This window comes from Melopsittacus undulatus, chromosome 3, assembly GCF_012275295.1.
Source record: "Melopsittacus undulatus isolate bMelUnd1 chromosome 3, bMelUnd1.mat.Z, whole genome shotgun sequence".
NCBI lineage: Eukaryota > Metazoa > Chordata > Aves > Psittaciformes > Psittaculidae > Melopsittacus > Melopsittacus undulatus.
Genome location: NC_047529.1, coordinates 2,817,620 through 2,961,798, shown reverse-complemented (window position 1 = coordinate 2,961,798; position 144,179 = coordinate 2,817,620). Strand labels below are relative to the sequence as shown.

Sequence of the window (144,179 nt, the reverse complement as noted above, 5' to 3'; positions counted from 1 at the left end):
TTTTACCAGTAGCAGCACAGCTATGCTGCCTTTGAGAAAGGCACATGGCCTTCTTAGATCCTTTCCTGTACAGGGCTTTATGCTCCAGAATTAACCACAAGCCACAACCGTAGACTCAGTTTCATGCCTAAAAAGCTGATAAAACTCACTGAAATTTTAAACAACAAAGAGCTCAAAATATGCTGAATAATCAACATCTTGCAAACAGCCTAAATAAGGATAACGCGTATTTCAAGACCACATTTCACTTTAGCTCGCCTAGGTGTTAGAAGACACTTTTCTATCGCTCTCGATGTATCAGTAACCCACACCTTATTTCCAGCTTTATAAAGGTCACACTGTTTATTTTTGAAAGGCAGAAAAACCAGTTTCACCCAAACCTGTCATTCATTTAGCAAGAAAAAAAGCTGGCAAAAAGAATGTCTAGGAGATAGGAACAGCCTGAACACAACACTCGCAGGCCTTGTTAACATGAGAACCAACCCTCCACATCTGGAACCCAGGAGCTTTGAAATCTCCAGCCACAAAGAGGATATGCAGCTCTCTGTGACGAGTTCCACAGATAATTATGGATGTGCTGTAATAATAACCCTGCCTTTCCAAAAGCAGGTGGAAATTTTCACCCTCTAGGCCACGATACTTCACCACCTGTGTAAAGCAGGTAAGATTTAGGAACCTGTAGGAAGATTGTATGCTGCAGGCTTGGAGCTGAGTGATGGGATCTCCTTCCAGAACCCCAGAATCTGCTATACTCCTTGCTCTTCTGAGCTGTTTATTCTGGAGCTCAGCCTGCATTTGCAAGGTCATGCCAGATACTACTCGTCACACTATGTTGCTTATGCGTGAAATCCTCATTTTGTGCAATGCTCACAAATATATATTCATGTCATAGTATCTTAATGTCCCAGGATAGTTTGAGCATGCCAAAGTGAGGGTGGCTGCCACACATGCTCTGCATTATTGTCACAAAATAAGGCAAAGAGGGAAGTTGTCAGACTGGAAACCTTACGGGAAGGTTAACATAGCTGCACTTGTGGAACTAGGTGGCTGGTAAAATAAGATCTTGCCTTTTATACATGCAATTAGTTATGTGTGAAGTAGACATGCCAGAATTGGAAGCAGTGTCCATTTTGGAGCAGTAATTATTACTGTGAAGCCATTTTCAAGGTGGGATTATGGGCACTGAACCACTGGGACTGCCTGTGCTGCCCATGCGTTAAATCCTCATTTTGTGCAGCCTTAATGAAAAAGATAGTTCCTTGTAATGTGTTCTGTTTTGTCAGTTCCTCCTACACAGCAGTATAGGGATGCTTTCTTTGAGCTTAATACATGCAGGGATAATTTTTCCACATGCTCTTTCTGTAAATGTTCCACCACAAAACATTCTGTTAAACTGGAATTAAGGTTGTAAATATGCATTAATAAGTTAGAGTAAATTCTGCACTAATCAACTATACGACCTCCCTGGCATCGATGGAGAAGAAGCTATTGAAGAAAATCACAAGCTGGATTCTTATCCCAGAAGTGCTACTCCACATAGAGAGCACCAAATCCTGTCCTGAAGTTTATAAGAAACACATGCTGGAGTATCAGGAAGGCAAGATACAGCACACACTTTACAAACATAACGGACAGGATAGCAAAAGCACTCCTCAGGAGTCTGAAGCTGCTCTCCCTGGAGTAAATGGCATTTTTACCACTGATATTAAGGTCAGAAGATCAGGAATTTTGGAAATCCTGTCCTTTGTGATCCAAATTAAATAAAACAATTGAGGCTTCTTTTGTTCTCTCTTTGTAAAGTCTCATCAGCCTTTCACCTCTGGTTACATCACAGGATGAACCACACACCAGTGATCCCAAATTCACTCTGTGTTCCAGCCACATAAAATACATCCTACTGGCAAAACCTCTGCTAATTCCTTGAGGAATCAAAGCCAGTATTATATTTCCTCTTAGCCTTGACAGATCTGTTCATTCTTGTGGCTGAATTAAAAGATTTCTTTTCTTTCAGCTTTATAAGATCATATTTTATTGTTAACCTATTAGGAGAGAGAACAGTAAAAACTGTTGGACTAATGAAAAGAAATTAAATAACAGCAATTAATAAAGATACCTTCCAACTAGTCTCTGAATGATAGTACTAAAATACACAATGGTGTTGTGAAGCTTGTTTTATTCCTACCTGTAATTTACTTTGAGGTCTTAGCATAAAAGGTGCTTAGAATTGAAAAATATCATTATTAGCATAAAAATGAGGTATGCTCTATTTATTTTGTGTATTAATTTAGCAGAATATATTATTACACAACTTTATCCTGTAAGCACAAGGTCATACAGGATATGACTTGTCACACTGTGCTGCCTATGCATGAAATCCTCATTTTGTGCAGAGCTCCAAAATATATATTCATGTCAGAATATCTTCCTGTCCAACGACAGGCTGAGAGTTTCATTCTATTACATACAGGGGAAACAGATCCAGCATCATTTGAGAGGTCTCTTCTTCTCTCAATACCCGAATGAACTCTCATTAATCAAAACACTGCACTCACCAAAAGGGAACTGGCCCCATTAAAGCTCTCTTCAGTCTGAGACAAATTATATTCATTTTGCCAGCATTTTTTTGTATCAATTCTGTGTGACTATTCCAGTCAAACAGCCAAAATGTGGCACTGATTTTATAAAGTTAGTTACCAGAAAACAGAACCGAACTGTACTGAATACAGTAACTGAAAGAAATTGTTTCTAGGGATGGAATTTCACTGGCACTGCCAGTGTTGCATTAACTGCAGAGACCTCCAGACAGCCCTGGAGATAACATGACCTTCCCCAACCTCCCCATCAGCCTGGTGAGCATACATTAGAAGTTCAGGCTTTGCTTACACTGGACATACCAGTGTTTGTAGTTTGATAAGCAGGAGTTCCTACCTAACTCTGTTAACTGCCTACCCATCAAGTCCTCATTGTTCTGCCCAGGGTTAAGTGTTTTTCTCCTCTAAACACATCCACACTGAAGAGTCAGAAATAGCAACATTCTTTGAGTATTCAATCTAAGGGAAGCCTTTTTTTTACCAGACATCAAATTGAGATTATTGTACAAGCAGTTTCCAGCGGGACACCTTGCTCAACAAAACCCTTAAATCTAAGGAAATGTCAGTTTGCATTAAGAATATAAATATTACCTTGGTCTTCAATAACAAAGCAGAAAGCAGTAGCAGTCTAGAGATCAGGACAGATAACCAGTGTAGCCTCCAGACCAGAACAGCAGGCTTGACATATTCAAGTAAATAGCCAGAACAGCACAGCAATTAGCAGTTAACAGGCCACTTAAATTAAGAGCTTTCCCTGCGAAAACAGCCTCAGACCTTCAGAGACTCTAGGAACTGCCAGTTCAAGCAGGAAGTAAAGTGGCAAAAAATCGAAGTGCATGGGGAATTTCCTCAACAGGCCTTTTATCCACAGAATGTACGAACCGGCTTAAATGTAGACATAGAGGAATGCAGCTGCAGGGAGGAGGGAATAAAGAGAGGAAAGGAAACCAGAGATTTTGAGCAATGACCTTCTGAGCAATGAAAACATTACTCATAGAATGGTTAGAATCACAGAATCACAGAGTCCCAAGGGTTGGAAGGGACCTCGAAAGATCATCTAGTCCAACCCCCCTGCAAGAGCAGGGTAACCTAGAGTACATCACACAGGAACTTGTCCAGGCGGGCCTTGAATATCTCCAAGGTAGGAGACTCCACAACCCCCCCTGGGGACTGCAAAGCTCATTCAGTTCCAACCCACTGCCATGGGCAGGGACACCTTCCACTAGAGCAGCTTGCTCCAAGTTCCATCCAACCTGGCCTTGAGCACTGCCAGAGATGGGACAGCCACAGTCCCCACATGACCTTGTCCCAAGCCCCTCTCCAGGTTTCTTGTAGACCCTTTAGGCACTGTAGCTGCTCTCAGGTCTCCCCTTCAGGAGCCCTCTCTTCTCAAGGCTGCCCCAGCCCAGCTCTCTAAGTCTGGCCCCAGAGCAGAGCTGCTCCAGCCCTTGCAGCATCTCCATTGCCTCCTCTGGACTCTTTGGTTTAACAGTTAGTGCTAACCTGTAACTCTGTCATGCAACTTGCCACCACAACAGGGTAACACAAGACAGCCACGGAGGGTCTGAAGGCAGACACAGATCTTGTGCAACAGTTATGGCTTGTGGGCCACACTGACAGTCTCTTGGTGCACTGTGTGCTCTCACTCAGTGGCAGTGGAGGGTCAGACCCACCATCCTGTACAAGCACAACCACAGTGGCACCGGCGTGCGTCCCCACGTTTCTGTTCTCCTCGTTGTTCCAGTATACCGCTACCACCACCATACTGGTATGAGCGCAGCTTCTCAACATCACAATACACAACTGTAAAACCCTCTGCCCTGGGAAGGGGCACAGATAAGCATGAGAAGTGAATGTCCCAAACACATAGAGTCCCAACACCCTTTTCCATTCCAGTGCCTCATAACTCCACAGTACCAAGCATTCTTTCCTCGTGAATTTGACCTCCACAAACTTTTCAAGTCAAGCACTCTGAAGACAAATAAAGATGTATCTTTTCTACCCCTCGCAATGTCACATAGCTCAATGCACTCAGAATCTGGGACACAAGGGAGCACAGCCCCAGAAGTACACATAGGTTCAGCACAGCATAAGGAAAAGCCTGGACCCAGCCAATTGTCCTTCTCAGCCCCTACATCCTACAACCACAGTGGCCATTTGGAGTATTTCTGCTCCCAACCTCTGCCCTGACAAACAGCCTGCAAAACTCTGGAGCAACCCATGCATGTTGCCATGTCCCTGCCTCCCAGCCACTCTCATACGGGGGTAAGTGCCCTGCAGCTGGACACACAGCCCATGTGCTTGTATCACACAACCAGGGGTAGGGCAAGGCCTGTTACCCAGATGCAGGAGGGCAGAGATGCCAAAGTAGTTTTATAGCTTTCCAGCACTGAGATGCGTCTGGGGCCAGGGGACCTTTTGATGGACGCATGGGAGCAACACTTACAGTCTGCTGGAAAGGGTTGTTTCCACATTTCACAGCAGTGGCCTTAGGAGATCCAGAGTCAGGTCCACAGTCAGTGGGCTGCTCCTTGGCAGGGGGAGGGACCCAGGATCTTTTCTGGCTGTTTCATAGGACCCACTGTAGGGTGGGGGGCACAGTTCTGAGGAACACCAAGAGCAGCTAAAGCCCATACGTGGTTGACGGAGACTGGGGGCAATAGATTTAGAAGGATGAAGTGTTGAGGAGAGAGCGTGTATTGCTGCAAGAAAGACTGGGGGTGATGCTGTTTGTGGGTGCAGCTGTTTGAAAGCCAGATATTTACAAGTGAGGGAGTCTGAACAAAAGCATAGGACACAAGGATGTTCGGGATCAAGGGCTTTTGGAAGCAAGGACCCGTTTAGGTGAGGGTGTTTGGGGATGAGGGTTCTTGGATGTAAGCGCATTTGGAGGAGAGGCCCCTCGGGGTCAAGGGCAATTCGGCGGCCACAGTGTTTGTGATGAGGCTGTTTGGGGAGCGGGTCTGGGTGCTGCCGCCAGCTCCCTCCCGCCTCCCCTGGTCCCCACGCTCTCTGCGGTGCGGCTCTCGGACACCGGCAGCCGCTCGCTGCCCTCCCCCATCATCCCCCCCACCGCCCATTCCAGAGCCCCCAGGAGCGGAGCCCCAGCCCGGGGGGGGCAGCGGCAGAGCCAACACACACACACATATACACACATACACACACACACACACGGGCCGAGCTGAGCACCCCCCCCTTCGGGCACCCGACGGGGCACCACGGCAGCGGGCGGGGGGCGCGGCGGGGCCGGCCGCGGGGGCGGAGCCGCCAGTCAGCGCCGGGCGCCGTGACCCCGGGGCGGGGAGGCGGCACCGCGGCCGCGGGGACGGGGATGGGGACGGGGCCGGGCTGCCCCTGCCCGGCGCTGCGAGAGGGGCGCGGCGAGCTCGGGGGCAGCGCGGCGGCGTGTGCCCCCCCCCCCCATACCCCCGACACACACACATAGAGACACACGCACAGCACCAGGCGGGGGGAGCCGGCTCGGCCCCCGCCCGGGTCCGGCCGCAGCAAGCTCCGCACTTACCCGGGCCGCGGCGAGGTGTCGGCTGCGGGCTCCGGCGAGCCGCGACGGAGGGGAGCCGGGGGGGGCCGGTTGGGTTTAGGGGGGGTCCGTAATCCAACAGGCTTTGGGCTGCCAAATGTAAACACTCCGCCATGATTTCTTTGTTTAGATAATTGAACCTGCCTCCCGCTCCGTCGCCGACTCTCGCTCGCTTTTATTTATTTATTTCCCCCCCTCCCGTCATCATCATCATCATCATTATGGCTTGTGTGGGGTGCTGGGGTGTTGTTTTTTCTTTATATAAGAAAAAAAAGGTTATTTAGTAGCTGCGTTTCACAACTGCCTGGTTTACAAATATTTATGTCTAGATGTTTATGTATAAATAAATACGAGGGTTGAAAGGGGGGGCGATGGGAGGCATTCAGGAGGGGAAGTTATTTCCGCTCGTTTGGGGGTTGCGTTATTCCTCTTTGCTGCCGCCGAGGCTCCCGCTGCCGGGGCCGTCGGGGCTGGCACCGGGAACCGGGGCAGCGGGGGGCAACGCCGCCTCCCCCTGCACTGCGCTTCTCCGGCACACGCAGGGTATTCCAACCGCATCGCCCGCTGCAGAGGGAAGGCAACGAGAGTGATGTGCGGGAGACAGAAACTTCCAGATCGAAGTTTCTGCTCTTTGTTTCCTGAGAATTCAAGCTCGACATGAAAGCAAGCTTGGTATTGTTATCTGTTAATGTTGTTGGGAGGGAATTCCCCATCAGGAGCTACAGATAGAGTTTTGTTCTGGGGAATTCACAGGAAGTGTTAGTGTGACTACAACGTTTCACTTGCATTCCTGCTTTGGCAGTGAGTTTCTCCGTTAAGGAATACAGTGTATTTGTTATGTCAGTACTACTCGAAAAAGACTTCAATGCAGATCAGTGTCTAGGACTCCCCTTTCCTACTGGTCCCATCAGATCACAGCATGCAGAAGGTGAGTCACGGTGCTGAGCACGCAGCCACCCAGGAAGGACACGGTGTCCCACATCTCCTACAAGGAGTTGTTGGCACCACATCACTCAAGAATTGCACCAAAGACTCAGAAATTCTGACTTGTATTTTGTTACTTGTGTATGAAGGAAGAGCCCTGCCTCTCTTGCTCTCTCCTCACTACTTACTAACCCATCATTCATTTCTAGGAGGTCTTCAAATGCTATGAAACGTCCAGCATCTCAAGAGTTCTCTTTGCTGCTGATGTGTAGCAAGAGCAATACCACAAAGACAATATAAAAAATCATTATATAGAAAAATCAGGTGATTTACGTCCCCTGATCTCCAGTGAAGATAAAATGCTGTGTGACAGCATGCCAATCATCCAACAGGTTCCCAATACTTCTTCCCCTGAGACTGTTAGTACAAAACCAATCACTATTAAATAGCCACAGACTCTGCTTTGAAAAGAAAACAATGACTTGCACATTATTGTACCTTAACTATTGTGTCTGCCTTGGCAGAGGTCCTTATTTTGCAGTTTGGGGGTCCAAACCTTCCCTAAGTCCCACTAATCCCTTGTAAAGCCGTTGTTAGTTCTTGGGATAAGGATCTCTATGTGCAGGGAACACAAATAATGAAGTATACAGCTATATTACACAGGCACGCACTCGTTCAGTCCATACGAATACAGGCTTGTGTTACAAGTTTCCATTTCAGCACTGCACAGATATTTGTAAACCCTTTTTCCATAAGATCCTGGGAAGCTGGCTGGGTCCTGGCCGTTAGGCAGAGCAGAGGCATTGCAGGCAGGCCTTGGGGTGGCTCTGAGCAGCTTGGCAGCTCTCAGGCCACCCCTTGGAGCTTGACATGCCTCTGTATTTCATCCACCAAACCAAAGAACATGGCTCAGACTCTCACAGTGACCCCAGCCCTGCTGTCTCTGAGTTTTTTCTCCTTCTTTTAAGCAGAACTTTGAGAATATTTCCTACTTTTTGCTTTTTTCTCTTCCCTCTTAAAGGTTATGCTATTTCCTGATGATTCCAGTCTGGTTTCTTGCCAGGATTTCATTGCAATCTCCCCTTTGCAGAATTTATACTTGTGGCCATTTAAATTCGTTTCAGGCTGGAACTTGGCACCAAAGTTCGCAGCTTCTCAGCCAGATTTGAATTACTATATTTAATCCATACTCAGCTCTTGAGATTTTTTTTAATTTAAATGAGAAGGAAGCTAGAAATAATTTTGTTGTGGTTCCAAATGGTGGCATCATGCTGTACTGCTTCAGATCTTGTCTTCATTCCACTCACTTTGCAAAGGGACATGGCTAGAGCATGAGACGTGACTTTAGAAAGGTGTTGCTTAAGAATCTTTTTAAGATTAGTGATTTCAGCATGAAACTTTGTGAAAATGAAGTACTGTGGATGCACAAGGATATTTTTATTGCATTCTAAGATATGGCTCACGGAAACCAATTTTCATGTGATCTTAAAGAGGGCAAAAGTCTTTCTTATGCTTTGGAAAATAAGTTTTGCACCAATTCGTTTCTTTTGGGTTATTGATTTTTGGGACTATTCAGGCAGTGGCATGTTGGCCTCCACAGCTACAAAGACAGAATGACAGCAGATTTTGATTAAACTAGTTTACATTGGACAGCTTACATTTCCTTTCTCTATTCACAAGTTTCAAACTCAAATGCAGTACTTCATCTAACATGAATTCCATTGTATAAGTCCAGCTGACTAATTGCTCAGGAAATGTTTCTACCAAGTCAAAGTTTGGTTTGCTTCAGGGTTTTTATTACACAACTTTTTCCCTGAAATACCCAGCACAGTAGAACATGGCAGAGCTACTGGTAATATTAAATCAATGTAAGCAAGATCATATTTTTTATCTCAGTGTATACATATGTGATAAAGAGGATGCTGTGATAGACTCTGTAGTCTTTCAGTAACTGCTGGTTAGAGACAGCATGTCACCAGGCAGACTGGCCAGCATTTTCCCTCCTCTCGCCTCTCAGACAGTAATTCACAGCTGTGGAAAGTTATGGAGAATCATACCAGACCAGCATGATGGTATTTCCTTCTGCTTTACGGAGCTGTTAATGATTTCTTTTATAATTAGCTATTGTATCACAGTAACATGTAATGAGAAAAAGCATAGAGAACCCCATAGTACTGTTGAAAAGTGGAATAAATGGCAGTCCCTGTCTGGAAAGCAAGGAGTCCAAAATGCAGTGGATCACCACTGAGTCAATGCTAACTGCACCTCTTACCTGTGGAGTCAGCAGATGGCTTATTGCCTGCTCTGGAAAGGGTTGTGGATCTTAAGGAGGGGACTGCTTACTGGTCTGAATGAGGATGTAAGAGCAGGGATGGGTTGTGACATAGGGGTCACAGGAGAAAGTGTGCGATGACCTGTAGTAATAAGCTCCTACTGGGTGTCTTTATGATCTAGTGTATGTAGCATCTCCTTCTGGATGTGGGCACTGTAAAAAGCTATTTTTGCAAAGTTTGAGAGAATGTTGCAGGGTTTTAAAATCACAGAAAAAAAGCTAAAATAAAAGGAATATGCACTTTTTCCCTCCATTTATATCATTTGAGGGTTAAAGAAATTTCTTCCTTTACAAAGCTGTTTTCTGTATTAGTTTACCTTCTCTGAGATTTGCATTTGAAATGTGTATGTAGAAAAGCACAGTGATGTGTGGACTGGAAGTATTTTAATCAATGCAATATGACAAAGTATCCCCTAGTCATAAAATGGTTGCAATGTGAGAGCTATGTTACAAGCTGCCCTGTTGTACAAGGGAGTAGCAAAAAAAGACCTTAAAAACCAGCAGTAAAAGTCTGTTGCCTAAAATGATAACATCCAGATCCTAAAATAAGGCTGGGATTAAAGTTGTCAGCCTAAGAACATGCTAAGAACTGGACCAAAAAGAAAAGACTCAGGTGCTGAGTTTCTTTTTTTGTGAGGAAATGCGGGTAAAAGTAATTATGGCAGGAAATATGAAACATAAAGTTTTCTTTGAGTGCTTTGCACCGAGTTAACAAATTGCTGTTGCACAATAGTAACACTGCATTAATTATGTCACTGTTTTTCCTTCGTGATAGATTATTGTTAGCAATTCATCACTGTAACATATTAATAGTGGTATTAGTTTTTAAACAGAACAATCATATTAGGAGCATACTTGTCATATTAGTGAAAATTAACAAAATGATGAAAAATTGTTCCTAAGGCTTTGGGGCTCTACCACTGCAAGGAAATCACTTTTCCCCAGTACAGCAATTTCTTGATGAGCATATATTTTCTTGTAAAGATGAAGAGATTGTTTTACAGTGTTCCCTGTCCAAAACTCAGGAGCCATTTCGAAATATTTATGCCATTCTTTTAAGCCAAATGTGTGTATTCTTTTATGGTTCTAATACTGTATGTTCTGCCTTTTAAAACCTGAGTGCTGTCATTCACAACCCCGGCATGAGGCTGTTTGAGGCCATTAACTCCCTTTTTGTTGGGGACTGTGAGTCTGTACCATCTCCATCCTTCTGGAGTACAATACAACTGCCCTTTTAAAGGATTAAGCTACATCGCCTACAGAGGCACTCATCTGTGAACTTGTCTTACATGCCTCCAAGCAGCCACTTGCTGTTTGGGGGTTTTTGTTTGTTTGGAAAGCAGATAGCTTCAGGCCTCTGGGAGCATGCTCCTCCCCACTCCTTCATCCTGTCCTTTTGTATTTCCAGCATCTTTCTTCCCTGGCATGGTGTCTCTCACTAATGTAGAAAGATGATGTATGGATGTCCCTAAGATCTCTGAGAGTAACAACGTGAATTAGGTAACAGGGTTACAGAGTGGGATTTCCTGCTCCCTCCTTCATGAACATCTGGTGCTTCAGAATCAAGAAAAGATAAAACATTGCGTAAACCCCGAGAATCCTGTTCGGAGCTGGAGTCACTGGTTTTGCCTGCTGCCTTATGAAACCAGGAGGCTAATCTCCAGCCATCTACGTGAAAGCCAGCAAAACATAACATTTTCCCCATTTATGCAACTACTTTGGGTTGGCTGGTTTATAATTTACAAAGCAGTTTTCTGTGGCTTAAATCTGCCAGTTGAATGGAAGACGTGAATAGCTTTCGTTTGATTAACAACAGAATGTCACACTGGAAAAGGAAGTATTTCTTGCCAGGCAATAGGCCACAATGAGATCAAGGGTCAAATTGGACATACCTTTTATTCAATAATCAGTTGAACCCAGTCAGTCACATGCAAATGAGACAGTAAATTTGTTGAGTTTTCAGAATGACCAAAAGAGAGCTTTGATATTCAAGGCTTGTCTCTGTGCAAGATTTCTTCCTTTGAACATGAGATTCACCAGTGAAAGTGTTTTTGGGGTTCAGAATCACAATCAGGAGCAGAGTTCCCAATATCAGTCTAATAATCCTCACTCTCTTAGTGACTTGAGTTAAAACATGTAGATGAAATCACTACTACCATAAGCTGGAACCATCCTAGGGGAGCCAGGCAGCTGACTGGGACTGCACTAACCACAAAGGTGACCTATACATACAATGGGGTTAATAACAATGACCTTATTGCCAAGATTAATTAATGCTTATCAAGAGCTTTTATTCTCTAAACTGCTATTGTATTAGCCAGGCCACAGCATCTCTGTGAGCAAAAGTATGTACAACTGGGACACCTAAGCTGTGCTTTGCTGAACTGAGTTTCTCAGGAAACATCCGTGCTGATGGTGGGACCAGCTTTATAATAACCCCAAAGTCCATATCCACTGACCATCTGCCCTGACAGCCTCTTAGCCTCTCCCTTGGCAGCAAGTCTGTCTAGGACTAGAAGCACTGCTTGAGCTCACAGATCTCACCTGGGGCTGGCCCCTCTCTCTATCTTTCCCATTCATGTGTACAGAACTCACCTAGACACGGCACAGTTCACACATGGGGCCACAGTGTCAGCCAGTGCCTGTCCCAGGCCCCCTGCTCAGGAGTTCTCTTCTTTGGTACTTGGCTGCATCTCTGTTCTTTTGTTAACAGCAAGCAAGTTGTGGGGAGAAGCAAGTGGCTTAGATGACCTCCCCCTGGTATGCAAGCAATAACACAGAAGTACAGTTGGTATTTTACTGTCCCTTGTCTGAAATAGAGGTGTTGTGCAAAAGTTGGCTGCAAGCAGCTGTAGCACTTCACAATTGGAATCTCCCCAGCAGTGTTTATAAAGTTGTGCATGTATTGTGGCACTTATTTTAATACAAAACATTAGACTGACATCCGATCTACACATAACATGCATTTGACTGACATGGGCATTTATTATACATTGATGTGACATATGCCAAGCATAACAACAGCTCTGACTGACAACACAGAAAAAGGACTTCTGTTATCCGTGTCCAATTCAGAATGTTTCCATCCTTCCCTATTTAGTGGTAGTAATTGTGCTACTGGTATGAGAAGATATTTTTGGAGTAAAACAGCACTGCAAATTGGCCCAAGTGGCACTTAAGTCCACAGCAGAAAGAGCAAGAGGTCTTTTTAGTCTCTAAGCATTTAGAAAAGATAACATAACTAGGGCTCCAGTGAATTGGAGTTGTCAAAATTCACACCTAAGAGAAAGGGGGTGTTGGGCCTGTTGCCAGGAAACAGCATCTGGTATCACATTTCTAAAAGGATGCATGCATATGAATGCAAGTGGGAGCTGCAGCATGATAAATCTATCCCAGAAATTGCACCTCCTCATGTCTGCATCGTGGCACTTGCCCATAAGAACTTCCTTGCCCTAATTCCTTAACAATACTCAGCAGAGACACATAGACAGTCACCTGCAGGACCAGCTACAGGCTCATCTTCACAATGTGGCCAGTTCTACAGACTGTCCAAGGCTAGAAAGCAAGCCTGACTACTCTATAAAACTAACTGCTTGTACAGTATTTAACTTGCTCCCTGGCTCAGCTCTGAGGCCACACTTGGACATGGTTTGAGGGACAGCACAGGGAGAAGCTACTACCACAAGGCTGTGTGGACACGACTGCACTAAGCTTGCCTCCCACCATTCTTCACAGTCCTCCAGCACTGTCTCAACAGCCTTTTAACCTCTAGTATTTTCTATGTCCTGATGCCATGCTCCATGGTGTGGCAACAAATGTTTCAGTTACTGCAAAGATTAACAAGCATGATTCTGTTGTATGGACGTGTGGAAGTCACCCAGAGCTGAGAGGAAACCCAGGGTCAAGTCTAACGCACTGTGGTCATGGCCAGCCAACCTGCCTTGCCCTCAGGGGCAGAAGATAAATCTGTCCCTGCTTTATTCTGGGGGCATAAATATAGACCTAGAAGATGGAAGAGAATAAAAGGGAGTAATACTGGAAAGTATTACCCATTGAAATAGGTCTGTAATGGAGATTAGAAATATTCACTCTAACTTTTCCAAGACTGCTGAGTTTCGCTGCAGGACACAAACCTCCAGAACGTATTCTGGTAGAGCCCTTTACTGGAAATTCAGTCCCTGGGCAGGCTGTCCACAACCAGTGATGATGTGAGCAGATGATCAAGGACTGTGGGAACATCTGGTGAACTGACAAAGTTCCCAGGACTGTTTTATGATGTGATGCTGTAACTGTAATAATTAATATTGAATGGACAGTATATCACTGAGTTTTCATAAGTATACAGACACACAAATAACTTGCTGGTTCACCACAGTATGAAACACACTTAGTCAAGAAGTAAAAACTAAATAAATAACAGGATATTATTCTGGGCACACATTCTACCAATGACATCAGCACAGTTTTCACAGACTCAGAGTTCCTTCTTCTACAGAATTTCTCTTTGCTCTCTGTACGGTCCTTAATCATCCCCCTGTAAGTGGCACTGGTGAGGCTGCACCTCGAATCCTGTGCTCAGTTCTGGGCCCTTCACTGCAAGAGACATTGAGGTGCTTGAGCAGGGCCAGAGAAGGGCACCGGAGCTGGAGCAGGGCCTGAAGCACAAGAGAGATGGGGAAGGGCTGAGGGAGCTGGGGGGTTCAGATGGAGAAGAGAAGGCTCAGGGGGGACCTGATGGCTCCCTCCAAGTGCCTGCAGGAGGATGGAGCCAGGAGGGGCTGGGCTCTGCTCCCAAGGAACAAGGGATGGGACAAGAGGAACCGGCCTCAAGCTGCACCAGGGCAGGTTTAGATGGAGCTGAGGAACAATTCCTGCCCCACAGGGTGCTCAGGCATTGGAACAGGCTGCCCAGGGCAGGGCTGCAGGCACCGGCCCTGCAAGTGTTCACACACCGTGGAGACGAAGTCTCAGTGCCATGGGTTAGGGGTGGCCTTGGCAGGGCTGGGGAAAGGATGAACCTGATGATCTTAAAGGTCTTTTCCAACCCCGTGGATTGGGTTGGATGATTCTAAAGCAGAAAATAAAGGTATGTTTTGTTTTCATCAGTTCCCAGCAGTATCTTTTTGTTCCAAATTTCAAGTGATCTTCACAACCAGAGCATACTTCTTAGGTATGCAGATCCATTAAAAATGAAACTGCCTGATGTTATTTAAAAGGAGATTTAGGAACTGACAATGTAAAGGCCCCTTCCTGAAGAATAATCTCTGTTTTTAAGCACAGTATCTTCCCTGCTTTCCTTCTGAAGAGAAATAGCTGTTGTATGGGAAAAGCAGGTCATAATTGACCAGGTAGGTGTTAGTGCAAGGTAAAAGAGAGGCAAAACTGGTTGAGAGGTATACAGTAAGTTAATATTCCCACGAATTATTTCTTGCATTGTATTTAAAAGGCCTCTTATTTCAAACAGCCTTTGGCACTGTAACTGTTCTGTGAATAAGTAGCTAATTCATTTTATGGAATATCATTCCTGTGTCTTTCCTTGACTCTTATGTTCATTTTTAAGTAAGGCCTTAGCATCCCATTTCGGTTTATTTATGGTCATACTACTAATTTTAATTACATTTACCTTGTATATTTGTAATGTCTTAAACTGTGTTTTGTACTAAAGCACCTGGTACTCTCGGTCAGCAGGTTGTGTACAGGCACATATTCTGAATAGAGAATTCTACATGTATTATGATTATTTACAAGACATTTGAAGTTTATGGGAATATTAGGCTTTTTTATGGTCTTATTTACACTAATATTAACAGGAATAGTTCTTTTGAACTAAAGTATTTTTGAGTGAAGAACCATCGCTTTATGCTAGAAGCTGTCCATAGCTGAACAAGACAGCACTGCATTCCAAGCTGGAAGGCACTGCTTTCTATCGGACATCCCTGCTGATGTATACATTCCATGACAGTAATCACAAGACCAGTGCTGGCCTTTTCTGCAAGTAAAACCAGCCTCTGCCATATGAATAGCAGTAGTGTTGCCATTAAGGGGACAGGAAACTGTGCCATAACTTAACAATGTCTTGAATATGGTAAATTGAATACCATTCCTGCCACTTAGGTGACTGTTAGAGAACAGATGAACAAGCAAACAACTAACACATTCAAAGGGGCTACAGACTCTAATCAAGTTTGGTTTAATTTTATAGTGTTCTCAAGCAAACTTTGTTGTAAAGAATAGGTAATATACATTAACAGCATCCCTTTGGATGTGTTTCTTAGGGCTTATTCTGTTCCACTGAAGTCAGTTAAAAGCTTTTTTACTGATTTCTAGACACACAAATTTAAACTGAATCATACAGAAGACTGCTAAATATTTTGTTGTGCCTTTAAATTACACAAGCAAAGTACTTTATTTGCTTGGTACTGCTGTTCAACTGCTTTAGATTCAGTCCTATTTCTTTGAATGCTATTTCTTGTGTTGCTCAATACTTTCTAGGATCAACTGTCTTACCAGAAGATTCCTAACACTAATTTGATAATACAAAAACCTGAAATTTTATCACAGAATTTATCTCTTCAGTGCAATGCAGGAACTGTTGGTAAATCCTAGTTAATTGTACCTGTTAAATATTCTGTCCTTATTCTGCATATTTACCTGCAAGAAACTTCTGCAGATACAGATCATCAAAGATCTCACATCAGCTGAAGAGATTTGTTAAGTGTTTGATTTTAAATATGCATTGCAAAATAATATGTGTATTTAAATTATAAGAAATGTCTAACTTTTAGTTTCCATAATACATTTAATAAATCATTTATTAGCAATTAGTAATTGATTCTCTTTTAATATACTGCTTTCTTGCTAATTTTCAGCAATGATCCCTTATAATTTATTGCTAAGAAGTAGGTCAACTCAGTGCATATGAAATTTCCAATTTAGAATGGGGAGCATATCAAGAACTTCTGTGTTGTTACGATGAGCAAATGCATTTCCTCGTAGGTCTGTTACATGTACACAACAGTGCGGTGTAGTTTACATATCTTATTCCACATAGGTATTTGTATAGCCTGCTATGATCATTTATAATTGTACCTACAATAATATTATTTCTTAATATCCTTTTAATTAATAAGAATAATTGAAATTAATTCTGAGCAATTTTTTTCTTTAAAACAGCCTTTCCTTTGCCTTACATGTGCTTTAAATTGTCTGAGATCCTGGATGGATGAGCCATGTTTCCAGGTCTTTCCTCTGTTTTGCCTGATTGGGGCTGGTTTTGCCTAACATGTTTAAGGATGTCAGAAGCAATATGTACTCAGTCCATTAGTTTGGCAACTGCACAAAAGCCTACCATTTGAGTGCTGGTCTGTGCCAGGGTCACTGGAGTTCAGGTGTGCTGCAGAGACAGTGTATTCCCCTAGAATGGGGAGATAAGATTTATGATGACCTGTTCTTTGGCCTGGTGAAAGTAACAGAAAGCTCCTCTGCTTACCTGCACTCTGTAGGCTGAGGTCTACAGTGGTAGTATTGCCAGCCTCAAAAGAGACTGCTGTTTACCTGCTCTTCACCTAAAGCATCTCCAGCCTCTAGGTGGTTTAGAGAAATGGGGAAAAGGTGGAAAAATAGCTTCCAGAAGAGCTTCAAATTCCAGTGGGAATCTGATGCTTGGAAGAAAAGAGTATCCCAAAGAGGATAAAGCTGTGTGCTAAATCCCACTGTTTCCCTCAGCTTTTGTATCAGCACAACTAAAGGTATATAGGGTTAGGCATGCTAAATCTTAAGCAAACTAAGATTTTATAGCAATTATTGATTTTATTTTATGAAAACGGGTGATTAAGAACAGCACAACATGATGACCCCTTCAAATCAACACCATGCTTGAAGAGGTATTATTGTGCCATGTATGGCACAAGAATTTGTGCCATATATCTGCCATGTATGCCATACATTGTGCCATGTATGGCACAATAAGCTGGAGCTGTGTGGAAACACTGCAAAGAGAAAAATCTGATGATGAGTGAATTGCAAGAAGCCACAAATAAATGTAAGCTTTACTACTGCAATTACCTTGATTTCCTATGGGAAAACAGTACATGTGCAAAAAGATCAGCTCTCAAAGGAACTTCATAGACAGGTCAAAGAAAGCTGCCTTCCAGGGAATGTTTTGGATACTCTGCTTGTACTGTCAGTCCAGGTCTGTAATTGAGAACTTAAGCCTCTGGTTTACTCTTTTTGTTTTAAATTTGTCCAATTCTTAGCGTAAGTTCAGGAGAGTCTGAAAAAATTGAATGTGCTCTTATTTATTGATTCATGAATACTGAAAATATGTGTGTATAAAGACAAATGTTTAGAGTTTTTGTCACACAAGAGAAATTCAAGATCTTAAGACCATGAATTTTTCTCCTGCTAACCTGCAGCCTTCATCAAGCACCAGAGAGGTGGCACATACTAACTAGTGCAAAATACAAACGGGTAAGATACAGCCCACAACTCTGGCTTTTGCTGTCTGAAATGCAGAGTACTTTTTAAAGTCTCACACACAGCTCTGCAGCAAACTTCTGTCCCTCTGTAATGCCCCTAATATCCTGTTATATGGCTATGCCTCCACAAAAACCTGCACATGACATGGCAATACGCTGTGGTTGTGATGCGTGTCCAAATGGGCACTTATTAGACAACAAGAAGTTATATATAATAGCTTTTTAAGTAGATGTATATGATTTAATGTATAACTTCAGGTAAAGTTTAGCTTTTATGTTTTATTCTTGGACATTCTAGTTACTTTAACTCCTATGTCTCTCATTTGCTTAATCAAAAGTAGTCTTGATTCCAATCACAGATGACACGTAACATACCAAAAGCAGTGTCCCATGGCTGGTACTGTGAAATCAAGTCAGTCATGTGGAAAAGAGCATACAGGAGGGTAGTAAACTTCCTAAATAGCAAAGGATTCTTTAGGTCAGTCAGCAGGACAGAGCACTGCAAGGATGTTCAATGAGACCTAATAAGCCTGCACAATGGCAGCCAAATTCAGCATTGACAAATATGAAAATACATATTGGAAGGAACAGATTGAATTGCTCATGCACATTGCTGCCTTCTAAATTAACTGTAACAACTTGGGAAAAAGACCTGGGGGTCACTGCGGGCAGCTCAATTAAGCATCTGATCAATGAGCAGTGGAGGTTAAGAAAGCAAACAAAATGGGAGAATGTATAAAGAATGGGCTGGAAAACAATGACAATATTGTAATTGTGCAATTACACACATTGTTGGCACACTTTCCCTGAATACAATATTCATTTCTGGTCATGACATCTTAAAATACAGAGTGGAAATAGAAGAAGCCCAAAGTTAGGCAACAGAAGGGAAGAGAGGCAAGGAGAAACTTCCATATTAAGAGAGATTCAAAAGATGAGAACTGTTCAGTTGGAAGAGAAAATTAATAAGTGGGGACATGATAGAGAGATATAAAATAATTAATGGTATGGAGAAGGTCAATTGAGTGCTCCTATTTACTGTTCCCATAATGTAAGAACAAAGTGACATCCATTAAATTGAAAAGAAACAAATTTAAAACTGATAAAAAGAAATACTTTTTTACACAATGCATAATTAGCCTGTTGAACTCCCTGCAACAAGCTATCATTATGCCCAAGAGCTTAGTAGGATTCAAAAAGGATTATACACTTATTTGGATAATGAGAGCGCCCAGGGATACCTTAGATAGGATAAAAATGGTTGGGGGTGGAGATGTATGAACCCTCATGCTTCAGGGCATAAACCAATCATTAGCTGTCTGGGATTAGGAAGAAACTTCCCCTACGAGCAAATTATTCAATAATTGTCCATTATGGGTTTTCTTGCAAATTCCACTGAAGCATCTGGTCCTGGCCACTTACTGCAGAGCCAGGGCATTGGACTGATGATGTGATCCATTATGGTAACTCCTATTTCTGTTTCTCAAACTGTCAGATGCATCTGCTGTGAGCTGAGGAAAGCCACCTCTGCACCAAAAGGGACAGGGCTGTCTGGTCTGTGACCTCCTCGCTGCATGGCAATTACAGAGTGTTTATGTATGCATTTATTTGTGAGATAGACACAACAGGATGAAGTTTCATCTTTCAGAGAGGATGGATTTTTCCTTTTAAACGCATGCCTATCTTGTGTGGAACTGCCTAATGCTAACATGTGACAGCGTTTTATCTTGCAAAGGTTTGTAAAGCTTTTGTGAGATTCATTGATAGTCAAAGGAGCATATGATTCTCTTGAAGCATTATTATATCTAGTTTGGGTTTTATTTTGCTCCTTTTGATAGTTCACTTGACAGATTTTTCTCCCTTTTCTACTTCCTCCACAAGTGGGAAATACATCCTGATACAAAGTCTTAAGGAAGCAGTATTCCAGTCTTCTATTGTCCTGGTCTTACAGCAATCTAGGTTAGATTCTCCAAGAGAGGTACATCAATATACGTGTCCTGGAAAATCAGTGAGATATTCTAAGTTACTTTTTGGGGTACTTTGATGATAACAAAGTCAAGTCAAACCTGACAATTTTTTTCTACTGTGCAATACATTAAAAATTAGATGCCATTGAGATGCTTTTGCATCTATCTTAATTTTATGGTTTGTTCTCTGCCATCCATTTACCCTGCTTTTAATTCATTCACTGCATCTTATGATCAAGTTTTACTATTACTATCGAGTTTTACTATTCTACTATTACCATCTAAGGCTTTTTACTATTACTTTCTTTTTTTCTACTACTATCTACTATTTTACTATTACTATATCGTTTTACTATTGCTGTTATTTATATCAAGTTTTACTATACCATTTTACTACATGAAATCCTGCAAGAAAGAGAGTGTTAGATGAGAACAGAATTCCTGCTTTAAAGCAATCAGAAGAGTATGAATGTACATAGTGCAGAACTGGTCCAGTTACTCTGGAATACCCCTTTCACTCACTTGTGACTTACCAAGCAACCTCTGCACCTGGAACTCTCTTCTACACACTTATTCACCTATGGATAGTGCTGATAAGATCCAATAAGGTCAACTAACCACCAAAGCAGGATGAAGTGCCTTGTTTCGTATATTTAATAGTCAGGACACATGACTTAATTATAAGTTCTTACAGTGCTGGACCTGGCAATGTTGAAAGCAAAAGGATAACAACACTACAAAGACAAACTGGAGAAAAGAGTCAGCAATGCAGAAAATAAACCAAGGTAGATCAATTTGAGGGAGTAAATTCTTAAAGTCAATGAAAAACCAACTTTAATTGTTTCATTATCATGCATAAAAATCATGCTTAAACCACATAATTGTAAGACTGTTTTCCACACAAGAACTATATAAATGTATTTACATAGTGACGACTTGTAATAGCAGTAAGAAGATAGGCAAAGAAAGTTGGGGCTGTTCAGCCTGGAGAAGAGAAGCTGTGTGGAGACCTCAGAGCAGCTTTCCAGTATCTGAAGAGGGCCCACAGGGATGCTGGTGAGGGACCCTTCATTAGGGACTGTAGTGAAAGGACAAGTGTGATGGGTTCAAACTGAAACAGGGGAAGTTCAGGTTAGACATAAGGAAGAAGTTCTTTAACTTGAGGCTGGTGAGGCACTGGAATGTGTTGCCCAAGGGTGTTCTGAATGCTCCATCCCTGGTAGTGTTCAAGCCCAGATTGGACAGAGCCTTGGGTGACATGATCTAGGGTGAGGCATGCCTGCCTATGGCAGGGAGTTGGAACTAAATCATCTTAGGGTCCTTTCCAGCCCAAACTATGCTATGATTCTATGATTCTATTATAGGTTTTATGTTTTAAAACAAAATATTTAAAAGTTCTGTAAGCGCACTTAAGAGTTTTGAAAATTTGGAAGGTTTTCCTACAGAAAAAAAATTGTTTTCCTCATGTATAACTCCTTAGTCTGCAGTATATTTTAATGATACATTTCATGATAATAGCACCCAATCACTTCTCAAAACTTTAGGAGCCCTTAGGAGATATGTCCTCTGTTTATCAATCTACGAGTAGCTGATGCATTTTCAGATGGAATATAATGGAGAAAATGAATGAGGAAGTTAAATGCAAGGATCAGCACTTCCACTAAAGCCTCATGAATAATGACAACCAAGTTGGAAGCATAGTTTTAGAAAACTATATTCAGGGAGAGCAGCTGGACTGAGTTATAAGTAATTTACTAGTTTAGTTATAGAAACTTTGTAAGTATTTAGTTTGAATGCAGCCCAAGTTAGTAGTGACCAAAGGAATTACTACACAACAGCTCTGTCAGTGTCTCCTATCACTCAGGTGTTGACACAGCAGCAGTTATCCTTCTGAGTGATACTGGTTAGCATCCTTGTTGGCAAGTCTCAAGTAGCTACAGATTTACTGGGCACAGAGAATGAACAATGCTGTCAGCCCCATGTGGGGTTCCTCTATGTCATGCTGGAGGCTCTGTGGAAGTGAACATAGATGCTGCCTATGCTGTATTAATTCACAGGTAAACAGAGGCTATCAGCCTCAAGGGACACTGATCAGAGCCTTTCCTGAGTGTAGATTTCACATTTGCAGCTGTGTTTTCTGGCTCCTAAAAGCGCTAATCTGTTGGAGGACTTTAAGATTCATATGACCAAAATATTGCAATCAATATGAAACAAGTAAATGTTTCCTATATGCTCCTTTGAAAAAGGCTTCATAACCACTGTTGAATGTCCTTTGTTGAAATCATTGAAGCATTGGCCAGTGTGGTCTGCAAAAGGGTTTCTGTTGTAAAAGTCTTGGGTTTTCACCTATTATGAGGCACAAATGATGCTGATATTGAGCCTTTATAGCAAGAATACACAGAGTCAATGTCATTTCAGTGTAGTTTCAGAACAGTGTTTTTAACACTTCCACTTAGCAGTTAATCCTTCAGATCAGTCCTCACATAAGCTCTTGAAAGACATTCCACCTCCTGACTACCACTGCTACACCCTGAATCTTCTCTTGTGACAGCTGAGAATCAGGGCCATTGGCTGCTGGTGGTTTTTAGATTCTTTCCCAGCAGCTTTGTATCAAATGAAAATGTACAATTAAATGTATTAGAATAGATATAGAAAGAGAATTGCATATAAGGGACCTGAGAATGCACTGTGCAAGACTACACTAAAAAAGTAGTCACATAAAGACTCATTGCTACAGCATATTTTCTTCATTATTTCTGCCTCATTGTATGTGAAACTATATTAGTATAATGAAGTGAGAAATAGTAGGATATTGGATATTATATTTCCTGCCTAGCAGTTTTAGAGAATTTAGCTCAAGGCAAGAGAAAATGCAGCCTTTCTGCCCTGAAGAATAAACAAAAACCTCTTACAGAAATAAAAGTGTCAGTAAGAAATCAGGTGGTCTCTCCACAGATGCATCAGTGCATTTCTTACCAAGCTTTATGGAGAACTGCTTAGGGTTTGGTTTAGTTTGGTTTGGTTTAGAGACATTCCTGCTTCTTACACCGGGATAAGCTGTTTATCTGAAGTAAATGGAACTTTTCAGAAAGACAGAACTAACAGTAGAACTGAATATACATATACACTTACATTATATATGTATGGTATGAGATAGAGCATCACAGACCATAGTTGCCATTCACCTATATCATCATGAAGAGGAGCCAAATTTCTAAATTACCACTACTACTATGAATTACATATGTAATTTAACTTACATAACAATGTAAGTTACAAGACAGCAGAGGAGACAGTGCTGCTGAGATCAGTCCTAGTGGACACAAGTCCTGCTTCTACCAGAGAGATCTTGCATTCATTTTACATAAGCTATTTTTAATGTGTAGCTCTGGTGTGAAGTACGTACAGCAGACTTAGTCAATAGGTTCAGGTCAGAGAGTTATTGTATTTCAGCAGCTGAGGTTCAGAGAGTTTGTAATTTATGAAGCTTATTAATGTACCAGGTATTTGTTTAAAATGTCACTTTTCCCTCTACCAGGCCTTAGCAATAAAACAAAAATGTTTCTCAAAACAGTGGAACTTCACAGAACTTTTCACATTATTATGTAAAAGTCCATAAAGTTAACAAAACACCTACAAATAAAATCATCCTAAAAGTAGAGCTTAAAGGAAAAATGCTATTGCCCTGGAAAAAGCAAAAAGAGAAACAGGGGAGGAAGACTAGTTAAAATAAACCCAGAAATGTTAAAAGACCAGGCCTAATACACTGTGTAAAGCAGCAACAAGCAACAGTTATATACGATGCAACATCTCATGAGACTGAAGCACAGTACAAGGCTGCACTGCAATCTGCCTACTTGATCTGTTGGCACAAGTTGCTCCTGGTCTTATGCAAAAAGAATTGTAAAGGGCTGATACTGAACTAGGCTTTGAGGGCAGTATATCCTAAAGGAAGGAGGAAGAGGTAATAGTTACAGCAAGGACTCTGCATCTCATGTATTAGCGTTAGAGACAAGCCTGCTGCACTCCTTGAAAAGGTGTGATTCCCATTAGCTTAGCCAGCACAATGCTTTCCATTGTAAGGATACTTCCCAGTTTCACCCCTCAAGGCAAAGCAGCTCTGTGCCATTCCAGAGGACAAGGCTGTACCTCCCAGGAAGGATCTAACACCTCTGCTGTAGCCTTGTAAAGCAGCCTGATGCTGATCAGAACCTGAATGCTCTTTGTTTTAACCTTCCTTCAGGTAAGACCATTCTATGTGCCTTGATTCCAAAAGCTGATTGTGAGCTTTGTCAAATGCACTTACTTTCTGCCACACCTTTGGCTTGGGCAAGTCAGACAGTGTACCTATAAAGGCACACAGGGGGTAAGTCCAGGCCTTTAGTTTGCAAACTCTCAGTTAGAAATAAGCATACAGTATGCAGGAGTTAGTAAGACAAGTAGCCCCTGTCAGAGGCTGTAGTGAAGCGATTCTATTCCATTTCCATGTGAAGGCATTGTACTCCCAGTGTAACCTGCAAAGAGATGTCCCTCCGGTAGCAGTGTTGAAGAGCTGCTCTATGGGATCAAGTGCAATCCTTTTGCTACAGCCACATATACCAAACAAAGAGCTACTGGATATTGTCACAGTGCTGTGATCCCCAGTAACTGACTTTGCTTAGACAGTAGAGAGCTAGATACTGTAACTCAAGGGTGCTCTGAAGTAACAGAGCCCCTTTGCTCCACCATTCCTAGCAGCCCTGCTTTCCCCAAGGGGAAGGAAACAGAAAATGCTTTCTGCTTAGAGATAGCTTCATTCTTTCATTGTCTGGACCATGATGTCCAGCCAAGCTGCTCTATGAACCTGGACTCCTTCAGGATTGCTTACTGATCTCTGGAACTTCCTCCTTCTTTCCCAGCCCTCTCTGTCCTTGGCAAAGGGAGACCCAGCAGTTGCTGGAACTGGATCTCCTCTACTTCATTTTCCTACTGCCAGATACTGCCCACCCCCCATTCCAGTTCAGTCTGCTACAGTAAGACAGGAGGGCTGACAAGAGCTCCCATTGCACGGAACTGAGAACTGCAAGCATTGGCATAACTTTGCGCAACCTAAGACCAAAAAAGGGGCCGTTCTTGCCACTGTTAACCACAAAGCATTAGGAGTGTTTCTGTTACATTGCTCTTTCTCTGCTGTTTCTTCTACTGAAGTAGTACCAAGATACCCTCATCCAAAGATATTCTGCTTCTTGCTGCTTGAGAATGTTTGTGCTATTGGAAACTTACCCTAATGAAGGCCAAGTTCCAGCCCTGTATGTCTAACTTCATTAATTCACATTAAAACAGTTGTGTATCTTTCTTACCAACTACCATTTGTTTTCATTTCACCCTGTTACAAACAGCTTCCTCTGTATTACAGCAGAGCTAGCAGTTACTTCACTGTTTGGACCCATCACCTGCAGCTCCTTGGTAAACTTACAACATAACAAAATCACTTTGTTTTACCTTATAGCCCAAAGTAAATCACTGGTAGTGAAATTTCTCAGTACAGGTACCAGTCTATTCTAATTTCAATTGTGTCCAAAGGAGAATGCTACTTCAGCCATTGCCACCAAACTCCACTCTTTGCATGCATCTCAGAAAGCAAACTTCTCCTAGGGGTCATATGACGAGTTTTGCTGGGAAAAGTGGTTTAACCTTCAGCTAAGGCTTGCTTTTCTATCCAGAGCAATGTTGTGAACTGTGTTTTCCTTCTGATAACTTGTCAAATTGTTTTATATGACATTTCTATCTATTCTTCCTAACACAATAATTTTCTTTGTTTCAGGGATAAGGGCCATAATATATTTTCATGTTTGCCACCCAGCAAGCACAGATTCATCTAAGATATGACAACCAGCATGCTTTCTTAGCTCCAAAGAGGGTCATCTGTTGTGCTTAAGAATATGGTGCAAATGATTGTTCCAGTATATCGCTAATGCTTAAATCTACATTTCTGTGTAAAATTAATTTTCTCTTTTGTCTGTAGTTGCAACTTGGAATGCTTTCCTTATATGCACTATAAAATGTTAATAGCAAAATTTAGTGTGACTTTATGACTGTGGTGTCATTTTTCTCAGCTTGATCAGCTCTTTCAAATGGCATCATTATGATCAAAGTTGTTTACAGTAATAAAGCAAGAATAGTTCCAATGAAATAGTAGGTGCCTTTACAGTTAAAGAGTAGCTGGCATTTAAGAAAACAGCAGCTACTCATTCTGTGGGCACAGAATCATAGAAGTCCACGATATAATAGAGTTAATGCATGTAATTACAAGATTGCCCCCCTCAAGATTTGAGGGCATTGAAAGAGACAACAGGAAATGCATTATGAATCTGAAAGTGGGGAAAAAGTAGCAAAATTGCATATATTGGCAATATGAGGAGAAACAAGTGTGCTTTGAAGCTTTGAAGCCTCCAAAATTGTGGATTATTCTAATGCAACATCATTCTTCACCAGTAATTTGTCACTGGCTATTGACTGCTGAGAATAAAATGGTGACACTTTAAATTAAGGTACATTTATAAATATTTTACTAATGTTATGTGATTAATAGAAATTACTTTAAAACTAAATTACTGTAGGTATGCCTTAACATGTGGGAACACATATGGATGATGTTTCAAAAGATGGTTAATAAATGATGCTCTAACTACCAGCTATAAACATTAATACTCTGGGACTTATGAAATCATTTATAAACCATGGGTCTCTATAAGATCTTTAAAGAAACTTTAGAGCAGTAAGAAAATAATCAGCGATGGTGATTTTTTTTCCGTGTAAAGCATAAAGCTGAAGCCTGGGGAAGCAGGATGCAAGGAACGTAATGTGGCAGAGATCTTACAGGATCAGTCACTAACTGGGAATATCATGGTTATGGTAACACATTAGGTGAAATTCCAGGTGAGCAGTTTCAGGGAACAAGGTAGCAAAGAAAATAACCAAAATTTGTTCCATGGAGGGAACAAAGAAGATTTATGATTCTGTAGTGAAACACTGCCCAGTGTTCCACAGTCCATGGGATTAATGCTTGCCCATGCCACACATGGCTTCTGTAACGTCAGGTAAATTATCTGTACCTTGATTACAAAAGATGTGTGATACTACCCCTATTCACAGCAGTTTTAAGCACAGACTTCAAAAAGATTTAAGCATAGGCTTAGGGGATGAACTAAAACTGTTTTTCTTATTCAGGCTCTTCAAGTCTAGGATTCAGTGTCCAGTCTGTAAAATGAGATTAAGAACATTTTCTCTTCTGCCTCTTTTGTTTACCTGTACAGTATGTCAAGGCCCTGCATGTACCAACTGTCCCTACAACCTCTTTCCGCATGTCTAAAATCAGTTTTGATATGGTGCAGCTGTGTAACCTCGCATTGATGGCTGGGAAACAGGTAAGTTGTGAGAAAATGCCCCCCTAACAGGGGGCCTCTTCCCCTGGCTTGTAAGCTGTGTTTAAGCTTTGATCATCTCACTTGGCTCTCCTTCAGTTTGAAAGCTGCACCAGGACAGTAATAATGAGTGATAATTACTTGGTTAACAGTGATAACTGGCATCATAACTGGATCAAGGTTAAACAAGTGAAAACTTGTTTCAAATGTTCTTACCCTCAGTAATAATTTATTAGCAAAGGTTTTACCTGGGACAGTAACAAGTAAATCCCAGGCTGATCATTACTCTCTTACACTGAAATCCAGTAACAGTACTGATTCCATTTGAAGGCTGTACTCTAAGATTGCAGGTCCCTGACAGAGAACTGAGGATGTGATTGATTTACATGACACTGTTTTAACTGAGAACACGGTAAAATAATTCAAAACCAGTTTGACATCTTGGAAGACAACCTTATATTAAGAAACGTCAAGATTGTGGAGCATAGAAAGAGAAGCCTGTGATATATTTTTTCAATGAATACCACAAGTGGTAGAGATGCATACCTATAAAACTCCTGAACAATGTCTTGTAGCACATTGTATCCTTGGAAAGGCCAATGGAGTCGCACATTATATGGTACTTGTGAAATGTTGCAAGTCTTGGAATGAGGAACAGAAATTTGAAACAGGCATATAAATCTGAGTCACGCTGTTAGGGTTGAAGAATTTTCTTTTATCTGGATTACCCTGCTGCTCTTATTTGATGTTGAAAGGTGTTTATAACTGTTAAACTGGGAATGAAAAATATAAGCCAAGATAATGTGGTGCCACATTCGCCAAGAAAGAAGGCTCATTGAGGAAATCAAAGTTATCTTTAACTCCTGGGATAAAGGAAGGAGACCTGGGCCCGGATAGGAGCAGGCTTCTGTGTTCTCACAGGCAGAACAGCCTTTCAGAACTAACTGCCTCATGTTTTCTGTTGGTAAGCTACATCCCTGTTATAGAACTGATTTTTTAACATGTACTGGGCCACATTCTCCTCTATTAATCTTACAGAACTTTAATGACTTTCCCTGCCTTTTAAAGCAGTTTTGATCACCAGAGACTCATGTCTACAGGGCACATAATACTGTGGTTATAGCACACAATACCTAGGCAAACATAGCATTATTTCTGCTTCATCCTTCCTAAGCAAAGAGAAAACATATTCAGCTCTGATCCTTTAGATGCTCATTATCAGACAGATTTATACAAATGATTTTCTGTATATACGGTTGGTAGCCCCATTGAAATCAAGAGAGATGCAATGCAGGAAGTTAAATATATGCATACAGCGTTGCAAGAGTCACGTCATAATAACAAATGGGCTCAGTCTCTGTGCATTCACTGCAGTGTTCTCTCATTTGCCCTCATCTCAAAGTGACAGTGCCTTTATATAAAGAACTCCATGTTAGAAACTCTTTCCAGTATCATTTATTAAACTTTAAAGTAAGACTACAAATTATAATATTATAAATTATTATAATTTTCTGTCTGTCTTCCACCATCTTTTCCAGTTCATCCCTTCCAAAGCATGAACACAGGATAACATCCACTTTATAGATAGTAAGAACATTTTTTTTGGCTCTAGGACACCCTAAAGCATCTGAAACGGCATTAGGTGAGGATGTTTAGATAACTGGTCCCCAGGCTGCAGACAGTTAAGGTCCCAACTATGTATGTTGGAAGAAATGTCTTCTTCCTCTCCAAAGCTTTACTGAAGTCAGTGGGGAGAACCACATTTAATTTTTGTTTTAAAAAATCTCAATTAGAAGAAGAAACCATCCAATTTATGCAGTCTTCACCTGAGAATGGTTACATCTTTCTCCCCTCATTTGGCATTATCTGGAATTGTATTACAGGTACATTAGAGCTGCAGATGCATCGTTCTGATGCCCTTCTGCATCAGTCTGAAATGTCAGGTCTCTTCCTCATTGCTAGCATCTGACGGCCAAATGCTTTGTCCCTTGTCACAGAACATGGAGAATGAGTTGAAACATTATCTACCAAAAGACACAGCAAGTGCACAGAGGGGAATGTGTTGCTTACAGCAGCTCTTTGCATATTTGTTGCTGTCATCCTCCATGGCTGTATTCTTTTTACCTTTGGTCTGGTGGACTTTCCAGTTGAGACCTGACTGAGTTACACAAAGCAGTGAGGAATGTGCAGATTCAAGATCCACTTTTCCTTCTCTTTGCCCCACTGTGTTCTCTCTTTTTTTTTCTCTTCTCCCTTGCACAAGGGTGGAGCAAAGGGGCATATCTGATTAATCCTTTTCATACTGGAAGGCTTTGCAATCTTATTACAAGACAAAATTATTATGAACAGCTCAAGTTAGAAATAGTCTTTGATATAGAGAAATGTATTTAAAAGTTTGCCTGCAATGCCTGGTAAAACCAGAGCCAGACTATTTGAATAAGCCCTTTGAAGCTTGCAGTTGCCTGAGTTCGTTGTCATCCAAAGCTACAGTCCAAAGATGAGTGGAGCTGCTCCAGGCTTTGCGAACTTATTACAAGCACAGGTGAGTTGCTGTCATCAAATTGGAGTGTCCATTAAAACTTCAAAGGAGAAGCCTGATCTAAGTTTTCCTTGTCATAATGTGTAATTCTTATTACAGAGAGATTTATTAAGCTTCTCTCATTTTATAGGTTGAATCCAGTGTGGGGTCATGGAACATATTAAGGTTTTGACCAACAGTAAAAAGTTTAAATTTTCATATTCTGCTATTCATGACCTTGGGACTACCTAAAACGGCTCCACCTTTAATTCAATGCAACTGTGAACAAGCACATCTGTACTCACTGTATTGATGTTTCAAGAGACAAAGAGATCATGAGAACATGAATGTTGAGTGGGTTTAGGAGGCATTTTTAAAAGCCAGACACTATGGTAGGCCAGAAATGAGGGACCCTGCCATGTAAAATAGTCTTTCACTCAGGTGGTAATGTTATAAATTGAGAAAGAAAAAAAAAGAGATATATAATTTAGTAAATAAAGTTTGAGTGCTCTGTCCTATCCTGAAGTCTGTGTCACTGCTGTACATTAAAGAACCATCCTGTGTGCCTGGAAAAATCACTGTTTTGCACATACTTTAATATTGCATTCCTGTCTGCTGTGAGTGAAAAGACCACCTGGGAATTACTTACTCTCTCTTGGTACAGTTAGTTTAAATCTAGTCAAAAGAGCCAAAAGCTCAGTTTGTTTTCACCTTGAAGGAGACCCTCAAATAGTTGGGTGACTGTTTTTCTCTGTTGACCTAAACGGGAGCTTTGTGTGCAGGGGGCATCTCATTGTTGATGCCTAATCCTTGTGAGACAAATGCCTTCATTGGGCTTTAGTCTTAACAACTTCCAGTGCTCACTCATCATTTGCACCAACATTTCAGACAAATGTGAACATTTAAAACATCTGAAATTGTGAGAGGCCTGTAATACAGGATCCTAAATTCATCATTTAGCAGATGGTGGTGTTTCCCAGGTATTGTATTATTACAAATAAAAGCAACATTTATCTATCTTTCAAAGTTAACTGAAAAGAAAGAAATCCAAACCCTTTGTGTTTCTTTCCTTCTTAGGTTCTTTATAGTACCTGACAAAAACCAAGTAACAAGGGTATTTCTGTTCAAAAAACCCAAAACATTTGCAAGGGTTGCAAACCCCAGCAGGTTTATGGGACAACCACTCAGTCTTGAGCCACAATGCTCAGAGCAGTTCTTACTTATGATAACAGAAGAACCTATTTTCACTTCACATAATATAGGATAATTTTTTCATAAACTAAGCTAAATTATCTTGAAGGATATCACTGGAGTTATTCCAGATTTGCAATAATTTAACTATGAGCAGAGTGAGAGCATGAATTTGTGTAACATGCCATTTTTATAGGCAGATTTCACAACTTAGTTATTACTTGATTTACCACACTGGGAGGGCCAATGGCATCAATGTGACAGGCAACAGGGAAGTATTCATTCCTTCTGGTAGCTGACAGTAAACAGAGGAAGTTGTTCCATTGAGAGGGTTAGTCTCCCAATGCTTCCTGTATAATCCATGCAGAAAGAAAGGCTCTTCCAGAGTGTTTTAGAGCACCTGGATTAGGCCTCTGCTCTGAACTGCTCTGCAAAGGGCCCTTTCACTCTCTTCATACCTAGGGAGATTTTATAATCATAGAAAATGAATACATTTAAATACATTGGGTGCCTAAACTTACATGAAGAATCCATTCTGTGTTGGAATTTTGTGCACAGACTATATGACTAGTGGGAGAATGCTTTTATCTGGGGGGGTGTTAATTGGGACTGCTGTAAAACTGTCTTTAAATCTCTTTGCAAAGAACAACCTTTTGCCTACTGTCCTAAAGAATTTATTTGTTTTCATGAGTTTGTCTCAACCTTCAAGTTATTGTAACAGTTTTGTGTATTTAATATACAGTGTGTGTTAATATCACAGACAGTTTTATAACAGCATTATAACTTACACCATTCCTTCCAGCTTTTTATGGACATCTACGCTTCTGCATTAAACTACTGTAGCTTGTGGGATTTACAGTAGAAATCAAGAATAAAGCCTGATGAAAAGCCTTTTAAATTGTGTTGTGTACATCCACTGCATCCATCTTGCAAAAGGACTAAAATGAAGAGAACTCTTATGTGGTAATTTCTAGCATCGTATTGTAGAAAGAGTACAGGATTACCACGCTGCTAGACAAACCATAAAGGAGAAAAGATTGTGGTACAGTAGGAAGGCTGACTTCACATTTTTATTTGAAATTTAATTATTTATGTTTTCTGAGCAAAATAAAACCAAAAAGATAACTATGGATTCTTAGTTTAATAGACGTCTCATTGTAGATTCTGCAGCATTAAAATACAACTATTATATCCTATTTAGAAGAGTGAAAGCAAGAGACCCATGAGACAGATAGATAGACAGACACTTCTCTCCCTACTTCTGTAAAAAGTGGAGCTAAATAATGAGGAATTTTATAATTACAAAGCAGTCTATTTATTTTACTCTGAAGTATATTAATGCTTAATGTGAGAATTTCTATGTTTTTTTAATGTAAGCTTTATGCAAGTGACACAAGTTCTTATATATTACCAACCAAAAAGACACAAAAGATCTGGACTGTTCTTTTCACCTTAGAAATGCTCTGTAATAGATGACACGAGTTATACTTCACATAATCAGTAAATACTACCGTAACCTCACCATGAGGCAACACAGGTTGTCATATCTAGTTACTATTTTCTTAGGAAAGAAATGACTTCTGGTTATCATGGGCCGATGTGACATGACAGTGTAAAATCATATTCCAGTCTGTGGTGAGCAAGATGATAACATATGTCACCACTCTACTAAACCTGTGAAAATCCCTTGGAATTTCTATTTATTAAACCTCATGTTCACCACAGTGTACAGTATCTGGCTTCCTCCCTGGTTACAGTAAAGCACTGCTTACTGTTAATTGCTTCTGTGGATTCAATTTCAATAGCAATCAACCTCAAACAAACTAGTGGGAACAATCCTTAACGAAATACTAGGAGCAGTTTTCAAAAGTACTAGTATGTTTTCCAGCCTAGTTGATTCTATGAGTCTATGCTCCCAAATTAACTCAAGGACAGCTCTTTAGCAATCTATGTTGCCTGTTTGCAGTCTCCTAATTCCACTGAATTCAGCTCACAATTACAGCACAGCTGACCCATACCAGAAGTACATTACCTGCATTTAGGTTCTATTTACATAACAGTTCTCATCCTCTTTATCACTCTATCTCTCAATTTTTCTCTTATTTATCTTACTACAGATGTTCTTAATGAGAAATTATCATCCTGAAGAAATACTTTTGAGGAAAATTATGACTAAACAGTTTATATATAATAAATAGAAGCAATTCCTGCAGAACTAGCTTTGCTAAGCAAAGCACACACTGAAAAATTTAACTCCAGAATTTAAGATCTCTGTGTTCATATAAATGTCCAATCTCTGTTTGACATTTGCCAGACTAACATCCCACAGAGACAAGCTCCACAGTGTGAGAAGTACATCTTCTGCTTTAAGTTTCACTGTGTTCTTATCGTACATAACAAGATCCTAACTACCTTTATCAAGACATTATGTCATAGCTTTTTATCACAGCTACCATGAAGCCCTTCTGTGAAGCTGGTGATGCCAGTTGTTTCAGTCTTTTCTCCTTAGCTTCTGTCACTCTTGCTGGACAGAACTGAGCTGCTTCTCATTTTGCAGTTGGTGACCAGGATTGTATATGGTGTTTGAAATGCAAAAGACAACTGATTTAACAACATTTAAAGAGTTGTTCATGTTATTCTTGCTTCCTGTACCAAACTTTCTGCTATAGCTGCATGCCAAGCAGCAGACTTTACTGCGCTCTTGACAATGCCATATAGGTCCTTTTCCTTTGGTACAATTAATTTAGAACTCACTAAGGTGTAAAAATAGATTTTAAAAGATCCTTGTAAAGTACATTAATTTGCATATCTCAACACTGAATTTAATCTGCCATCAGACTGATCATTCACTGAACTTGTTTATTTTCTCCTGAAGTTTCTATTACCCTCTCTGGACTTGATTAACCTGAATAATTTTGTGTCACCTGCAAATTTTATCACCTCAATGCTCATCCCTTTTTCCGGTTCATTTAAAAATGTATTCAGCTCTGCCACTCCTGCTGCAGAACAGCCTGAACTTGGATGTCAGATTCTGCTATGATGAAAACAGAATTCATTTCTTCCTCCTTTTTGTATCTCCTAGTTAGACTGAGTCATGACAAAACTTAAGTGAAATCTTTTTTGACTGCTAGCTATGGGAAGTTTGGTAGGACAGTATTTCTAGTTTTGTCTCCAGCTTTGTGGTTACTAAATGTCTTTACATTTTGTGAGGGTTTGAAAGCCCACATTTAAATGCTTAAGCAGTTTACCTTTATCCACATTTTTCTGACATATTCCCAGTGGGTTCTAATAGATAAATTGGTATGTGAATGGCCTGTTGTATACAGAAAATACAATTTTGTTTCCCAAATCATACACCTAAAAATACCATTTATACCATACTAATTCTAGAGTGTGTTGGTCTAAGACACCATATGCCTTTAGACTATTAGTCTGAAGGGGTTAATTGCATTCCTTCAGGATGTGTGGCTCCCCATATTTGTCATTTCTGTTTGAGAGGATACTCAGCACGCTTGGAGCATCTTGTAGTCCTGCAAGGTTTCACTTTCAGAAGCAAACAAGCAACCTGTTTCCCCACCTGACACATAATTGCTCGCTAGGATAGTGTGGCAAGCAAAATCATTACCAGCCCTGAGAGGCCAAGTTTCTTGTTCCTGCAAGGAAGGATTTGCAGTTGTTAGTTCTAACATAAAAATTTCTCCGTATTTCTAACTAAATAGCAGATTTCTTTGGTTTTCTGCCCCTTGAGAGCAACTTATCAGTTCAATGAAAGCCAAAGAAGGGACCATATTACTACTCTGGAAGTAGCCAGACTGCAAGCAATATGTCAGAGCTACCTATCTTCCTCCTGGAAGGAAAGACCTGGCTCTGCTGGTCCTCTGCCTGATGATTAACAACATTAGGGCCTTCCACTGTCTGAAACAAAAGGACCTTTCTGAAGCCCAACAAAGTTTTGGAAGGTGGAAAAGGGAATGAATAACAGAGGCCAGATCTGCTGACTCCCCTGAGATATCTTGGTAAAGTTTATTGAGTTTGCTAAGGATTTAGTAGAGAGGTGACTGAGCCCTACAGAATTTTCACTGATGCTTCCCTAAAATTGTAAAGCAATCCTCTTAAGTTGTATTAGTATTTAACTCCATGTCTTAATGCTCTGCAATTCCTTGAAAAGGAATCTATATTATTGTTTTCCCAGAAACATGGGTTGCAGTTTATTTTACAGGTGATTAGCATGTATCTCTGGTGATTATATAATCAGCATGCAGCCCATGTTACAGAATTCTTTTCCAGGCATTAGACTTTCAGAGCTTTCTGAACACCCGAGAGCTCGAGATGCAGAGTAGAACTATTCTTATACAAAGGAGTCCTTTCACAAGGAGTCCCTACCTCTTTGTTGGAGTATCTGTTACATACAAGATCCCTGTTGGAAAAATTCTAGTGAAAGGATGGCACATGTCAATTTTTTTTGGTTCTGAGTTCTTTGGAACTTTATATTGCATCGTGCAAACAGTTTCAAGATATACAAAGTCAATTTTGGGGGGTGGGCTGATGACTTCAGGTCATCTCTTCATATGAGAGGCTCAGAGGGCTGCAGCCTGGAGAAGAGAAGGCTAATGGGGAATGTTATCAATGTGCACAAATACCTCATCAGAAGGAATGAAGGAGCAAGACTTCTCAGTGGTGCCAGGAAAAGAGAAAAAAAAAATAAGAGGGACAAATTAAAAAGCATAAAATTCAGTCTGAACATAAGAAATCTTTTTTACTGTAAGGATAGTCACACACCAGAAGAGGCTGCCCAGAGAGGCTGTGGAGTCCACTTGGGGAGATGCTCAAGACCTGACTGGAAACAGTCTTGGGCAACCAGCTCCAGCTGACTACTTAACCCAGAGGCTTGGACTAGATAATCCAAGAGGTCTCTTCCAAACTAAAGAATTCTGTGTAAATGTGTATGGAATATTTAATGATTATTACTTTAAATTATTTAATGTTAGCTGTAACTACTAATAGACAGTCCAAACACAGGAACAAATTAACAAGTCAAACAGAATCCAAAGCCAGCCAAAGCAAACAACAGCCAAGAGTAGTTCAGTCTGTGGAGAAGCCTGGAATTTCTAAACTACTTAACTAACTCGTTTCAAAGTCCTTCAAAACTTATGAAACTCTTCAATACATTCACAGAATTTATTCCTAATGCCTCTTCTTTGTACATACATTTAGTCCAATTATGCCGGTCCAGTATGAATATAAATTCAATTTCAAAACACCATCAAATATATACACCACTCTCTCATGAAGAGGTGAGAGAAGTGAAAAATCTACCCTTTACTGATTCAGACAGTAATTGATTCAACCAGTAATACTGATTCAGTTCTTTGTCTCAGTATAGGGGAATTCTCAAGACATGATTTTATGGGTGAGAATGTGAGAAAAGCTTTAATAAAAACTACTGCCTCATTATTATTTCCAGTAAATTCACAGGATAGAGTACTAATTGAACCCTTATGCTCTGTTGAAAGACTTCCTTTTTTTCACATGCTGAAAATGTTTCAACAAGGGTATTTAACATATTTTTGAAGGTATCTTTATCCCATTATTGCACATTAGACATGTTTTATGATATGTTAGTGTTTAGAGCATGAAGAAGAGACTTCTCACTTCTTCCAAAGCAACGTAAGGGACATCTTGAGAGCAGAGCATAACAGACAGGAAATGTTTATGAGTTAGAGGAGCATGTGCTACCAGAGCCAACTTAAATAAGAGGTATCATATGTCTCTGGTGATGAAAATCTTTGTGTAAGGTGAAATGGGCTACATTCTGTTCCTTTGATTCCGAAGATGAGATGGATTTGAAAAACCTACCTGGCTCCTTGATACAAGGCCTCGCCACATGAGATAATCTCCAGCACATTACTATTGGCAAGCAGATCTTTCACCCTTTTTTCTCCATGCATTACAGAAAATATTAAATCAGTTTGGTGTCCATAAAAACTTTTGATCCTAGGAATAGCCTAGGGTACTATCATTATCTTCAGGAGAACCATTTGTAGATCTTCAGTAGGTAGCACTAATTTAATTTCTTTGCTAGAGAAAAAGTGGCTGATTTTCTAGATCAATATTTGATTGAATATGTTTGAAATGTCAGTAGATAAAGGCCCCTTTTCTGGCCCAAAGAGTTTTTGAACCACAGAGGTACACTGTTCTAGCTCCCCTGGGATCTGACTGCAAGGAGGTCTCAAAGATCTGTTAGAAACCTTCCTGCTGTTCCTTGTGTTCTTCCAGCAAGACTTTCTAAAGGTTGAGATGAGAAGAAAGAAGATCAAGAACCAAAATGTCTTTATATCCATTTTTTAATCTTTCCTGGTGCTCCTCTTAACTAAAAATAATCGTTTATAACACCAGTTTACAAAAAAACTTGTAATAGGATCATGTGAAAGGAAGAAAAAAATGAGTGAGGGCCAGTCCTTCAGATTTGACTTAAGAAGGTGCTCCAACAACTTTTGCAAGCCATTGACATCTGAAGGTCTTTTTCTCTTTCATGACACTAATTAAAGCAGAATATCAATGTATTATCATCTTGAAAGTGATCTGTTAAAGAGATAACGCTCAAGGCTGAAAACCCGGGGCAATGGACACATGTTTTAGAACTTCAGAAGTAAAGTTGCCCAGTTATGTTAGATAACTACAGAAAAGCATAAAAGTGAAAAGATATTCTTAAACAATGATAAGAGATGGTGTTGGAAAAAATGGCATGATGTGAGAGCCTGCGTCAGTATATTCCATATAAATCATGCCAAATACATGGACATCCCCCTCCCTTGGCCCCATACAGAACAGTGCTCAGGTTCATGCTGTTCAAACAGAGAGGTTTCTTTAAATCTTCAGGACCTAGACATGCGTTTCTCAGAATGAGACAATGAAATATTGCGGATGGAAATTCTGTGTAAAATTGAGATAAGAAATGCATCTAAATAGTAAACCATATTGCCTGTCTTGACTACATGTATAGCTTGATGTCACATGATTAACAGTATATATACTTCTACGTGGTAAGATCCATTCATCTTAACATTAAAAACTAAGAGAAAATTGATTATTTACTTCATAATACTTAAAGCTTTCATTTTATTTTTCAAAGCAAGCTTCTTTAACTTGCTAATAATGTATATGCTTGCTTTTCAATATGCAAACCAGAAAGAAAAGTGTATCAAAGATAGTGAAAGCATGTGGTACCCTATCAGTTCAGATGATAGCAGTTGTTACTCATCTGCTGCAGTGTCTAATATTAGTGTTCTGCCATCCTTATAAATATTGTATTATTTGCAGGGATCCAAAGTCCCCTGCTTTAAAAATGCCTTTTCAATTAGCCTGTATTTGAGCAACATCATATACTACTTTAATTTATTTCACTGTGAAGTAAAACAGATCCTTCTAAGCCAAAGATGTGCAAGATACACCAGTAGCTGTTTTGTATGTCATTTCAGTGACCCTGGGAAAGACTTTCAGTCTTTTCATTTCTTTTAGAAGCAGCAAAAATGCACCAACATTTCTGTTAATCTCTTGGGAAATACAGAAAAAATAATCACTCCCACTCTTGTATCTACCATGCAATTTAGAAGGATGCTCTGTAACTCTAGTGCCTGGTATGTAAATAGAATGTTGGTTGCTTATTACTTTATAAAAAACAAAATTAGCAGCTTTGCCACCCACTATTTGTGCATCATACCTAAATGGCTAGATTATCTCAAAAACACCTCATCCAGTTGCTGTACCAGGTTCTGCTAACCGAAACCATAAGCCTCCAGCAGCGAAGTCAGATACCCAATAGGCTCTGCATGGATCAAAGTAAGCCAAACAAAATCTATGTTTTGTACCTGCTTCCAATATGTTTGGGAAGCACTGTTAATGAAAAATGAGGTTGATGTACCTATTGCACACTTTTGGATTATTGTTCACCGCCATCAATCTGAAACCTAATGAAACAGAGACCACCTACAGTGGAGGGATATTGTGTCCATCTGACAAACTGCATCCAATTTACTAACTGATGGGATGCCATAAGCTGCCACCGGTCATATGATTTTCAGCTTCTGATTGGTCATACATTAAGCATTAGTAATGGGGCAATGCCATTTCCACTATCATTCTCTGGCAAGAGTAGAAGTATTACACAGTGCACTAGAATTCTGTGGTAATGATAGCATGCGATGTGCTGTTTGCTTCCCACTGCGGACACAAAAATCGTAGGAGACTTGGCTCTTCCACACTGTCTTTATGGAATTAACAAAGAAATATGATTGCTATGACATATATTGAACCTTCTCAGTGCATTTCTGGGTAACTTTATAGGCACATGTGTTATGTATGTCACAACCAAACTCTGCAGGAAGAGATAAAATAGTGCACACATCACCCAATGGGTATAAACAATGGGCAACCTAAGCTCCAACCTGCACGGTGCAAAGTAGTTTTCCCAAAGAAAAATGCTGACTCTCTAAATGGAAGATGCTTTTGTTTCTGCACCTGTTCTGCTCGGTATCTTGTTAGGCTGCTTCTGCTTCTCCTATATGTCATACTAATAGGGAGAAGCAAAACAGGGAGAAATTATGATGGATATTAGTTGATCCTCTTGTTATTGCTAGATGTGATTATTGCTTTTTCCTGCTTGGGCTCCCTCAGTGTAATCCTAACACAGTACAGCTTATTAAAAAGCTCTGCTGTTTAAGTTTTAGTAGCATAATAACCACTTCTCTCTTTATGGTTGTTCGGAAGTCAATTCACTGGCCACCTGTCAGTGTGTGGAAATAAATGTTAGGTTTTCCTAATGACTATTAAGGTTTTTCATGGATTTTTCTCCCATCGTATCTCTCTGAACTTGTCCAGTGTGGTGTTCCTGCTTGTGATTTATGCTTAGCAGGTGTTTGTTTGCTATGGGTTTCTAAATGTTGGCTTCCTACTGTAAGAAAGGAATGGGAAGGTGGGAATGGGTTATTGTATTCTGTATATTGTTCCACCACTACAAAAATGGATTTCCAGCTGACACTCTATGTGCTGCTATGTATTAAGCCACAAAACCCTATCTATATCAGCAATATACCAAGTAATGCAAGGGAATTCACAGCTAAGACTGAAGCTCCATTATTAACTTGCTCTGTTGTGCCTGGGTATTGCTGTACATATTGTTTTGATATATACCAAGAACACTGCAATAGGTAAACACAAGCAGGTGAGTTCACAATACAATTTCAGTCTTTACTATCAGATTCTGTGCCCCGATGTTTTAATCAGACCTCTTCTATTCCCTGAATTTTATCTTTTGCTATTTCATTTTTTCAAGTTTATAATGTTTGTTGAGGTTGTGTGATCCAGTAAAACATATCCTTAAGAGATCTCATGTGTAAATACATAATATGGTTATCTAAACATATTTTTATCTAAACTTTTCTTTTAAAAGACATTATTCACATAATAGTTTGGATCTACTATGTTAAAACCCACTGCAATTAGCTAGATTAGAGTAACCTAATTTTACAATGTATATTACTTGCCTGATAAACTGTAAAAGCTCTTGTCAGAGGCATTACAGCAGTTTTTATCAATACTTTCTGCCCTGACTCTAATAGACATTTACTTCAGGGAGGATAACTACTGTACTGAAGCTGTGGATTGTTAAGCATTGAGATTGTTTTCAATACTGTACCTATACAAATGGCAGAATACTGTGGAAATCAAACCTCTCCCTAGCCTGCAAAAGCTTTTGAGGTTGTTTCTGTCACCTGCATAATCATTATCCAAAGCCTCCCAAGTCAGCAGCAAAAAAATTACCTTCAGTGGGTTTGGATTAGTCTGCATTTTAATATACCTTCAAAGATGGGGTTTATATATGTATGGCTCCTCTCTTTCCCCAAAGACAGATCCTACACTGTCTATGAGTCACACTTTGTTACACCATTGTATTTTGGTCACCTCTTTCCTCCAAGTTAAGTCTTTTTCCCAGCACTGCTGACTGAGCATGATTTAGGACTTCCTTTTATTATTCCATTCTCATCTTGTCACTCATGTTACCCAAGTAGTCACTGGCATGATCCATAGTTGACTTTTACAATTTTATAAAGTTTTGGCTTTTTTCCTGGTGACTTATAATAGCACTGTTAAGCCATAAAGGGGAAACAAGATAGAGCTCAGCCTTCTGGAAAATATATGAACCAAGACAACACAAGATACTGCAAAAACTTACAACTGGTTATCACAGTGAATACTGTAGGCTGGCTCTGATCTACCTTAAAATCATGATTATAGAGGTTTAAACCAGCATTTTGCTTGAAAGTAGAGCCTACTATAAAGAATGGTACTGTAACAACAAACCCACTAAATTTCATGGTACTTGTAGGACTCTACCCCAAATTTACATTTAAACTAAGATAAACTTGTATCTACCCTTTGCAGGATTTTAGTTACTGGTCTTTATTCTTCAGCCATCCAGTGGGTTTGGGAAGTTGCAATGCATACAATTTTATTTATCATATAACTTCCCTACATACCATGGAGATATACACTAGAGCTAAGAGCGGCTGTCATTTGCCAGCAAAAGGCTGTTATTTTTGTTGTTATGTGTCTGCATGCTGTTTTGACAATAACTCTTCTGTTTCCTTGTCTCCTCTACTTAAACTTCATAGCACAAACTAGATAATTTAGAAGATCTTCTGAAGACCACTACTTATCAATATCCCTGTTAGCTCCATCTTGTAACTTGCCTTTGAGGAAGGTGTCATTTGATTCATTTCTTTATTTGGATATTTACTACTCTATAACAGGAGCTCCCAGTCAATGCTCTGGGCTCCACTGACAACCTTTTAAAAATATGCACATAAATAAATAGAATTTCCAGTTGCCACAATATCTATCAGAGAGGCAGCAACAAAATAGATAGAACAAAAATAATTTGTCCCTACAAAGCGACTGATCGTTCCAATGACCCCAGTGTAACAGAACCTGTATATCATTACCATAGCACCATCACCAATCCTTTCCACCTCTATTGTTATAGGATAGGGAGAAAGAATGGGCTGAAGGTGAGAAAACATGATTTTATAAACTGAAGGAAGGCATATTGTAACAGCTGTAAGAGAAATGCTTCTAATATCTGTAAGACAATGTAAAAGAAAGGAATCTGGATGCAAGAGATCCTGATTACATTACTTTAATCATCAGTCTTAACCTGGTGCATCAATTTCTGTGGATTTCTCCGTAATTTTATTGGTTTAAAAAGAACACAGCCAAGCTCATAATAGGCTTAGTTGGCATTATAGGAATATAACACAGCTACCTGCCAAACAGAATTACATACACACATGTGGTTTTGTGAAATCTGAATTCTGGTATTGTACCACAGTTGAATCCTATTTTTCTCATAAAGTCTGCAACAAAGCTGTAGAGCTCTTGAGAGAGGACCTTTTTTATACAGCCTTTGAATCACCTTCCTTTTAAAATGCTGCTAAGTGTGAAATTAGTGTTGTCCCTCAAAGTGCATGAGAATAATTGTCAGTAATTGAACACAGTTTGGGGGCTAATTATATAGAAATTGATATTAAAAGAATACTACAGGATTGATTGAGTTTTGCAGTTCATATTTAGTTTTCAAATTACTAGAGTTGAAAGGCTGTGGTAAGAAACAATAAAAATCCATTCCAAGCTGCTAAAGCAAATTAAAGTTTACTAGTCCTCTGAAAGGTGAATGATCCAAGTGAGGTAATGCAGGAAGGACAGTTAAAATGTTCTTGACATTTACCATAGATTTAAAATATCAGCTGGTTTAGGATGCCATATGTTGAACACATTTAATTGTTCCACTGAATTTCTGTTTAAATGGTTGGGATTTCTGTTTTCATTCGTCTTTAAAAGGAGGAAAATTCACAATGTCATGGAAGAAATGCTTTCTTTAGGTGCATCAACTCCAGAATTTTGTGGAGGATCCAATAGAGTCAGTACATGCTGAGATGTGAGAGAAGCACAGCCTGTCATGACCTTGAGTTATACTTTTGAATGGGAGCAGAAAATGAGTTTTGGGGTGAATTTTTAACCACCACTTGTTCTAATTATATAGTGTCAGAAATAAATGGTATCTTAACAAAAGTAAAGCAAAGGAACTTACCACTTTTCCTCCTGCTGGAAGGAATTTTGCAACCCCAGAAGAAGTTGAAGCACTTCCAAATTTTCCTGGAAGAAGAACTGTGAAAAAATAAGACAGAAGGGAGAGAAATTATCTACATTGTATGTTGCTTGTCATAGGCTCAGAGGGTTTCAAAATCTATTGTATATTACCATGCAACCAGAAACAGCTGGAGATTGCTGAACAATTAAGGAAAAAAAGTCAAATAAACACTTATCTGTCCTCAAAAGATATTGGTACAGAAACATGTCCTTTTTCAATGAGCAGCATGGAGAAACCACTAAGTGATATTTCAAACATCCACATGACAGTGCAGAATGTTTTAGCTGTGAATAGCCAACTAACATTCAAAAGTCTGGACCAAAACAATTGAATTCAGGGATTTTAACTGAATTTGAATTGAATTCAGTCTTTTTCTAAACTGAAGCTTGTAAGTATTGTGAGGAATCATTGAATCATAGAGTAGTTTAGGCTGGAAAGGAACTTAAGACCATCTAGTTCCAATCTGCTGCCATGGGCAGTGATGCCTCACACTAGACCATGTCACCCAAGTCTCTGTCCAACATGGCCTGGAACATGATACCCTTTACAGCTTTGTTTATTTTCCTAGAAAAATGTTATTCCTTCTTTATCAAAAAAAAATCTGGAGAAGGTTTGTAAGAATGATCACTAATGTTCTTCTCTCTGTGAAAAATGGTATCTCTAGGAAGAAGTATTACAATAACAATTTGAGATAAACACAGGGTAGCCAAGTATAAAACAAATATTCTCGTAAAATATTTACAAAAAAAAAATCAGTTTACATGTAAATGTTTGGAATATCTTGCTATAACTACTTATAATTTTACATACTTATTGTGTCATGTAATTTGGATGTTGCAAAACCAGTGACTATTTACATTAATAACAAAAATATTACTAAATGAAACAGCAAGTTTGAGAAAAACAACTGAAATGCATCTGAGTGAAAAAATCTGTTTCAACAAAGTTCTATACTAAACAATTAAAAAAATCCAAAGAAAATTAACTACACTAGGATGAAGAGGTATGAGGGAAGACTGAATATAATGTTTGCAACCTTTAAATGATCAAAAAAAAAGGAATCAGTTTTTGATGAATCATGAGATTATTTTGGGTGGTGAGGCACTGCACAGCTTGTCCAAAGAAGAAATAAATGCTCCATCCCTGGCAGCATTCAAGGCCAGGTTGGACAGAGCCTTGAGCAGTATGGGCTAGTGGAAGGTGTCCCTGCCCAGGTTGGAACTGGGTGATCTGAAGGTCCTTTCCAAACCTAACCATTCTATGACTCTACCATGAAAGTCGTTACTTTAAGGAAAACACTTCTTCTTCTGTTTTACTATTAGTGTAGAGATCACAGACTTTGTGTTTCCAAGGCTCTGCTGAGGGCCACTATTAATTTAAGCTGCTCTCAGCAGCTGGGCCTTTTAAATAGTGGCCGTGGTATCTAGTCACATCTCCAAAACTCTCAGCTTTGGCTGGATATTAGTTATACCATGAGAGCTTCCATGCTGCAAAACTGGTTTATGCCCAGACAAAATGTAATATTTGCAAAACCAAATTGCATGCCTGGGCATACACACTCAAGAGAACAAGGTTGAGATGGTCATGAAGAAACTGAGTTAATTACTCTGTTTCTGTACAAACGTTCAAACCCAGATTTTCTCAGCAATAGTCTATGACACCAGAAATAAAGGCAACATGCAGGAGTTTTGCAAATTGTGTGAAATATAATAGCGTAAAAACATATGCAAAAAACCTAAGAGCTACCCAATCCTCAAATGCTGAAGTACTAAATATGATTCATTAGAGAGCAATTAAAACACTAAGCCAAACTGTTCTTTCTGCACAGGAGATGCCACTGGCTAAAGTTAAAAGCAGTGGAAGAGGAAACATGCTCAGATATAACAGCCAGCTACAAATGTATATGATTAAACAAATTTGTCCACTGAAATGAATGTACAAACTACAGTTAACGAGTCTGATGAAGTTTTTAATGAACTGGGATACATTAAATACATATCACATTGCTGTTGGCCCCAGTGTGCTTTCTGAAGTAGATGTGCCACATAAAACCCAATTAACTCTCAGAGACAGAATACAAACTGAACTTCACCAGATGGCTGAATCATTTGGAGTTAATTCAGGCATTACAGACTGGGTTAATAGTATGGTCACTGTACTAAAATAACAAAACAAGTTAGGAGAACTTTAGAGATAAAGCCATGAGTAAAGCAGTCTAACCTAGTAGGGGACCTAATGTAGTTCCCTAAAGAACTGGTGAAGAGGTCACATCCAGGCTTCAAAATGCAAGAGAGCTTTTAGTATGGGATGTCAGCCAAGGAGCCTGGCAATTCTAACTCTATAAAGAATTTGTTCCTTCAAGTCTTTTCAGAAGAGGTTTGCAAGAATGATTATGTTTCACAATTCCATCAGCAACTGTTTTTTAGGAGTGTCTTGTCACATATTTTGAAGGGTGTGGACAGCATGGAATCAAGTAATTACTACTGACCTGCTGGGAAGTCGTGAAGATCAGCTCCCAAAGAGAATGTTTAATTTCCATAAAGATGAAAGAACTTTAGACTGAACAGAAACACACTTCTTGGTCAGCCTGGAAGAATCTAGTTCTGTTGAAGAAAATAGCAACAAAAAGCCAGACTCGACCCTGTAAAAATGGATTTAAGTGAATGACTGGAATATCCCTAAACAAGGGGGCCTGGCATATACTCATGGGCTTGTTTCCATATGTGAACATACTCATAAATTCTTACAGCTAAGTACTTCCTTCAAGCAATACATAATGACAGCAGGTTGAATGGCCGAAGAAAAGCCTTTGGAATACAGAAGACATTATCCTGCCAAGTACTGGAATATTTTGAGATGAAGCAAGGTCCACAATCTCAACCGTGATATGGACTATTTTATTATTTATGGACATGTGCTTCTAACTCTATACAACATAATACAATGCTCACACTTCTTTTAATTCAGAAACGGTCTCTTATCTAATGACTATGAAATCAGAATTATTTAGAAATAAAGCCACCCCATACACAAATGATTGTTTTCGTAAATTCTGCTGCTTTTGCCAAAACTTTATTTTTTGTACTAACACCTCTGTTTTGAAAAACAGACGAATTATTTTGCTTTTTCTAACTATCACTGCCATTTTAAAACATGCATAACCAAGATTTGTATGTTCTACAGCTAGCAGGAATCTTCACTGCTGTGAATGTTGCCTTCCCTTTAGCTGCCTTCAAAATGCAAGTCCAAGGTCAATCTGAAAACAGATTTTCATTAAAAATAATTCTTCCTTACAAATAACTCACACATATTTCTGAGTAGTACAACATAACCAGAACATTACCCAGTTTCACCAGAAAGAAATCTTTCAAGCTTTCAATAGCTTCAAGGCCACGTAGTTTGAAGAAGGAAACTTCAAAGCTCAGCCTCAAATCCTAGTTCTTCTATGACTGCACTCTTAGTAAAGCCTCTCCCTATTTTCTTTGTGATCTTTCATGACTTAATTAGAAACATCTTTCAAAGGCACTTCTTTTATTTTTTACTATAGTAGTATAACATCTGCATTTTCAGCAATATGCTATTTAATCACATTGGGTTATAAAGTGAAATTCTTAGTACTTAGTGTAATATCTTGTAGAACCCATACATTTGGTCTTTTAGTGTCCCTGACTCATCATCTTATATTCTTTCATCAACATTTTAATAGCCACTCTTAAAAATGTAATTTGATGGATAATTCTCTAAACCTGTTTCAGTTTTGTTGTTTCTTTAAAAAGAAACTTCTCTTGCACATGTTTTCTTTCTGTGATTACTGCACCTGAAACTAATTCCAAGCATTCAAACATACAGTCTTAAAACCAGGGCCAGCAGACACTCAGGTCACAAAACTCTGCTGGGCTGTGTTCTTCAGGATTCTGATTCCCAAGTAAAAAAATTCTGACAGTGTCAAGACTGTGACTTCCAGTTTTGACTGGAACTTGTTTGTTATGGATCTAATGGAAGGACACCTAAATTCTTTTCTCTCTGTTCAGTCCCTATGTACTTGCTGTGTTGGATCAAGCAGTTACTGTCTGCAGTTAGTCCTGTTTTCCAGTGTAATTTAAGTCAGGGACTCTCAAAATCAACTGTCTGTGGCTGTTCTTTAGCAGACTAACTGGGTAGAGCATTTATCCAGTTACTTAATTTCTTTCTTGTTCATTTGATGAAAATAAAACTCCATACGGTAAAGTGGGATATCTATGAATTTCAGGGAATTTTTGATCAAATCTTCCCTGACCATAGCACCTACTTAAAACCATACCTGACCAGGACAGCTCCAAAATGCATATTTATATTAAATGTGTAAATGTTTTTCTGAATGACTCTTCTTTCTCAAATGTCAGGGTTGAATGGTCAGGCTTACTTCAACTGGACTATTTACTGTAAGCAAGCTACATACGAGACTATCAGCTTCTTTCTTCTATACCAATTCATAAGTAGTTATCACAGAAAAAAAGGGACTAGACTGACAATGAAAGCCTCAAAAAAGAGTTCCACTGCAACATCCTTGGTGGTGTTCAAGGCCAGGTTGGACAGAGCCTTGAGTGACATGGTTTAGTGTGAGGTGTCCCTGTCCATAGCAGGGGGGCTGGAACTGAGTGATCTAGCTACTCTTTGATTCTATATTTTTCCTTCAACATACGTCTGCTAGTCTTTATAGTACTGAGAAACAGGAAAACTCAAACTTGAAAATGTGTTTTAAATTCTGGTTGGAACAGTAACTGGGCAGTAGTGGTGCTTGCTTATTCAATAGGTGTGTGCATTATGGAAATTGTTCTGTGCCTACTTGGGTTTTAATCCATATTCTGCAGAGTGAGCAAAAATGAGACTGTATTTTCTTCCTACGTATTTTAAGAAAAAATAAATAACTTGTGTACAAATATCTACTACATATTTAATGATGCACATAGAAAACTAGTATGTTTCTATAGGAATAAGAGAATTTACTGGAAAAAAAAATCTGAATTTTGTCTACGGAGACGTGCTTCACTAAACTGCATTGGTCATTGAAAACAGACAGGTTCCTCTGGGACCAATACAGAGCAAAAGCCCAATTTTAAGTGCTTTGTATTGCTTTTGAAAAGGTTGGGTTCTTACTACGCAGATATTGCTTGACAACGATCAAGTCAGCATATGTGCACAGCCACTAAAGAATATGATGGAAGTACTGAAACTCCAAGGCAGTAACTCTAGTTTCAATCTGGATGTTGAAAATCAGCCTGCAAACCTGTGGTCCTTGCAGATTCTTCACAGCATACCTCCCCTTTGGAGAATTCCACCAAACCTTGCAAACTGAAACCCATAAATATTCTCAATACTTCTACAGCAGGCACACAGGAAAAAAGCCAACCTTGCCAGTTACTCTGGATAAAGAAAACCCTTTCTGTACATATATCTTACATAAAGTGACCAGTTCTTTTTTCCTGGGGTTGTCACTGAAGTCTTCATGTCTCAAAATGTCTACCTCTTACTTTCTGAAGCAGAATCTTTAAAGCACTTCAGTCCTTGAAGCACCACTGGTCTGAATACATGCTTTTTGACTCAGGAGTGGTAATTATGAAACCTTGTTTCAAAGGTGGAAGGACTCTGTATTGCAACTTGTATTATTAGTTAATTCTTAGGCAAGGCATAATTGGAGCCATAGTACTCAGTTTCATTACACATGAACAAATCTGGAATGAAGCTCCTGCCATCAGGTTAAAGTCAATGAACTGTATTAGATTTATACTGGCTCAACTGAGATCATAAATTGGTCCTGTAATTGGACCTTTAGTTTTAAATATAACATTTGCAATTGGCAGCTCTGCCCAGGGGACAGAAAACAGTATCTCAACAGAGTTCTGGATCTATTAGAATTAGTTGGGAGAGGGTGACTACATGATGAATGTCTTCTTTTTAGTTATCTCTCTTTTTAGAAAATTAGGTGGTGCTGAATTTGAAGTAGATTATCCTTGATTTTGCATCTGCAACATTTCTAGACCAGAAAGATTGCTAACTTAAAGCAGAAGAGGGTGTGATGTCCATGTCAAACTTTTTCTTTTAATTTTAAAAAAAGCTCTAGTTGGGTTCAATTGACTGAATGCCCATTTGCAGCTGGAGTGCATTAGATACATTCCAGCATTTTCCACTTCAGTTTAATCCAAAAGGAATTCAGTTCATGTGCTTCAATACCACATCTTGATGTGAATCAAAGCCCAGACCATCAGGATAATCAGACTCACTTCAAAAGCACAATACTGATCTGAACTAAAATGGCACTAAAATAAGAAGAACTCCCAAGTATAGAAAGGTGTTTGTAGGCTTTGCTGAAGATTGTTTATACACTCAGTGGAAATTGTCTTATAAAAAGGCACTGAGTGAATCTTATCTGCGTTCTTTCCTGAAGTGGGAAGTTAGGGCAAGAAGGCCTGTGTATGAAGTGCTTTTTAAAACAATGAGATAAAATGAACTTGTCAAGATCAAACTGTGATTGCTGTTTTTTAGCCAGCTAAAAGTAATCATGTAATGTAAGAATGGCATACAAGACATCTCTGAGGACTGAACTGTTCCTAAAAGAAGCTGTTTGGAAAGGAGCAAGGACTTACTGAGATGACACTAACTTGTCTGCTGACCTTTAAGAGATAACTTCAATTGTAGTGTAGACATTTTCAGCCCAAGACAGAGAACCAGGCTGGTTAAGGGCTGAGATGCAGGCTTGCTCCCTTTTATATCTCATCTTCCATTTTCAGTGCAGATGAAAGCCCTTGTGGGTTGAAAATCCTTTTAATGCCTTTTCCACAGGTCACCCTCATAAGCAAGACAGACACCTTTGCTCTGGATTTCTGCTTCCAGATTTTCTGGAAAAGGCAACATGCTTCAATAGCCTTCATCAAATATTTAAATTGACCTGGATGGCTTTGCTTGAAGCAGGAGGATGTACTGTGCTCCCTCACTTGGACTGAGCAGCTGAAGAAGCACTTGTTGGCACAGAAGGATCAGTCAGGTCAACAGTTTCTTCAGCATCTCCAACCAGTGCAGCTATTCATAAAAGTAGTATCTGTTCATGGCCTGACATTGGGGTACAAATCTGCAAGTTAACTGCATGCTGCAGGCACAGGCTAAATGTAATTAGTTCTTTTGTTTAAGAATAAACTGACTCTAACTGCTTCTTGGACATGTGGTTCCTTCAAGACAAAAAGGCAAATAACTCAGTTACATTTAGAAAAATGGCTTTAATGAACGGGAAAATGGCATTTAATCTTTTGGTGCATCCTGCATTTTATGAGTAAATTCCATGGGAAACTGTGTAAATGGAACATAATTATTTTTAAAATAGAATCTTTTGTTATTAGCTACATAACTGTCATGTGTACATAAAGCACCCTGCTGTACAGACAAAAGACTGGAAAAGTTTCCTGGAGAGTTTCTGCTATTGGAAGAATAAAAATTGAAGCAGTGGGGTGAACTTTAGATTCAAACACTGAATGTTAAACCTGGCTGAGAGAAAATCGCTTTATTCTGATAACCGGATTAGTTAGAACAAAAATAGAGAAAATTAAGAACTGAAGAGCAGAAAATTAAGGTGGAATGCAATTTAAAGAGTAAGTAGATGATGTAGGCTTTCATTTTCATCCCCCCCAGTGTCCAGCTAATTAAAATTACAATCAAAATGAAAGTCTAAACTTGTAAATATCTTTAGCTAATGATTTTGTCTTTTTAATCATCTTCACATTCAAAGACTTTATTTTATTCATTTAGAGCTTTACAATAAAATGAAATTGTTTTTCCTCTAGTAAAATCCTTTTAATTTTCGTTATCTGTTTCTTTTTACATCATATATTATGTATTTTTCTTTTTTCTTTCTAATTTCTGCACAGCATTCACTACTTTTATAGTCTGTGCTCCTCTGATGCATTTACTTAAAACTGGCATGAAGCTAAATGTAATAAAGTGCTACAACAAACTTTTAAGCTTAGAGTAAAATCATCAGAGTTGCAACTACTGGCTTGAAAACTAATCTAGACAAATCAGCTTTCTTCATAAGGTGCATGTGCAGAGACAATGAGGTTTTAAAGCCATTGAGCACATACAACTTTAAGTTCAGACAGACCAGGAATTCATCTTTGTAAGACAAAGAGTGGATTTGCCCCAGTTTATCCACTGCTACCCTTGAATAATGTCTGCTTTTGCTGTAAGTTTTGAGGCAATTCTTTTAAATGGATCAAGAGTTAAGTTAGACATTCTTAATGTACTTGGCAACAATGACTCACCTTTCTGACCTTAGTGTTTGAAGATTAGTGTTTGCTGTGAGTATACTCTGTACCTCCCACCAACCTGGGAATATGGAGTAATTTTATCATTTAAAGATGCGTACAAATGTAGTTCTTTCTTGTTTCACATGCTTATGTCACCATGAAGCACATGAAAATATATTTGGGTTTGCTTCAGAATTTTTATTATATAAGCTTTCTAAACCGTGGCAAGGAAACAATGAAAATGTAGAGAAAATAATGCTCAGTGCTATGGCTCTGTCTAAATGATTTTACTCAATTTGGATAATACAGGCATTTAATCTTGTTTTGCTAGACAACATTGACTTATAAAGGCATGAAGGCTGGAACTTAGCCAGTCATAAGCATATACTTAAACACCATGCAAATACAGCACTTATTTATTAAGCAAGTGCATTTCTATTTCAGTTACTTGCATGATATGCTGTGAAATCTGAGGATTCTGAACTGGACATTGCGAGTTAGACTGTGCACACTGAGCTATGCTTGAGAAATGGTTTCCTGTTCCTTCAGCATTTAGAAAAATCACACAAGAAGGCAGTACCAACACCCGAGTAAAATGCTGTAAGTTCAAAATACTCAGGTTCAGTGGCTGGCTGATGGGCAAAAAAATCTGTGTGAACACATCTAAAGGTGCTAACTTTAACTTCACAGAAGCATTTTTCACATCTGTAATCATTGTCATAGATGCCACAAGTCCTGTGTATACAGGAAATTCCATTCACATGCAAGCACAGACCACAGGTGTTTGCAACTTTGAATCGTTTTCAGCCTACCTGGGAAGATTTATACTGTCACTCATGACTCTGGTATCTGAATTATCTCCAGATAAAACCTACTAGGAGCACACAAGAGACCCTAAAATCTATCATGAAGTAGCTGACAAATGGTTTTTGGGTTATAAAAATTCTAGCTGGAACAAAACAATTAATTTCACTTGTTTGTTATCTTTACTTTGATTTTCGTAGGAATTAAGAGGAAGGAAGATGTTAGCATTATAATCTGCCTTGTGAGATAACAATCACTTTCATACTGGTGTACAGGTCCACTGAAATAGTCTCATTTTACACTAGTAAAAGCCAAGCCAGATTTTGGCCCAGCATCTTCTGGAATCTCTAACAACATACATTCCCTGGTTCTGAAAGGCAACTTTCATCTGGCTGCTTGGAAGATCTCCAAGAGTTTGTGCTCTGCAAGGTTTGAAAGGAATTAACTACATATTCTTGTGCATTTAGAATCAATATAACATATGGATTGGCCTCATCTTCTTGAATTGCCACTGACCGCAAGGGGAGTATTTGTACAATTCATACAGATGTAATTGGGCTCAAAGCCTCTGTGGTTTTTATGTGTAAAAGTTAATTTATGTGAATGTATTAATGTTAATACATCAGTCATTTCACTGGGTCATCTGCCAAAAAGAGTGCCAAGATTTTGCCTATACATACAGAGATGAACAGGAGCTCTGAGACCCTCTGCACCCAAGACATTTTAAAATATCCAATGCTTACTTAATCATTTTATGCTGTTAATAGATCAATCAGTGTTCTTGGTTTCAGTACCAGCATGTGTTTTCTAATATTTAAGTTCAATACAGAAGAACAATTGCATTCCAAATCATCAAACCAGACACATTTGCTGCTTCAGACAATTTTGTTAACAGCTGTGCTGCTTTGCAGTGAGGTATTATAATAGAGATATCCAGTCTCCATCTGAGTTTGTGAATTGTTAATGACACAAAATGGTTTGAAAATAGCCAGAAGTAAAAGTACAGTCTAAAACAACTCTATGCAAATCACTAGAAGTATTTTGTGGCAAAAGTTCTTGGGTAAAACAAAAGAAGGGTTGCAGGAGCAGGGTGAAAGGAAGAGCACGACTGTCGTAGAACAACAGTGAGCCATTCAGTAGGAGCAACAGTACAGTAAAACCTTCTCCAAATGACAAATATGGCCTCTTGGTTTATCTGCAGAAAACTCCATCTAATCCCAATGGCTGCTAGTGTGTCTAAGCTATCCTTTCAAACAGTGGAAAACTGACGCTCAAGACAGAGACCTGAGAAGGTTTAAATGTTATCTTTCTGTCTAGGACCTCAGTTAAGTTTCACTGGCTTTCAGAATATACTCCTTTGGTAGCTTTTGTGCACAAGCAAGCAAAATCACCTTTAGTAAAAAAAAGGTAAAACTGCATATTATTCAAAGTATTCCTTTGCAATATTTTATTTCATGTGCTTTCACCTTTAAGCAGTCATTAGGGCTCGAATTCTTAAACTGTGGTGCATTTTGTAGAGGCTTGGGAAGTTGTTCTGTGGTTTTGTTCTGCTTAAAAGACAGCTAAAAATATGTAGTAGATTTTTCCTACTGTGGCTTTCCATTAGAAACATCTGCGTTTAACACCAAATTCTGTGGTTGTTAGGTAGATGGCAAATCACCTCTGAAGAGGCGCTCTCTGAAATAGAGATGTTCTGTATTAAAAATAATCTTAACTAAGAACATTTAAAAACACTTGATCGATGGCTCTGAACTCTCAGTAACATTGACCTTCAGTGGCTTGAAATACTATTGTAATTTTTCAATTTGCTATTATAAAATTCAGATTTCATAAACATGTTATTATCTTCCCATTTTGATTACTTATTCCCTCGAAGGTCTACAGTGCTTTTCTCTAACATCTAAATGGAAATGGGATTAGGAGGAGATTCTGTCACTCAGGGGATTTGTGAAGAAAAGGCAGGATATGTACAGAAAAGGTCATTTCTTGGGGGTGAGATGAGTAAAATGACACTGAGTTATGAAGGAGGACAGCAATAACAATATTAGCAATTTTGCATGGTTTTAAATTGATTGCTTTGTTGGAGATACTAATGTTGGGGAATAACACACTTTCTTGCCTTTCATAATATCCTTAGGTAAACTTAAAAATCAAGCTCTTAAGAAAGGTACATTATTTCAATAATGTAGGGGGTTTTTAGGTAACTGAGTGGGTCCATGTGAACTGTTTTCTGTGACTGTACTTGCTGTCTGACTGTTCATGGGATAATTTTACTAAAAAGTCTGTTGCTTTCCAGTGCTAAGTCTGCAAACTGTTTTGTCACTCATGATTTTTTCATTACTTAGCTGGCTGAATGTGATATCTGAATGGACAGATAATTAATAAGAAACTCCATTATGATTTTTCTGGCAAACAATGATGGCAATTAAGTTGGCCTGTGGCTGAAAGATCAGATCAGGACTCCTTTTCCTTAAGAAGTATGTCTGACAAACTTCCTTGCTTTTACTTTGTTATTGCCATGTCTTAAAGATGCTGAAGTCTGTGTGTCAGATCAAAGTAACAAGTTTCAGTTAAATGAATTTTTCTACAAAGTTTAAAAGTGTGCCGTATATACAGTGTTACATATTGACTAATGTTCTCTGGGCCTCAGTACTAAAATATTTTATGGCTCTGATATTGCAGTATTTTTATTTAGATAAATTACTCCATAAGGGCACTTGTCTAAAGTGATTCCACTTTATTTTAAAGTCAGAGACTAAGAGAAACATGGCTAAAAGAAGAAGAAAAACTGTCTTGAGTTTTGCATTTGATGCAATTAAGAAATAATATCTGTACTTGATAAAGTAACAGAGATATTTCACAATTCAGTAAGGTTATTTTGAGTGTAATATTGAGAGAAAACAGTTCAATAAATGTTTTGAGCAAAATCAAATTAATAGATACGAAGGACACAGTTTACTATGAAGCACTGGATTAACTGCTCGAGATGAGCCCTGCTGGGTACTGAAATGCACACCAACAGCTTTAGGGGAGCAAGCCATGACCATATGAGTTAAATATAGTAGTATTTAAGCCCCTTTTGTTGTGCATTGTCTGAAGTTCTCTGGAGGACAAAAATGCGACAAGAACATTCTTGCAAAGACCTCAACTGCCAGAGCATGTGTTTCTACGGTACACTGAAAATTTAAGTCTGGAAATCATCATCAAGGTGTAAAAAAAAAAACCACCACAAACCCCAAACGACCCCCGTTAGCCAGCACTGAGGATATATTGGGTATTTTTTAGCATATATTCCTGCAAATTTTCCTGTGATGAAGTGGCAAAACTTAGGACTCCTTCACCTTCCTATTGACTCTTATTAGTGCATTGTATGCCAGATGCTTGAGCAAACCACTGGCAGAACTTAGACGCAAGACAAAGGAACTTTGGCAGCATGCAAAACAAGAGAACACTAGAGACTAACACCTCAAATGAGCAAAACTTCGTGTTCATTCCCTCATATAGCAGCTGTGTTTCTAATAGCCAGTATAAAACTGCAAAGGGTTTGAGGTCTTTTGACTCCTGCTTTCATGCAATCCCCATGTACAGGTGTCCCAAGCTAAGGGAACAAGATGTAGCTGCAGGTTGAAACATTTCATTAGGGTATTTTTGCTTCTCTATTAAGTCATCTCTTGTCCCACAGATACTGAGCTGCTACCAGCAGAAACAGTAGCTCTCCAGCTGCCTTAAACTTGCAGCTACTTCCCAGTCTCCCAGCCTGGAGCAACTGAGCTCCTGTTAATGCTACTTTGTATTTTCTGGAGCCTTTTGCACTCAGCTCCACAATAAGAAGCAGTGGTTTAAAGATATGAACAACTCAACAGGTGCTGGGAGGAACAACCTCCTCTTTTCCAAGAGATAAATAACAGTAACATTTGTGAAGATTTAGTAACTTCAGTCATTCACACCACAACCAACAGTGGAGGCCTTATCAGATGACCTGCAAAAATATGACCTTCTAGAACCTTCAGCAATACAATGTATGTGAATCAGACTGCATTTGTGCCTCAGGTTTTCTCAGGCTGCTCCTCCAAAGCTAACCCAAGTAGGTGACTTTGGTAAACCACCTATCACCTTGTAAGACTTTTTTCTTTCTTAAACATGTTTATTTAGGCAGAAGCTGCATCTTACTGTGCTTTATGTGATGCTTAGCCACAAAGTTATGCAAAGTCTTATGTTCTCATGAAACATATATAATAAAATCGATTGCTTTGTTTAAGTCCCCTCAGGCTTTCCCAAACACAGTGACTATCAGGGCAGCCCACCCAGAAAAAAGTTTTTTCTTCCAATACTTTAGTGAGAGGGCAGAAGAGCTCTTATCACACTAAATGTGTTACAGCAGAAAACAATGTATGATTCGTGGACTGGTTTGGGTTGGAAAGGACCTTAAAGCTCCTCCAGCTCCAACCCCTGCCACGGGCAGGGACCCCTTCCACTGGAGCAGCTGCTCCAAGCCCCTGTGTCCAACCTGGCCTTGAGCACTGCCAGGGATGGGGCAGCCACAGCTTCTCTGGGCACCCTGTGCCAGCGCCTCAGCACCCTCACAGGGAAGAATTCCGATATTCCTGGAACCCAGATCCCTAGCAAACCAATACACTAACCAAGCCAGAAGTACCCCCTTGCCTTGACTTGTGTGTTAAGAGCCTCGCTGGATAATATCCTCGTCACTCCATGGCGCCTGTCTCCTCACCTCAGGTAACGGCCGGCACGCGCCCGCCCTAACGGCCACGCCGCGCGACCCGCCCCTCCCCTCAGGCGCATGCGCCGTCGGGGGCGGGGCCTCAGCCTGAGGCGCGTCGGATTCGAACGGTGCTGCCGAGCAAGAGGGGAGCGGTAATGGCGGGTTCGTCCGCTCTGCTCCGGCAGTGCCCGCTGCTGCTGCCGCAGAACCGGGAGCGGACCGTCTATGAGGGCTTCATCACCGCGCAGGTACCGGCAGCGATGGCACTCGTTCCGTGTCACTTATCCCCGCCGCTTCCCTTCCTGCGGGACCGGCTCTGTGTGAGGGAGGGAGGAGCGTTTCCCGTCCGGGCGCGGAGCTGCCGGGGTTGTGAGGCAGGAAACGTCTCGCGGGGCACCTCAGCAGCACACTGGTCCTTGCTGTGTGGTGATGGTGCTGTGCAGGGAGGGTGCCGTGTGGTGATGGTGCTGTGCAGGGAGGGTGTCGTGTGGTGATGGTGCTGTGTGGTGATGGTGCTGTGCAGGGACAGTGCCGTGTGGTGATGGTGCCGTGTGGTGATGGTGCTGTGCAGGGAGGGTGCCCTATGGTGATTGATGGTGCTGTGTGGTGATTGATGGTGCCGTGTGGTGATGGTGCTGTGCAGGGAGGGTGCTGTGCCAGGGCGCCCATGCCGCGGTCCTCCGGGTTCTCGCTGTATATACCTGCTGCTGCTCTTGTGGCAGCAGGGCTGGCTGATGGCCTGTGGGCCGCGTTTGTTGTGCTGGCGTATGTGGTTTTGGGGGGATTCAATGTGCCTGCACTCTAGGCCTACGAAAGCTTGAAGCAGGTGATTAGTAATGTGTATTTTCCTTTCACTTCCTGCGTTTCTGAGTTTTAAGTAGCTGCATCATCTCACTGAGGGTATCGCAAGTTGCAGTGTGGGGAGAGCAGCACCTGGGACGCCTTGAGAATGGATGCTAAAGCCAACTTTGCCATCAGAGGCAGTATGCAGCGATGCTGCAGGCGTGGCTTGTTAACATCATACATGCATGTGCAGACAGACCACAAAAACAACTCTTTGCAGGTGTATTTTTATGTAGAAATAGCATGGGATTTTCCTCCTGTAAAGTCAGAAGACATGGTTTGTGTCAAACTTGCATTTCCAAAAGCATAGGTTTTGCAGTCAAAATACAGGAAGGTCTCCTGTTTAACCTGCTCTAGGTGGCCTACCTTGGCAGGTGGGTTGGACTAGGTGATCTCCAGAGGTGCCTTCCAACCCTAATGATTCTGTGACTCTTGCATCCACCTTTCACAAGACATTTGGGAAGTGTGTGTTTATTTTTGTATGACCCCAACAGATGTGACTTATGAACCACTCTGTGTGCTAGAATGCATCCTGGAGTTAATGGGAAGCTTAAGATGCGAGTGTGAGCGTCTGTTCTTAGATGTGATTTTTTTATTAGGGCTGAAGCTGTAGCATAGCCAAGTCTGAGGTTACGCACTTAATTTAAGTGTGCAGTAAACATCAGCTTTGGAGGAGATTAGAAGCAATGGATGTGCTAATTGGCTATATTCAACTCAGAAAAAGATACCTAAAAGTCCTTACCAACCCTAACTATTCTATGGTCTTGGTTTTGCTTGTGAGCATTTCAACACTGAGGTTGAAAGGAACCTCTGGAGGTCCTCTAGCTGGAGCAGGTTGCTCAAGATCATGTCCAGCTGTGTTTTGAATGTCTCCAAGCATGGATACTGCTGATGTCTTAGCCTGTTCCAGTGATTGACCACTCTCACTGTTGCTGAGTTGGTTTTTTTTTAGTTGCATTTAAGTGAAATTTCTTGTATTTCAATCTGTATCCATCGCCTCTCACCTTGCCAGTGTGTGTCACTTGGAGTCTGCACCTTCTTTAGTCATAGAATCTTGTTTTGTAATGATTAGGGTTGGAAGGGACCTTAAAGATCATCTAGTTCAAACTCCCTGCCATGGGCAGGGACAGCTTCCAGTAGACCAGGTTGCTCAAAGTTCCATCCCCAGCAGGTATCTGTACACACTGGCAAGTTACCCTCTGTGCCTTCTTTTCTCCAGGCTAAGCAGGCTCTCCTCATATGACATGCTTCAAGTTCTTAATCCCCTCAGAGCTCTTCACAGGTTTAACTCCAGTATGGCCATGCCTCTCCTGTACTCTGGACCCAGCACCTCAGGTGTGCCTAATCCACGCTAACCAGGGGTGAAGGATCACCTAACTCAACCTGTTGGAAATGCTCTGCCTAATCCAGCACATGAGGCTGTTGGCCATCTTTGCTGCAAGCGTGCTGTTGGCTCAGGCTCACTTCAGGTCCATGAGGACCACCTGGTCCTTTTCTGTAGTGATGTTCTCTAGCTTATCAGCCACCAGCATGTGCTGGTGCATGGTGTGAATTCTCTCCTGGTGCAGGACTTTCCACTTAAGTTCATGAGGCTCCTGTCAGCCCATTTCCTCATCCTTTTAAGATTCATTTGACTGGTAGCACAGTCACATAATCTAACAACCATTCCTCACATTGTTCTATCCTCTGCCAACTTGCTGAGTGAGAGACACTAATGAAGGGCAGTGTTGGCCCCAGGACTGACCCCTGGTGTGCACCATTAGTCAGGGACTTCCCACTGGACTTTGTCCTGCTGATCACAACCCTTTGAGCCCAGCTGTTTGGCAAGTTTTCAGCTCACCTCGCTGTAAGCTTATCTAGTTCATCTTTCTTCAGTTTGTCTGTGAGGACATGGTGGGAAACAGAAATAAAAGCCTTTCTGAAATTGAGATGAAGCATCTACTCTGTTGGTCATCTAATCACAGGAGGAAAGCTGGGTTTCTTATTTACTTCCTGCTGAAGAAATCTCAGAGTTTGTGGGTATAATTCAGGGTATGCTGAACTTGAAGAGAGCCTGAAATACAAGTTTTGAGAGGAGTTAACTGCCCTCCTTGCATCAAGGAGGAGTTAAACCTGCTAGCAAACCTTCCTTATTTCAGTTTTATTTTGATCATCCCGTAAGAACGTAGGAGTATCAGAAATAGGGACAGTTACTGAAAATACAAGTGGGTGAATTGCATTAACAAGAAAAAAATTATTAGATTCATGTATTTGGGACTGTTTTTGTTTCCAGTTTCTAAAAACTTGCAGGGTTGTGTTGTGGATCAGTGCCCAAGTTCCTTTCAGTGAAGTAGTACTTTTATGGTAAAAGTCTGCTTTGACTTTTATTTGATTTGAAGACAGACTTTTATGTGCTTCAGCATAACTTGAATTAAATAATATTACTTGTTTTTTCCCAGGTTTAGATAATGTTTATTTTTCTTCTGGAAGGTGTTATTTTTGCTTTATGAAAGGTGATGCACTGAAAAGTTTTTACTAGATATTCAAAGTCAGAGGTCAAGACTGCTTCAACTTCAAAATTAAAATCGGTTTTATTTCTACCTGTCACTCATGCTAGTATTTTTTTTTCCTGAATAAAGAAATTCTGACTAATACTCCTGAAAGTCACATAAGACAAACTTACTTTCTTAGTAGCTGATCTTATGAGGAATATTTACAAGTGTCTACTTTTTTATTGTTTTCCTGACCTTCCTATTACTTAAATGATTATTTTCAAGGGTAGAGACTTCCACATCAGGATATTGTTACCAATGGATTTTCAACTGAAAAATGCAAGGTAAGATAGTTTTATGAAAGCAATTTGTAAATATATGTAACAAACGTTTATTCTGATAAAAGCACTGATGAGTATGCATATGAATTATTATTTTTCCCATATCAGTGTTGGTAATTAATTCTTACTGATTTCAAGTTAACCTTGCAACAAAATTGTTCAGTGTTAGTAAAATCTTGACAATAAACATTGTTTATATCAAAATATGTAATTAGCTTTAAAACTTGTAATTAAGTTTGAAACCTGTTGCAATTAATTGGGTATATTTACATAGAAAAGGAGGAAAAATGTTCATTTAAATCAGATTATTTATATGTCACCATTTGGAAAACAGAAAATTCAGTGCACAGTTGTAAATTTAAGCAATTATGGACTTGATGAACTTTATTTAAAAGCTCTGTTCTTTTCACTGTTTATCACAGTAATACATGGGGATGTGTGTGTGTGTTGTATGTGCACTTTAACAGTCCATAGTTCTTCCTGGGCAAGCCTGCTCTGAATGTGAACAGATGTGATATTCGAGAGCTTTATTACATTCTAGGTCAGATACTTAAAACCACATTATAGGTAACTTTGACATTTTCAGGTTGTAATTTTTATATATAGGTATATTTTATGAAGTCATACTAGTTTGCAAGAATTATGTTGTTGTTTTCAGCAAAGAACAGGCTTTTGTAAGTAAATGCTTAATTTTTAATGGGCTTTGGGATAGTGACATTTGAAAGTTTTAAATAGCTTTGAATGTGAAACTCAAAGAAATTCTGAAGTATTATTTACTTCATTATTTTGTATTGCTGTGTAGCAGACTTTCTGATCTCTTATAAATATCATTTACTGTGAATTTAAAACTTACACCACATACTGTTTGTCTAGATTAGAGTGCAGTTGGCACCTAAAGAAGATCCTGAATCAATATCAGCATATTTTAAAGCAGGTATAGAACTTTTTTACCCATTTTCTTAAGTGCATACTTGAAAAGCTTATATTCACACACCTATTCTAAAACTGCTAAAGAATTCTCCTTTCATTGTACAGCCAAGGTTTATTCTTATGTACTTAAGGATTTGCAGGTCAGTCTAAGGACAGATGAACAGAACTTAGTAAATACTTAGCTTTATTCAAGCTTTCTTTTTTTAAGACTGAGATAGAATGTTTTAAAAATAAATGGCTGCTGACATTTTACTGGAATTTGTCTTTAATCTCTCAGAAACAGATTTTGTTTTTCATTTTTTATTTATTTCTTTACAAACTGTTCATAGTGCAAAAAGAATTCACATTAATTATTGCTGGGTATAGCATAAATTGTGTTGTCAGAGTCTAAATTAAACCCCTTTATCTAGAAGAAACTTTCTAAGAAGGCATCTTTGTCAGGTGTGGTAGCTAAGACTCCCTATCTCATGAACTGTGCACCCCTTTGTAGAACAGGGGTTATGAGTTGGGAGTAACCAAAGATACAGAGCTGAGGAAAGGGCACAGTGTCTGAAGATAAACAGAGATCCTCAATCATGTACAGCATCTAAAAGCAAATGGGTCTGGAGACTACAGAAAATGTAACCAACTGTGATTTTTTTTGAGTTATTTTAAAGCTTCTGTTCTCATTGGTGAAGACTGAAGTCTTCATAAATATCTCTATAGTTTATAAAGACTTTATATATTTATAAAGACGTGTCATGTGACAAAGGTGATAGTTCATTTTCACCAGCAGTGATTTTCACTTTTTCTGGAAAGTTTCCTGTACTCTGGGACATTTGTTCTATAATTGAAATATTTAAACATGTGATATAAAGCTGAGGCTTTTTAGAAGAGTCAGTTTGACAACACTGAAAAAAGAATTAGACTGAAATTGTTTACCACTGCAAGCTATGAGTTGAAGAACTCATGGTGTTTTCCCTCCAGAGGCTGCACAGCTGTCCAGATCTCAGCAGCTTTATGGTGGAGCTGAAAACTATTCTGGTAAGTGACAGAATATATACATGGGAGATGGGATGTTCTCAAAGCTTTGGTTTTCATTTTCAGTTTTCTACAGCTTACTCTTTGATAGATGGATTTTTGTGTTGGGTTTTATTTTTAAGAAAAGGTAATTTTGTATGTATGATGTTCATGTAATATTTGTGTAAATATCCTTTAGGATTTTAAGTGACTCTGGAAATTTGAGTGTCATGGGAAAATCAGAATCGCAGCAAGGGATTTCAGTATAGAGCCATCCTTTCTGCGGTGATATTCTTGGAATTCCTGTTATTGTCCAGATGGCAAAAAAAGCTTACAATCATACAAACGATTACACAGTCACTGGATTGCTGAAGGTGTTTTCACATGGGCAACAATTTGACCAATAGATGCAGAAAGCTTTTTTTTTATGTATTTCAGAGACTTATTATTATTTGTTATTACTTTTTTCTAATGTGGGATTGAAGAGTAGCAAAGTCTATGGACCATTTCTTGTCTGTTAGTGAACCCTTACTCTCTGAGCATTCTTGGCAAAGATTAGTTGCATACAACTTACTTAACTTAGATAGGAAACACGGTAAGCATTCTTCAAAACAACAGCAAAATACCTTCCTGGTATTACACTACTGCTCTACACTGGGAATGCCTTTTCTCAGTATTGGTTCAATCCCTGCCAAGCAGGATTACACTAAACCAGGTAAAGGTGCTTGGAATAGGACTGAGTAAAAATGTCTACATGTGGCTATTTTGGAATATTTCACAATGGTTAGCCCCTAATCTCTGTCTGGATACACAAGCACTCAGATGATGAGAAGGCAGAGAAAGTATAATTAATTCAAAATAATAAAGTAGTGATCCTTAATGCAGAGAGTAAAAACAACAGAAGACACCTCAGAAGAACTGGGCAGAAATGGCTATTATACTGACTTTATGATTCATTTTATTTATTTCTTATTTTATTTAAGCTTTATTTTAAATTATTAATAATTTATTATCTGTTTCATTAATTTATGTATTTGTCCTGTAAGCATGATTGCAACTGAAATAAACCTTTAAAGACCAAGTAGCACAATAGAAATGTGGAACATCTGGTTTAGTTTTTCTCCTATAATGTGGCTTTACCGCTTTGATAAAAACCTCTTCTTGAGGAATTACAACATACTTGATGAGTGTCTGTACCAAAACTTACTCTCTGGGTTCCTATGATGTTAAAACTGAGAAACTGATTTTTTGATTTATATTTTTTATTGCTATATAAAGTTGTATATAGCTACTTAAAAATAATATGAGGGATTTCATCCATGTATCATCTTTTGTGGCTGCGGGGCCCAGGAGACAGCTGTGGGCTTAATAGAACCTTCTTTTGAAATGTTCTTTCAGTCGAGATGCTTGAGTTCAAATTTATTAGCTGAAAAAGAGGCACATTTGATATTTGCATCTGAAGACCAAGTTGTCAACATCTGTGGGGTTGTTTTTTTTAAATTGCAGATGTTTTCATTACCAGTATCTGAAGTAATTTACCAAACAGCTTCTTTGTCTGCTTTAGCTGGAGGCTATAACAAAACAAATGCAGTGTACAGTTAATTTTACATAAGCTTAATATTTTTGAATGGATTGCAAAAATCACATGGCTAAATAGATGCAAAAATATTGAAATCTCTCTTAATGATGTTTTAAATGCTTTTTAAACAGGAAATTGCTTTAAAGAATACACAAGACCTGCATATACCACGGCCGCCAGAATACTACTCCTGTCTTGTCAGAGATCTAGAAATACTGGGTTGGAATAAGTATGTTTATTTCTTAACAGACATCTTTAGAATATCTGTTCTTCTTTTGTATGTGTGAGTTGAACACATCACTGTGCTTGTTCTCTTAATTTATCCTGTTCAGCAGCTGGCTTTGCTTTCAAATCTCTGCTGCTTTGCTTTTACTTGGAAAAAACCCAAACAAACCTGTATCAACTGAAGGTGTATTTTCAAGTCTCAAATAACTAAGCTGAAGGGTGAGATGCTACTACCAAGAAATCAATTCTTCTTTGACCTATAAACTATTGGCATAGTAACTGTATTTAATACAGCAGTTATAGCTCTCCTTTTTCTCATTCTCTTTCCTCATTTGTCCAGCTTTTCTTTTTTGACTGTTCACATATGCTATGGTTCATCTCCATGTACTTTTATGAAAACAGTCCATGCATTTTTTAGAACAAGAATAATTGTTCTTAAAGAAACAGTTCTATCTTGCTCTCCATAGCACAAGAATCTCCTTCTACAAAGGAATAAGGTAGCTAATCCATAAAAAGATAAATCTAGGGAAAAAAGTGTGTGAGGGAAGAATTTGGAAGCTGTATATCCAGCGCTTTGTGGCACTTTGCTGTAAAACCAGCAATTTGTGACACCTGCAGAGAGAAACTCATATATATATATATATTGCTATCCAGATGCATTCAAATGGAGATAAGGGCTATTGAAAAGCATAGTCTCCAAAAACTGCAAGTAGACCGTGTTTGGGAGAAAAGTGGGAAAATGTTGGTTACTGCACAAAGAGAGTATGAACTGTGTCACCTGAGGCTGGAGGCTTGGTGCACCTAAGAACGTTGTTTCATGTGTATGCTGTGCTATAAACTGAGTATCTGTGGAAGAAGAGACAGTTCAGTTCATCTTCTGGGAGAAGGAGAGCTGGAAGTGAGTCTTTTCACCCCAACTAAAACCAAAACCTTCAGAAATCCCATGCCAGCAAAACAAACATAGTATATACTTAAAGGCAATAAATATATGTAAAAATATAAATACAAGAAATGTACTATCTTTCTAATTTTCTATATAAATATAGCTTAATATACGAAGAATAACATCCAGTGGTTTATTATTAAAAAAGACATCAGTGTTTTACCAGAGCATGCTTCTAGGACAGAATTTGACCTGGTTTCCTGCAAAGATGGTCTTTGTATAGGCACACAAATTATGCTGTGCGTTTATCAAGTCGAGTCATATAATTCAATAAAGATACACATTGATAAGGTACCTGTGCAGGGTTTTCTGGTTGGGAAGTTAATTGTTAACCAAAGGGCTGGGCTGTACATAGGGGATCATACCTGGTTTATTATGAGTTGGAAGGAAAAGAACTTAGAGGGGCAATTCAAAGTACATTGGTAAGTTACACCTCTAATTTTAGAGTGCTTTAAACAATATAATGAGCTGCTAAGAAGGCCTCATAACCAAGATTGATTTTGAGTTGTAGGTGATGTGTATTTGCATGTTAGTTAGAAACATCCTGGTGTGGTCTTCCAGCACAAAACTAAGCCTGCATTTAGTACTGGAAGTAAGGATCAATCCATGCTCACACCTTGAGAAGCCTCCAGCTTTATTTATCAGGATTTTTCTTAGAAAAGAACTGGCTTGTTGTGGACCCTAGATTTACCATTTCCTAGTGGGTTTTGGGTCATGCTGGAAGCTGACTGCATCCAAATCCAACTGAAAAGCAGAAGGATCTTTTGTTTGAAGGCAAATCAAAGCAATAAACTATGGTTCCTTTACCTCTGCAGCAAGTTAAGAAGCTCTCAGGTATGGCACAAATTTAGTGTGTTCTAATGGCTTTTATCTAAGGAATATGTGAAGTTTCTCAGAAACAAATTGAAGGCATTATCTGCAATGATCTTGCACCTCTTCCCTCCTAAGCCACTGAAAGTACAAACAGTAATGAGGATTGCAAATGGGCAGGCTGCTGTGATTAGATATAATCACTTTCTCTGTGTCATAGAGAACTTGATTCTTTGACCTAAGTTAGGTGTGGGAGAGGTGCTTTCATATTCAACTACTTGTACACAAAAGTCACAGTTCAGTAGGTTATAAAATTGTACCAAATTTCCAGCACTAAGTGCTGTCCTACAAGCTGAGGAGTTCAAAGGATACTTCCTTCATTTTGAGAACATGGAAAAATACTGGCACAAACCTAATCAGCTGAGGTGGGAGAGAATACACATGTAGTAGTACTAAGCTATAGGAAATGCTCTTCTAATACTATCTCATAACCTTGCTGGTTGATTCAATGACAATATCTTGGGAAGGTAAATTATGGGCTTTCAAAGCTTTGTAGGACTCCTGTCACCCTCATGTGGATTCATAAAGATTGCTAATACCCTTTAAGGCCATGGTTTGAGTCACTGTCTTTCAAGTCTCAATGTGGCTTTGCTTGATACTTGCCAAAGTTGTTCATATAAGTATCTTCCTTTCTTTCCTTCCCCATTTCCAAGGGAATCCTGCTTTATCATCTGCTCTCAATCATTTGTGTGTTATGCTGAATTGCAGTATTTCAGGGATTTAACTGAGGCTTTCCATTTTATGGTCATTCCATTTTTTTGTGTGATAAAATGATGGAGCCTACAGAGGAATGAAGGTTTATATAACTGAAATACCACCTATGTAAACAATTCCTTATTTGATTAGGCCATTGTATGAAGTAGTTCATCTGACATTTACAGCACTGTCCAAATTTCTCCAGTCTAATGGAACTGCCCCTTTTATCCCTTCTTATCCAAAGAATAATAGTGGTGTTATATAGAACAGGTAGCCACAAAGCTACTGAGTTCCTTTTTTCTATCCTAAATGGAAAATTGAATCCTCCTTCACATCCCAGAGTCAGTCTACTGTTGTTACATTTTGTTGGGAAAAAGGAAGGCTGGTCATGAATTTTTATTCTGAGCATTCTTTAAGCCTGTATGCCCCTTGTCACAGTGTTTTTATTCATAGAATCATAGAATAGTTAGGGTTGGAAAGACCTTAAGATCATCCAGTTCCACCCCCCCTGCCATGGGTAGGGACACCTCACACTAAACCATGTCACTCAAGGCTCTGTCCAACCTGGCCTTGAACACTGCCAGGGATGGAGCATTCACAGCCTCCCTGGGCAACCCATTCCAGTGCCTCACCACCCTTACAGTAAAGAATTTCTTCCTTATATCCAATCTAAACTTCCCCTGTTTAAGTTTGAACCCATTACCCCTTGTCCTGTCACTACAGTCCCTAATGCAGTCCCTCCCCAGCATCCTTATAGGCCCCTTAGTGTTCCTGTTTGTGACAAAGTTTGAAAGAGGACATCTTAGTAGAAAACCTCTAAGTAAATAGCTTGTGATGAATAATACTTAAAAGGTGTTGTCTTGTTTAGCTTGTATGGTTATCTCCTACTAACAACTAGTTGTTGATGTCAATGAAATAAATGTCAGAAGAGTTGGCAGATAATTTTAGATTGTAGTAGTGCTTCATAGCTGTGATGATCTCTGTTTTTTCCAGTTATTTCCAAGCTCAGTGAAAATCATATTTGAAACTGGTTTGAAAAGATACTTTACATATGAATTCTGAAACTAAAAATATGTTCAAAATCGAGTAAGTGACAGAACTTGAAAAATCACTTTATGATGTATTCCTCTATAGATAACGGGGAGCCATTATCAGTGCTCTCTGCACCCTTTCCAAATGCTTACTTTTTTCTTCTTAAACTGTCTAATTTACACTGTCAGTAAAACTGAATGTGAAGATTCTTTACAAATATGGTTGAACATAATCCCCCTCTGCTCTCGTGAGACCTCACCTGGAGCATTGTGTGCAGTTCTGGTGTCCTCAACATAAAAAGGACATGGAACTGTTGGAACAAGTCCAGAGGAGGCCACGAGGATGATCAGGGACTGAAGCACCTCCTGTATGGAGCCAGGCTGAGAAAGTTGGGGCTCTTCAGCCTGGAGAAGAGAAGGCTGCGTGGAGACCTCAGAGCAGCCTTCCAGTATCTGAAGGGGGCCTACAGGGGTGCTGGTGAGGGACTGTAGTGACAGGACAAGGGGTGATGGGTTCAAACTTAAACAGCAGAGGTTTAGACTGGATATAAGGAAGAAATTTTTTCCTGTTAAGGTGGTGAGGCACTGGAATGGGTTGCCCAGGGAAGTTGTGAATGCTCCATCCCTGGCAGTGTTCAAGGCCAGGTAGGACGGAGCCTTGGGTGCCATGGTTTAGTGTGAGGTGTCCTTGCCCATGGCAGGGGGGTTGGAACTAGATGATCTTAAGGTCCTTTCCAACCCTAACTATTCTATGATTCTAAATTGTCACTATATTTTTATTATAAGGGTGTGCCTATATTTTTATTTAAAATCTGTAACTAAATGCACACATGCATGTGTGTTTCTTTTAGAGATTGTTAGGTTGTGAAACTGATTGTAAAAGTACTAAACTCTATAGGATTTCAGAAATAAATTAAAGTTATATATGTCCATCACTATCTAAGAAATACATATAATATTTTAATCTTGTTTCTTCTCACCCAACACAGAGGAAGGAAATGCAAACATTATTTTTAAACTAAAATATTCCACACCTTTCTGGCATCTCCAGAGTGAGGTGGTCCAAATATGAGTGTTGGAACAGATCATTTTAAATTCTAAACACCCTGACAGCATCCCTTTATTCTTCCATTCTCTTTTGCAATTTAACCTTATAGTGCCCTCATGCAGGTACCAGTTGTAGTTTGGTTTGGATATTACTGTGTGTTTTATCATAGTTACCATTCTGTGCCTTAGCTGCTGGTTTAGGATTTCCCACTCTAGGCAACAATAGATGGAGAGGTGAGGTATAGTTTTCTTATCTTTGTAAAACTTTGTGACATAATTTTAAGGTGAAGTTTTAACAAATCAGGAACAATGATTTTCTTCCAATTAGGGGCAGAATGCTCTAATTCTTTCTAAATAAATCGAGTTTAATTGACTACAGTTGAGTTACACTTTTATAAAGACTTGTATTTCTTTCCACTGTTGTGGAGAAAAGGAGTGTCAAAGTACTACCAGGACTATTTAATATTGCATTAAAGTTAATCAGCATTAAACATGAAATAATAGATCTCTTTCCCTACTCACTACAAGCACTGCTTTTTCCATCTGTATTTTTAAGTCCACTCATATTTGAGGCTATATCATTTATGGAGATCATTTTCTTTTGGCTTCCTCCCTACTTGCACACCCTTTGCTGTGTGTCTGCTTTTTCTTGTACAGGCTTCTGTAACTCCACTGCCATTTTCACTTAAAAGAGAACTGCTTTTCCCAGCTCAAGTGACTGGACTCGTATGTAATGATTTGAAAAAATAAATGTTACTTAGGCCAGCAAGCAGATGCTTTCTTTGAACTCTGCTAAGGCCTTTCCATCAGTCAGAGGTGATAAGTCATACAATAATCTTGGGCTGCTTTTTATCTTTCAACAAGAATGACATAGTAAAAATGCCAGAATATCCATGTGCCCAGTTCACTGGTAAATATATGGAGAAGTTTGAACCTTTTTGGCAGTTGTTGAAGCTGTTCAGAGGAACCCATTTCTAGAGAACAATGTGTTTTAGAATTGTATTCATCTTCATTGTTGTGGGAAGCATGAATCAGTGACATCTGAAGCAAAGAGTCTGTGATTATGTCAGGAGTTTTAAAACTTACATTTAGTATGTACTTGCTACTTGGTTAGGTGCATGTATACTGTGTAAAACTCTCACAAAACAGGCAAATCATCATAAATAACTCATTTTGTACCTGTTTGGGTATTATTTTCTGCAGGAAATCAATTCTACAATATGAGCTAATATCCACTGAATTTTCCACAATAATAGTATTGATAATAAAAGAGAATTTCATTGAAGAGAAAAGCAAATCAAGGGAATAAAAGTCTCATACAGTAAGGAAACTGTAGAAATGGATCAAAGATTTGACAGGAAGTTTAATGTGTACATAAGTAGAGGCTGACAGGAACATGCTGTGTGTGTCAAAGGTTCCGGTGATGGAAAACTGAAACGCAGTGCTCACTGACCACAGCATGAGCCTTGACACACATTGTAAATAACCCAAAGATATATGACTGCATTAAGCAGTTGACTGGTGTATTAACAGCAGTAAATCTAGAACAGCAGAAATGGTTGGCATACAGGGCTTCCTCTGATTAATATTTGTAACAGACTAATAAGAGTAATGCAGACGTTTCAAACTGGACTTCTCCACAATGCTATTAGAGTTTTCTCTTTCAGAGTTGCATACATGGATACTGGTCTCACCACAATCAAGCTGAAAGCTGAAGACTCTTGTGGTCGACAACATCTCATTACTCTAAAGTTCAATGCAAAGGTGAGTTTATGGGGGAGAAAATATCTTAAGGCTTTCTTGTAATAAATGGATGTTTCCTAATTTACAAGGGGTTTACAGAGTTGGTTTGTTAGTATATCTGTTCTGCAAGATGATTGAGGGGTGGGTGTTAATAGAAAGTAGAGTTTTCAGACTTTATATTTAAAATTAATATTGCATTATGGTTATATGTAAGAATCTTTTCATATGAAACTGTGCATCACACTTTATGCATCAAAGCACTCTATGATATTGCAGTTATTTTACTGGGTTATAGACAAAGCCTCTTGGGAGGCTTTGATTCATTATCACGCCATCCAGAGACCATACATATAACAAGAAAGAGAGGATTGTGGGTTGCTACTTTAGGAAGTCTTACTATTAAAGCTGTAGATATAAGGATGTATGAAAAACTGACTACAGAAGTGAACTTCTTATGTTAAAAAAGTTACTTCTTTTTAGTCTAAACAGTTGTCTGATTTTGATAGCTTGCAAAGCTATCAATTGTCCAATTGTGATAGCTTGCAAAGCAAACCCATGGCATTTAGTTCTTCGTGTACTTAAAACTGAACTCAAATTGCAGTGTTTCTTCATGGAATTTCTCATTTCAAGAGAACTCATTTCAAGAGTTTCTCATTTCAAGATCTCTTTATCCAGGACCTATGAATATCCAGGGATGGTGACAATCAGGTGGTAATAGCTGTTGTCCTCAGAAATTCAGTCTAGGGGACAAAAATGGATCCAAAAATGTCTAAATATTGTTGTTTGGACTATCCTTGAGCTGTTGTCTGATCTAATAATCTTGAAGGCATGAGGAGTGGGCTGAAGGTTAAATTTCACCTCTACAGACATCTCATATTCCTTTAAATACCTGGAGTTTTGAGTTTTATCATAAAACAAGCTAACTTTACCTTAGAGGGGAAAAAGGCCATGGAAAAGGGGCTGGTTAGGAGTTAAGGTTGCCAAAGGGGATATTAAAAAGAGTATAACTGTCCTACATGCACAAACTAATGGATGCACAATTAATTTTCTATTAAATACATTGATGGAAAAGATATATCGGGAAGTACAATTATGGCTTATTTAGCATGCGAGGAGAGTGACCAGACTGTGTTGTGATTTATAATGGAGCTGCTATCCCAGACTTAGTATGACACAAGCAATTAAGTGCAGCCTGGTGCCCCTAAGTTTTGTCTTGATTTTTATGGTGATGCAAGAAAAGTATTGCAACTATTTGGAAGTATAAAACTGTAGGGAAAAATACAGTGCAATAGCCATTTGTACCAAGCAACAGCTGTGGTCAAACACTGTGACACTTGAGCATTGGCTGGTTCAGTTTAGCCATATTTTATCAATGAGAGTAGAGAACAGAGATTATAATTTTCTGGACTTGTGAAAACTTGTGTGTTTTCCTTATAGTAAAGAATTTGAGACTCCTAATAAAAGAAGAAAACACCATCTAAGGATATAGTGTAATAAAGAGACCAGATCATCCAACGTGTCTGTTGTAACAAGTAATCATCAATCTTCTTTCTTTTGTTTTGTTTTTTTTCCAAGCAGTTGTTATGATGAAGGATCAATTGCTTGTCCTTTTTAAACCATGTCTGGCATTTAAACTTGTCACAGGAGAAAATTCCTGTGTGAAATGTGGTTTGGGTGACATGGGGATTTGATTTTCTTTCATATACGTATCTAAAGCATTTGAAAAGACTTTGCTGAAGTGTTGGTTTGGGGTTTTTTTGAAGTTATTTCTTTTGAGAACCTTATTTAGTAAAACTACACCCCAAAATGCATCTATTTTTGTTATGCTCTTTCTTTGGTTAATGTTAGTATGTGAGTTAAACTTTTCCTCCCCAGCACTTATGGCTGGCTCCTGCTTGTATTCTGGCATATGGGTTTGTTCAGCCTTGCCCTCCTGGATGCCATGCAGGTAAATGAGTTTCTAACCCTGTCAACAATGTTTTTGGGAAGAAACTCTTCAATTAAGTGATTTAGGAAATTCTTTTTCATAAGCTTATAATGTATATTGAGATAATCCCCATAATACTCCTTTGCCATCATTCTTAGCAGTTTGGGTGTGTTTTGAGGACTTTTCCTGTGTGCACTGGCAATATTTCCGCCTGCTATCCATGTCTGAAGGTGCTTTGTGTTAGGAGCTATCCTTTCAAAACACTTGCTCTCTGTATACTGTTTGTGAAGTGTCTAGGAAACTTGGGGGCATCATTTAAATCTGGAAGACCTGAGAATGGTCATAGCTAGGTATGTTAGCCAAATCATCTACCCTATTCTGACTTGTATAAGTGATTAAGGTTACATCTTGTAAGAGGATATATTATTTAATGCTCAGATTACATTTTGTGAACTAGTTTTCTGATTTATTTGATCCAGAAATCTTTATCCATTCACAATTTGCAAATATTACTAGAGGTGATTTCTGAAAGGAAAGCGTGCAACTTTCAAAGTGTAAACCCAAAAGCATTGGCCTTTATTTCTCAGGTTTCATTTCAGATCCCAAGGATTCAAATAGACCACTGCAAGAATTTGCATGCTACGTAGTACTCAGGGTGCTGTGATATTTGTTTGAATTATATGGGTTATGGAAATCCTTTTTCTAGATAAAGTTAGCTGCATGCTCAAAAATACAATATAAATATTTGGTCTAATAATTGCTTAAGTTCTAAAGAGTAGGATGATTGCCAACATATACATTTGAATGTTACTATAGGAAATAGGATGTCCCTGATATGTTCTGGTATAGCATTTTAAAACACTGTAATCTCCTGGGGAATCACTCCCCTTACTTACATAGGATTTCATACTCCAAGGACAAAAACCATCTATGTACAGAATCATTGCATAGTTCTTGGCATTTACCTGGTGCACAGCACAATATTGTACTCTTGAAGAAAATGTGGCTAAAAATGCAGGGGAAAAGGACTGTAGTTTTTCTGGTTTGGGTTGTTTTTAAAGTGATACGAAGTTAGTAGAAGCTGTTTGCAAGCACTTGTTCAAAGGCACCCCACAAAAGACTGCATAAAATGAATTCACAGGGAAAGTAACCACATAATTGTCTTGTGCTGCTGGGATTTAAATGATGTAGCCCTAAACCTAATCCTATGGAAAAAATTGTTTCTTCTAGACATACTTTTATACATTGAAAACGTCTATTTCTATGCAAGCATAGAAGCATTTCAAGCAAAAGAATGCCTACAATACAAAACCAGTAACACTACAGTGCTTACAATAACACTGCAATAGGAGAAACAGCTTTTGTGGCTGTATATCTGCAAGCTGTAACTGCCTCCCCTCCAAATCACTTGTTTCACTTCTCTTGCTCTGTCACTGTTAACTTGTCTGCCACGAATGTGATAAAAGGGAAAGGCACAGGATATTGAGGTTTTAGGATGTGTCTTCAGAGAGGAGATACCTGATGCAAACCACAAAGGAAGGCAAATTAAAAGCAACTTAAATATCTGTGAAATCCATAAATTCACTAGGTTGTTATTAAAATCAAAGCAATGAAGGATGGATGCTCTCGAGAAGCTTCTCTATTTTTTGCTCTGTGCCATAGAGAACAATTTGAAACTAATTCCTGTAGAATTACATTACATCATTCTACATTACTGTAGAATTACATTTTACAGAAAATAAAGACATTTGAAAACTTATGATCAATTGATTGCCATGTGCCTGATAAATAAGAAAAATATCTATGTCTACACGTTTACTTTGGATGGAGAGGGAAGCTGCACAGCTGAACTTCACCTCTTTGCCTTAACTCTTTAATTCTGGCAGGAAGATGTGGCTTCTTATCATGTCTCCTCAGATAAGATTCTCTGTAATGTTTTCTTGTACTAATATGATATAAACCTCAAAACAATTTCTATAAACCTGCTGTGTAAATCATTGGTAGAATTTACATTTGGATATAATATATAGATTGGATATAAGGAAGAAGTTCTTTGGTGTAAGGGTGGTGAAGCACTGGAATTGGTTACCCAGGGAGGTTGTGAATGCTCCATCCCTGGCAGTGTTCAAGGCCAGGATGGATGAATCCTTGAGTGATATGGTTTAGTGTGAGGTGTCCCTGCCCATGGCAGGGGGTTGGTACTGGATGATCTTCAGGTCCTTTCCAACCCAAACTATTCTATGATTTACTGGTGTAATGAATTTTTGGAGTTAGCAAACCTCTTATAGCTTTGGATTTTTTAATACAGCTATGTTTAATCTTCCTCACCGATGCCTTTTAATTGTGGGGAGGAGGGGGCAGTGAGTTCTTTTAATTGGTGTTATATGTTCATTCATCTCTTTCTAAATAGTTATTAATAGTTAAGGTGGTTTGGTTTTTATTTGTTAACTTCCCAGTACAGGTAAATGAGAAATTTTGAATATCTGATGTTTTTGTCTCAGGCTCTGTTTTAATGTCTCTGAACACAGCAAACTGTGATTCTCCTGCCATTACTGCAAACTGGTGCATAAAAACTGGTCACACGCAGATTTCTTCTTTAAATTACAATGAACATTCACAACTATTCCTGAAAATACTTGCGATGTTGTTTCCTCTAAAAGCCAAGTTCTCAAGGTGCTTGAAGTGCCCATATTTTGTTATCAAATTTGGCATCAGTGTATGGGGCTGATTCTAAATGTTCTTTCCCTCCCTCAGTATCCAACAGAACCACCGGATTGCCTTGTGGATTTTCCAGTTCCATTTGCTGTTTCTTGGATGCCCCAGGTAAGCTGCTGTACTACCCATCTCTTTTTGATAACTGAGATACATACACAATATGTTGGTGGTAATGAGGGGTTGGACTTTATTATTTAACTCCAGCTTTTTTCCCCCATGTGCATTTCCCTTTTATACATGCTTATGTGAATGTAATGTTACTGAACTCCTTACTCTTTATGAGAGTGGTCTAAATATTTTCCTTGCCATACAGATACATCTTGCATGCTGTATGCTTTACATTTATACTGGCTGGAGTTTTCTTAAGTTGTTCATATAGCTGAAATCTCTTTAGGAATGAAATCGGGAGAATATAGGCATGAGAAGCAATTGTCTGATAGAAAAGAAACACCCTCTAAAGTTGAGAGACATTAGAAAAAGGCAGTCCTGCAATTTATCCTCTATAGTATTCATGATACAATAAAACTTTTCCAGTTAAAATCAAAAGAACAGGAAAGTACTTAATAGAATCCTGATTTCATAGTTTAACAGTTACTGTGAATATAAAGAACCAAGGGCCATTGTCTTAGTCTCTCTTGCATTACTTCATGTATCTTTTTCCCTTAATAGAGCATGTGTACTTGATTAAATGGATTTAAATGTGACCACTTAGATGTAAGTTAATTTGAATTATCTCTAGAAAATAGTTGATGTTTAATTTCATTTCATTCAGGAAAATAGATTTTACCTAAATGATTGTGTTTCATAACTCTAACTCTCGCGAGGATTCCTACCCATCCATAAAGCCTGTCTTGATGGCACTAAATCTACATAGATTTAGTAGGGAACATGGGAAAAGGTTGCGGCAGAAGGATTTTAGGACGGGCATGGAACTGACTTCAATGCTTAAGGTTCTGCACCTCACCTCACATCCTCTGAGAGCTTTAACTGCAAGAGTGGCCATTACAAATGAAATATATATATATATGTCTGTATGTATGTGTATATATATATATAAAACCCCTAAATATATATATATATAAATAAATGTATAATTAGTTTCAGATATAGTAGTAGGGTGTGATTCCCTGGTACAGTTTGGAACAATATAAACAGATACTTTTTGTCCCTTAAATGATACTGGATTCCCTATACCAGAAGTAGGATTTCAAGTACTGTTCCTAACCTCAATCTCCATCCATACATTGAATAGCATTTCATTAATTTCACAGCTTTGCAACTTCTGTTGCCTCAAATTAACAACGTTTCAAATATCCTTGACAGCCCTTTCTGCTGTGTTTACTGTTAGTACATTGAAAGCTACTAACTGCCCTTATGTTTTAATGAAGTGTTCTTGAAAAACATGGTGCAAAGCAGCCTCTTTTGACAAGATAAAGATGGGAGCGAGTGTATTAATATTGACACTACAAGTAAAAACCTAATGTTAAAAATATGGCTTTCTAATGCTTCAAGTCTTTATGCAGTTGAATTGTCTATGGATTATTTGTAAACAATAGATGTTTGTATGTGACTGAAGACCCTGCTTTGTAATCATGAGGTCCTAATTCTGGCTGCAGGCAGCCTGTTACAAACCTGAACCAAATACCAGCAGCCTGTGCTTTGTGCTCATTGAAATGCTTTTTGTTGTCTGCTCTTTTGGGGAAATCAACACTATCAGTGTAGGTGACACAAACCTAAAGCTTCTGGATCAAAATGGGTGTAAGTATTGTGGAAATTGGGTTTGCTTTCACAACACGTTGAAGTCACTGCAGGAAGCAGTCCTCACACTGTGGTAAAGGGAGGGTTAAGCTTAGAGAATGCTGGAACACCCCTTGTAGCTGAAGTGCTTAAAATTTGGGTTCCTAAAATGGAAAAAGAACACACTATATCTCTTGTCTAGTAAAATAACATGAAGTTTTGATACTGTTAAGTCTTAGTCTTTAATATTTATTGGTATGTAATGTAAAAACTGACAAGGCTTAACTAAAATGATGCAATTGCACTATTAGAATATGAACTCCTGTGAAAGAAAATAGATTTCAGGTAATTGATTTCATCTTGTTTTTCCCCCCTGCCCTGTGTGTGCTGTTGCCTATTTCAGGGTCTTTTCAGTGCTCGTGGACTTTAAACTTGAGGGGTTGTTGGGTGGTTGGGTTTTTTCCTCCCCTTTTTTTTTCCCCCTTTCCCCTCTGTGTAATAATAGATGTGGCATTATGGCATCCATATTAAAAATGGGTAATTTTCCTTATGGTCCCTGTCTTCCTGCTGGGTTGATAATGTTTTGATGTATTTTTCTTTTGCTCTGATGAGAGGTCTGCTGCTGCTGCTCTGACATATTCATTTGGATGAATAATTATAACTTGCACAATGTCAAGCTGAAGATGGTAGGGTTTTGTGCGTCATGACAAGCCTAGTAGCCAGTGCAGGTGTCTCACAGCATGAGCAGCAACAGCCAGTGTATTCTGGCTCAGAGGAGACATTTTAGAGTAGTAAGAAATCAGCACCAAGGGCAATGCTGCTGCTGCTGCTACTGTTATAAGTGCCAGATAAATGCAGAGTGCTTCTCAATGACAAGTGCAAGAACATCTACTTATTTCAGTTATATTCCTTTTCTAAACAACCAGACAAATGTGCTGTCTCCACATTTCAGCCTCACTAAGTGGGGTTCAGCAGCCTCAGTGCATCTATATTCTGCTGCCCTCCCATCAGGGTGTTGTTGCTATACTGACCACTGCCCACCTGCTTGGCTACATGAAGGTCATGGGAGTGGGGATTAATGACTAATGAGGTCATGCAGCCAGCCAGCGCTGGAACCAGGATACAAGATTCCGAGGTGTAGTGATGTGAACGGGGTTATTCTTCAGTTATCTTGATGAGAGCACAATAAAATGCATCATAATTGTGCTCTTTCTTAGCAAAGGAGCTTCACAGGCAAATATAGAAAATGGAGGTGGTTGAGGAGGCTTTAGAAAGGTTTTGGACTGTTGTGCCTCAGGGATTGTTAAACTGCTGTTGGTAAGAAAGGAACAGCTCCCAAACAAATCTAAAGGGTCGTTATGTAGGAGATCCCTTTTCCATCCAGGAACTGTTCACTTTATTAAATTACATTCTCTCTATGTGTTTATAAGGGCAAGGAGGTACCAGCACCTGCAGTTGAGGCTATTTTCCCTTTTCCATTATGCTTTAATTGCTTTAATTTTGGATAAGCAAATTTTGTGTTCAGAAGAATTTTAAGCAAAATACCCCTCAAAATAAAGACCACATTTCCATCTTATAATAAAAATATAAACTTGAATCAATTGTGCTGTATTTACCTGAATTAGAACTTATTTAGTGCCATTTGATTCATGTTTAGTTCATCCGGGAGTTGGAGCAGGTGTTTGAAACTGGGCAGCATGGCCATACAGGGTTATAGCACTTCTTAAAAGCTGCTGAGAGGCTTCATGGGCTTTATGTATGGCAGGTGCAGACTCAAGGCTTTCTTCTTACTCTTCCCATCTCCTATGGCTCTAGAGATAAGAACCAAGAGTACAGTGATTTTTTTTCCCCACTTCTTATTCCTTTAGTTGAAGAAAATTGTGCCTGGCAATAGGGATGAACTTGGGGAAGTGTTTGAGTTGGGATGAACTTACAGCAGGAAAGAATTGGCATGAGAAGCTACCGGTGATGAGATAGAGATGAGAATGCGGAGGATAGAAATGGAAACATAAATGTTGCAAAACTACAGGGTAGAAGGTAGGTTCCCCTCAAACAGATGGGTCCAGAACATCTGATTGTCACAGACCAAAGCAGTGCTGTGTATCCTAGCAGAGGACACATGTAGTCTGATAGCACAGAGGTGTCTTTTGGTTCAAAGCTCTCTAAAACTGCTGGAGAATCATCAAAGCTGATGTGTTTCCATCCTGTTTTGCTGTCAAATAACCATTTCAGCTCCATCTCTGCAAATACCCATGGTCAGAAGTGAAGATCACAGGATCGCAGGCCTCAAATTCACACTGGATCTCTGTTCTGTCCAAGGACTCTGTTGATATAACTTGTACCAGTATCTATCAGATTCTTGCCTCGTAGTGTCTTGAGTAACTAGGACTGCATATCCACTTGTGGAGAGGGAAAGCTGTCTGTGTGTGAGTCCCTCACAGTGCATTTCACATGGCATCACTGAGTATGTTCTTTGTTTTCCGTGCTCACAACTTGAAAGTTAAGAAATGTGGAGAAGTGTTGAGTGGTTGAAACACTGACTATGGTCCCAGGAGGTGATGCTCTAATAGAAACAGGGATCTTGAGCCCAGTATTCCAAGTGACCATTATCTCAGTCTTTTTCCATATGAAAACTTAGAATGAGGTCATCTCATCTGAAAATGTGTTTTTTGGTAATCTCAGGAATGGTTTTGGGCTGCTCAGTTGCTCTGATGGGCACTGTAGAGAGCATTAAAGGAACTGCTGGAAACTCACTAACCTCACACTTGAAAGTGCTGCAGTGTGTCCTGGGTCTGTAAGGCTTTCTGAGGAGCTCAGTGCTGTAATGGAAGGGAAAGTAGTTCTAGGTGTGGATGCAAGGTTTAGATTGTACATTAAAAATGATAGAACCCCCAGCTTGGTTTGTGTTGGAAGGGACCTTAAAGCTCCTCCAGTTCCAACCCCTGCCACGGGCAGGGACCCCTTCCACTGGAGCAGCTGCTCCAAGCCCCTGTGTCCAACCTGGCCTTGAGCACTGCCAGGGATGGGGCAGCCACAGCTTCTCTGGGCACCCTGTGCCAGCGCCTCAGCACCCTCCCAGGGAACAGCTTCTGCCTCAGAGCTCAGCTCAGTCTCCCCTGTTCTGGCAGGTTCAAGCCATTCCCCTTGGCCTGTCCCTACATCCCTTGTCCCAAGCCCCTCTCCAGCTTTCCTGCAGCCCCTTTAGGCACTGGAGCTGCTCTCAGGTCTCCCCTTCTCTTGTCCAGGCTGCCCCAGCCCAGCTCTCTCAGCCTGGCTCCAGAGCAGAGCTGCTCCAGCCCTCGCAGCAGCTCCATGGCCTCCCCTGGATAGTGTCTTCATGTAGTTTTAGGTTGTTGTGAAAGACAAAACTCCACAATGTCCTTTCTCTTTAAGGGATGTTTTGCCCGATGAGCATGGAAACCCAGCAGATACAGAGGTTTGGGTTTGCTCATGCTCTGTAGAGCCAGGGCAGCCACTGGCAATATCCTGGGTGATAAATGCCTTCTTTTCCAATCACCACATGACATATTCCCTACAAATTCTGATCCAGTTGTACAAAGGTGAGGGAGGCACAAGGAGTTTGTGCTGTTTGACATCGTTCCTGACAACTGCCTTGGTGCAGTATAGACAAAGCAAAAACCCTGATAGTCTTTTCTAGAAGCATTGGGCACTGACCGAAAATTAGTTGGTTAATCAAATAAGAAGGAATGTTAGAGTTTTCATGGTTTGCATGACAAGCATGCAGTGTATTTAAATAGCTATGGATGCATTGATGTATATAGCAGGAGACAGCTGGCAACATCAATGAAGCATGCAAATAAGATCAAATGAACAGTGCATTAAGGAAAAAAAAGAGATTTAACTACCTTTTTAAGGAACATCATTGAAAAATTACAATTAGTATTAAAATTAATTGGATTTTAAAACTTATCTGTGGGTTCTAATCCCTTGATGTTTCTTTTTGCTAGTGAAACCCTTTGAATTCCCAGAAGATAAAGATAAAAATGATTATTAGAGGATTTATCTGGATGTGATAGAGAAAAATGTACAAAATCAAAATGGAAAGCAACTGTTGCAAGGAGCAGAAAATTATGCTATTAATTTAAGTGTCATCAGAGCACAAAAGATCACATTTCAGGACTGTGTGAAAATTATTAAAATACTGGAAATAATAGTACTTAAGATGAAGATATTATACCCTAAGATGTGGTTAAGTGACTGACACTACGATATCACTTCAGGTATTATAAAAGTAACAAAATGCTTTTAAAGATAATAAGCGTTGCAGTTGGAGATTGGCAGTGTTCACACTCTCCTGCTTAGGTGCTTCCCTGCTTTAATATAATCTAATAACAGCAGGGCAAAAAAGGAGCATTTTATTTCCAAGCTGCACTGGTTCCTTCTGAAATGTGTGCAGGAAACCTAAAACCTTGTTCCATACAAAACTCACAGGTCCTCATTGGAGAATGTTCCTATAATTCAGTGCTTTTTGTGCAGGTGAGAAAGGAAGGACATTGTCATTAGTGAGTAAAGGAAACCATTCTGTTTTGTGTTATTTACAGACAAATACCTCTTCGTGACCTATTTAATTTGCTTTTTGTTTTTGACTCCAACAATTGCTTTCTGGGCTAAAAAAATACCTGAAATCTGGCTAAAAAATACCTGAAATCTGGCCCTTTCTACCTCTTTTTTTGCTTTCAAAGCTTACTTTGCTGTGTCTTTCTCCAAATTGCAGAGGCTCTCTCAGTTCTCTCCCATCCTTCCTGCTTTTTTACTCATGTATTCCTTTGCTCACTTGTATTCTGTGTAAACCATTTAAAAACACCCATTGGTGCTCCCAAGTAATTCCTCTTTTTCTACTCCTGCATTTCCCAGTACTGAGCAATCAGGGAAAACAAGTTACTGGGGAAGTTTGTTCCCAGAACGCTTCCCCCCTCCTTGGTCTCCCTCCCCTGCAGCCTTTTCTCCTTTCATAGCTTCCCCTCTCCCCACAGAGCCACAGCCCATGGCTCCTCATTCTGTTGCTGTTGTGGCACTTCCCAGTTCCTCCATTGATTCCAAGCTGGACTCAAACCCATATGGGTGTTCCTCAAGCAGAACTCCCCCTCCTTCTCCTCCCTTTGTGGTCTTCATTTCCCTTCAGTTCCCTAAATTCAGGTTTGTACCCTGTGGTCCCTGCCTTTGGCAAGGTGTGAACTTGGCCGCCCAGCATTTGCTTTACTTGCAGAAGCCCTTCCCTGTAGGAGCAGTTACTGCTTCTGTACTCACTGGTCACCAGGACTCCTCTTTGGCATTGCTGTTCTCTGTGTTGTCCTGTACAATGAGAGATCTTTCTGATTCCATCTAATCCACTCTCAAATACTGAAATCCCTCGAGTGTAATCCTCTGATTAGGAGACAGTTTCTCCTTCTCTTACCCTATTTACATGGTTTAAAACCTAGTGTTAAGTACCTGTTTCTGTACTGCTCAGTTCTGAGCTAATTGTCACACTGCTAAACTGCATTTCAGAGTCTAAAAAATGAATCAGCTACTTTAGTTATGTGGGCATTTCTGTGTATTTATGTGGTACCACCACTGTGTTACTCACCTGAAGCAGAGAGAGGAGCAGAATGTGAGCTGTTTAATAGTAGACAATGAGGATTTTTACTTCCATTTGCTGCAGTCTGTTACAAGTTACAATGCAAATCGATAGCTACCAGTTTGCTGAGGAGTACAAACCACTGTCAGTTGCAGGTATGGTGTACATGCATCACATTGCAACTACCTGGAGTATGTGTTTGTACTTGGGAACACAGTATTGTTTCAACTAGAAAACCTGTGAGGTTCCAAGTTTTATGCTACCACAATACAGATGGACACACACTTGATCTTAATACTTCTTAAATCACCTGCAGTTTGGTTTTCATGGATATAGAATCATAGAATCACAGAACGGGTTGGATGGCAAGGGACCTTAAAGACACCTAGATCCATACCCATTATAGATATGGCTGTGGGTGAGAACCATATGAAATTAGTTTTAACTTCTCCTTTTCTTAGAGCTCCTTACCGGACATTTATAATCAGTTCCTGGCGGCACTGGAATCACTGAAAGAATTCTGGGATGCCATGGATGAAATAGATGGGAAGACGTGGGTGCTTGAGCCAGAAAATCCCACACGGAGTGCTACAACAAGAAGAATCGCTATAGGTATGGAAAGTCTTAAAGGAATGTGATGGATTTGAGGGGTGCTGGTTGCTTTGCTGATCTAATCAGATGGTGTTTCTGGGAGTTAGGAAAATGAAAGGAAGCTCCTAAAGCTGGCAAGACATCACTGTCTTTTGTGTGTTAAAAGACCCTGCCACAGAATAGCCAACCTGGTTTAGGATATTAATTACAGTTTATGGTGCTACAGAAAACCTACATTTCTGCAGGAAAACAGTGTGTTTGTAACTTACAAACATGGAACTGTCAGAACCTGAATCTGTGCAGGAGAACACTGGAAAAACCTGTAGTTGTAAGAAAAATCAGCTTAGATGAAGCCCTTATCTCATTCACAGACCATTGCTTTGGACTGATCCTGTCCTGGAACAGGGAAGGGAGTGTCAGAGTGCAGTGGAAAAGGGGGTTAAAAGAGGCAGGTGGAAAGGACAAAGAAGTAAGAGCAGAGAGGAGATTGGAGGCTTACACTGTTAACTGTTCGATTCATATGCTGATGACTGGCATTTAAGGTCTGAGTATCTATGGGATCAGGAGGCTTCTAATGGCAAAGGCGAAACTTGCTTCTGCCAGAGGGTAGAGATGGGAGAGAAATGTTACTTTTGAAAGAAGAGTTCTGATTTTTAGCTGAAATCCAAAACATCAAGAGGATATTGGAGAAGTCTCAGAACACACAATGGGCTGAAGCTGTGAGGAAGGAACAGAGCCAACGGGGTTCTGAAGCTGCTCCACCCTCAGGGACAGGGAAGGAAAGGTTCAGCAGCCTTGGGTTGGACACTTTTCTCTGCCTGCCTTTGTCTTGGTTCCATTGTACCCTGAAGGAAACACCTCAGGAGGCACCTCAGAGGAGAGCACTGTGGACTGGGAGCACTTTGTCATCAGTCACAGTCTTTGGTTAGGACTGAGCTCGGATTTCATTCATTCCAGTGTCTTCAGGGAGAGGAAGCCTCCTGTATCTCTTAATTATAAACCAACATAGGCTTCACCTGGTTTTATTTAGAGGAGAATTTGCCGTGAGGTTTTTAACCTGGATCCAGACCGGTTTTGAGCTGTTTGCCCCTTAGGAATAACACCCCTTCCGAGGGTGAGGGGGTGCTTTGTGCAAGAAAGACATTTGCCATTTCAGAAGCCATTGTTCACTCCATCAATGAGTGCATCACTGATCTGCATCACTGAGTGTGTGTCCTGCAGAGGGAACTGACTTCTACTGCTTAAAATTAGTTTTAGGCTTCTCTTTTTTGACTGTAAAAGATAATGAGGAATTAATAATAATTATATCTCTACTAAGATTTCAACAGCATTCTCATTTAGCTTGAGTTTGATCAGTCAGAAATAGGTCAAAGTGTTAAGGTTGAGACCTAAAGAAGTTCAAGACTGGTGGGTTTTTTTCTTTAATCAGTTGCTATTTTTAATTACAGCCCATTGAAATGTAAATATTTCCTATAGAGACTGATACTTTGTACAATTGAGATACCTACCATCTGTTGTTATTTAGCGTAATGAAAATGAGTCTGAATTAAAGCAATCATAGAATCACAGAATAGTTTGGGTTGAAGGAACCTTAGAGCCCATCCAGCTCCAACCCCTGCCACAGGCAGGGACCCCTTCCACTGGAGCAGCTGCTCCAAGCCCCTGTGTCCAACCTGGCCTTGAGCACTGCCAGGGATGGGGCAGCCACAGCTTCTCTGGGCACCCTGTGCCAGCGCCTCAGCACCCTCACAGGGAAGAGCTGCCTTATATCCAACCTGAACTTCCCCTGTTTCAGTCTGAACCCATTTAAAACTCTCCTAAAGAAAGGTTATGTTCCCATTTTGACACAAACACTTGCCTGCCAAGCAAAGCCCCCAGTGACTCTTGTGCTCTCTATAGGGACCAATGTCTCTGTGAGCGTGGAGGTGGATCCTCGGCACCCAGCCATGCTTCCCGAGTGCTACTTCCTCGGAGCAGAGCACGGTAAGAGCACAGACCTGCACTGCTGGTTTCTCTTCCAGAATCACATCTCTGCTGAGCATGCACTGGTCTAAGCTGTGGCAGACTCCTGGGGTAAGCTGTACTTACCCAGAGCTGGGAATTCAGCTGAATGGGTGTGGAGGAGGGTTTTACACAGGGGATGCTGGGGGTTTAACAACCTGAATCCACAGCACGCTGGTTTGCTCTGCCAGTGATGCTGGTTTTCCAGTGTTTTCCAAGCACAGTGTCCTACAGTTCCCTGTGTCCTACAGATTACCCATCATGTTTATATTGTAATAGCACTGCATATGTCCTAATAGTGTTTGAAAATACTTCAGTCTTTCACTCTGTGTCCCACAGCTTTTTGCCACTTTTAAAGGTAATGCAACCCTATCTTCAGCAGTGTGATGTTTAAAATGATAGTGCAATGAATTCCCCAAACTAAAAGCAGTCACTGACTTACATAGTTTAAGTGATTAAACCCCAGTCCCTGCTTTAAGTGATTAAACCCCAGCTTCCAGTGCTGGTATCTGAGGGGGAAGAGCAAAAGGGAAGCTAAAGGTATGTAATGAGTTGTGTTGTATTGCAGTGGTTAACCCCTTGAGAACCAAGCTGAATGACAACATGCACTTATGGTAAGTACCTTTAAATAGCACAGCTTTGAAACTGAAATGGAATTTGCCGTTCCTCATGTTGACTTTTCTCTCTCTCAATCCTACCTGCAGGGATCCAGAAATCAGTTTATTGCAAAACTTGAAAGACCTCTTAGATATCGATTTACCCTCTCGTGCTGTGTTAGAGAAAAGTGTAAGTTGCTTTTTGGTAATGATCAGTCGTTATTCCTGAATAAGTAACAGTTAAATGGTCACTTTACAACTGGCAGCAAAAAGAAGAGCCCTAGAGGAGAGGTAATTGCATTAATATATTGTCATAAGGACTTCTGGACTTCAAGCAACAATTGTCAGAGCTTGTTAACCTGTGATTAGAGGTGCTCACTTCCCTGTGGCCTTCCTAGCAGTGAGGCCATTAATAACAGGCTTAGCTATTAAAAGGGAAGGAGGAAGTTCCAGAGTAGCTAATGAGATGTGGAAAACCCAAACATTCTGTTATGGATGCTGATGACTTAAGTTCTAATGAGGTGGAGCTGCTCAGGGGGGACAAGAGGCCATCCAAATAGTGCTACAACATTGCATTATCAGCTTCGCTTCCACTTGTGGAATTCTGACATTAGTATCTGATTGAGGGTTATACCTGATGCTCACAAATGATTGTGTTTGAGGAAAAAGAAACAGCAGAGTATGAAAATGCCTATCAAAATAGATGTAATTCAGTGAGGGGATAAAATACAACCTGGCTCCAGATGTACAAGGCTTCAATAGTCTCAGTTGATGCCATAATGGTACAAACATACCGACTGAAAGCAAAGCTTGCAAAAGCAGAGACCAATAGATGAACGTGTTGGCTGTGTTACCAGCTCTGCTTCTTCCTTTGTGGTGGGCCTGTAAGCTAAACCATGTTGTGTTGTAAGGATTTTACCAAGGACTGTGGAATCTGCTACGCCTATCGCCTCAACGGCACTACTCCAGACCAGGTGTGTGATGACCCCCGCTGTGGACAACCCTTCCACCAGGCTTGTCTGTATGAGGTACAGTAACAGGACAGACTTTGTTCATTGACTGTCAGACTCTTGAAAACAAGTGTTACCCCCTTGAATTTCAGAAGCAGCAAAGTCCTTGATGAGTGTTACAACCACCACTGCCTCTTTGAATCGTGGAGCCACAGAATGGTTTGGGCAGGGACCCCTTCCACTGGAGCAGCTGCTCCAAGCCCCTGTGTCCAACCTGGCCTTGAGCACTGCCAGGGATGGGGCAGCCACAGCTTCTCTGGGCACCCTGTGCCAGCGCCTCAGCACCCTCACAGGGAACAGCTTCTGCCTAAGAGCTCAACTCAGTCTCCCCTGTTCTGGCAGGTTCAAGCCATTCCCCTTGGCCTGTCCCTACAGGCCCTTGTCATGAATCCTCTCTCTCACCTTGTGTAAGCCACACATCAGGCATAAGCTGTCTGTGGAGGGGAACCTGCCTCACTTTGTGCTCACACAGACTCTGCCTTGACACACACCATGAAGTCTGTCTGGGAGAAACCTCCAGTAATAGATAGTTCTTAAATTTGATGTGAAACAAATGTGAATTTCAATCTGCTTACTTGTGTTGCAGTGGCTACAAGGTCTTCCTTCAAGCAGACAGAGCTTTAATGTCATCTTTGGTGAATGTCCATATTGTAATAAGGTAAGGAAAGCCAAAACCTGAGTGATTGAACTAAACCATGAGTGGTAGCTCAGATACAGGCAAAACCAGTAACAAAGTCTTTTCTAAAATGGAATTTGTGGCTATGATCTTCCCTTTATACTGTGGAATAAAGAGGAAAACTAAATTCCCACACATTTAATGCATCAGGATTTAACCAAAGGTTTGCTCAAACAGTACAAGTTACCAACACATCAGTGTCAGTGATTCAGTCTCACACCCTGTTGTATTTCATGATACATGAGTGTGGAACTTGCCTGGGAAGGATCCGTATTGACAGGGTTATTTAAACATCTTTTTCAAGCCACTGACATTGAAATCTTCAATGAAGAAGCTCTGAGAAGAAACTGCATGATGGGAGCATCACCACAAATGCACTGAAGCCCCTGAGATGGTGCCATCAAAGAAAATACAAGGAAAGTACTATCAGCAGCAGGAGAACAAGTATTGCTGTAGTGTAATGGTATGTTCTGTCAGTAAATGCAAGCCTAAATACAGTAGGAAGAGAAGGACGAGTGAAGTCGGAACCAGTTTCTTGCCATGGCAGTGGGTGATCCACAGTTAAGAGTTGATTGTGTTCCTTTCTGGACTCTGAGAATAGTGCTTGGGGGGTGAATGGGGGCAATTCTCTTGCAGGGTCTTTCTGCAGGGGAAAAAATAGAAACAATTAAATTTCATATTGAGATGTGAATTGGGAAAACAAGGATGCCAAAGAGGACATCCAGTTATCCTAAGGGAAGCAACACCAGTCTTACAAAGCCTCAGCTCTGGCATTTCTAGGTAGAAGTATATTGTGTATTAAGTGTATAACATCAGGTATGATTAAACACCTTCTCCAGAGCCATCCTCTGTATTTTACTGAAGTCAGCAGCTGAAATTCTTCTCTAACTTGTTCCCAAAACTGTCAATATTTAAGCGTTTACAGTGTTTAAGTATGTAATGTATTAAACTACCCATTTTATTACTGCTCCTGGTAATAAAGCTTTAGCCTGGAAACCCTCAACCTGACTGAAGTCTGATTTGCTGGTTTAATTTGTGTAGCTTTTGCCTTTCACGGTGAAGCCAAACTTGTGATTTAGACAGACTGCATGACTATGTAGTATTTATGTGGGTCAGTTCTAGTTGGCTGGGGGGTGGCTGGGGGATTTTAGGTCTCCAGAAGCAATGTCATCCTTAGCTTACCCTTTTAAATCTCCTCTCTGGGAGGAAGGGAAATCCATCACAAAGGAATCACACATCCCAGACTTAACCATTTTTATCACTGTCCCCCAGCAAAACTTTCAGCTTTGGTTTCCTTTCCCATTCACAGTAAGTTATTTTTTAGCAATACAGCCCTTAATTTCAACCTCAGCAATAGGATTTTCTTCAATTCATAACCTAAATTGCATCTTTCTTGTATAAAATTTCTGGTCTTCCTGTTTTATTCCTCTTTCAGATTACTGACAGATGTCTGTTTCTTTTAATTAAATACGGGCCCCATCTGATAGAAAGACACTATTACATCCACCATAAAGGCAGCTCATAGGTTGTTTTTCTTCTCTGCTTTTTCTTGTTTCCATATTGATTTAATTAATAGATGTTTATTATAATGCTATATCATTATAATAGATATTACTTGTCTTCCTCATTCTGTCTTTCCCAGTTCATCTCTCACAAGTGTCCTACTCTTCTCATCCCCCTCCTCTCAGTCAGGTGTTCCCCTTCCAGCATAGCAGTTTCTTGTTTTAATGTATACCTAGACTATAACTGCTTTCCAGCAGCCCCAGCTATGTGGAATTTGCCTGTTCTTCCCCCAGAGATAAACCAGGGAGGAAGAGAACTTCCCCTCCATGTTCTCTGTTCACACCTTTAGTTGCACCATGGCCACCATTCCATCTTGGTGTCCGAGTCAGAGCATGGTGCCTGCAGTTACCTGCTCCACAGCTGCCTGGCTGTGTGGCATTGCTCTCTGCAGGACACTTGTCAGCTTCACCCTCCAGCTCCTGCATGAACCAGTGTATTTTAACCTGCTTTGTAGCTGACCCTCTTTTCCCAACCTCGGTTCTCTACAATGTCCTATATAGCTCTGCTTTGCCAATCTCCTCAATTATGAAAGGAAGAGAGAGGAGTCTGCAAAACATAACTAATGCAATCCTGCATTTTTTCCTTCCTCATTTGAATATCTTAACTGTTACCCAACATCCATTTTAACTTTCCCATCTTATTCACAATATTCAGTGAGTACCACAGAATGACTCTACACAGATGCAGCTTATTAATCAGATTGGAACAGCAGCTTTTCCTTTATAAAGACTAAATAAAGTCACAAATATAGATACCAAACCCTTTGGGGGAAACCCAAAGGCCCGAGTTACTCACTGGGTATCTACAACCCATATTTACTATATGCTTGCTATAGCACTGAACAGGGCAAGTTACACCAGCTCTTTTTTCTCCCTATGTCATGCTGGAAGTCTAGATCTGCCTCCTTTTCCATATCTACTTCTTAGGCCTATAGTCCACTTGAGGACTGGGAAGTCGCACTGGAATATCTATTGCAAAGCTGTATGTGTTACTTTGAGTCACTGCTGTGTCAGGTCTCTGGCTACCCTGCTGTCAGCACACCTCCAAACCCCGCTCTGCTCACCACTTGACTGCCTGACGCTCTCAGGTACAGCTGTGCTTTTCCTGCTTCCCTCTCCCAGCTTGTACTGGAGTCTCCAGGCAGTGACCAGCAAACTGCTTGAAGCAAAGAATAGTGCATTAATCATAAAGCTCTCTTTAAAGGTGCATTTTTGTGCTTATCAGCAATCGGCTGCATTTCACAAGCTATTTTTCTATCTGAAAGAACCCCAGAGGAGCATCCCTTTGTTACAACACACATTTAACTCCACAGAAACAGCACAGGGTGATTACCAACATGTGCTCCGTTCTGCATTAGTTTTACTAAACCTTGATTAACTTCTTTCATCAACTTTTTCATGTACAGCTGCAGAGTAAGACTGAACACATCCATTCAACCCTTCCTTTTATGTGGTAAATTACCATTAATGTATGAGGTGAGTTAGTTAACTGCTAAAATCCTCAGATTAAGAAGTGAGAGTTTAAGAACTTCAAGCTATGACGTTTTCCACTGTTGAGAAAAGGAAACTACTGCAGTAAGAAAGATTCTACCAAGAAAACAAAGGGACACTCATTTCCCAACACTTGTATCTGCACACAACCCACAGTGCAGCACTCTACAACCAAACTGGAATGTTAGTTTCCTAATAGCAGGACCAAGCAACTGTACCCAAACTTTGAGTGTTTGTGGCCAACGTTTACTTTGTACACATTGAGTTTGGGCTCAGTTTGGGTGGTGTGAGGTCAGTTGTGTCTGAAATTCCTCATGTTCAGGGTGCTGTGCCTGTTAGGGACCACCAAACCCTCACCTTGCGTGCCTGGTTGTGCTCCTGAACAGTGAGTGGCCTCTCCTCAGGCTGGAAGTGTTGGTAGGTCACCCGAGCACGGGACCTCAGCCATCTGCGTTCTTCCTCTTTCACCTTGTTTTGCTTCTGTGGCACTGGTTCCAGGGAAGGCTTCAGTAAGGGACCCTGTTGAGGCACACATAGTAATTCTGTATGCTGGGTTCAGTAATGTTCAACTACCACAGGTAACATCCTGATACTTGGTCAGGTGTGAGCAGTGCTCTGATTGCACTTACTCCTTTTGCTTACAAGAAACTCAGAGTTTTATGTTTGGACTAACAGGAGCTAGGAAGCACTTGCTACCTTCTGGAGCCTGGGAGAGAACACTTGGCTCTTTTCAAGCACTCCTCTTCCTCACCCACCCCAAAAGGTGGACATGGAGCTAAAGGAGCAGCCAAGCTCCAGATGCCACCCAGCACTGCAGTGCCCAGATCCTCACCTGCTGAGGCTTTGTTTCATGAAGCATCCTGTTTAATCTACTTGGCTTTTCTTCATCATGGGGGTGTTTGTCTGTTGTCCCAGCACAGGCTTCGTTTTGGCAGACGTATTCCTCATATTCCTCACCTCCCATCTTCCTTTGCTTCTGCTGAACTGGTTTTGGTTTAGGCTTTGGTATGCGAACCTGCTGATGGACAGTAAACAGGTTTGTATGTTACAAAAGTCAGTGTTTCAGAAGCAAAAATGTTCCAACTTTAGTACCAAGAACACAGACCAAGAGAAAGTTTTCATCGCTCAAAAGAAATGTTTTCATTACCAATAAATCCCTTCTTTGAATAGCACAAAGTTGGAATTTGGAAAGGATGCTCTAAAATAAACTTTAGGTATGGATTTCAGGCCATTCACTAGCAACCTTCACTGGGGATGAAGCCAGGAGGTCACTGGTTCATTGACAAGTAGAGCTGGAGGCATTTCATCCCACTGGACTGAGTGGCCAAAGCCCCAAAAGCAAGATAACCACAAAGCATTCTGACTCTGGTAATCTAATTTCAGAGTGAAGGGTTATAAGTAGGGAGCACACAGTGAATAGTTGCTTGGGTTAACACCAGCTTTTTCCAGTGCTGCTCGAAACAGTATCAAATGATGCCTGGTTTTGGCTTTTGTGCCCTGGAAGACAAACATAGCCAAAACACAGGCTGTATGCCACATGCCTTTGGTACTTCTGGCACACCAACAGCCCTCTAACTGTAACGTTTGCACATGGGCCTCTGCAGCAGCTGGATCCAAATACAGCACTTGAAATAATGAGCTGCTTTTCTGTACTGCAAATTAAATACATGCAGGAGATAGAACCTGCAAACAGCATTAGAAGTGCCAGTGGGCACTTCTTGTGTTGCTTAATACAAAACATCTTTTAAGAACATAAACCCTAGTTCTGCTCTGTGAAAATCGCTCATGTTCAGTAATGTGAAGGTGTATCTGAACAACAACTCAAGCTAGTTTTGGGCTACCTCGGAACATAACATTGCAGCTGGCTTCAGGAATGGAGATGCCCAGGGGAGTCCCAGTGCCACACTGACCCTTACCTGAATGCAGGGACCCAAGCTGCTTGTGTCACTTCATTGAGCCAAAACAGCTCATCTTGCTGACAGATCTGGTGTCTTCACAAGGTACATACATACCCCAAGTGACAGCATCACTTTCAAAGCAGGGCTTATGACATTACTGAAAATATACATGTTTTATCCCTAAAATTTGCCATATTCCCATCTAATATAAATGACAAGCCATTAATTTCCACTATCAGATCTACAGACTGCAGCAAGGCCTCAGCTGGCCTCACCACACTTCAGCTGCCCCTTATGCCAACGCTTCCACTGCAGGTGAAAACGCTGAAAATACTTATCCAGTGCCAAAAACTGGGGAAAACAAGTTTGCTAATGAATGCAATTAATATTTTATCACCTATGTTTGGGGTGTGATTGGAACAAAGAGCCAGGATGTAGGTGCTGCTACCCTTTTTATGTCACCTCAAGATTAGATTCGTGTGCTGTATGCAGGGAGCTGCATCTGAAAACTCATGTTCTGTAGCAATTCCTATTCACATCTCCTTCAAGCAGCTTGTGCTACAAGATCCCCTTATTGGTATTTACGGGTGTTTACTGGTGTTCAGAAGGGAATTAACCCCAAGTCACCTCTTCCCTGTGTACCACACTGGTACAGGTGGCTCCGACAGGTCACCTGGAGGCAGATTCTGCCATAAGCAAGAAGTGAGGAGACAGGGGATTGTTTGTAGTGGCTCCCACTATTCTGAGGTTGCCTCTTTAATGGGAGAAGTGTTTGGTGAATAAAAGGAGAGGTGGAAAGGGAACGCAGAGATGAAAAGAGTCAGACCAAGGATAACTACAGACAGTGCTGAGAAGCGATGCAGTGGGAAGTGCCTGCCTGTCATCGAACACTGTCAGGGCTGTAGCACCAGAGTGTAGCAGGCCTTGGCTATCCTCGACAGCCTGAGAACCAGGGTTTTCTGCACACAGCAGTAAATTTAGACAAAGTTCAGTTCTCTGCTCTCCCTACTCGTATTTAAGTACTGCTGAAGTCCTTGGAATAACCCTAGAGATCTCTCTGCAGCTGTTTTGCAGTGGATGACACAGGAAATGTGTACACATAAGCAGCAGAACTGGCTGAAGAAACACACTCAAGTGAAAAATAGGTGATGGCTGGAACAGCGCTACTGTACTGAGGAGCAAGACACTCAGCATTAAACATTCCTCTGAAGCACTGATGACAGGTGCCAGGATTTAGTAATATGCAGACACACTGTTCTCTGATCTTGTTCTTGGCCATCAAAACCAATTCCGCTTAGTCCTACAGCGCAAGAGCGCTGATCACTGACACTCCTCATGCATGGGTTCTGCAGTGGGGTTGTGCACTTGCAAATAGCAGGAGCTACAGCAGCTTTTACAGGCTGGAAGGTCAGGATCATCTTTTCTGCCAGCACAGTCACGTCTTAGGGCAGGCAATAAGAAGCAAATAGATTGACTATTCAGTATCTGACTAAGAAATCAAAGCCTCCCGTGAAGCGGAGATGCAGGAGGATCAGCTGGGGATGGGGTCACTGCTGCCTGATACCTCAGTTCTGTTCAGAAAACAGTGCAAACTTTACTTAAAGCTCCTCAAATCAGCGAGGACAAAGTGGTCACCAGCATAACAAGAGACATAATGTCCCTGAGACAGCTTTTGGGCTTGTTAAAAGTAAACCTACAAGTGATACACCCGGAAAAGTCAATAAAATAGCTAAAATAAGTCCGTGTAATTACCAAGATCAAAACCCAGTGGCTTTTTATTAAACATGAACTTTTGTTCTGCCTCCCATAACATGTAAATAGTGCTGACAATTGGTTTGTGAGGCACTTGCTACAATAAAATGTAATTGTATCATGAGAGAAAGGTGACAATCAGGAGATCATGAAAAAATTACATATTCTCACTGGTGGTTAATTAGCCATGCAAAACCCCCTCAAACAGATATTCCCTTCTATTAGGAATGATTACTATGCAGGCCTACAGATGTCAATACCACAGTCATTCAAATACTTCTTTCCCTACTAATTGAAGGTTGTAAAGCTCTGGTGCCAAGGTTTTGCTTCCAAAGAGCTAATTTATGACTAGAAGGATATTTTATGTCTTCAGTTGCAGCAGCTACAAAACTCAGCAAATCAGAACCATCTGTGCACTGATACTTGAATCACCATTCATCTTGCAGCCGATCAGTCACATTAGTTTGCATCCTGCATTCTTGGCTCATGTACACTTGTGATGGTCCAAAGTTCACCAGAAATATTAGGAATGAACAGGACCCTGACCCTACCTTATTGCCCACGTAGTGGAGGCAGGAGCAGGGCTCTTGCATACAGGGGGTTTCCAGGCAGAGGTATGACGGGACTGACATTTCAGGCAAGTCCAGTAAGGTTGTTAATTACCTCCATCTCCCTTTATTAAAGCACAGCTTTATTAACCACATAGTTTCAGACTTAAAAGCACAAGAGGAAAATAGAACACTGTAGCTGCCACTTTGCAATTCAGTGTCAGCGCATCACATAGCGCTGCATACCAATAGCACAGTTAAACCCTAGGATAATGCCTCCTCTCCCCATCAGTGGCTGCAGCAGGGTGAAGGCAAATGACAAAGAACGGTTTGAAAGGGAGAAAATGAATTAAATGCTTTCACTAATAAAGGTAACTTTGCTTTTAATCTGGAGCGAAGGAAAAACCTGCATTCGGGCTTGTCTTCAAGATGTTAGCGAACAAAGTCCTTGACTTCCCCATTATCCTGAAAGTAAATCATTCTCCACAGACCTACCGCTTTGAAGTGACAGGCTGTAGGTCAAAAGGACTCATGACAGTTCTTCCTCCTTAAGGGTTGACATCCCACATTTTAGCAAAGCCAGGGGAAACAGGAATTAACAAACATGGTGTATTTAAGGCAAGAGAACTGCTGTGTCAGTCTCATTTTGAGATCTTAACCTATTTCCTCTCCTACAAAAGAAAAGCCAACAATCAAACAGGAGATGTCACAAATAATCCCAGAACTGCCTGACTTACTTTGGACACTTTAGGAGCAGTGTGATTCCTTGTGCACGCTGCAGTGGAAAATTCCAGAGGGCCATCGTAGCAAATTCCACTTGACTCCAGTCCATCCAGCAGGATTTTCTTGAGCACTTGATACTTTGGCTTCTCATCATATGCTAAGTTAGAAACACATGCCAAGAACTTGGAGAGTTCACCTGTGGAGCATATTTTAATGTACAGTTCATTTAGTGTGGACTTTGAACTTCAGGAAGTATTTCATGCTAAAATGGATGCAAATCCTACACTGGAAATGAGATGACAACGCTCAGAACACAGACCTGACAATATCTGATCTTGTTTGGATGAGAAAGGAAAAGATAGACTTGGATAAACAAGGTAACTCTTATGGATAAACAAGGAAACCCTCAAGGGCTGAGTCTTGTCATGTATTAATTCATGTAGCACCAAAAGTTACCCAAGGATAAAAATTAATCAAAATCCTTTATCAATATTGATAGTTGCATGTAAAATAGAAGCATTTTATATTTAATAGATCGTAATATCCCTTTAAATATTAACTACTGTCAACAGCACTTTTAATCTGCACAGATATTGTACTTCAAATGCTTTGGAAAAAAACAGGTTTTGGTTTTTACTTCTAATATTTGGTTTTGAGATTGCATCCTAAAGCAGCAGCATTATTTTGCTGCCATTACCAAATGGTTCCAGAAAGAGAGGCCATTCAGGTTAGATATAAAGGAGAAGTTCTTTACTGTGAGGCTGGTGAGGTGCTGGCACAGGCTGCCCAAAGAAGTGGTAAACGCTCCCTCCCTGACAATGTTCAAGGCCAGGTTGGACAGAGCCTTGGGTGCCATGGTTTAGTGTGAGTGTCCCTGCCCATAGCAGCAGGTTGGAACTGGATGATCTTAAGGCCCTTTCCAACCCAAACCAGTCTGGGATTCTATGAACAGGCAGAAATAATGCTGGTAAGGGGAAACATACAGGGAAGAATCAAACTTTTCTTTCAGTTGAAGACCCACATGTATCCTAAAACTGGAGAACTACAGCAGATAATAGCATCTGGTAAATCCCATAACTAAAGATTTATTAAATACGTATGCACATCATGGATATATTTTATGTAATAGATCATGTGTTCCAATAATTCCAGTACAGAAATGCTGAGAAAATAAGTGAATAAATCACAAAGAGACATTGACCTTTGAAGGAAATTTGGGTTTTTCCCTGAAATACTTTTGTATTTCAGTGAAGGAAGAGCAAGACAAACTATCCATTCACTTGCTTTCTCAAACTCTGAATGCTGAGCAATAAACCTTTTGTAGACAGTTGCTTACTATTTCCATACCAACAGCTACTTCTGTTTCTAAGATAGGCACTGCTCCCTCACACCTTGAATTACACATGGCTGATGTCCCTTCTGTCACTCTATGGCACACAACACAGATGAGACTGATGAAGCTTTTTATACGAGCTCACACTAGGTTTGAAACACAGCCCTTAATGCCTACTTCATCTCCTTAGTGCTTGTTAATGGGATAATGCAGGAAAGCAGCAGAAAAAGAGTTGCTGTGAAGCATTCCAAGCATCTCCTATCAGTAAGCTAAACACAGATAGTGCAGGCTGAATCCTTCTCTTGGCTAGGTATGGGTAAGGGTGGTGCACACAGGCTCGATTGGAAGAGGTTGGTTAAAGGATGACTTCTGATTGCACACAACAGTTTGCCCTAAGACTGGTCATACTGCAACCAACTCAGGCTTGAAGGTGCAAACCTTTGCAACTGATATAAGTGAAGACTTGGTTAACTTTGTGTTACTTTTACTCTACTTAAATCTTCATTCCCAAACAGACTAAGACACTGAAGTACTTTCTGTAACAGGCTTAAGAGCTATGTGGCACCCAGTGCAAGTATACTTACGACAGCTGCTTCCAGAAGAATCCCATTCCATCACTGAATCTGGGAGCTCATCCATAAGCCTGTAACAACAGGAGAGTGCAACAATTCAATGTGGTTTTGGAGCAGGTGATTCTTCATTTGGGATTTAGGAAGACAGCAAATCTCAATTCCAAACGGAGTGGACCTCCGGGATAGCTGATGATTCACAGTGCTGCTTTTAAAACAAAAATCTCCTTTTTACCAGCTATAGTTTTAACTCTTTGGAGACTGCTGATTTCACCAAGATGGGCTTAAAGTCTGCACTTTAACATGGAGTTTTTCTTTGCAGGAGTTTTAAACTTTCTAGACAGATAAAGCAGCATCCTTGGAGGTGAAATGGCTTGTTCTGATTTCAGCTCAGTGATTAATGTCTGTATTTTGGGATTTAAGAGGCAGTGCTGCTCTGCCTACAAGTTATTTGGCATCAGCTCCTTTCTGCCATGCAGATCATGGGTGATGGCTGTCAAAGTAGGCCTGACAGGGCTGGAAGGGAAGAGGGATGTTAACTGACCTCAAGCTCCATGCACTTCATAAACCAAAGGGCATGGCCACTGGTGTACTTTCTATCTACCCAGGAGCAGCAACAGCAAAGAAGGATGGGGCTAAGAATCAATCACATCCTAAAAGCAAATGAAGTAAGGGCAGCTCTCATCTTTGTGTAGGCATGAACCAAGAGCATCTCCTATGCCTCTGGGCACCTGAACAAGCCCCCTTGCCCTGAGGAAGTGAAATTGTCACCTCAGTCTGGCTGCTAATCCTATTAAAGGATCCCTTTGTTTGTTTAAAGGAGCCATAAAGCTCCACCAACAAGTATCAGGGTGCATTCTCTAATGCATGAAGTAGGGGTACACTGGATAATAACCTTCCCTTCAGTGATCTGTTGTTTAGTATCAGTAACAGCAATTTCTATTTTGGGGAAATGAAGCATTAAAACGTTTTCCTGTAACCTATCCTGAATTCCCATTCAAACAGAGCCTCTCCTCTAATTATTGCATAGCACAAACATTTCTACATTCAAATATACCAGCAGACCTTAAATATCCCTTGAGCAATGCCCGAAGCTTTGGCACCATTGCCTCATTGCCCCAGCAGTACATGGAGGAGCCTAAGAACTTGCAGTAATGGGATGAGATGAGACAACTGGTGAACAGCAATAGGAGGCTCTGCCCTGGCTCCTGCCTTTCACTGCATCCCATCTTCCAGGCCCAGCTCCTCTTCCTCACCATCACACACACTCCACAGCAAAGGTCTGCCATGCTCAGAAGCAACTCAGCTGTGCTCCTTAATGCACTTACTAACTTAGGAGCAACTGGATACACACACATATATATCCAGGTATCTTCTTCTAGCCTTTATAAACAGCATTGGCATTAAAATTATGATAAATAAAAGGGGATGGCCTGGGCAAATGACCTGATACCAAGCCCATAATTCATTAGATTAACAGGGTATTTCTGATAAACAGAATCTCTATCATTTTCTGTACATCTCCTGGAATCATTTGTTTGCCCAGCATCCTGAAAACAATAGGAACTTAAGGGTTAACCACAAGGGAAGAATTAGTGAAGCAGCTTGATTGATTAAATTGATTTAACATTGAATTGTGTAAGTGTTACCTTGCAGGGGGTTGTGTAATGATCAGAACTTCTAAAGGAGAAATATTAAACATAACATGCGATGTCAACATTTACAGATGCAATCTGTATTATCCACCGGCTGCAGGCTAACCTTTCTCTCTGCTGAGAGCCAGTGCCACACTGAATGTGCAGATTGATTTCTGTGGATCAGCTATCCCTATTGTGTACCTCTGTTGTGACTTGCCCTACTTAAAAGTTTGCTGCCTTCTCCAGTTGTGATGTTACATTTACGGGTAACTACTCTTCTGTTGCCTTCTACAGGCTGCACTGTACTACATGCAATTAACTCTCTCGAGTCCCAACTGTGAAAGCAGAGAAAAGAAAAACTACTACACTCCATTGCTTTAGTGAGCTCTAAATAAGTCATGCTGGGACAAGGGAAAGATTTTAATCAAATTCTTTAGTATTTTGGTATTTAATTGTTTGTAACATGAAAAACCTACATAAAGCCAGCTGAAAAATAGTATCATATAGAAAGTTAAATCAATTGTATGCACATGTGGAAAAACTTCCAAGAGATGCCTGAGCTACAGTCTCTATGAAGCACCCATGAAGTTCAATGGGAACACACAACCACCCTCTGAATGTGCAGTAAGGCCTGCACTGAGTCACAAATGTTTGCTTTAAAAAAAGGAGCATTATAAAATACACAGCAGACAAAATGAGTGTGTGCTGTGCATTTGAATTTATTTGTCTCTCCATAGCAGTGCACACAGGAACATGTGGAAGAGGGTATAACACACACAGAGGTCACGCTTTTAACTGCTTCTAACATCTCTCTGAACTAAGGGATATTGTTTTAGCTTCCACACACTGTTCAGCATGTAAAGGTGTCTTTTTCTGACCTGCCCTGTTAAGTGATGAGGATGCTGCAGGGTTCTAGGCTGATGTGTGTGTACATGCACATACATGTACATGCATGTGCTGAGTTTTACCTTGTTTTGGCAGCCTGGACAGCCACGGGGTCCTTCAGGTTCTGTTCCCAAGGCAGCTTCCCACACAACCATTGCAGCATGCAGTAGCCAAGGATTTCAAGGTCACCTCGTCTGGATGGGGCTAAATTGTGAGAAGGGGTGGGGGGAGGAAAGGAAAAAAACAAAAAACCAGAAAAGAAACCCAAAAAGATGAAGAATAAGAGCCTCTTCTTAGGAAATAGAAAAGACTTTGATTGAACTTGTGTTGATGAAATATGAAAAGCCAAATGGGCAAAGTGTTTTGTTTATTCAGCTGTATTAGACCTAAACCGCCCGGCATTTGGCCACAGGCCACAGACAGGCAGTGACTTGTTGCTGTTGAAGTAAGGGTCAGTTTCCTCACCTCCTCCAACTTCATCCTTCCTCGGTCTGGCCTGTCACATGGACTTGATCCCCATGGCCTCTGACATGATCCAGACAGCCTATAACTGAGTACCAACACTTTCTCAAAGAGCCAAGCAGTAAAACAAAGAAATAAATGTCTGCTGCTAAATTGCTAACACATGTTCCAGGAAGTCCATGGGGTCCACATTGGTCATGCAGGGACCCTGTGAGTGCAGACTAAACACTGATGGCCTTTCCTGTTCTCCTACAGAGCTATTTGAACTTGGAAGATATGACAAAACTGCCATCTAGTGTACATTTACACACCAGAGTAGTCTGCTTACAAGCACCACAAACTGTTTAGAGAGTCGGAGCACAAGCTAAAGGACACTTGCTGCTTAGCAAGTCCTGTGTAAACTTACTACTACACTTCCAAAAAGGAACTTATTTCAGGAACAACTTACTCTCATTTTGCACACCCCAAACAGATAACACTAACTACAGAACAGATACACAGTAGATATCAGTCAATGCAAAATTAACCCCACCCCCAAACTTCATCTGTGCAGAAAACCAGGTCACTGAGTTAATCTCTAGATTAACTTTTCCAAGAGGAAGAGGAGAAAAAAGTGTGATAACAAAAGAATTGCTATTCCTTGCTGCTATTCACAGGAAACCAACTTGAAAGACCTGAGCAAACAGGATTGCTGCTCTATTTCTTTGTACACATCTGACTTGCAGCCTGTACTGTGCAAGTCAAGCCCACATGGAATCTGCCAAACCAGAGGCCGTTCATTGTGATTAAAACCAGACAGAGGCAGAAGTTCAATTTATGCTTTTCCAAACTGGATTTGCACTTTCCAAGAAGGAAAGAAGATTTCAGATTCATTCAGTACTTTTTGTCTAGTGTAAAGACTAGTAGTTGAGCACAGTGCTGTTAATCCAGCTGTAAACAGATATCATATTTTATGGGCCTTCATTAAATACATTCCAGAAAGTCACTCAGCAAACTTATCTTTTAATTTAAGGAGTCATCTGCTAAAAGCTACGGGGCCAACACATCATAACTGCTGCTTGTTACAGTACACACATTATAGTAAAAGCAGATTAGTTCTTCTACGTTCTCTATCTTAACTGCTATTAGACGACGGGATTATTAAAGGCCCTTCAATCTAACAGAATGCTGCACTGTCCCTTGGGTGTCATCTGTTTTCTGCACTAGATTCAGCAACATCCTAATGCAAGACTTGGCTCTCGTATTAAAATAAAAACACAATCTCTACCACTTGCTGTTCTATAGTGATTTCTTCAGCCATAAATCTCCTGTTAACTGTGGAACGATTCCATTCATACACATGTGTTCACAACTCCCTTTTCCATCATGGCAATTCCAGATTATAACCCTATCAGCCAGAATTTTTCATTGCAGATCCACTACTTTTCCTACAAAGCTTTTCTGGTACCTGTTTGTACAGGATGGGCTACAGAAAGTGGCCTTTTGAAGTCCAAGACAGTGGACCACCTTTTTTCCCCACTGATGTTCTAACTGATAGGAATCTGTAACTGATGCTAAGTCCATTATTTTTCAGAAGCTCACCCAAGATACCTCATTTTCTGACAAAACAGTCCCCAGACAGTAAAGTTTCCTTTACAGTCGATAGTTTGGCTGTGACTAATATACCTCCTCACTCCCGTGCAGTCCTTCCAGCCATTTCCTGACTAACACCAGGGCAAACAGGGAGATGTGCACAACTAAGACTTTACTAATACCTTCCCTAAAGCCACAGCAGTCAGCTGGGGGAAAAGAACTAAAAGGTACATGTAACTAAGCCATACATCACTAAAAAACAAAAGGGGAAATGTTTTACAGAGAGATGGGGAAATCCTGTGTCACTTTATCTCCCAGGTCACTGCAAGTGTTACTACACACAGATGTTCACATGTGGTTTTCATAGATAGAACCACATGAAAATGTCAGTGCTTGATTATTTGACTGTGCAAGCTTAGTCTTTCTCTCTGCTTCTTTGTCAGCTTCCTGCTAGAGATGCTACTTCCTCAACTTTTGAAATCATTTAGATCCTTATTATAGAAGTATTCAACTAATATCAAAGGAATTTATATTATCAATGAACAATCAAATCATTAAATTTTCACGACAAATAAAGCACTAATGCATAGGTTTCAACTGTAAGTTCACTTGCAGAAAGAGATCTGCTAATACAATTGGAGGGTAGAGAAGTTTTTCACTTAAAACATAAAGTTTAAACATAAACTTCTGATAAACATTAAGTGGGGGAAGTCAGTCTGGTTTCATTTTACATGTGATAGCCATACAAAAAAGGAAACGATTCTGCTTTATAACTTATCACCACTAGAAGAATAAACACTCAAAATAAAACTTATTTAAAACAAATACTCTTACTTTGCTGTGGGTTAAAACCTTGTTGGGTTTTTTCTTTCTTTTTTAATAGATTTTTGATTTCTGCTTTTCTTTTCACCAGGAATTTCTTTATTATTATTTTAGTCTCATATGAAATCCTATTTAATGGGAGCACATTGGTGATATTTTATTCCACAATATTTTTATAGTTTAATTTTTTAATTTGAAGATTTAAGGCCTGATTCTGCCCTCACTCCTGCCAAGATAAATCAGGAACAGCTCCACTGAAGTTAATGAATTAACAACCACGTCAATGAAATCAGAGCTGGGCCATAACTAGTTTTATATATATATCACAACCATACACTCAACGTGCAGGAATGGGGATCAGCGGTAACTCAGAACCACGTAACTGAAGCAATTCATCCTGAGAAGAAAATATATTATGTATCTCCATATAGTGGATTTGGCAGCTCTCTGAGCCCTAATTTGGATTCAGATTACTAGAGACGAAGAGTGATATCCCCCTGACCACAATATGCTCTCAAAAGTACCCTGCTCCCAAAAACTCATCTGAAACCCATGTGAAAACGGGAGTTTTCCTCTCCAGCCCTTATTAAACTGACTTTCTCAAGCCTTTTGTAAGGATCTAACAAGTGACAGATGAAATGTTCTTCTATTATTTTTAATTAGCACTGTTACATTATAATTTCACCATTAGTGTTGCTTTAGATTGGAAGCTTTTCATAAAAAGGATCATTTCAGTTGCTCATATTGCATCTACATGCAGTGGAGCCTCCAATTCTCCCTGGCATTACAGCATACAAATTCATGTTAATTCACAAACAAATATAACTCATACCCATAGCCATTAATCCAAAAGCCCATAAAGGAAAGGAGTGTTAACATGACCATGGAGAAATATCATTATGTTAAAAATGCATCACCACAATGTTTTAACAAATGAACTGAAAGTGATATAATTTCTTAACTCAAGGTTGAGGTTGTTATAAAAACAGACAAATACAAGACTATCAAAAAGCAGTGTATGTACTGGGGGCAGGAGAAAGGAAAAGACTAAAAATGAAGTACTGTTTCCCCAAGGAACTGGTCAGTCTGAGGAGTTCAGTGCAGCAGGACAGTGGCTAATTGAATAGAGTGACTGGAAACAAGGAAAAGGTTAGATAAATATAGTTAAATTTACGACGAATTTTAGTGCTTGGATGCCATTCTGTGCAGGGTTATCCCTTCTCAGGCAGGGCAGCTGCCAGCAGGGGATGGGAACAACCTCACCTCCCCTCATGCACGGTTCTGCACCATTAGCTTGGCACACTGCTGAAGTACTCACTGACAATAACCAACACCATGGAATGCTGAAAGCAAAATCCAGTGGAAACATGGTGTCACCACAAGTGGACAACATCCCTCCCAGAGAACCCAGTCTGGGATGTGGCAATGAGTCACTTTTCCTGTGCCAGCTGTGGTCTTCCTCCTAAACTTGGGTCCCATAGATGTACACTCAACTGGTCACACAGCTGGTGGGCAGGAGTTCCTGCAGGGGTTCACATGGAGGATACAACCATGATTCCCTAGCACTGACCATGCCTTGGTGGTCACAGAGGTGCCCTGCTGATAATGTCAGCCTCACAGTCCTGAGGGGTCATTCCTCTCAGGCAGCATCAAAGCTGGAAACCAGCCTGCACATCAGCACTGGCCTGTCAGACACAGGGGGTAGTGTCAGCACAGGAGCTGGATAAGTCATTTCAAGAGCCACAAAAGCTGCAATGCTACTGCTGCTGTCCTGCCTTGAGCAAGCTCATGAGCACGCGGAGACCTCATCAGGTCTTGCAAGACACAAGCTCCCAAACTGTGACTCTCAAACCTCCCCAAAACAGCACAGCTGCCCTGGACAATCACAACAGCCCAATGTGCAGACATGTGCCCAGCAACATCCAACCAAGCAGTTACACACATCCACTGACCAGCAGATCTAACTGCAGAGCCACCTTGCTCTTGCATTTGCTCTGCTGCAGCCATAACAGAAGAGTGCAGCCAGCAGCATGATTCTCCTCTAAACATGGACAGAGAGTGAATAACCATCAGGATTAGTGGAATGGGATGCTGGAAGGAAGAAGGCTGAGATCCTAACTTGGTGAGAAGTTTACATAGATGGAAGGTTGAGAAATGCAAGGGAACTTCACCATGACATATGGATGGGAGATAAAATAGTGGTGGCAAGAGATGCAGGTACCTGGTCGGAAGCAAAAGGTTCCAAGCTTGCAGTAAGGAGAACATGTGGCAGGAGAGTGGGGACAGGAAGTTTTACTCTTCTTTCACATCTGTGTGGCAGAAAGCACAAAGGTAAGGGGCTGACAGGTTGGGGCTGGCAAGCAGCTGTGAGATTCCCAAGCTTTCTGAATTCCTGGTGTAGAGAGGGAGGCAAATTTAAACAGCCAATTCCCAGCTATGCTCCTCAGTTGTGCTAGAAGCTGTGATGGTCAACATCTTATTGTTGCTGCTTTTGGACATCCTGGGCAGGACAGAATAAGCTGTGGGTATAGGAGCCTATTCAATCATCTCCCTGTTAAAACCGGGCTCTTCTTTCCCTTACAATGACCTCCTGCTCCCTCTTTTGCTGGGCACACATTTCTGATCCCCCACTCAGAAACTAAAATATCAGTGTATTTAGTTCACACTGCAAAGTTCTACCCCCTTTTTTTTGCCAGACCAATATTTTCTTTTTATATTTAGGATTTACAGTTTGTCCTGCACAGTCTTTGGGAAGCACACACCAAACTGCAGCAAATCAATAATTCATTTGACCGACAGAGAAATCCAGCAGGCTCCCTCTGAATCCAAACTATACATGGACAGATGCCAAATAAACCTCTTGATCCAGAGCCATTTAGAGCTCTGTTCTCTGGAAGCCATGCAGGCTTAGAAAGAATATGTTTCCAGGCATAGGTGTTTATATTCTTGCACATCCTTACTCACAAAATGAACTCTGAATATATTCTAGTCAACCCCTGCATGTAAAAGAAAAGGAAAAATGGACAAGCATCAAGATATGTTTTTCATATCAAATAGCAACAGTTCTGTCAGACCAGTTGGGAAAACAAGAACAAGCACTGCAGAGTTTTCCCCACCATCAGCCTGATGTCTGCATTGCCCTGCTCAAACACAGTGTATAAGCACTTGAATGAACCTCAAGGAGTGTGTGCTGCAATAACCCAGTGTGAGGAGCATGAAGAACTGGCTGAACTATGGCATCAGATGTAGCTGTAACTGCCTTCCCCAACACAGGAGACGAAAATACACTTTTGCTCAATGAAATCAGCTCCCACAAAACATATTCACCAGCTCTGAAGAAGTGACAACCAGTGGTCCTAATAGAGGCAAACATGATCAGACATTCTAATTACCCTTAAGCTTATCAAGTCACCACTACTGTCTTAAGCAGCTTTTACTATATAAGATATAGTAACTTATATAGGTATAAGTTCTGCAAGGATTTGGGCAGATCCATCTACCAAATGTGAGAGGTAGCACAAGTGCTAAGAGACGTTGTGAAAAGGAAGAAGAGAGTCATCTTGCAATCGATGGCAAACACAAATATATGCTGGAGGGAATTCAACATAGACAGTTCATACTCTTATGTTCATCAATGATAGCAAATTAAAACTGGTCTTACACACTCAATGCACAGGACTGGAGTATTTAAAAAACCTCAATATGTTAATCGCAGTATATCTCCAGAGAAATTAGGTATTGACTGTATGCCTCACTGAGTAGAAAATCTACAAAAATCCATAGGAGGCATTGATCCAAATATTACTTTTTAACACTAACTATGTAACAATTTTTTATATCTGTACCCAGTGTACATTTAATTCTCTTTAAGTATCAATCAACAAACAAAAATGTAAGATTGTTTATACAGTATGGCCATTTAAAATGAATATGATGAATACACTGAAACACTGCATTGAAACTCACAGTGCAGTTAGGCCATATGGAATTTGCAGCAAAATAAAAAGGTTTTAAATTTGAAATCCTCACATGCTGATTGCAATGATATCTAGCCATCAAATACAGGAATGCTGGTGGTGCAGGGCAAATCCTGTGGCAGAGCCCAGCTTGGGCCTGACTTGGTTCAAAGTGAGCTGTAGACATAGGCATGTAACTGAGGTTACAGCATGGAGAGCTGAGATGTGAGGCAGGGCAGCTGCTCCCAGCCTTTCCCAGCTCAGGGGAAATTCCTCTTCAGTTGCAGCACAAAGTCAAAGACGCCAGCACCATCAGTGCACACCAGCACACACTAAAGTGACTTGTTTGGAGGCAGCAATTTACCATCAGTCACCACAGGAATGGCACATTCAATGCAATCCTTACCAGAGATTGCTAGAAGAATATGGACTACTTCTGCCACCCAAAAGTGCTGCCATGCAGTGGGTGCTGGCAGGAAACTGTCTGGATCTCACAGGACTGCATATCCTCTACACCTGATGAATTCTCTGGAGAGCTTGAGGAATAAATAGACATGCAGCTGAGTTAAACTCTCATTTCAGCTAGGGAAACACCAGTGCTGATTTAAATTAGTGGGAAGTGGTTGCGTTTGATTGGCTTTATGCAAGGAGGTTATCAGCTTCAAGCATTGCCAAGAGGCACTTTTGAAAGCAACAAATTCATAATTTTCTTTCAGGTTTCAGCATGTACCTCAAATTGCTGCATTCAGGTAGCTACTTCATGAGCAAGTCAAAATGTTCTCATTTGTCTAGCTCAATACAGCAACTGGCACTCTTCAGGGGTTTTGAGGCTTGAGATATTTATGCCACTATGTACATTCAGGAAATGCCCTCTAGAGAGGATCTAATTTATATTAAATTACATTTAAAAATTAGAACTACATTGAAATAAAAGAATACTTCACTCTGAAAAACTGGGTAACACCAGGATGAAGGCTGTTTATGCACTTTCATTTGCTGGGCTTTAAACACCTTTGAGAAGAGCACCCCAACTCACTTGGTAGCTAAGGCTGTGCTGAGACTCAATCCCAAGTGAGGAGTACAGGAGGTTGTTGAGCCATGAACCCCTTGTCCCAGCTGCTGGATGTGGTTTACAATTCTGAAACATCTCTGCAACTCTAAACCTCCTGACAAGAAATGAGATGAGGGAAACCAGTCCCTGTGTTCTGCCATCTGGACCTGTGCAATCTGCCCTGGGATGCTGAGAGACCTGCTGTAAATGGGGAACAGGCAATTTGACCTTAATGGATTCAGGCTGTTACAAGGGCAAAGCTAAGGTATTCAATGTGAATAGTTTGGATACCCTGTGACATGCCAGATACCACATAATGCTCTGCAGACTCTTCCAGCAGGAGCATCACACAAATGTGCAGATCCTCGTTTGCAGCTATTAACAAGCAAAAAAAATTTCTTGTATAAGATGGGGATTAGCTCCTTTAATCTTTCTGAATGTTTTGCTTTCTGGAATCTTACACTTTTCACCTATTCCATCATGGTTTTAGCTACTTGATAGTATATTCTAACCCACAGATTACAAAAGACAACAACTTAATTCACATTTGCATGTACACACCTTTTGTCACCCATCTTCCTACTCTTTGAAATTAAAGGAACTATCTGTCCTGTAATAACATACCCATCAACAGACGCCTGTCCTCTAGCAGCTACAAGTATCCAGCTGCCACATCCCAAATATTCCAGCTTCCACCTATTGGTCAAACAGCATCCACATCAAATACTGGTAACACAGCCATGTTGCCCACACTACCATGGAAATGGGCCAGTCACACCTCCAGGAAACCCAGGAAATGCATGCTTGGGAGGGCACAGAGAGTCCGAAACAGATGTCCTCTTCATGGAATGGCTTGGGTTGGAAGGGACCATCCATTTTCAAGCCCTGCCATGAGCAGTGACACCTTCCACTGGAGCAGCTTACTCCAAGTCCTATTCAACCTGGCCTTGAACACTGCCAGGGATGGGGCAGCTGCAGCTTCCCTGGGCACCCTGTGCCAGTGCCTCAGCACCCTCACAGGGAAGAGCTTCTTCCTGAAGTCTCATCTCAATCTCCCCTCTGGCAGTTTAAAGCCATTCCCCCTGTGTTATCACTACATGCCCTTGTAAACTGTCCCTCTCCACCACAAAATATTTTGTAGCAGGTGAAATGGTGCAATTGTCTCAGCAACAAATACTTGACAGTCTTATTTCATTTTTCCTAATGACCAGAGTTAAACGATTGCAGGTTTTAACAGCACTGGCAAATTATCAAGACCCTCTACATTACATGGTCAATGGTCCTTTTAATAGAAAAAGCAATAATACACAGTTGTTTGTGCCAACTAAAACTCGTTAGAAAGTATTAGTTTAAGGTAACAGTTCAGCAGCTATTAACAAGCACAAATTTCTACAGTTATCACTTGTGACATTATGATCCTGGCCAAGCTGGCAGCACAAACTCATTCCTTTTGTTTCAGGAGATCTTCGGGGTAAGGAGGTGGGGAACAAGGAGAAGAAAAGTTAACAAAAACACCGTTTCATAGCAAGAGTCAAAGTTTTTCAATAATCACCATTTTTTTCACTAGCATAACATTAGAATTGACTTTTTGTCTTGCTGACATAGCAACTAAGAAAGTTGTGTTGCATTGACCATATTGATTGTGAACAATGCAGCCATCAGTGGGACTTTGCACCATATATATTTTCGATATTGACCTCCCATTCCCTTTTCCATGGCTCTATGGGTCTGCTATTGGATTTGGACTGCAGTGTAATAAACAGCTAAGGTTTAATTAATGGTAAATGAATACAAGACATAGGTTATGACTTTAACTAATTAGGGAATTGTTGAATTAAGTCTGCCTTGGAATGCAAGGCAGTCCAATCAATATCCAATAAAAGGACTATGTATGTAATTTACCTGCAAATGTGTTTCCAATACCATCAAAGTGAGTTTAAATAAGTAAGATATATGAAAGGCTACTGGAAAAAGGTTTCAAAAAGTTAACACTTTATGGCTTCAAACCAGGTTTTTCTCCTCGCAGAAGGAATGTCATCTTGAAATATCCTTTCATAACACAGATGGTGACACTCAGACACAGCTCTCCCTAAAGGACAGTGCAGGCTCAGAACACTTTTCCTTGACAGTGCAACATTAGCAAACATCTCTGCCTTTACAGCACGTAGCAAAGCCAAACCATGACTCCCAGTATGAACCAATTAAGTTTACTGGCAAGCTCTTCTTGGGGCATTTTTGCCCACGTCCCCATAGCATGCATGCTGCAGCCTCTCAATTGTACTCATGCTGCTCCCCTTCCCCCAGCAGCCCTGGAGAAGCATTCCCAGGTACAGGAAGAGGTCACCACACAAGGGTCTGATCAACCCTGAGCAATCCCCAGGACTGCTTGTACTGTATACATCAGCTCACACAGCCTGATTACTCATTCTGTAATCACTCCTCTGGAATGAAAAAAAGAAACCTACCTACTCCCTTGTGGGCATCTATGCTGGTAAACTCTATTGTCCCATTATGGCCCTTCCTAGGATTTTCCTGATACTGTTTGTGGTTCCCATTGGGACAATATCTGTAGGAAAGTCCATAATCTGCAAGATAAACCTGGAAGACATGAACAGACAAATGAATAATGCTTTTGTCCTTTGAAAGTATAACCTTTATAATTAAGTCTTAAGAAACTGATAGGTTAAGGACAGCCTTAGATCTAAATTTTATTAAACCAAATGGTGCCTCAGAATAAAATATGTACATCTGGGGGCTATAACAGCTGCCCTCCCCATTTAAATCCTTCCACTACTATACTCTTATCTTATTTCAGAGTCGAGCTGAATTTCAGTCCTTTTATTTTGTTCATAAGCTCTCTCCTCTCCAGGTGGGCATCTAGACATCATAAAGTGCAATATGCCTTTTATGTACCCTCACATTGCTTATGGGACCCCTTCCCCTCCTTACTTAAATAGGCACATACACACCCCAGTTCACATTTCCCATCAGCTGACACTGTGCAATTTCAGAACAGCAGTGACACTTGAAAGCCAGATGAAGGGAGAGGCAGAAGCTTCCCCCATCAGTGCTGCACACAGGGCCCCAGCACTGACAAGGCACCATGGCCACAGGGCTACTGAGCTTTATCCTGACAGCAGCCTCCTCTTTTTGTGTGTCACTGTCAGTAACTTTGTACTGGCAACAACTATTTAAACATAAAGCATAAGGTAAAGCATAACAAACTACACCCTCCACCCCAGAAAGCAATCTTAATAAATCATTTATAGTAAGTTTTAAAAAAGCCACAGAGCCAGACTTCACTCAAAGTTACTCTGAAGGAAATCTATGGAGCTAAATCAGTGTAGAGTTAAAACTTTGGGTTCCCACTGTGTATATTGCAGCATGCTCATACATTCTGCCACATGGCTTTAAACAGAAAGAGGGAGATTTAAACACTAGGGAAGAAATCTTCTCTGGGAGGGTGCTGAGGCGCTGGCACAGGGTGCCCAGAGAAGCTGTGGCTGCCCCATCCCTGGCAGTGCTCAAGGCCAGGTTGGACACAGGGGCTTGGAGCAGCTGCTCCAGTGGAAGGTGTCCCTGCCCGTGGCAGGGGTTGGAGCTGGAGGAGCTTTAAGGTCCCTTCCATCTCAAACCATTCTGTGATTCTAGGATTTACCTTTCCATCCTGGCATAGGTAATTTTTGTTCCTCAAGATGCTTCACTACCTAAATAACCAGGGGGAGGAAACCCCAGTTCTGAAAAACATCTTGGAGATGCACTTGCATATCCTTGGGAATTAATTGTGAAAGATGTGAATAATGGAAGTAAAGTAAAACACTATAATCAGTAATAATAATGGGAAAAAAAAGGAGCAATAAAACCCAGGACAATCAAGTAATGCACAATATAATTACCCACCACCCACTGACTGATGACCAGCCTAAGCAGTGATCAGGGGCTCCCGGCCAACTCGCTACCATTTCTATACTGAGCCTGACATTCCAAGCTCTGGAATACCCCTTTGGTTAGTGTGGGTCAGGTGTCCTGGCTCTGCTCCCTCCTGGCTTCCTGTGCCTCTTGTCACTAGCAGAGAATGGGAAAATGAAAAGCCCTTGACCCAGGGTAAGCACTGCTCAGCAAAAGCTAAAACATCAGTGTGTTATCAACATTCCTGTCATCCTGACTCCAGAACACAGCCTTTGACCAGCTATGAGGATGAAAACTGGCTTTATCCCAGTCAAAACCAGGACAGTTCTGCTGCTGCCAGTCAAGACAAACCCAAACACCCCACCTGGCCCCTACACCTCTTTCTCTGCAGACATAGTGCAGGCAGTCCTGCAGCCATGGCAGTTCTGCCACTCACGTAATTTAGATCATTCCAGTCTATGAAGTTGAGATTAACCATTAAGTTGATGTTATACCCTCCAGCAGGGGTGGACTTAATACATGCACATGGGCAATTACTGCAGCGCCGCTGACAAGCAGTAACTTGTTGAAAGCAGCTGGAATTTAATCACAGTCTGTCCACCCCCAGTATTCCATAGGTTATTTTCTCCCTCTGTCATTCTCACACTCCCCCCTGGCCTTTGCCCCCTACATTGACCACTTCTCACATTAGGTAATTGCTTTTTTTATAAATATCCAAGTATGGTACTTTCACTTGGGAAAAAAGTAAATGCTACAGACTGCTATTGTACTGCCAGTGGAAGTGATCTCTGGGGCAAAAGCTACATCATCTAAAGCCACATAGAGATCATTTCTGCTAAATCACATTATATTAGAAAGAAAAACTTCTTATTTGAACCTTAGTTTTGCTCCCTCTTTAGCTAAAGAACAGTTTATCCTACAAGTCTCAAATAAACTCTTACAGCACTCACTTGTAATTGAATTATGTCACTCGTGGTAGGAAATAAACAAATGAACAAAAAAAACCCTCAAGATAACACATTATTTTGGAGCACATTCTGTTGAACTTCTGATTCCTGTTTGTGCTCGAGGCAGCTTCAAATCCTGGGATGGCTGGTCTCTTGGTTTTACTGTTTCTGCTGCAGGATCTGTGCTTATTTGGAGCGTGTAAGCTGGGATGCAGAACTAGCTTCCTGCAGGGTGATGGCTTTTAAGATTACAGATGATGTTTTTCACCTGACAGACTATACAAACTGTGATACAAGATTAAAGACCATAGGCATGTTTAGAAAATCTGGGACAAGGCATAAACTTTGTCGGGTTGACCGATTTGATTTTCTCCTGCATCCATTCTCCTGTATACTCCTGATGCTCTGTTACCTGTTGTAATTAAGCCCACAGTCAGCATCAGAGAACTAATTTAAACTACCCTAATATCAGGTTTTGAGAGACTTCAGCATCCTTTGTGGGCTGGGAAGGAAAGAGTAGGCTAGAAGGTGCATCCTTCCCAGGCTAAGTGGTACATTGTGGGTTTTGCTTGACTTCAGATTTCCAACAGGTACAGTTGACCAGATGCAACAAGATGAAATAGAGCGGATTTCAACTTTCACAAATTCAGGTTGTGCCTGTTAGAAAAACCAATTCAACCAAAGCATCTCTGCCAGCTCTCTGGTTGTCTGCCTGGGAATGCTAGTTTATGTGATAGACACTCCCATATGGCAGCCCAGCCTTGGGGTCTTTTAAACTAAATAGCAGGGCATCTAGAAAGTAGCCACAGACATCTGTGTGTCAAACTTGAACTATGTAAAAGAGCTACCAGTTATCCTACTGATAAATCACAGTTATTGTGTACTCTTAATCCATTTTTAAGCAACAGATTTGCTTTAAATACTCTCAGTAGTAGCATCAGCAGAGCAGTTTTAAGCTTATACTGATAAACCCCTCTAAAAGTGTGAATTAGGTTATCCTGCCTTGGCTGATGGTGGCAAGACATGAAAGCCAAGAAGTAATTTCCTCTTAAAGCCACTCATATGCGGAGCAGTTTGCTCCAAAAGTTGGTCCTGAGTGTCATTGCCCAGCTTCCTTCTAGCTGAGCCATTTATCACTTCCATAACTTTCACATCAGATCTGTGCCACAAATCTCTCAAGACAAAGCTTCTTGGCCACCAACAAAAATCAATCCTGTACAAAACCAGCCACACACCGTTACAACCTTGCCACAACCATTATCAGAACAACTACATTCTTTTAAATTACCATTAATTTCATTTCATCAATTCTCATTATAACCCTTTCATCATTAAAGAGAGATATAGTTCTTTATAGCTAGTTGTCACTTTTTGATAATGTAACATAGCATGCCCTTCCAAATTTTCTCAGAACATGGTGGGTAGGGGTAGTAATGAAGTTGTATGCTGTTGCAGGTTTTTAAGGGTATGGGGAAGGGGAAAAGAAGATTGATAATAGAGTAAACAGAGAAAATTAAGTCAGTGTTAGTATGTGTTTCTATAACAAATATTTTTCATCTGTGTGCCTTTTTTAGGAACAACAAAACAAGAACAAAAAAACTGGGACAAAACATATGCAGAGTCAGATAAACAAGACACTTGAAACAAGAAGTGGTAACATGGATGACGAAGGCGCAACAGTGACATAAGCCTGGAACAGCTGGGTTTAGCTGTGTTACCCTGTACACTCCTTCCCACACAGTGACTTATTTTAACTCCTGTTTTTGTTCAAGTTTCTCTGTTTTACACGTCCCAGCTTGCACTAGACTCAGCTGTGCTTAGCACAGTCTGTTATTAATAGATTTTATTACAGATCAGGAGCCAGATTTCTGAAGTTTTCACACTTAATTCCATGCAAACAACCACACAGGCACAAGTGATTATTGATGTGCATGAGCACCCAGCCATAGATTCAGCATGCTCTTGTCCTTCCTGGGCAGGACTCCCTCATGGTGCTTTACATCTGAAGTGCTAAATATCTGCTAAATTTATAAAACTCTTACAAATTGCATATGTTTTGATATATCTATAAACTCCACTGATCTGGGAAGCCATAAGCCTGGCACTTGGGATTCTCATGGCATTCTCAAAGCACACATAGCAGGGGATTTATTGCTGAAAGGATAACAATACAGTGGTTTTTTTGTACATTTGCTTTCCAGTGGTTCCATTACTCAGCTTATGTAATGTGCTGTAAATAATTAAGTAGATACCTACTAACAAGAGGCAGATTGGTTGCTAATGGCCATAGCGCTGTCAGCTTCAGTTGGACACTGCACTAAGAAAAGGGTAAAGACAGACTGAAGTCTATCCTGGGAGAGGAAGTCTGAACTATAGCGTTTGGGACAAAAATAGCATCTTCCACAAAACAGAAGTCAACGAGGAGAGCAGGTTAAACAAAGGGAAGTGGCAAAGAAATCTTCTGTGACATGGTGAGCCCTGATGCTAGGATCAACTGAACTGCAAGCTATTTGGGGCATTACTACCAAAAGAAGTTAGATGAGTGTAAACTGTTCTATCCAAATGTAGCAGTTGGATTGATGAAAGAACATTAAGGCCATCTGATTGTGAAGCTACATCTCTGACCTGGGGTGTAGCCGTGAGTTACACCTCAACTGTTTCTGTGTGGTGCCTCTGCACACTGTATCCTTCCTAAAAACATGTGAAGGAGAACAGAAGATTTTCATTTTTCTCAATTCATCTTCCCTTTAGCAAATCTGTCATATCTGTCATACTGGACTAAAGAGCAGGAATCACAATGATTCATCTCACAATGAGAAACAGCTTAAAGTTGGATGTTTTCCCCCTGTGATCAGTGTGTGAGCTCTGTATCTTCTATGCCAGTCCACCAAAAGCTGCTCTTGAAAGTTAACATTTTTGTATTCTTTTTTACTTTTCAGTTAGGGCTATCTATGGTAATCAAGTCTGGGAGCTTTATTCTGTAACTATCTTGCCTAAGAAATGTTTCAAATCAAAACTAGAACTGAGGTGCAAATGCAATTTGAATTTACAGCTTCGAAATCCAAAAAAGCAATGTCTGGTGCAGACTGGAGCCTACAGTACGTCTGCTCATATATTCCATAGGGGATGAGAAGGAAAATACAACATGGCAATTGTTTTGAAGGGACACTTTTCCAAGCTTAATTTGATGTATTAAAAATTCTGATTTTAAGAGCTTCTCTGGTGACAGTTTGTCCCTTCTAATAGTACCACAATTTAAATGAGTTAAATGGATTTGAATTTCTCTTTTAGAGCCTGTATCGATGGTTGCTTATTCTGCTTGATCATACAAACAGCTGCTGCTACACATCAAATCATCTTTAACTCACTGTAATACTGAGACAGTGCTTCGCTTGTTCTGTAATTTAGAGGTCTGATGGCTTCAAGTTTTCTTTCAGGCCTCTCTGAGATTCATGGGCTGTGCACTTCCCTGGGTACATCACTCCTGCTCTGTCAGTCATTGTGCTGGGTCCATGTTCAGAAACATATTGACTACAGAATTGATCTTTTGACCTGTAACTCACTGAATGGCCTCGCTCCCTTCTGCTGAATAGATCTGCAGCAAGCTGCTCTTTGAGGTCAGTTGATTCTGATCTTATAACCATTTCTAAACATCATTTGGAGGTCAGTGAGTGACAGGACCTTTACTTTATTTGTTTCTTTGCTTTGCTACAGAAGGTAGGGGAAAGCAGTATGGATTTCACACATTCTTTCAAAAAGGGAGCTATGCTAGTTATTGGCTGTGGTGTAAATTTACCAGGTTAATTTAAAGAAAGAGAGAAAGTAGGAGCAGAAAGTCTAACAGGAAAAAATGATCTTTTTGGGAACTGCAGGAAGTCAGAGACAAATTCACACATCACAGTGCACATGAACAGTCACTAAATGACAAAAAGCATGTAAAGGTACACATGGGTTTTGGAGCAGATTTCTCTCTCTTCACCAAAACCTTGGTGGAATGGAAATGGAATTTCCTTGGTATGGAAATACTTTTTGAATATATATATCCTAAAGAGATTAATTATGGGTTTCTTTTAAAAGCAAATTTCTGGAATGAAAGAAGACTTCAATTTTTTTTTCTCTTAAAATCCTAGAACCTAAAGACAACCCACTAAAACAAAATTCCTTAAAAGACCTCACCACATAAATGGTTAGGTGAGATAGCTTTATTATGCCAACTGCTGCTAGAGCTATAGGCCTCTCAGCTTATATTCCCGAGTTCAAGTTTGCCACTGGCTGGATGCTCTCACTTCGTATTTAAGAGATTAACTTGATCATATTACCTCCCACTTCCATTGTTGTAATAAAATAGGACCAAGGCAATCTAGCCATGCACAATTTTAGCAGAGAGATAAGGTTGGACAACACTTCACAGGCATCTGGTAGCAGTAACAGTGTCTGAAGTTTTATCTGAAGTGTCTAAGGGTAGTACAAGATTGCCAACTTAAAATACAGCATCTCTGACAACAGTTTGAAAGATACGAGACATTGGATTCCATATTGTTGTCATATTTAATTGATAGTAATGCTCCACTGATACTATTCTGGTAAAAACAGATAATACATTCAGCTCACCCGCAAGTTATAAAGACATCTTGATTTGTAGCAAAGGCTGTCACAACATCATGAAGACTTACATAGGAACTGGACAGGTTTGGAATAGGAAACAGCAACTTCCATGGCAAAATTACATGCAAATTAATGACACATGCAAACAGCCAGGACATGACAAGTGAAAAAATCATCTGTGCAAGTAGACATGTACTGTTCTGAATACCTGAATCCATGTGAGAATATTGTCTAGTACTGCTCCTAATCCAGATAAAGAACATTCACTGAAGTATGGGGCAGACAGCACATGGAAGTCATCAATTCCAGAGAAGGGATATTCAATTAGTGGCATAGGTAGATCTGCCAGTTTGAAAGTTTTTGCTCTGGTGTTGGTGAGGTTAATCCTTCTTTTCATCCCCCACAAGCCACAGAGCGCACGTGTTTCAAGGTATTGTCAAAGCTTTGTCTGTAAAAGAATTTATTTGACCAGAAACAGTCCCATTAAGCCATCTGCTCTGCTGTGTAAGCTAAATATAATGCACATTACCTTAAAATACATTTAGAATCATCACCCTCTACAGAACTGTAGACTGGCATGGTATAGTTATCATAGGTTCAGTGAAATCAGCAGACCTTTGGCCACTTGCAGAGTTTCTGGGGCCCATGACTGGGAACTTTATCTGAGTAACAGCTGAACAGCTCTGAGTTTTCTTAAGCACATAGAAATGAAACTTTAATTCATACCTTACAAATGCAAGCAAATATTAGAAATTCTCTCCTGTGAGCTCTTCTGAATCAGAATGTGAACTTAAAATGTTTCATAGAATAATTTCAATAGAAAAGAAATCGTATTGAAACAAAATTCTACACAAAACCTCTCAGCAGTAACATGCACTTTTTATGTGTTGAGCTAGGCAGTACTTAAACTGGAATGTATTGATTTATTTAATATATCAAGTTTCCACCTAAAACCTCTGTACAGCAACTCACAGGTATGTTATTTTTAATCTGTCAGTGAATTCGTGGAAACAAAATACTAGTATAGCATGATCTTCATGAAGAAAAGATAAGAAGCAAATCAGAATATCCCCGCACAATGTGGCTAATACAAAAGCAGCAGATCAAAGTCAGCTACATGTCTTGAAATTTTATGATTACTGTAAATGGACACTTCCAAAATGACTTCAACATGAAAAACAGCAGCATATCTTGCTGTCATAAAAATATACAATAGCTAAGGCAAAAAAAAGTCATTTGAGTATGTTAATGGGTTTGGGTAGCAGATCATTTTGCCTCTAAACAGCCACCTCCTTTGGATTCAGTAGGCTGGTAAACACCATAAACTGAGATTATGTACTGGCTGCTACTACTTTCTAAAACCATGGTTGTTTTAAACAGACATCATAGTTTTCAAACTATGGAGTTTAGAAAGCTGAAGAGTTAATTTTTACTTCAACATCTAACTTAATACTTGTAAAAAACCAGCTGTAGCTCAATCATTCAACCCCCAGTGGCAAGGGCTGTTTTGCAAGACCTGTTTCTTCATTACTGCAGCAGAAAACACAAATATTGAAAGAGCAGAAGAAGTGTTGCTTACTGCTCATTGTATTTAAGTGAAGTTAGAGATGTCCTTTCTTCCTAAATAATATTTTTGTCAAAAAAGCATACTTAGATTTTATTAATATAAGAATAAAAAAGAAAAAAGACATGGTAAGAGTGTGTGGAATATGACAGGATCAAAAGATTTGTTTCAAAACGTTCCACCAAAATACTTCAATTTCAAGGCTGGCTTTAGGCTTTAGAGTGTTAGAGAACAGCAACTTTAATCCTACTTACCTCTTATATAGAATCATAGAATAGTTAGGGTTGGAAAGGACCTTAAGATCATCCAGTTCCAACCCTCATGCAATAGGCAGGGACACCTCACACTAAACCATGTCACTCAAGGCTCTGTCCAACCTGGCCTTGAACACCGCCAGACCAAGTGTCGTAATATCCATTGTAATATCCATTACAACAAACAGGACATAAGAGTTCGCAAGCATGGAAACGTATGACAATATTAGACAGGTAGACCTTCCCAAGAATGACAATACAAAGAGCCACATCCTTAAACTTCACTAATATACTCAAACTGGCACAACCTAGAACAGCAATTAAATCTTTGGCTTACCCTCTTGTTTAGCTGAACCATGCATACCAGCACCCCAGTCAGCAGAGCACAAAGCAGAGGTTTCTCCTGCTTCTTTCTCAGATCTTAAGCTCTGCAGAGCCCCTCTCAGGTTTGTTGTGAGAGGTTGTGAGTGTTCATGCATAATTTTTTTTTAATATGTGAATTGGTGATGCTGAATATACATGACTTAAAACTATCAAACTGTTATAAACACATTAGAGGAACAGTGTAGATAAGTAAACGTATTTACCTCGTGTGGATTGGTGTAGCCCAAAAGTAGATTTGCTGCTTTAATATCTCCATGAACATACTCATTTTCATGTATATATTCCAAAGTATCCAACTAGGAAAGGATTTAGAACAGAAAAGAAAACATCATCATCATTGTCTTCTCCACTCTGTCCCTAAACCCACCACCAAATATTTCTCACTTGCATAGTGAAATCAAGGCTACACAGACTGAGCTGGCTAACTGTTTTTGTGTTAGAGCACAAGGACTACTCACTCTGTCCACCAGACACGTAGGTGTATGGCAAACCAAAAATAAGCCATGCTTTGCCATGAGGTATCCCTCTGTAACTACAAGTACCAGCTTAAGGTCACAAAGCAAGAACGAATCTAGTACTTTATAAACACTGGAGGAAATTATGGGAACACAGAGCTCTCAAAAAGAACATATTCAGTCAAACCTTAAGGTTTATAATATATTTGATCCTGACAGTTATTCTGTGACCTGCATTTCATGTCACCATCCCCCTGCATCATCACCATCCTCTTTCATCACTTTACTGAGGTACAAAACCGCTCTAATTGTTATTCAAAAGCATGTTTGCACTTGGAAATTCATGCAAGGAACATTCTAATCCTGGTGTTTGGAAGGTACAAAGAGTGTTACAAGTTTGTCAACCATGTGGCTACAAAACCCTTTCATTTTTTTTTATAATTATTCAGGTTAAAAGGAAACTTTGGAGGTGTCCAGCTTAAATCCCCTGCTTCAAGCAGGACTAATGTAAGTTAGATCGGGCTGTAAGAGAGATTTAGTCAGGTTTTAAAGTCCCCAAGGAAGGACATTTCATTAGGGAAGCATGTTCCAGTGCTAAGACACTCTTTCCATAAAAACTTATCCTTATACTCAGATTAAAAACAAGAACATACATGGCATTTACACATGTTTCATTCTAAACTCAAGAGCCACCTAAAGGAACAATATCAGAAAGATAATTTTCCAGTTAAACTCAGCAAGTTCAAGACACTGTAATTTCCCATCTCTCTGTACACACCATTCGTGCCCCAAGTTGCAGAACAGTCTCCTTCTTAAATCTGCTTCCACAACCTTCAAAGATTCGCTGAAGGTCTTGCCCCAGTCTCTCCATGACCATGAATCTATAGCTATCAGGAAATATATAAGAGGGAGGAATCCTTTAAGACAGTAGTGTAAGTTTGTGTCAAATTGAAAAGACTTATCTCCATTTTCTTGAAAATGGATCTTCAATCAATTTGAGGCTTAATTAAAATTCATCTTTTATTACCTTTTTCCCTTGTACTCAGCCAAGCCTGATCCCCAAAACACTGGAATTCCTAAACATCTTATTTTTTTGAGATTCATCCATTTTCTTACTGTAATAATGATAAAGAGATAACATTGGGTTAAAGACAACTGGAGAATTCCAGGCTTGGACTGAGGTTTTCTTGCTGGTTTTGTTTTAGCTATCAAGCCAAGAAGACTTTGAATTAAACAATGAAACAAGTAATGATTTGGCAGTTTGTGTAGCAAACAAGTCAGTCCATAACTTCAAAGTTCTCTGTATTCTGCAAAACAAGAAGCAGTTCTTGTTCTATCAGTGTGGTACTCAGTTCCCTTAGAAGGCAGATAAACAATAATCAATAGCTGGAGAAATAATTCCTTCAGAAACTCTGCTTCATTCAATACAGAATGATTCAAGGTATCAGAATTGCTCATGTCTGCCAGCAAGCTAAGTCATGTAAAGGCTTTAAGACATTTCCTGTGAATCAATCATATTCATATTTAAGTGTCTGCAGAATCAAGTGCCTTGATTACTACTAAATCCTGTGATGATTACATACACTCTTAGATCTGCACATGGAAATAGTTACTAGCAGAAATACACTCAGCAATTAGTCCATGTAGTACCTCTGTTCTAAGGCTGGCCTCTCTCTTGAGTCCATTCATCGTGCACTCTGAAGTGAGCACAGAATACATTTGGCATACTTCTACTCTCCCCTCTGATCAGAAAGGAGAAGGATAACATCCAAGCAAAGAAACATAACAGCAATCCAAAATTATTACAACACCAACAGTATTAGGTCAGTGGCTCTGAAATGAGTTCACTATCAACAACAGTTCTTACCAGAAGCAGTTAAACCCAAGCTTGCTCTCAAATCTACCAGAATCAGAACTGATATATTTACTTACTCTGCTCTTGTTTTGCAGCCCTCTGGTAAAATTTCAGTTCAGAAAATAAGGGGCCATTTTCAAGATATTCCTATTGAGAAATAAGCAAATTCAGTATCATAAAACACATTAGAAAGGCAATGGTTTCTCAAGAAAAGTGTATGAGGAATTCAAGAGAATAAAACCCCTTCCCCCCCCCCCCACCTCTCATACATCGTGCCATCTGAGATGTCATTTTAATAAGTTGTTTGGCCACAACTTATTTTCTTAAACAACTTAATTGAGATTTAGGAATTATTTAAGACACTATTTTCAAAAATACTGTAAATGAGGTGTGTTTAAGTTCATATCCTGATTTTCCTTATTAAACTGTTGTGGGCAGTAATCAAGGAAAGGAAAGAATCAACTCAAGGAAACATTGTGTATCACAGAAATGCCAAAAATATCCCCAAGCAGAGAAAGTAATTCAAGATATAAAAAACAAAAACCACAAGCATGCAGTACAGACCCAATGCTGACAATAAGGATAGACAATAAAGAACTGTGTGCACAAGTTAATAATTTAGTAATGAGATCTACACATTACCACTTTAATTACATGCACTGCATCATCTTCTACAGGAACATGAGTATGAGGGGAAGCTGCAAAATGAGAAAGAGAAGAAATCAAGTTATATGCAACAAAATATGATTACAAACAAAAACCAAGCTAACAATGCATAAGGTGACCAACAAAATACATGACAATGATACCCAACATTTTGTCTGAATTCCTGCTTTTAAAGGTCAGAGGTTTGCAAAGTTCAAAGAGAACCAAAACGAATCCCACACACACATGTGGAAGCTTTACTCAACAAGCAATTTTATGGGGCAATTTTAACCCACATTTTCAGAACTCTCTCCCTAGATGCTAATTAAGGAGTAAGCAGGATGTGCCCACTCCACCTTTGCACCACAATGAGGTATTCCATTATAACACACTGTGCTGAAGTCATTCTAGTCAATTGGATAACCTCTGTATTTGGTTGCTGTCAATTCACTGTCGTGACAAAGACACCACTTAAAAGTTGTGACCTACATTATGCCTCTAGAGAGGATTGTCTGCTTTCCTCTATTACAAATTAATTTGGCCCTAGAGCCATGATTTCTATTCTGACATTATTTAGACACTGGCCTAAGTTAGGGATAGCACAGCCACCACCTGCCTAAAGGGGAGACAAGGGATTGTGCCTCTAACTGCAAGTACAGATTTCAAAACAATAATTGACCACATGTGCCAATTACAGCCCAGGAGACAGAACCTCTCTGCACAGACAATGCAATCCTATTTTCTTCTGACCCTGAGAGAACTATCAGTTCTCTCTGATACTACTGAAGCTACATGGAGCTACACTGGGATTAAAATTTAATGAGACTAAATCATCTTTTAGAATCATCACTGAAAAGAAAACTAAAAAAGAATACAGTTCCTAGGAAATAAATGTCCCTTTCAAACTTCTTGTAATGATCAAATACCAACAACAGCCCAGGTGTGAAACACTTCAACTATCAGCACACACAAAAATAGACTCCTTTTATCCGTGTAATAAAAATGAAGTAAACTTGGATCTCACCAAACCATCAAAGCTTATATTTTTTGGTGGTCAGGGCACAAAAATATTTTGAACAGCCTCCTTCAGCTGCCATCTTCCTTTAATTCTATTCAGCAACTGGGTTGAATCTGGCAGCATACACACCCCAAACACCCATAGGGTCCCCACTGCCTTCTGCTTGATACTCCCCTGCGTGAATGCTTCTGTACTAGTAACATATTAAGATAAAATGAACATATCCTAGGATAGTAGCTCCAGAAGGTGTGAACTGTCCATGGATTGGAACAAGAAGTGGTTATATTCAAAAGACAATTTAAAACTATCAAACAACCAGGAAGGAAGTTTTGGTAAACTTTATTCTTACCATATTATTGTACTGAACTGGGAATTAAGACACAAGTACTTGAGTCTCTCTGACACATGCAGACTACATGTTAATAGCCAAAAACATTAGTTTAAGGGAACACATCCCATGTGTTTTCATGGTATTCAACAACATCACATTACCCAAACAATTAGATGTGTTCCGTGACACAGATCAGAAAAGAACCTGTGTATAAGAAAATGTATTTTAATACCAAATTAGTTAACGGAGTTTTGATAGGTATAGAGAAGAATCAAATTTAAATGTATTTGAAAGAGTCCGATCTAACTTCCCTGTAGACATCCTGACATTTTCTAAAGAGAGGCCTCACATTCATGGTAATCTGGAACAGACAGAAACAGCTGTCAGGGTAATGAAGAAGAGCAATTAACAGGAGGTAGCCTGGCAAAAGGGCCTGACCCCCATGGTTCTTCCACTGTGCCAGTGTGGATGGAGTCATACTGAAAGAACATCCTGAAGAAAAATACAACCAAAACTAACTGGCAGTCGTTACAATGTGAAAAGGGAGAAAAGTCAGGCAAAGCTCAACGAGATCCAGGAACAGATGCTCCTCAAAATGAGTAACATGACATTCAAATCTACAAAAGGAGAAATTGTATTACTGGTTTTACTGCACATCCATGAAACAAGGTGTAACATTCACAATGAATAACTCTAAACTTCACACAGATAAGGCTGCAACAATTAATCTCATATGTACAGCTAAGCAGGAGCTGCATGTGTACCTTGCATTGCATCACTTTAATTAACCATTCAGATATCAGGCAGCAACACTTTAGTGCAGCTCAGAAATAAGACAGACTAATTTTTTTGTGTCCATAAATAAACATAAATGGTTTTTAAAAAATTGTCTCATTACTATGTATAGTTACTTAACAGACTGGAAAGGCTCCCAAGGTTTAACAAACAGTCTGATTACATACCTCATAGACCACCACCACATACTCTCCTGCGAGTTTAGCTCATAGTTAATTACTGTATACTCGTAATTAGCCATGTGCTAGCCTCGTTCTGTGTGGTAGCACATGGCTATTTATAATATTACAAGCAGTTTAATGCTAGACTGCAGGACAGTAAGCAGAGACCCTGCAGGAGAGCAATGCTGATAGGCAGGAGGTCTCTGATGGCATATAAGTACATATATATAGTACCAAGAGCACTATATGGCAACATTATTTTTGCAGAGGATATCTTGAAATAGCATAACAAGTGTAAGAGTTCCCAGTTTACAGTTCATGTTTTTATCAACTAGAGATGCACAAACTCCTTAAATCTGGGAGTGGGGGGTTTGCGGGTGGTGCTGTTGATATATGCACACAATCAAAACCATTGTCTACACAATTGTTAACTGGGAACACTGGTGCAAGTTGAACCTGTGTAGGGGGCTGTGGCTGTTCCTATCTCATGCCAAGATGAGGCTCACCAAACACCTGCAAAGGGTAAAGGACAGCTCTATTTTTCCTTCCTCCCCTTCATCTCACAGTCACAGCTACCACACCACTGAAAAGCATACAAATTTAATATGCACTTTGAAATGAAGCTATGAAGTAAGATTCACATTCTTTGCCATCATTTCCAACTGTTGTGCCTAAACAACTCAGCAAATAACTCACCCCAAATTAACCAGTGTCCAGAATTCCCTAGTTTCACCCAGGCACAGCAGTTAGTCTCATCATCCACTTTAATGGTAAATTCCATCCGTTTTGTTGCCAAGTGCCACAACTTTAATTAATGGAGATTTCTAAATGTTAATAAGACATGGTAACAAAAGGGTGTTTCTGGATGAGCTGATTTCCTACAACCACACAGCACAATTGCATGCAGTTTGACAAAGAACAGTGCCAATTCTATTTGCCAGTTCAAACGTGCTTGTTGCAGTTTTAGTAGTTCATTTGTGGCAGTCGCATTTGGAATATGGTGAAATATTTTCAATGGCTCTCCCAGAACCAGTTTTGTTGACAAAGTTTACACAGTGGAAAAGAAAACAGCATTGATTTGGCAGTTTGGAAGAACATCCCTGCTCCTGTCCACAGCTGGTGTCTTTGCCACTGCTGGCTATTTTGAAGATATATTTGTTTAGGAAACATGTGTACAATTGGTTTCAGAAGTTCTTGGGTTGCTAGCTGGGTTTTTGCTTTGTTTCATTGGTTAACTAATCCAAAAGAGTTATATGGGCACTTGAGGTTTTTGCAGGAGGAAAAACTAACCTCAAAAATACCACACTTGGAAGTTACAGGCTACCTGTTCAAAAGCTGGAAAATCTATGACCCTGTTAAAGTCAAGCCAAGAGCTGTTCAATTCAATGGCTAACAAACTGGGGGAAAGTGTTGTGCAAAGCATCTAACAATAAAAACCAATCCAAGCTGCAGGAATATAGTTACCAAATCAAAATGCACACATGTAAATGAAAAGTTGTATCTACTATTTAACACATGACTTTGAATATTTCCTGCCTATGGAGGGAAATACCAGTACTGGGAAATACTGGTACTGATGAGAACAAAGGACATCACTTTCACCCCTCTGCCTTCACAGTATCCAGTATTTCCCAAGAACTGAAATATTCAGTGCCTGAAGGGTGTTTGCAGTCTGTTTTTAATGTAGCCCAAGGAACACCCACTTCTCTGCTTATACTGTTACTTTATTGTGCATCATCATTTCCTGGACAGACTCGTTTCTGAGCAGTATTTACTTTACTTTTTTTATAGACTCTTCTTGTATGTAGTTTTATGAATATAGGGGTTTATTTACACAAATTACATGTACCTCTGTACCACACTTGTGAAACCACCTCCCACCAACCCTAACTAAACTGGTTTTGGTAGAAAATTGTGCTCAACTGCTTAACTGCTTTGCAGACAACCACAAATACCTCCTAAGTTAAGAACATTCAGTACTGGTAGGAAATTTCACTACATTTCTTACTCATCTTAGAATGAACCCTTAATCATGATTTGCTAGAGCCAAAGTTTTGTATTGCACTGCAATGGAAGCCAGTGTTTGACTTTCAGAATTACTAACTTTAAGCTGGAATAGGTATGACACATCCCTTAACCCCAGGCAAAAAAAAAAAGGGATTCATGATCTGCTCTTACAGCACTCTCAAATGGAAGTCCAGGAATCCTAGAATAGTTGGGATTGGAAGGGACCTTAAAGCCCATCCAGTTCCAAATCCCTGCTATGGGCAGGGACACCTTCCACCAGACCAGGTTGCTCCAAGTCCCATCCAACCTGGCCTTCCAGCCCTCTAATATTTAAAACTTGATATACAAGCTGCAATCTGGCAAGATTCTGCTCCAGCCCATCCACTAGTCTCACTAGTGGACTACTGTGGTGGACTAATGAAGAGCATGACAATGGCTCCCAAATCAGGCCCATACATATGGAACAAACAAAACAAACCAACACATTATGTGGCAGAACAGTCAAATATAATAGTAATGATCTCTGCAGACTTTGTAACAGGCTTTAGACTACTGTGTCAAAATAAGTTATGCTTTCCAAGTTAAGACTTCTAGCCTACAGAGGACCAAAAACAGAAGAAAGAGGGAAGATTCAAGAGTAAGCAGCCATCAGCAAGATCTAGTTGAGGTAAGGAGTATTTCCTCTTTAACAGATGGTTAATCCTGCACCACGTGGTCAGCTCTAAGTAACCACTAAGTAACAAAATCAGGCTAAATATATGACTTGGTTGCCTACAGACATGGTGAACAATTAGATCATCTGCTTGCTATCTCTATATTTATACAGTTTTATATTAACAAGATATAAAGCCTCTTTCCTGAAGTGGTGTTTATCTACCAATGAATTTATTTTCACACTAAGCTTCACACCTGCAGGTACAATGAGACCTTTGCTGAAATGCATTCTAACATCTGAAGGTTAAGAAAAATCCAACCCTAACCAGACAGTTATCTGATATTGCTATTAATTAGAGGGGCTTGCTATTAATATTCTTCTCTCCATTGAGTTTATAAAAATCCTGCTGAACATATATCTTTTGGTGTCATTTTTACTGCATTTTTGTAAATTGCTGCACTGTTGTAAATATTTTCAGTGAAGTCAATTTAACCAGCTCCTGAAGTTTCTCTATAACCAATTACTAAAGCAATTCCTAATGTAAACCAGGGGTTGGAACTAGATGATCTTAAGGTCCTTTCCAACCCTAACCATTCTATGACCTTATGAATTGATCAGCATGACAATGACGGAACATGCTCCCATCAAGGCTTCTGCTCCCTGGCAGATCCACACCCCTGCTCACAGCTATACAAACTATCCATGGAAATTACTCTGTATAACAGAAACAAAGTTTCTTTCACACCTCAGCCTGGCTCCCAGAACATCAGGCCTTAGAACATAAACAGCAGAGTATACTATGTATACTATACTATACAGAGTTTACAGCAGAACTAGCCACAGCCAGACTTCTTCCCCTTCTGCCGCAGATCTCCCTGTGCTGGTAGTATCAAACGGCAATATTCACCCATTTAATCACTGGTTGCTGCTCAAGTGGATATTCTTTGCCTCTTCTGGAAAATAATGGGGAGGGGGAAGAAAATGCCAGTGTGCTGGCTGTAGTGGTGACTGATCTCCAAGTAGGGCTGAATCTGATTATGACTTTATCAATACATACTTTCCTGAGCTTCCCATATTCTAACAACACATGCAAAAATAGCAGACAAACAGCATCATCTGAATACCTGCTGCAAAGCAGCTCGAACAATGGTCTCAAAACTGTTAGTGTTCATCTACCATTTAGTGCTAATACACACATAATACTATAAAAACACTTTATCATGGAAGAAGTTCTATTGTAAAAGATCCCATCTAACAAAAGATGTGTATATAAATGTAAAAAAACAATATTTTGCAGAACCATCAGCTTCCATGAGAAAAAAGCCTGTAGGCAGGTAGTGTTGTGTGCAGCACATTTCACTGTGACACTGGAATCTTAACAAAACATTGTGTGACCTTTCTGCATTTAAATTTTCAGGCCAAATTGTGTGTTAATAGAGTGCTTGCAGCAGGACTAGAGAATGATTTATATAAAGACTGGTGTTAATTACTGACTGGGATCAGGAAGATAAATGAGGAAATGTAAGGATCTCAGTAGCACCCTCCTCAACTCTTGCTTCATTTTCCAGTGTACTGCCACTGTTCTCCACAGGGCTACAAACCAGTCATGGGACCACCAGTATGTCATGTTCTTCCTCAGTTGCTCTTCAATTTGCTCTATGAAAGGGCTAACAGTTCTGTCTGAGGTGCCTGACAGAAAATGAGCACCAGCAACAGAGATAAAATAAACCTTCTAACAAACAAAGATATAGTTAATTTCTGCTTATGATCCATCTTGCCCTTGTTATGGCAAAAACAGTGTTTGAGAGAACATCATTAGGCAGCTTCTATTGTTTCTGGCAGCAGAGGAAACTGTTCTCTTCAGGAGCATTGCGAAGAATCAGTATTTGTAAGCCTTCTGCTGCTGGATTTGCTCTGGCCAAGATAAAAATGCAAAAAGGGAATCCAAGGGAAGGAATGAGTCAATAAAGAAATTGACAAGATGGCACAGATGGAAAAGAGAAAGAATAAATCAGAAAACCAAGGAAAATGTTAAGTTAGGCAGGACTGAACTTGCAGATAGTGGCAACTTTCATGTATGTAATTAGAAATTTGGAAGCCCTGCTCCCTAATAGACTACTTGCATCCTAGGACTCAGGGCCTTTCAGCAGCTTTGATTTAGTGAATAGGACCTTCCATGGAATGCATCCCTTGTAAACAGATTTTGCAGAGATACTGTAAAATTTCTCAAGAACATGATTATATTATTATAATATAGATTAATGGAGTATGGAGTAGCCTTAATAGGAAATTAAGCTATAACAATGCACATCAAAATCTTTACACCACTACTGTAAAAAGAGTTATTAAAAGATATAGCCAGCAAAGTTAACCTTTACTTTTATAAATGGGCTGTACTGGTCATATCTGGCAGGCAGTCGAACCTGTCTCCACTCCTTTGTCTTTCCCACCTCTCTACTGCTCTTTCTGGGTTAGCATCTCACTGAAAAGTTTAGTGGTCCTCTTACATCCTGCTGTATATGTACTAAAAATTAGTCTGAACAGCACAGAGGAAGAAGGTGCCTCTCAGCACCAAGCATCCATATCTTACTCTTAAAGTTTTGTCATCTACTTCATTCCCCTTGACTCTCCAAGGTAGCTGAACTCTTTCATATGATCAAATGTAAAAAGAAAGCTACTGAATGGTATTTACATAATATATAATGTATCAGAGATAGAGGTGAACAAAATGAGAAAGCTCCAGTGTCAATATCTGGGGATAAATCTAGCCCATGTCTCCTTTTAACTGTAGGATGAACTATGCAGGGAACTGAGCCTTCAGCTATCATTCATGTATCATTCACTATCCCTTCTGAAAGATGAGATTAAATGAATGCAAATACCATTACAAAAGTGGCACCTGCATTTCTTCAGCCACGCTGCCACTTGCAAAAAAAACCCCACAGAATAGTAACATCAAGGGTCCCAGGTTGTATTTTCATTCCCAACTAATCCACTGACTGCTTTACACCTCAGTTCAGTGGGAGCCAAACTCCAACAAACACCACAATGTGAAATCACTGCAGCAGTCTGTGTGATCAGGCAGAAAACTAATCAAATTTGCATGAGACTGTCCAGATCCCATGTGCTGTACACCCACAAGGTCCGGTGTGGTTTGACTGCAACAGAAAATGACAGAGCTATATTCCAAGTGATTCAGCAACACAACATTTTTTGTCTTACACATGGAGAGCTACACCCACTACAGCCTTGCTTGCTGCATTGCATTCCCTCTGTTCTTTCTCTTCATAGAAGCCTTCTTCAAGTTTCTGTCTTCCTGTCATTTACCCTTGAATGGCAACATCGAGAGACACCTTAACATCATTTCTTAGCTCACACTAAGCTCTATCTTCTTATGGTAACACCTCATACATGCTCTATGCACAGCATCTGTCAAACATAACCCACTGGTCATAGAATCACAGAATCAACTAGATGGTTCAGGAAAGGTCATAATAAGCTATCAGATATATCAAGCTTCTGGTTCAGTCTATTGAGCAGTTAGGAATGTGTCAATGATATGAATTCCATAGGAAGCCAAACCAGAAACTCCACTACAAGAACCCATCAGATGCCCTCCATCTACTAACAGCAACATAAAGATTCAAACCAGCTTTTTCAGACAGCCTCAAACATGCACTTTTTGAGGAACCACACCAAATCCAGTCCAAAGTAAAACAAACCCTCCCCTTTGTTTGAGGGTAGGTGTAGGGCCATACCCACCAGCTGTTGCCATTTACTCATTCATTTCTGTGACACCAAACTATTTGCAAACATACACACACAACCTTAGTTTTCTCCAGGTTTTTCAGTGACTGGGTATACTTTGCAGAAAAGCAGAAGCAGTGGCATTTAAGTTGTTAGTAAAATCTTTTTTGCTTCATCTACACGTGCATTCAGCAGGATGAAGTGCAAGTTTACGGCTTTTTCCCCTCCCAGAAAGTTTCTCCACTCAAATCTGAGGTCTAGATGAACTCAGTCCAGATCCACAAGTAAAATTATCCACTCTCCTGTAGTTTAGTCACACACAAATAGCGGGAAGAACAGCACAACTAGGCAACCACTTCAGAGAAGCAGCATCTGAACATATATGGGACTATGGCACCATGAAATAAAATATGAGTCTTCAGTTGCCATTCAGTTCTTTGCGATTAACCATAATGGACATGAAGAGAGGAAAAAGAAAAAAAGGGAAAGGAAGAACATTTCAGTGCAATATAAAATGTTCCTGAACAGCTGAAAGCAGACAAGCACCATGAGATAGCCAGGCAGATGTAACAAAGATCACAGTCAATCTGCCACCAAGAGGCCATTGGCACCCAAGGGCTACATTTATGTCTGCAAATACCAAAAGAGCAAACATGCTAACCCTTCTACAGAAAAAGCACACTTTTTCCTCTCCACTGTAGGTGCCTGGTGCTACAGTTTGACACTGATGGACAACTCCTTCACCTCCATGAAACCACATTAAATCCAGCACAGCTCAGCATATTTGAAAGGAGTTACTAAAGACAATTGATAACGCACATGACACATGATGCCTGTTCTAATGAACACTTGTCTCATTATAAAGATCTGGAAATAACACTAAGTGGAAAGCTCATGCTGCATAACAGTGTAGGAACAGATTATTTTCCAACAAATCACTCAATATGAAGGAAATACCATTAACAAATCAACTGAAAAAAAAAATCCAAACCCAGGAGCAGGAAATAAAACTATTTTCCATGGCAAACACGCACAAAAGGGAAAATGTAAAACAAGAAGGTTTAGCTGCTTTATGCATAAAGGGAATTTGATTTATGCATAAGGGGAAGTTGATTTATGTATAGGAGTGACTTGCTTATGAAGTTTTAAACATTAATACTCTGAGAGATAACATATCTCTAACTTAAACAGATCATGTTTGGCTCCAGTAGCAATGTACTAAGCTGCTTCTAGATAGCTCTTCACTGCTGTCTTACACAAGCTCAGTTTAGTTCCTAACAGCCACTGTGGATCACTTTGCCTGTACACGTTTGCCATGGGGAATAACAAACAAAACACACCCCCCTCCCAAAAAATCCCAAACATAATATTGCCCTGCAAACAGGATTTGCTGTTTCATAGAGACCAGCAATAGTAACATACATTATATGCTCTCTAGTGACTCAGAATGCTTTTACAAACTGCCTTTCAGAACCATTCATTCCTCATAAAACACGGCCTGAGTGAAATGCAACAGTTTCTTCTGAAGGAAACACAGAAAGCTAGCTAGGACAGAGCAAATAAACTCTGGTGGAACCTTTCACTTCAGAGGCAACACCCAGCTAATTGTTACTGCTACCAGTCCTGGATGGAAACTAATGTAGTCTTGGCCAGAAGAGAACATTTCCAGTAAGCGGAAACCCAAAGAGTGCTCCAGAGCACAGGACTGGCATAAGTCCAAAGCAGCAGCATCACCATTAGCTGGAGCCTCACTTGGCAATGCTCTTCCGTGGTCTTTGACAGCAACAGCACCTTGCCTATCCCACCTGAGCTCCACAGCAAAGCGCACAAGGAGCCAGCAAACTGGGCAATGGAGAACACGCTGCACCATCAACATTAGACCAAGACAGACACCCAACAGGGCGCTGCAAACGTCAGAAAACCACAGTTCAACACAGCTGACCACAACCCTGTAAACAACAGTAACTTTTAAAGACCATTCTGATTTATGTTAAAAAATTGCAAAGATTTTTACAAGTTACCCTCTTAGCTACCACCACTATTTTACCTAAGTAGATCAAGCCAAATCCTCCCTGGCCGATCTGACTTCCCAGCCGCCACACTTTCCCTTCGGTGTCTTTCAGGATCATGTCTGTGGGGAGAGGAACCGGCAGCTTGCCTTTACCGCGATCCTTTGGCGGCATGGCACCTGGAGAGAGGGTAAAACGGAACCAAAAGCCGACTTCGGTCAGAAGAAACAACACCCTCCGAGTCCTTTGCCCAACGGGCCCAGCTTGCTTCCCCCGCCTCAGGCCTTCCAGCGGCGTGGAAGCCGGGGCTGCTCACCCACTGCGGCCTCCGCTACACTGGGACGGGGCAGTGAGCACCGGGCCCCGCCGCCCGCTCCCCCCACACGCACCTCCACAGAAGCCCCTCGGGGGGCTCCTCCGGCCGCCGGCCGCAAACTTCCCGGCCGGGAACTTCCCGCAGGGCGGGCCCAGGAGGCGGAGGAGGCGAAGAGCGGCCGTTGTCCCGCTGGCACCCCCGGGGCGGAGCACTGGGAACGGGGCCGGCTCCCTCCGCCGGCCGCCTCCCCTCAGGAGCTCGGAGCCCGCCCTGAGGGAGGCGCGCGCCCGGTCGTGAGGCGCTGCCCGCTGAGGCGGCGGAGGGACATGGAGGAGGTGGATGGACAACAACGGACGTTCCCCGTCCCTTCGGCTGTCCCGCTGCTAAAGGTGCGCTGAGAGAGAGAGGAACTTATTTGTTTTGTTGTTTTTTTTCCTTTTTAAACTGTTTTGGTGCATAGAGATGTGTTTGATCCGGGTGTTCAGTGCGTGGAGTTAAAATAAATATGAAAGTCATGGTGTAGATTGGGAAAGGACCTTAAAGCTCCTCCAGCTCCAACCCCTGCCACGGGCAGGGACCCCTTCCACTGGAGCAGCTGCTCCAAGCCCCTGTGTCCAACCTGGCCTTGAGCACTGCCAGGGATGGGGCAGCCACAGCTTCTCTGGGCACCCTGTGCCAGCGCCTCAGCACCCTCACAGGGAACAGCTTCTAACGTCTAACCTAAATCTCCCGTTTTAAGTTTGAGCCATGTGGTTTCATGGCTCAGCAAGGACTTCAGGAACTGTAATGAAGTCATAGAGCTGTCATGGTGCCACTCCTCAGTCAGGCCACCTCACTTTGGCCTCAGGATCTTCCTGGCATAGGTCAAGGATCAGTTCTGCACATACAAACACTTTCCCAGGGCAGGGCTGCAGTCACCCATCCCTGCAAGTGTTCACACAGCATGGAGATGAGGCCTCAGTGCCACGAGTTAGTGGTGGCCTTGGTAGGGCTGAGGCAGATTGGACATTATGATTTTGAATGTCTTTTCCAACCTTGTTGGTTCTTTGATTCCTAAACTTCAAAGCACCTCTCACATCCACACTAGGTGACATGGCAGAGGCTGGCACTGCCTGCGGCCATCTGCAGCCCCAGAGTGTAGTGGGAAGAGCAATGGCCAAATCATAGGCTGGTCAGCCATTGCTGCACAGGAGAGATGGAGCTGAGCCACAGGTGATGGATCAGTCATATCACTGCCATTAGCTTGTGAGCTGGTGATTAGAACAACAACCCCTCAGTGCCCTTTATCTCCCCAAGCTCATAGAGCATACCTCTGATCACAAACCACCATCTTGTGTGATCTTGGATTTACTAACAGGGTCCAATCACCTGGCCAGCACACTACACCTAGTTAGAGCTCACTGGGGAACACCACATCTTCCCAGCAGTGACTACAAGTCCTTATACAATAAATAAATTTCAAAAACTGGAAGTCCAGAATGTATTCAGCAACCACAATTCACAAGTGAGCCTAAATCATAGAATCACAGAATGGTTTGGGTTGGAAAGGGTCTTAAGATCTAGTTCCAGCCCCTGCCACGGGCAGGGACACCTTCCTCTAGAGCAGGATGCTCCAAGCCCCATCCAGCCTGGCCTTGAGCACTGCCACGGATGGGGCTGCAATAGCTTTTCTGGGCACCCTGGTTCACTTCCTCATCACCCTCACAGTAAAGAGCTTCCTCTGTATATCTAACCCAAACTTTCCCTGTTTAAGCTTAGAAGAATACTCCTTGTCTTATCACTACAGTTAACATCAACACAGATTGTGACTGAAAGTACATAATGCCATCAGTAGAGTAGGCCTTAACATAACAACCTTTTCTGCTTCATCAGTCTTGCAGGCTTTGTGGTTTTAGCATTACTGAAAGTACAAGCTAAAGAATTGCCAGTAGAAAACTCATCCATTAGAAAGTCAAGATTCATTTGCTTTATGCCATAAAACTTTTTGTAGGGTTTCTTTCTCCTCTTTGGAACAGCTGTCAAAGCAGGCTGTAGGAGAGTAGTGTTGGGATAGTTTTGTTTGTGTGTTGGGATTTTTTGTTGGGTTTCCCTTGCAAAAACCACCCAAACAACCCGTGATGCCTAGTGCTGCATCAGAGAAACCATTACCATTCTCTGGAGAGAGCTAGCACGTTTATTCACAGAAAGCATTTGGGCAATGCTGTCCGGGTGTCCCACTTGGGATGAGAGATACTCTTCTGACACAGGCAAAGAATCTTCTCAAAGAAAATTGTCTTCTACTAGTTGCCTGGGAATCTTGCTCATGTTGAAGGAGAAAGTGTTTTTGCTCAACTGTTGCAAAAAAGATTATTAATATGATTAAACTGAAAGGGATGCATTAGAGAACTTACTGCTTCTGAGCCATCTCACCCTGCCCATGCAAGTACATCCGGATGAGAAAATGAAACAAATCGGGTGAGGTTTGCATCTGTCTTCTAGACATTTAGCAGATACCAGTGATAGCATTAGATTGCTAGCAGAGACCTATATTGTTAAATAGTTTAAGGCTTCTTTTTTTGGGGAACCAGGAGAAAATCCCCACAAATTAAGAGACTCAAAATGTGTAGAAATTGTGGTCTTTTGTTTTTTTTTTTTCCCCCCACACATTAACTATGGATGAATAAAAGGGTACATGTTCCAAAAGAAACAAAATTTAATAGATATTCTTGTTTATATTTCTAAGTACACAAGGCCTGCAGTTCATTTACATTTCATTCCCCAAAAACCATTGAGAATACTTTTAACATCAGAAAGTTAGTAGAATGCATTGATTTAATCAAAGGTTGGTGGTTAGTACAAAACTTCGCAATTCAGTAATTTAAGTTGTTTTACCCTTACTTAGTGCTTTTTATTCCTGAGCAAGGATAAGATCACCAAAAAAAAAAAAACACCCCAAAAAACAAAAAACCAAGTTCATGCAGTTCTGATGCATAATGAAGTCATCAGAAAAGGCTATTTCAAAAATACTCATTACAAGCTAATAGCAAAACTAAAAGTAGAAACCAATACACCAGGCTCTATTTAACTGTTAATGAATATAGTAGCATAATGCAATCTATTACCATTTGAAGTTAGGCTACTTAACATCTTTTTTACTCATGCAACACTGATACTTCTATAGGTAGCTGAGGTTTAAGGTCTTCAATGTTCCTTTACTAAGAGAAAAGAAACAAGAACTCTATAGCTTGAACTCAAAAGCAAGGGTATCTGAAGTCTTAGTCCTCTTTAATATCATACAGCTCTTTCACAGCTTGTACAACTTAACAATATCATGTAGCATAAAAAGGTTTAAAATATATATTCTGCAATTCACCGAAAATAGTTATCAGTTTGTTGACATTTGTTTGGGGTTTGGGTTTATTTTTATTTGAAAGAGAATTTACATAAAATTAAAGGCTTTAAAATATTTATTGTTTTTTGCAAGAGTCAAAAATCCCTCTGAGAAGTGTATAGGAATGTGATAAGGCCTAATAATACTACTCAGACTAAAAAAAAAAACAAATAATTTATTAAAAAGAGAAGCTTCCTGCATATATCAAACTCTTTCTGAAGGACGAGTTCATTTGTCACTTAAAATCAGATATTTATTAAGAAGTGTAAGACTGACAGAAATATATACAAATGTCTAGAATGTATTTTATACAAATCTGTTCTAGGCAATGCTAAACAAGAAATCAACCCATGGACCTACTTAAAAATTGATAAAGACCAAAAACTTTACCCAAGAAAAGCTCTAATCAGGTTAAACCTTGGTACTAGGTCCTTTGGCTCTATATATAACACATCCCTGTGCTTTGTGGGTGGGATTAAGGAAACCTCTTGTCCTGCTGGGCTGAACTGGAGATAGGGTTGATTTCCTTTTCTCCTGCTTACTGTCAGTCAGTTAGCAACTCTCCCAACAAACATGAGCTTCATTTAGTCAGGTTAAAGCCTCTATTGCCTCTTCACAGTTGCTTCAAATTAGCAGTTAGCTGTTGTGATTTAAGGGGGGTGAATGGCCAAAATAATGACAGGTACAGATGTGGGCTTTTACTTGGTATTTGGGTTTGTTTGGTTTTAGTTTGTTTTCAGAAAAGCCTAATTATGGTGGAAGCAATTTCCCTTTAAGGCGGTATAGCCACCATTGCTGTCAAATTCAAGAATCCTCATAGGAGAAAGGTGTGTATGTAATAAGAGTAAAAATACACAGATCCTGCCTGCATCCAACTGGAAATGCTACCAAATTACTGTTATTGCACTTCCTCAGAGCACATTGCTTCAAACAGCTGAGGGCCACAGGCACTTCTCATGAAGGATCTGTCCTTCATGCAGCTCAGGTGGACATTTTCTTATTAGTCAGAGTTATATATTACAAGTGATGGAAACAGCTGTCCTGGGTTCAGCAGTAGTGGTTGTTTTTCTTCTTAGTAGCTGGTCCAGGGCTGTGGTTTTGACTTTCAGCCTGGGAACAGTGCTGATAACACTGATGTTTTCAGGTGCTGCTTAGTAATGTTTAGCCTGACCAAGGACTTTCTGGGTTTCATGCTCTGCCAGAGAGGAGGGGAAGCCGGGAGGAAGCGGAGATAGGACCTCTGACCCAAACTAACCAAAGAGGTATTCCATACCACAGCACATCATGTCCAGCATACAAACTGGTGGCAGTTACCTAGAAGGGCTAGATCATTGCTATGGCCAGGATGGGTGTCAGTCGGCAGGGGTGAGTGGTTGTATTCTCTTTCCTTGTTATTTCCCTTATCATTATTATTATTGGTGGCAGCAGTAGTGGTTTGTGTTATACCTTAGTTACTGTACTGTTCTTATCTTAACCCATGGGAGTTACTTTCCTTTGATTCTCCTCCCCATCCCTCTGGGAGTAGTGGGGGGATGAGTGAGTGAGCGGGCTGTGTGGTACTAAGTTACTGACTGCACTTAAACCATGACAACACCTCTATCTGTATGTTTGTTTTAGTGATCCTGACATTTTCAGGGGTTTATTGATTTGCTTGATATGCATTTGCTTATACTGATATTACACTGATACACGATGACTGAAGAAATCTGAGCTTCTCTGCAGAGTTGGTGCAGGTATGGTTGCTGTTGTGTTACTGAGAAAGATAATGGTGGTGCGATACTTTTTAGGCTAACCTGTGATCTGTTAATACCCTGAACTATGTTTTCTGCAGGGTAAATACAGGGATTTAGTTTTGGAATGATGATCTGAGTGTAGATAACTTTAGTTCATACAATGGTTCAAAGTTATATACCCCAATAGTATTTCTATACAAGGTTCTGCTATTTTGTTATGTATTCAGGTGCCTTGTGCTATTTAATATCTGGCTTTCTGGATCTGTAGGTGCCCCAAAGGCACTTTGAAAGTTGTAAGCGAGCCTGTAAATTTTAAACTTTAGAAGTTTTATCCACATCTGTGGTTCAGAAGCAGCATCCTACTTCTAGTTATCTTTCCAGAATAAGGTCTAGAGGGTGACAGAAAGTTATGCTGTATTACCATGGGTTGCATTAAAAAACTGTGGTAGGATTCTCGGGGGGGAGTACTTTCTTTAAGTGTTTAAAAACATAGCAAAGTATTTTATTTCAGGTCTGAGGCTGTATTTTTTTCTGGCTTGTTTTAAAACACTACACATTAAATTCTTGGTCCATTTTCCATTTGTTTCTACCCTTTTTTCTTTTTCTTTCTCAAACCTAAGATTGAGGATACACAGTTTTACTCAATTATATGAAATCCTGCAGTATCATGTAACAAAGATCCTTAAACTCGTTGCAGTAGGTGAGCAACTTGTTGCTTTGCTCACTGCTACATTGTGATGCTTTTGTGGTATTTAACACTGTCATTTTAGCACTTCCACATTTAATTCTCTCCACCCCTCCAGAACTCCTCGTTACTTAAAATATCATGGCTAAATTTACCCCACAAATGTAACATCTCTGTATTAAGACCATTAACAACAAGGCATCAAGTTTCAGAGCTGCTTCCCAGTTTCTGCTGAGAAATCTATTTGTGTTGGTGCATCTGTGTGGAGTCCCATGTGCTAATTCACTGTTCTTCCTGTTACTTTCATGGAACTTTTGAAGTAATTATTTCTTGTAGTACCAAGGGATCTCCAACATCCAGAGGGCATGTTGCTCAACTCAGTCATTGTCTGGGTGCATTGACACCCATTTTAAAGACCCTTGACTCTATTTTGTGTGACTGGCCCCATGATTGAGATCACATAATTACAATAATTAGGAAGCTCACCTCAGGATATTATCAGAGCAACCCACCCAAACCTAAGTCCATATGGTTTGAAATAGCTAATGAGTCAGTTAATGTGCTATGTCCAGGAGTAATGGACACTCAGTATGGATGGCATGAAGACATAATTTACCAACTTCCTGACTGATTAAGGTTTTCCATGTAGACAGTTCTCATATTTTGCATCTCACAGTAAGTTTAAAGTATTAAAGGCTTTTATGTGTTAAACAGAGCAGAAGGAAACAGCTGAGACTTTTAAAAGGCAGGCAAGAAATTAGTTATCTCTTCAAAGAAAACACAATAAATTGGAGATCTTGGAGCTTTCATCTTAACTATAATATTGCAAACAAATTATTTGAAGAGCTCTATTAAAGTACAGGAAACAACAATGTCAATAGGTGGTATTTGCTTTAATGCCAAGTAGCCTGAATGAATGAATGACTCCACACTTGAAGGGGCTGTTTTACCACTGTAACTTTTCCATCCAGTCTTTAACACTCACCTTGCTACCAATACTGTGGAAATTTGTAATCAGTTCTCCATACAGAACTGACCAGAATAGGGGATTAATACCATGAGGCTAAACCTTCCTGTGAGAAAACCACCAAACCTTGTGAAACAGGGAGGAAATTATGTCTGGTTTTTGAATGAGGTGCTGAATCCATCTGTCCAGTTAGGATTTATCTTTCCTAATGTGTTCCTGCTTTTGCATCATTTTAATGGCTTTTGGGATGAGATGTTACTCCAGTTTCTTCCACTGTAGCTGGAGGGTGTCTTCCTTATCTCTTGTATGTCAGAGGTTTTATTGCTCATACCTTTAAGAAAGCAGCTATTTATGAGCACTGAAGAGAAAGCACTGAAGAGAAAGTGTTTTCTTACCCATGTTATTTACTTTCAGAAAAGCACAAAGACATAATGTAAGTTTATTGTTGCTGTGGGAATGGATTGAATTTACAGGGAGAGCAGAATGTCTAGTGGTTAGAGTAGAGAAAGGCATCAGGAATTATATTCTTTATGGGAGTAATTCCTGGAATCATAATCTTGGCTTTGCTACTGACTGACCATATACAAATTATTTCCTATCTGTTTCATTTAATCTATCTGAAGCAGTCTGGGTGGCTTGTTTTGAGGTGCTGGTATTCTCAGATGAGAGCTACTGTGTATGTGCTATTGCCATGGCTATTACCTGATGGTGAACATTAGCCCTACCTTCTTGTGGGACAGGTGATGCATTAGAAATGGTTTCCTATATAGTCAGCTCAAATGTATGTTTGTGTTTGTCATTGTTTCTGTTTTTGTTTCAAGCTTTCTTCTCTAATTTAGGCTTTTCCCCTCCAAAACCAAAAACAAACATAACACAAGAATTGTATGAAGTTGGTTATTACAACCTTGCAAAGAAAATAAGTAGTTTGACTCCACTGGTGATATTGTACATTTTATCCTAGGCATAAGAGCAGGGGGAGGTTGCTAAGCTTTTATAGTGGTTAATGGTTAGATACCACCACTTTTTAAAGGATATCTAGAAATGGAAATGAAGAAATTACAGGAATATTAGCAGGATCTCACTGGTGTTCTTCATTTAGAGGAATCAGTGACTTTTTTCTCCCTATAGAGCAGTGATGTGAAAAGGTTTAGAGAAACACAGAGGAATGAATTTGGCAAAGCACTTGGGGAAGGTCTTTCCATTTCTGAGATTATCCACATAAAGTTGTTTGAGAAGGGAAACTCATCTGTTATAACATTAATTATTCATCTATCAATGCTACTTTTTATGTATAAAGTTAATTATGATGATAGGATATGTTAAATATGACACATTTCACTGCAAGATTGATTTCTTTTTTCCCTGACCTCAGAATAAATATTGATTTTCATGATCTTTAAATGTAGTGCAAAGGTCATATAATTAATGACATATTAATAGAAAGTAGCCCTGACCATGCAATATTAATATATTTGCATTGTTATTTCTCAGATCCCATCCAGAAGGAAAAATGCAAGGTGCCAATGCCTTTTTTTTCCAGGAGAAATCAGGAAGCTGTTGATTCTAATGACTGTTCAGACTCCTTTAAATGTGATGTTTAGGGGTTTTTTAGGGTTTGGTTTTATTTGTTTTTAAAACTAAAAACAGTAGTGAAGTGGCAAATAGATTGTGTAATGTATCTCATAAGATAGCTATGTGTTGTTTTTCCAGCATGCCCAAGAAAGCAAGGTGCGGTCATTACCTGATAGTCACATAGTCAATCCCATGAGCAGAATCACACTTGTGAAAGATGACTGATGGGATAATTTGGTGGGGTTATTTCCCCCCTTTCTTTACATTTATTGTAACTGTTGAAAATCCAGGCTTAGAACTGCTGTTCTGCTGGTGGTTGAACCAAGGCAGATCTGGTGGGTTTAAGTATTCCTCACAGAGTAATTGTGTACGAATTTTCTATCAAGTCTGCTCTGTAAAGCCCAGGGAGAAGAGAGCTCACATTGAAATAACCTTTAAATAATACTGTATAGTGGTCCTGAGAAAACTGTGCTCACTTAGACAGGGGAGGACTATTTTTATGGCTTTTATGAACAGTTTTATGAGTGGTCTTTCTTTCTAGTGCATGTTTTAAGTGCTTTGTGTCAGGTGACATAAGTCAAGAGGGAAAATAACAACTTCCATAGTTTACAGACAGCAAGGGAAAGAAATGTGTCTAGTATGACATATTGCCATGCAGAAAATAATTACAATTAAGTAAAGAAAGTGATTTGAGCAACTAAATATCTGGTGGCCTGACTTCAACAGTTTGCACCTTTAGAACTTTGATTTTGGAAGAAGAGTCCATGATGATAAATGGAAACTAAGATTAAATGCAGAATTGATTTGTTTCATGCCAAACTAACTTGTATCTATGTTTAAGATAACTATTTACTGGACAAGAGAAGTATGAGCTTCCAGGCATTTAATGCAGAAATGTATAGGAAATGATTAATTAAGCTGGAGAATGTGTAAGTGTAAAAAGTGTGAAATTGGTGAAATGGGCAAGTAATAAACTGAATGGGGAAACGGTGAATGACAAAGAGGTTACAGATTTCTTAAGGATTGACTTCAGCACCTCTTTAATGGCTTAAACCACAACATTGAATATTACTGATTTCATGAACAACAAAACCAAAACCAGAAGTGTCCTTACACAATTTGCTGCTGAATATGAAGTTGTGAGGCATTGGAGTATTGGTGCAGGAAAAACAACAGTATTACATAATGCAACATTTGAGGCTATGCTCCTTTTAGAGCACTGGTTTGAAAGAAAAAGAGAATCACTGAATGGCCATGAGCTGATAATGTGACTTAAGGAGTCCAAAAGTCAGGCCTGATTCTAGGTTGTATTGGTACTTTTATTATGAGATTCAGAAGACTTATTTGATAGTGTTTCATTGAAAATTCATCTCTACTGTCTTATATGTTCCTTGAGTGTGAAATCATGAATACTATCCAGTGCATGCAGAAGGCAATGATATATTCAGTTCTTCAGTGGAAAGCAGAGCTAAATTATGACTGTGGATTGAATTGGAAGAGGACCTCTTCTGCTGGAAAGTGCTCTTGTAAGAAATGGATTTGAAAAGAAGTTGTGAAGAAATATCTTCCCAGGGACAGATTAAGCAAAGCAATATAGTTTTTTGTATTATGTGTGTTGAGGTAGTAGGAACACACAGAAATCCTTTTACATAAACAATAAGTGGTAGGAATTATTTAACTGGATAGATGAATTATCGTAGTTGTCATAGAATAGTTAGGGCTATTCTATGGAAAGGACCTTAAGATCACCTAGTTCCAACCCCCCTGCCATGAGCAGGGACACCTCACACTAAACCATGTCACCCAAGGCTTTGTTCAGCCTGGCCTTGAACACCGCCAGGGATAATTAGGAGCTGGGCAGAAGACAGCAAGGGGATATTTGTTTTGTACCTTGAGAAATAGCATCAGAAATATCATGAAAGGTAATAGTGAGGCTGAGGATGATATAAAGTGAACTATTTTAGGATATGCAAGGCTATATTTTGGAATCAGCCCCTTTTTCTCTGCTTCATGATGTGAAGGCCTATTGCGTATATTTTCATCCCGGGTACAGGAAAAAAGGCAAGAACTTTTGAGTTTTGATATAATTTGGGGGCTTTTTCCCCATGGAATTTTTGAGAAAAAGTAGAGATTTTAGGTCATTATAGCACCATTACTAGTTTGGTGTTTCTGAAGTATAGCAATACAATACTGATTTACTATTTGAGTAAATTAAGACAACAGCAGTTAAGTAACCTCCTGGGCTTGGTTTGTCCCAGATGTTTTCAAGGGGAAATCAGAGTTGTTTACTTGTTGAGTTAATATTTGCATGAAAAATGTAACTTTTTGCATTTTCTACAATTCTAAAAATTAGTAACTACATTTATATGAGAGATATCAACAGAAACGGTCCAGGTGTGTTACTGCTGTGCAAAAAGTACTGCATCTGGTACTGTTTAT

The 144,179-nt window shown here is 40.1% G+C and overlaps 2 protein-coding genes across 2 annotated transcripts; one reads left to right on the top strand and one right to left on the bottom strand.

The window, feature by feature from the left end:
* Nucleotides 1-57,068: 57,068 nt before the first annotated feature.
* On the top strand, nt 57,069-88,464 carry FANCL (FA complementation group L). The gene is made up of 14 exons (XM_034060821.1): nt 57,069-57,194; nt 60,546-60,604; nt 61,475-61,535; nt 62,498-62,554; nt 64,241-64,338; nt 70,589-70,685; nt 75,346-75,414; nt 83,083-83,233; nt 85,112-85,195; nt 85,782-85,827; nt 85,918-85,999; nt 86,721-86,837; nt 87,406-87,477; nt 87,800-88,464. Exons 1-14 carry the CDS (start codon nt 57,102-57,104, stop codon nt 87,833-87,835), a joined length of 1,122 nt encoding a protein of 373 aa, XP_033916712.1. The 5' UTR covers nt 57,069-57,101; the 3' UTR covers nt 87,836-88,464.
* On the bottom strand, nt 87,619-133,571 carry VRK2 (VRK serine/threonine kinase 2). Its single transcript, XM_031044606.2, has 14 exons — nt 133,487-133,571; nt 133,136-133,276; nt 122,372-122,427; nt 121,807-121,876; nt 120,902-120,989; nt 120,653-120,761; nt 119,623-119,715; nt 110,222-110,354; nt 99,977-100,097; nt 97,387-97,445; nt 95,484-95,665; nt 91,381-91,566; nt 90,906-91,067; nt 87,619-88,138 (listed from the first exon to the last, which is right to left on the bottom strand). Exons 2-14 carry the CDS (start codon nt 133,269-133,271, stop codon nt 87,896-87,898), a joined length of 1,638 nt encoding a protein of 545 aa, XP_030900466.2. The 5' UTR covers nt 133,272-133,276; nt 133,487-133,571; the 3' UTR covers nt 87,619-87,895.
* Nucleotides 133,572-144,179: the final 10,608 nt, after the last annotated feature.

Excerpts from the sequence above, each read along its gene's own strand:
- FANCL (XM_034060821.1), top strand. The coding sequence starts at position 57,102 with ATGGCGGGTTCGTCCGCTCTGCTCCGGCAGTGCCCGCTGCTGCTGCCG. Across the intron at positions 85,828-85,917 it reads AATGACAACATGCACTTATG|GGATCCAGAAATCAGTTTAT; the intron begins GTAAGTACCTTT and ends TCCTACCTGCAG. Across the intron at positions 87,478-87,799 it reads AATGTCCATATTGTAATAAG|CCACTGACATTGAAATCTTC; the intron begins GTAAGGAAAGCC and ends ATCTTTTTCAAG.
- VRK2 (XM_031044606.2), bottom strand. The coding sequence starts at position 133,271 with ATGCCGCCAAAGGATCGCGGTAAAGGCAAGCTGCCGGTTCCTCTCCCC. Across the intron at positions 122,428-133,135 it reads ATTTGGCTTGATCTACTTAG|CTTCCCCTCATACTCATGTT; the intron begins GTAAAATAGTGG and ends CTCATTTTGCAG. Across the intron at positions 121,877-122,371 it reads CAGTGCATGTAATTAAAGTG|GAATATCTTGAAAATGGCCC; the intron begins GTAATGTGTAGA and ends ATTTCTCAATAG.